A 131717-nucleotide genomic window follows, 5' to 3' on the forward strand; every position below is an offset into this window, starting at 1 on the left:
GGAAGTTATAAAGTTGCGGTATGTATATATCATGTGTCAGTCAAGAAGGAGGAAGTTATAAAGTTGCGGTATGTATATATCAAGTGTCAGTCAAGAAGGAGGAAGTTATAAAGTTGCGGTATGTATATATCAAGTATCAATCAAGAAGGAGGAAGTTATAAAGTTGCGGTATGTATATATCATGTGTCAGTCAAGAAGGAGGAAGTTATAAAGTTGCGGTATGTATATATCATGTGTCAGTCAAGAAGGAGGAAGTTATAAAGTTGCGGTATGTATATATCATGTGTCAATCAAGAAGGAGGAAGTTATAAAGTTGCGGTATGTATATATCATGTGACAGTTAAGAAGGAGGAAGTTTTAATGTTGCGGTATGTATATATCATGTGTCAATCAAGAAGGAGGAAGTTATAAAGTTGTGGTATGTATATATCATGTGTCAGTCAAGAAGGAGGAAGTTATAAAGTTGTGGTATGTATATATCAAGTGTCAGTCAATAAGGAGGAAGTTATAAAGTTGCGGTATGCATATATCATGTGTCAGTCAAGAAGGAGGAAGTTATAAAGTTGCGGTATGTATATATCAAGTGTCAGTCAAGAAGGAGGAAGTTATAAAGTTGCGGTATGTATATATCATGTGACAGTTAAGAAGGAGGAAGTTATAAAGTTGCGGTATGTATATATCAAGTGTCAGTCAATAAGGAGGAAGTTATAAAGTTGTGGTATGTATATATCATGTGTCAGTCAATAAGGAGGAAGTTATAAAGTTGCGGTATGTATATATCAAGTGTCAGTCAAGAAGGAGGAAGTTATAAAGTTGCGGTATGTATATATCATGTGTCAGTCAAGAAGGAGGAAGTTATAAAGTTGCGGTATGTATATATCATGTGTCAGTCAAGAAGGAGGAAGTTTTAATGTTGCGGTATGTATATATCATGTGTCAATCAAGAAGGAGGAAGTTATAAAGTTGCGGTATGTATATATCATGTGTCAGTCAAGAAGGAAGAAGTTATAAAGTTGCGGTATGTATATATAAAGTGTCAGTCAAGAAGGAGGAAGTTATAAAGTTGCGGTATGTATATATCATGTGTCAGTCAAGAAGGAGGAAGTTATAAAGTTGTGGTATGTATTAACATAGGCGTACGAGGCGGGGGGGGGGGGGGCGAGTGGGGCTGCAGCCCCCCCAGCACCGGAATTTTTCGGGCAAAATGCTCAGAATTCGGGCAATAAGCCAGAGAAAAAAGTGAAAATAAGCCGACAAATCTCAAAGTTGTGTTCAAAACGAATTACATCAGCAGAAAAGTATTGGAAATATACCAAACTTTGTGGTTCAGAAGTCTAAATTTCTCATACCGCATACCATATCTTGTCTGCTTTCGTTTCCTCTCGCAAATTGCTATAATGATGTTCGATTTTTCTCGAAAATTCTGCCTGACCCCTCAGTTTGATTCAGTTGTAATCATTTTTAAGTGAGTGGGAAATTGGCGAGGGCGACCAGAAGTTAGGATTTTCCTTTTTGTTGTCCTTTTTGTTTTTTTTTCCGTTTTGTTGTCCATTCTATATGCCTCTCTAATTCGCTTTCAACGCATGTCATTTTTTTTCGGGCAATAAGGTGTCCGCCCCCCCAGGTCCGAAGGTGCCCGTACGCCTGTATATATCATGTGTCAATCAAGAAGGAAGAAGTTTTAAAGTTGTGGTATGTAAATATCATGTGTCAGTCAAGAAGGAAGAAGTTATAAAGTTGCGGTATGTATATATCATGTGTCAGTCAAGAAGGAAGAAGTTATAAAGTTGCAGTATGTATATATCATGTGTCAATCAAGAAGGAAGAAGTTTTAAAGTTGTGGTATGTAAATATCATGTGTCAGTCAAGAAGGAAGAAGTTATAAAGTTGCGGTATGTATATATTATGTGTCAGTCAAGAAGGAGGAAGTTATAAAGTTGTGGTATGTATATATCATGTGTCAATCAAGAAGGAAGAAGTTTTAAAGTTGTGGTATGTAAATATCATGTGTTAGTCAAGAAGGAGGAAGTTATCAAGTTGCGGTATGTATATATCATGTATCAGTCAAGAAGGAGGAAGTTATAAAGTTGCGGTATGTATATATCATGTGTCAGTCAAGAAGGAGAAAGTTTTAAAGTTGCGGTATGTATATATCATGTGTCAGTCAAGAAGGAGGAAGTTTTAAAGTTGTGGTATGTAAATATCATGTGTCAGTCAAGAAGGAAGAAGTTATAAAGTTGCGGTATGTATATATTATGTGTCAGTCAAGAAGGAGGAAGTTATAAAGTTGTGGTATGTATATATCATGTGTCAATCAAGAAGGAAGAAGTTTTAAAGTTGTGGTATGTAAATATCATGTGTCAGTCAAGAAGGAAGAAGTTATAAAGTTGCGGTATGTATATATCATGTGTCAGTCAAGAAGGAAGAAGTTATAAAGTTGCAGTATGTATATATCATGTGTCAATCAAGAAGGAAGAAGGTTTAAAGTTGTGGTATGTAAATATCATGTGTCAGTCAAGAAGGAAGAAGTTATAAAGTTGCGGTATGTATATATTATGTGTCAGTCAAGAAGGAGGAAGTTATAAAGTTGTGGTATGTATATATCATGTGTCAATCAAGAAGGAAGAAGTTTTAAAGTTGTGGTATGTAAATATCATGTGTTAGTCAAGAAGGAGGAAGTTATCAAGTTGCGGTATGTATATATCATGTATCAGTCAAGAAGGAGGAAGTTATAAAGTTGCGGTATGTATATATCATGTGTCAGTCAAGAAGGAGAAAGTTTTAAAGTTGCGGTATGTATATATCATGTGTCAGTCAAGAAGGAGGAAGTTTTAAAGTTGTGGTATGTAAATATCATGTGTCAGTCAAGAAGGAAGAAGTTATAAAGTTGCGGTATGTATATATTATGTGTCAGTCAAGAAGGAGGAAGTTATAAAGTTGTGATATGTATATATCATGTGTCAATCAAGAAGGAAGAAGTTTTAAGTTGCGGTATGTATATATCATGTGTCAATCAAGAAGGAGGAAGTTATAAAGTTGCGGTATGTATATATCATGTGTCAGTCAAGAAGGAGGAAGTTTTAAAGTTGTGGTATGTAAATATCATGTGTCAGTCAAGAAGGAAGAAGTTATAAAGTTGCGGTATGTATATATCATGTGTCAGTCAAGAAGGAAGAAGTTATAAAGTTGCAGTATGTATATATCATGTGTCAATCAAGAAGGAAGAAGTTTTAAAGTTATGGTATGTAAATATCATGTGTCAGTCAAGAAGGAAGAAGTTATAAAGTTTCGGTATGTATATATTATGTGTCAGTCAAGAAGGAGGAAGTTATAAAGTTGTGGTATGTATATATCATGTTTCAATCAAGAAGGAAGAGGTTTTAAAGTTGTGGTATGTAAATATCATGTGTCAGTCAAGAAGGAGGAAGTTTTAAAGTTGCGGTATGTATATATCATGTGTCAGTCAAAAAGGAGGAAGTTATAAAGTTGCGGTATGTATATATCATGTGTCAATCAAGAAGGAGGAAGTTATGAAGTTGCGGTATGTATATATCATGTGTCAGTCAAAAAGGAGGAAGTTATAAAGTTGCGGTATGTATATATCATGTGTCAATCAAGAAGGAGGAAGTTATGAAGTTGCGGTATGTATATATAAAGTGTCAATCAAGAAGGAGGAAGTTTTAAAGTTGCGGTATGTATATATCAAGTGTCAGTCAAGAAGGAGGAAGTTATAAAGTTGCGTTATGTATATATCATGTGTCAGTCAAGAAGGAGGAAGTTATAAAGTTGCGGTATGTATATATCATGTGTCAGTCAAGAAGGAGGAAGTTTTAAAGTTGCGGTATGTATATATCATGTGTCAGTCAAGAAAGAGGAAGTTATAAAGTTGCGGTATGTATATATCAAGTGTCAGTCAAGAAGGAGGAAGTTATAAAGTTGCGGTATGTATATATCAAGTGTCAGTCAAGAAGGAGGAAGTTATAAAGTTGCGGTATGTATATATCATGTGTCAGTCAAGAAAGAGGAAGTTATAAAGTTGCGGTATGTATATATCATGTGTCAGTCAAGAAGGAGGAAGTTATAAAGTTGCGGTATGTATATATCAAGTGTCAGTCAAGAAGGAGGAGGTTATAAAGTTGCGGTATGTATATATCATGTGTCAGTCAAGAAGGAGGAAGTTTTAATGTTGCGGTATGTATATATCATGTGTCAATCAAGAAGGAGGAAGTTATAAAGTTGCGGTATGTATATATCATGTGTCAGTCAAGAAGGAGGAAGTTATAAAGTTGCGGTATGTATATATCAAGTGTCAGTCAAGAAGGAGGAAGTTATAAAGTTGCGGTATGTATATATCATGTGTCAGTCAAGAAAGAGGAAGTTATAAAGTTGCGGTATGTATATATCATGTGTCAGTCAAGAAGGAGGAAGTTATAAAGTTGCGGTATGTATATATCAAGTGTCAGTCAAGAAGGAGGAGGTTATAAAGTTGCGGTATGTATATATCATGTGTCAGTCAAGAAGGAGGAAGTTTTAATGTTGCGGTATGTATATATCAAGTGTCAGTCAAGAAGGAGGAAGTTATAAAGTTGCGGTATGCATATATCATGTGTCAGTCAAGAAGGAGGAACTTATAAAGTTGCGGTATGTATTTATCATGTGTCAATCAAGAAGGAGGAAGTTATGAAGTTGCGGTATGTATATATAAAGTGTCAATCAAGAAGGAGGAAGTTATAAAGTTGCGGTATGTATATATCAAGTGTCAATCAAGAAGGAGGAAGTTATAAAGTTGCGGTATGTATATATCAAGTATCAATCAAGAAGGAGGAAGTTATAAAGTTGCGGTATGTATATATCATGTGTCAGTCAAAAAGGAGGAAGTTGTAAAGTTGCGGTATGTATATATCAAGTGTCAGTCAAGAAGGAGGAAGTTATAAATTTGCGGTATGTATATATCAAGTGTCAGTCAAGAAGGAAGAAGTTTTAAAGTTGCGGTATGTATATATCATGTGTCAGTCAAGAAGGAGGAAGTTATAAAGTTGCGGTATGTATATATCATGTGTCTGTCAAGAAGGAGGAAGTTATAAAGTTGCGGTATGTATATATCATGTGTCAGTTAAGAAGGAGGAAGTTATAAAGTTGCGGTATGTATATATCATGTGTCAGTTAAGAAGGAGGAAGTTTTAAAGTTGCGGTATGTATATATCAAGTATCAATCAAGAAGGAGGAAGTTATAAAGTTGCGGTATGTATATATAGGGAGGCAGCGTGGCCGAGTGGTTAGAGCGCCGGACTTGAAATCTGGAGGTCCCGGGTTCAAGTCCCGTTCTGACCACTATCTGGATTTGTTCTCGGTAGTCCCGAGTTCAAATCCTCGGTCATGCTTGTAAATAGCCAGCTGGTCTGCCTCCTGCCAGTTGGGATTTTTAATCATGTTATGTTTATTTAATATATTATATTTGTTCAGTATTTGTTTCATATACACGGCCCCACAAGCTTCTAGCTTTAAACACAAACCGTGTATAAATAAAGTTGCTTTACCTTTTTTTACCTTTTTATATATCATGTGTCAATCTAGAAGGAGGAAGTTATAAAAATGCGGTATGTATATATCAAGTGTCAATCAAGAAGGAGGAAGTTATAAAGTTGCGGTATGTATATATCAAGTATCAATCAAGAAGGAGGAAGTTATAAAGTTGTGGTATGTATATATCAAGTATCAATCAAGAAGGAGGAAGTTACATAGTTGCGGTATGTATATATCATGTGTCAGTCAAGAAGGAGGAAGTTATAAAGTTGCGGTATGTATATATCAAGTGTCAGTCAAGAAGGAGGAAGTTATAAAGTTGCGGTATGTATATATCAAGTGTCAGTCAAGAAGGAGGAAGTTATAAAGTTGCGGTATGTATATATCAAGTGTCAGTCAAGAAGGAGGAAGTTATAAAGTTGCGGTATGTATATATCATGTGTCAATCAAGAAGGAGGAAGTTATAAAGTTGCGGTATGTATATATAAAGTGTCAATCAAGAAGGAGGAAGTTATAAAGTTGCGGTATGTATATATCAAGTATCAATCAAGAATGAGGAAGTTATAAAGTTGCGGTATGTATATATCAAGTGTCAGTCAAGAAGGAGGAAGTTATAAAGTTGCGGTATGTATATATCATGTGTCAGTCAAGAAGGAGGAAGTTATAAAGTTGCGGTATCTATATATCAAGTGTCAGTCAAGAAGGAGGAAGTTATAAAGTTGCGGTATGTATATATCATGTGTCAGTCAAGAAGGAGGAAGTTTTAATGTTGCGGTATGTATATATCATGTGTCAATCAAGAAGGAGGAAGTTATAAAGTTGCGGTATGTATGTATCATGTGTCAGTCAAGAAGGAAGAAGTTATAAAGTTGCGGTATGTATATATAAAGTGTCAGTCAAGAAGGAGGAAGTTATAAATTTGCGTTATGTATATATCATGTGTCAGTCAAGAAGGAGGAAGTTATAAAGTTGCGTTATGTATATATCAAGTGTCAGTCAAGAAGGAGGAAGTTATAATGTTGCGGTATGTATATATCAAGTATCAATCAAGAAGGAGGAAGTTATAAAGTTGCGGTATGTATATATCATGTGTCAGTCAAGAAGGAGGAAGTTATAAAGTTGCGGTATGTATATATCAAGTGTCAGTCAAGAAGGAGGAAGTTATAAAGTTGCCGTATGTATATATCAAGTGTCAGTCAAGAAGGAGGAAGTTATAAATTTGCGGTATGTATATATCATGTGTCAGTCAAGAAGGAGGAAGTTATAAAGTTCCGGTATGTATATATCAAGTGTCAGTCAAGAAGGAGGAAGTTTTAAAGTTGCGGTATGTATATATCAAGTGTCAGTCAAGAAGGAGGAAGTTATAAAGTTGCGGTATGCATATATCGTGTGTCAGTCAAGAAGGAGGAAGTTATAAAGTTGCGGTATGTATATATCAAGTGTCAGTCAAGAAGGAGGAAGTTATAAAGTTGCGGTATGCATATATCGTGTGTCAGTCAAGAAGGAGGAAGTTATAAAGTTGCGGTATGTATATATCATGTGTCAGTCAAGAAGGAGGAAGTTATAAATTTGCGGTATGTATATATCATGTGTCAGTCAAGAAGGAGGAAGTTATAAAGTTCCGGTATGTATATATCAAGTGTCAGTCAAGAAGGAGGAAGTTATAAATTTGCGGTATGTATATATCATGTGTCAGTCAAGAAGGAGGAAGTTATAAAGTTCCGGTATGTATATATCAAGTGTCAGTCAAGAAGGAGGAAGTTTTAAAGTTGCGGTATGTATATATCAAGTGTCAGTCAAGAAGGAGGAAGTTATAAAGTTGCGGTATGTATATATCATGTGTCAGTCAAGAAGGAGGAAGTTATAAAGTTGCGGTATGTATATATCATGTGTCAGTCAAGAAGGAGGAAGTTTTAATGTTGCGGTATGTATATATCAAGTGTCAGTCAAGAAGGAGGAAGTTATAAAGTTGCGGTATGCATATATCGTGTGTCAGTCAAGAAGGAGGAAGTTATAAAGTTGCGGTATGTATATATCAAGTGTCAGTCAAGAAGGAGGAAGTTATAAAGTTGCGGTATGCATATATCGTGTGTCAATCAAGAAGGAGGAAGTTATAAAGTTGCGGTATGTATATATCAAGTGTCAATCAAGAAGGAGGAAGTTATAAAGTTGCGGTATGTATATATCAAGTATCAATCAAGAAGGAGGAAGTTATAAAGTTGCGGTATGTATATATAGGGAGGCAGCGTGGCCGAGTGGTTAGAGCGCCGGACTTGAAATCTGGAGGTCCCGGGTTCAAGTCCCGTTCTGACCACTATCTGGATTTGTTCTCGGTAGTCCCGAGTTCAAATCCTCGGTCATGCTTGTAAATAGCCAGCTGGTCTGCCTCCTGCCAGTTGGGATTTTTAATCATGTTATGTTTATTTAATATATTATATTTGTTCAGTATTTGTTTCATATACACGGCCCCACAAGCTTCTAGCTTTAAACACAAACCGTGTATAAATAAAGTTGCTTTACCTTTTTTTACCTTTTTATATATCATGTGTCAATCTAGAAGGAGGAAGTTATAAAAATGCGGTATGTATATATCAAGTGTCAATCAAGAAGGAGGAAGTTATAAAGTTGCGGTATGTATATATCAAGTATCAATCAAGAAGGAGGAAGTTATAAAGTTGTGGTATGTATATATCAAGTATCAATCAAGAAGGAGGAAGTTACATAGTTGCGGTATGTATATATCATGTGTCAGTCAAGAAGGAGGAAGTTATAAAGTTGCGGTATGTATATATCAAGTGTCAGTCAAGAAGGAGGAAGTTATAAAGTTGCGGTATGTATATATCATGTGTCAGTCAAGAAGGAGGAAGTTATAAAGTTGCGGTATCTATATATCAAGTGTCAGTCAAGAAGGAGGAAGTTATAAAGTTGCGGTATGTATATATCATGTGTCAGTCAAGAAGGAGGAAGTTTTAATGTTGCGGTATGTATATATCATGTGTCAATCAAGAAGGAGGAAGTTATAAAGTTGCGGTATGTATGTATCATGTGTCAGTCAAGAAGGAAGAAGTTATAAAGTTGCGGTATGTATATATAAAGTGTCAGTCAAGAAGGAGGAAGTTATAAATTTGCGTTATGTATATATCATGTGTCAGTCAAGAAGGAGGAAGTTATAAAGTTGCGTTATGTATATATCAAGTGTCAGTCAAGAAGGAGGAAGTTATAATGTTGCGGTATGTATATATCAAGTATCAATCAAGAAGGAGGAAGTTATAAAGTTGCGGTATGTATATATCATGTGTCAGTCAAGAAGGAGGAAGTTATAAAGTTGCGGTATGTATATATCAAGTGTCAGTCAAGAAGGAGGAAGTTATAAAGTTGCCGTATGTATATATCAAGTGTCAGTCAAGAAGGAGGAAGTTATAAATTTGCGGTATGTATATATCATGTGTCAGTCAAGAAGGAGGAAGTTATAAAGTTCCGGTATGTATATATCAAGTGTCAGTCAAGAAGGAGGAAGTTTTAAAGTTGCGGTATGTATATATCAAGTGTCAGTCAAGAAGGAGGAAGTTATAAAGTTGCGGTATGCATATATCGTGTGTCAGTCAAGAAGGAGGAAGTTATAAAGTTGCGGTATGTATATATCAAGTGTCAGTCAAGAAGGAGGAAGTTATAAAGTTGCGGTATGCATATATCGTGTGTCAGTCAAGAAGGAGGAAGTTATAAAGTTGCGGTATGTATATATCATGTGTCAGTCAAGAAGGAGGAAGTTATAAATTTGCGGTATGTATATATCATGTGTCAGTCAAGAAGGAGGAAGTTATAAAGTTGCGGTATGTATATATCATGTGTCAGTCAAGAAGGAGGAAGTTATAAAGTTGCGGTATCTATATATCAAGTGTCAGTCAAGAAGGAGGAAGTTATAAAGTTGCGGTATGTATATATCAAGTGTCAGTCAAGAAGGAGGAAGTTTTAAAGTTGCGGTATGTATATATCAAGTGTCAGTCAAGAAGGAGGAAGTTATAAAGTTGCGGTATGTATGTATCATGTGTCAGTCAAGAAGGAAGAAGTTATAAAGTTGCGGTATGTATATATAAAGTGTCAGTCAAGAAGGAGGAAGTTATAAATTTGCGTTATGTATATATCATGTGTCAGTCAAGAAGGAGGAAGTTATAAAGTTGCGTTATGTATATATCAAGTGTCAGTCAAGAAGGAGGAAGTTATAATGTTGCGGTATGTATATATCAAGTATCAATCAAGAAGGAGGAAGTTATAAAGTTGCGGTATGTATATATCATGTGTCAGTCAAGAAGGAGGAAGTTATAAAGTTGCGGTATGTATATATCAAGTGTCAGTCAAGAAGGAGGAAGTTATAAAGTTGCCGTATGTATATATCAAGTGTCAGTCAAGAAGGAGGAAGTTATAAATTTGCGGTATGTATATATCATGTGTCAGTCAAGAAGGAGGAAGTTATAAAGTTCCGGTATGTATATATCAAGTGTCAGTCAAGAAGGAGGAAGTTTTAAAGTTGCGGTATGTATATATCAAGTGTCAGTCAAGAAGGAGGAAGTTATAAAGTTGCGGTATGCATATATCGTGTGTCAGTCAAGAAGGAGGAAGTTATAAAGTTGCGGTATGTATATATCAAGTGTCAGTCAAGAAGGAGGAAGTTATAAAGTTGCGGTATGCATATATCGTGTGTCAGTCAAGAAGGAGGAAGTTATAAAGTTGCGGTATGTATATATCATGTGTCAGTCAAGAAGGAGGAAGTTATAAATTTGCGGTATGTATATATCATGTGTCAGTCAAGAAGGAGGAAGTTATAAAGTTCCGGTATGTATATATCAAGTGTCAGTCAAGAAGGAGGAAGTTATAAATTTGCGGTATGTATATATCATGTGTCAGTCAAGAAGGAGGAAGTTATAAAGTTCCGGTATGTATATATCAAGTGTCAGTCAAGAAGGAGGAAGTTTTAAAGTTGCGGTATGTATATATCAAGTGTCAGTCAAGAAGGAGGAAGTTATAAAGTTGCGGTATGTATATATCATGTGTCAGTCAAGAAGGAGGAAGTTATAAAGTTGCGGTATGTATATATCATGTGTCAGTCAAGAAGGAGGAAGTTTTAATGTTGCGGTATGTATATATCAAGTGTCAGTCAAGAAGGAGGAAGTTATAAAGTTGCGGTATGCATATATCGTGTGTCAGTCAAGAAGGAGGAAGTTATAAAGTTGCGGTATGTATATATCAAGTGTCAGTCAAGAAGGAGGAAGTTATAAAGTTGCGGTATGCATATATCGTGTGTCAATCAAGAAGGAGGAAGTTATAAAGTTGCGGTATGTATATATCAAGTGTCAATCAAGAAGGAGGAAGTTATAAAGTTGCGGTATGTATATATCAAGTATCAATCAAGAAGGAGGAAGTTATAAAGTTGCGGTATGTATATATAGGGAGGCAGCGTGGCCGAGTGGTTAGAGCGCCGGACTTGAAATCTGGAGGTCCCGGGTTCAAGTCCCGTTCTGACCACTATCTGGATTTGTTCTCGGTAGTCCCGAGTTCAAATCCTCGGTCATGCTTGTAAATAGCCAGCTGGTCTGCCTCCTGCCAGTTGGGATTTTTAATCATGTTATGTTTATTTAATATATTATATTTGTTCAGTATTTGTTTCATATACACGGCCCCACAAGCTTCTAGCTTTAAACACAAACCGTGTATAAATAAAGTTGCTTTACCTTTTTTTACCTTTTTATATATCATGTGTCAATCTAGAAGGAGGAAGTTATAAAAATGCGGTATGTATATATCAAGTGTCAATCAAGAAGGAGGAAGTTATAAAGTTGCGGTATGTATATATCAAGTATCAATCAAGAAGGAGGAAGTTATAAAGTTGTGGTATGTATATATCAAGTATCAATCAAGAAGGAGGAAGTTACATAGTTGCGGTATGTATATATCATGTGTCAGTCAAGAAGGAGGAAGTTATAAAGTTGCGGTATGTATATATCAAGTGTCAGTCAAGAAGGAGGAAGTTATAAAGTTGCGGTATGTATATATCAAGTGTCAGTCAAGAAGGAGGAAGTTATAAAGTTGCGGTATGTATATATCAAGTGTCAGTCAAGAAGGAGGAAGTTATAAAGTTGCGGTATGTATATATCATGTGTCAATCAAGAAGGAGGAAGTTATAAAGTTGCGGTATGTATATATAAAGTGTCAATCAAGAAGGAGGAAGTTATAAAGTTGCGGTATGTATATATCAAGTATCAATCAAGAATGAGGAAGTTATAAAGTTGCGGTATGTATATATCAAGTGTCAGTCAAGAAGGAGGAAGTTATAAAGTTGCGTTATGTATATATCATGTGTCAGTCAAGAAGGAGGAAGTTATAAAGTTGCGGTATCTATATATCAAGTGTCAGTCAAGAAGGAGGAAGTTATAAAGTTGCGGTATGTATATATCATGTGTCAGTCAAGAAGGAGGAAGTTTTAATGTTGCGGTATGTATATATCATGTGTCAATCAAGAAGGAGGAAGTTATAAAGTTGCGGTATGTATGTATCATGTGTCAGTCAAGAAGGAAGAAGTTATAAAGTTGCGGTATGTATATATAAAGTGTCAGTCAAGAAGGAGGAAGTTATAAATTTGCGTTATGTATATATCATGTGTCAGTCAAGAAGGAGGAAGTTATAAAGTTGCGTTATGTATATATCAAGTGTCAGTCAAGAAGGAGGAAGTTATAATGTTGCGGTATGTATATATCAAGTATCAATCAAGAAGGAGGAAGTTATAAAGTTGCGGTATGTATATATCATGTGTCAGTCAAGAAGGAGGAAGTTATAAAGTTGCGGTATGTATATATCAAGTGTCAGTCAAGAAGGAGGAAGTTATAAAGTTGCCGTATGTATATATCAAGTGTCAGTCAAGAAGGAGGAAGTTATAAATTTGCGGTATGTATATATCATGTGTCAGTCAAGAAGGAGGAAGTTATAAAGTTCCGGTATGTATATATCAAGTGTCAGTCAAGAAGGAGGAAGTTTTAAAGTTGCGGTATGTATATATCAAGTGTCAGTCAAGAAGGAGGAAGTTATAAAGTTGCGGTATGTATATATCATGTGTCAGTCAAGAAGGAGGAAGTTTTAATGTTGCGGTATGTATATATCAAGTGTCAGTCAAGAAGGAGGAAGTTATAAAGTTGCGGTATGCATATATCGTGTGTCAGTCAAGAAGGAGGAAGTTATAAAGTTGCGGTATGTATATATCAAGTGTCAGTCAAGAAGGAGGAAGTTATAAAGTTGCGGTATGCATATATCGTGTGTCAGTCAAGAAGGAGGAAGTTATAAAGTTGCGGTATGTATATATCATGTGTCAGTCAAGAAGGAAGAAGTTATAAATTTGCGGTATGTATATATCATGTGTCAGTCAAGAAGGAGGAAGTTATAAAGTTCCGGTATGTATATATCAAGTGTCAGTCAAGAAGGAGGAAGTTATAAATTTGCGGTATGTATATATCATGTGTCAGTCAAGAAGGAGGAAGTTATAAAGTTCCGGTATGTATATATCAAGTGTCAGTCAAGAAGGAGGAAGTTTTAAAGTTGCGGTATGTATATATCAAGTGTCAGTCAAGAAGGAGGAAGTTATAAAGTTGCGGTATGTATATATCATGTGTCAGTCAAGAAGGAGGAAGTTATAAAGTTGCGGTATGTATATATCATGTGTCAGTCAAGAAGGAGGAAGTTTTAATGTTGCGGTATGTATATATCAAGTGTCAGTCAAGAAGGAGGAAGTTATAAAGTTGCGGTATGCATATATCGTGTGTCAGTCAAGAAGGAGGAAGTTATAAAGTTGCGGTATGTATATATCAAGTGTCAGTCAAGAAGGAGGAAGTTATAAAGTTGCGGTATGCATATATCGTGTGTCAATCAAGAAGGAGGAAGTTATAAAGTTGCGGTATGTATATATCAAGTGTCAATCAAGAAGGAGGAAGTTATAAAGTTGCGGTATGTATATATCAAGTATCAATCAAGAAGGAGGAAGTTATAAAGTTGCGGTATGTATATATCATGTGTCAGTCAAAAAGGAGGAAGTTATAAAGTTGCGGTATGTATATATCAAGTGTCAGTCAAGAAGGAGGAGGTTATAAAGTTGCGGTATGTATATATCAAGTGTCAGTCAAGAAGGAGGAAGTTATAAATTTGCGGTATGTATATATCATGTGTCAGTCAAGAAGGAGGAAGTTATAAAGTTGCGGTATGTATATATCAAGTGTCAGTCAAGAAGGAAGAAGTTTTAAAGTTGCGGTATGTATATATCATGTGTCAGTCAAGAAGGAGGAAGTTATAAAGTTGCGGTATGTATATATCATGTGTCTGTCAAGAAGGAGGAAGTTATAAAGTTGCGGTATGTATATATCATGTGTCAGTTAAGAAGGAGGAAGTTATAAAGTTGCGGTATGTATATATCATGTGTCAGTTAAGAAGGAGGAAGTTATAAAGTTGCGGTATGTATATATCAAGTTTCAATCAAGAAGGAGGAAGTTATAAAGTTGCGGTATGCATATATCATGTGTCAGTCAAAAAGGAGGAAGTTATAAAGTTGCGGTATGTATATATCAAGTGTCAGTCAAGAAGGAGGAGGTTATAAAGTTGCGGTATGTATATATCATGTGTCAGTCAAGAAGGAGGAAGTTTTAATGTTGCGGTATGTATATATCAAGTGTCAGTCAAGAAGGAGGAAGTTATAAAGTTGCGGTATGCATATATCATGTGTCAGTCAAGAAGGAGGAACTTATAAAGTTGCGGTATGTATTTATCATGTGTCAATCAAGAAGGAGGAAGTTATGAAGTTGCGGTATGTATATATAAAGTGTCAATCAAGAAGGAGGAAGTTATAAAGTTGCGGTATGTATATATCAAGTGTCAATCAAAAAGGAGGAAGTTATAAAGTTGCGGTATGTATATATCAAGTATCAATCAAGAAGGAGGAAGTTATAAAGTTGCGGTATGTATATATCATGTGTCAGTCAAAAAGGAGGAAGTTGTAAAGTTGCGGTATGTATATATCAAGTGTCAGTCAAGAAGGAGGAGGTTATAAAGTTGCGGTATGTATATATCAAGTGTCAGTCAAGAAGGAGGAAGTTATAAATTTGCGGTATGTATATATAAAGTGTCAGTCAAGAAGGAGGAAGTTATAAAGTTGCGGTATGTATATATCATGTGTCAATCAAGAAGGAGGAAGTTATAAAGTTGCGGTATGTATATATCATGTGTCAGTCAAGAAGGAGGAAGTTATAAAGTTGCGGTATGTATATATCAAGTGTCAGTCAAGAAGGAGGAAGTTATAAAGTTGCGGTATGTATATATCATGTGTCAGTCAAGAAGGAGGAAGTTTTAATGTTGCGGTATGTATATATCATGTGTCAATCAAGAAGGAGGAAGTTATAAAGTTGCGGTATGTATGTATCATGTGTCAGTCAAGAAGGAAGAAGTTATAAAGTTGCGGTATGTATATATAAAGTGTCAGTCAAGAAGGAGGAAGTTATAAAGTTGCGGTATGTATATATCATGTGTCAGTCAAGAAGGAGGAAGTTATAAAGTTGTGGTATGTATTAATATAGGCGTACGAGGCGGGGGGGGCGAGGGGTCTGCAGCCCCCCCAGCACCGGAATTTTTCGGGCAAAATGCTCAGAATTCGGGCAATAAGCCAGAGAAAAAAGTGAAAATAAGCCGACAAATCTCAAAGTTGTGTTCAAAACGAATTACATCAGCAGAAAAGTATTGGAAATATACCAAACTTTGTGGTTCAGAAGTCTAAATTTCTCATACCGCATACCATATCTTGTCTGCTTTCGTTTCCTCTCGCAAATTGCTATAATGATGTTCGATTTTTCTCGAAAATTCTGCCTGACCCCTCAGTTTGATTCAGTTGTAATCATTTTTAAGTGAGTGGGAAATTGGCGAGGGCGACCAGAAGTTAGGATTTTCCTTTTTGTTGTCCTTTTTGTTTTTTTCCGTTTTGTTGTCCATTCTATATGCCTCTCTAATTCGCTTTCAACGCATGTCATTTTTTTTTCGGGCAATAAGGTGTCCGCCCCCCCAGGTCCGAAGGTGCCCGTACGCCTGTATATATCATGTGTCAATCAAGAAGGAAGAAGTTTTAAAGTTGTGGTATGTAAATATCATGTGTCAGTCAAGAAGGAGGAAGTTTTAATGTTGCGGTATGTATATATCAAGTGTCAGTCAAGAAGGAGGAAGTTATAAAGTTCCGGTATGTATATATCAAGTGTCAGTCAAGAAGGAGGAAGTTTTAAAGTTGCGGTATGTATATATCAAGTGTCAGTCAAGAAGGAGGAAGTTATAAAGTTGCGGTATGCATATATCGTGTGTCAGTCAAGAAGGAGGAAGTTATAAAGTTGCGGTATGTATATATCAAGTGTCAGTCAAGAAGGAGGAAGTTATAAAGTTGCGGTATGCATATATCGTGTGTCAATCAAGAAGGAGGAAGTTATAAAGTTGCGGTATGTATATATCAAGTGTCAATCAAGAAGGAGGAAGTTATAAAGTTGCGGTATGTATATATCAAGTATCAATCAAGAAGGAGGAAGTTATAAAGTTGCGGTATGTATATATCATGTGTCAGTCAAAAAGGAGGAAGTTATAAAGTTGCGGTATGTATATATCAAGTGTCAGTCAAGAAGGAGGAGGTTATAAAGTTGCGGTATGTATATATCAAGTGTCAGTCAAGAAGGAGGAAGTTATAAATTTGCGGTATGTATATATCATGTGTCAGTCAAGAAGGAGGAAGTTATAAAGTTGCGGTATGTATATATCAAGTGTCAGTCAAGAAGGAAGAAGTTTTAAAGTTGCGGTATGTATATATCATGTGTCAGTCAAGAAGGAGGAAGTTATAAAGTTGCGGTATGTATATATCATGTGTCTGTCAAGAAGGAGGAAGTTATAAAGTTGCGGTATGTATATATCATGTGTCTGTCAAGAAGGAGGAAGTTATAAAGTTGCGGTATGTATATATCATGTGTCAGTTAAGAAGGAGGAAGTTATAAAGTTGCGGTATGTATATATCAAGTATCAATCAAGAAGGAGGAAGTTATAAAGTTGCGGTATGTATATATCATGTGTCAGTCAAAAAGGAGGAAGTTGTAAAGTTGCGGTATGTATATATCAAGTGTCAGTCAAGAAGGAGGAGGTTATAAAGTTGCGGTATGTATATATCAAGTGTCAGTCAAGAAGGAGGAAGTTATAAATTTGCGGTATGTATATATAAAGTGTCAGTCAAGAAGGAGGAAGTTATAAAGTTGCGGTATGTATATATCATGTGTCAATCAAGAAGGAGGAAGTTATAAAGTTGCGGTATGTATATATCAAGTGTCAGTCAAGAAGGAGGAAGTTATAAAGTTGCGGTATGTATATATCATGTGTCAGTCAAGAAGGAGGAAGTTTTAATGTTGCGGTATGTATATATCAAGTGTCAGTCAAGAAGGAGGAAGTTATAAAGTTGCGGTATGCATATATCATGTGTCAGTCAAGAAGGAGGAACTTATAAAGTTGCGGTATGTATTTATCATGTGTCAATCAAGAAGGAGGAAGTTATGAAGTTGCGGTATGTATATATAAAGTGTCAATCAAGAAGGAGGAAGTTATAAAGTTGCGGTATGTATATATCAAGTGTCAATCAAAAAGGAGGAAGTTATAAAGTTGCGGTATGTATATATCAAGTATCAATCAAGAAGGAGGAAGTTATAAAGTTGCGGTATGTATATATCATGTCAGTCAAAAAGGAGGAAGTTGTAAAGTTGCGGTATGTATATATCAAGTGTCAGTCAAGAAGGAGGAGGTTATAAAGTTGCGGTATGTATATATCAAGTGTCAGTCAAGAAGGAGGAAGTTATAAATTTGCGGTATGTATATATAAAGTGTCAGTCAAGAAGGAGGAAGTTATAAAGTTGCGGTATGTATATATCATGTGTCAATCAAGAAGGAGGAAGTTATAAAGTTGCGGTATGTATATATCATGTGTCAGTCAAGAAGGAGGAAGTTATAAAGTTGCGGTATGTATATATCAAGTGTCAGTCAAGAAGGAGGAAGTTATAAAGTTGCGGTATGTATATATCATGTGTCAGTCAAGAAGGAGGAAGTTTTAATGTTGCGGTATGTATATATCATGTGTCAATCAAGAAGGAGGAAGTTATAAAGTTGCGGTATGTATGTATCATGTGTCAGTCAAGAAGGAAGAAGTTATAAAGTTGCGGTATGTATATATAAAGTGTCAGTCAAGAAGGAGGAAGTTATAAAGTTGCGGTATGTATATATCATGTGTCAGTCAAGAAGGAGGAAGTTATAAAGTTGTGGTATGTATTAATATAGGCGTACGAGGCGGGGGGGGCGAGGGGTCTGCAGCCCCCCCCAGCACCGGAATTTTTCGGGCAAAATGCTCAGAATTCGGGCAATAAGCCAGAGAAAAAAGTGAAAATAAGCCGACAAATCTCAAAGTTGTGTTCAAAACGAATTACATCAGCAGAAAAGTATTGGAAATATACCAAACTTTGTGGTTCAGAAGTCTAAATTTCTCATACCGCATACCATATCTTGTCTGCTTTCGTTTCCTCTCGCAAATTGCTATAATGATGTTCGATTTTTCTCGAAAATTCTGCCTGACCCCTCAGTTTGATTCAGTTGTAATCATTTTTAAGTGAGTGGGAAATTGGCGAGGGCGACCAGAAGTTAGGATTTTCCTTTTTGTTGTCCTTTTTGTTTTTTTCCGTTTTGTTGTCCATTCTATATGCCTCTCTAATTCGCTTTCAACGCATGTCATTTTTTTTTCGGGCAATAAGGTGTCCGCCCCCCCAGGTCCGAAGGTGCCCGTACGCCTGTATATATCATGTGTCAATCAAGAAGGAAGAAGTTTTAAAGTTGTGGTATGTAAATATCATGTGTCAGTCAAGAAGGAAGAAGTTATAAAGTTGCGGTATGTATATATCATGTGTCAGTCAAGAAGGAGGAAGTTATAAAGTTGTGGTATGTATATATCATGTGTCAATCAAGAAGGAAGAAGTTTTAAAGTTGTGGTATGTAAATATCATGCGAGAATCAAGAAGGAAGAAGTTTAACATGTGCAAATAAAGAAGGAAGAAGTTTTAAAGTTGCGGTATGTATTATCATGTGTCAAAAGTTAAAAGTTTCGGAATGTATATATCGTGTTAAACATAAAAGAAGATGTTTGAAAGTTGGGGTCTGTATAAATTATGTGTCAATCAGGAAGTAAGAAGTTTAAAAGTTGCGGTATGTATATATCTAGTGTCAGTCAACAAGGAAGAAGTTTTAAAGTTGCGGTATGTATATATCATGTGTCAATGAAGAAGTAAGAAGATTTAATTTTGCGGTATGTATATACTATGTGTCAATCAAGAAGGAAGAAGTTATAATGTTGCGGTATTTATATATCATATGTCAATCAAGAAGTAAGAAGTTTTAAAGTTGCGGTATGCATATATCATATTTCAATCAAGAAGGAAGAAGTTTTAAAGTTGCGGAATGTATATACCATGTGTCAATCAAGAAGGAAGAAGTTATAATGTTGCGGTATGTATATATCGTGTAAAACATGAAAGAAGATGTTTGAAAGTTGGGGTCTGTATAAATTATGTGTCAATCAGGGAAGGAAGAAGTACATGAGACACGAGCATGGGACAGAAAAATTCTGAGTCCCCGACGGGAATCGAACCCATGGCCTCCCAGAGGAAGAAGAGAAAGAAGTTTTCAAGTTGCGGTATGTATGGATCACCTGTCAATCAAGAAGAATGAAGGTTAATGTGTGTCAATCAAGGAAAGCACAAAAATCAAAGAGAAGTTTACGAGGGTCAGTTTTATACTCAATATTTTCAATGCTTTATTTTCTTTTTTGGTCATTTTATATATATTATCGTATTATTATATTTTATGGTCTTTCCTATTTTACAGGGGCTTATTAACAAAATACCCGCTCGTTTCATATCCCTTTAGATAAACTATAATTGAATTCTTGTTATACAGTCAAAGCTCTCTTAACGGACACTCTCGTAAGCGGACAGCTCTACTTACGGCCACCTTGTTTCAAACCCCGTTTTAACTCCCATACAAACTCTATATTTTAACATTCTCGTAAGCGGACATTCCCGTAACCGGCCGCGGACACTTTCAGAGATTACGACTTAGACTTTTTCTTTCTTTTTAAGCTCCCGTAAGCGGACACCCGAACGAAAATCCTACTTACAACCTCTGTATCCTGTTATTATCAATCAAATTCACATCGCCGTTTGTGACAATGATTTTACAGTAACTACAGGACCACATTTTAGTGCTTGTTTTGTCGTCATCCACGTTCGTCCGGTTATTGTTAGCTGGGCAAGCTCCCGTAAGCGGCCATCTTTCCCCTACACCTCTAGTGGCCGCTTACGAGAATGGTGGCCAGCTCCAGTTACGGACACTTTTTTCGCGTCCCGAGGGTGTCCGCTTACGAGAGCTTCGACTGTATGTAAATGTGGCAAACAAATATTCATTGAAGTTATCATATGGTTCGTCAACGGACGAATCGTATGGAATCAGATTTTTGAAACAGGGTTTAAGCAGGGTAAGTGTAAATTTGAATTTTGATAGCTTCTAATCCTAGGTTAGCGTTAATAGGCTTTTAAATAGCAGGGCCCAGGAGAGTATTTGCCGACCTCCACTGTATGCGAAATTATTAGTAGTAACAAATTACACAATTTGGATGTTTTCTAAGGAAGCGAAAGGTAATCCTAACAAAGTTATCTTAGGTCAGCTAAGTGGATGGAAGGTAAGGAAAAGTTGATCTATACCAGATTTGAGGTTTGGTTTTTCGAACTAACATCTATGTTTAACACTGAAAAAAATGTTTCAATAAGTGACACGCAACTTTGCAATTTTGAAAAAAAGGAAAAATAAAACTACTTTCACGTGTGATAATCTTCAATCATTTGCTTCTTTCTCTCCAAACATGTCTTACTTAACTATGTTACACTACAAACGGCAATTTGTTAACTTTACAACACCTACAGGTATTTACATATATTTAATTTACACCAACCTTCCCAAAAACTTGTGACAGAGTTTCCCGTGCGATTAATGATTAAGAAATGCCCATATGCAAAACGCAATTGTTTTAAAATGTCGATGTGAAGTTAATCCGTATTTAGCTTGAGGTGCGCATGTGTCGACATGTGATTTTGAGTGAAACTACCTCCACTGACGCAATGAAACGACAGCGTGTCAGAAGTGTAGAAAGGCGACAGAATAAAGCATTTCCAATGGAAAGTAACGTGAACAGAAATGTTGTGAAGGATACTTCCTTGAGATTTGGCAGGAAATATTGCAACTAAGCTGCTGGCCGTAGACTGCTTAACAGGTATGTTACAAAAAAAAAAGCTTTCTCGAACAATTATCTCACAAGGCCGCTCATTTAAAGTAATTCTATCGGCGTTCAAAAATATTGCGTCTATTCAAAATGTTCAGGTCTATTTAGTTTAACAATTTACTTGGGCGAAAACTAAACGTTGAATGTTTAACGCAAAATTTGAAAACTTGGAAAAACTGGAAATATCATTTAGGGGGAATCACCTGATATTTCCCAGTTTTGGTCACGTGACGTGACGTGTTTAGACCAATCGCGCGCGCGAAAAAATATTGAGATTATAACATGGCATAAGGACATGTGCAAAAAAGTAAACATTAACTGTAAATCAGGATGTGCAACAGTGACTGACTTTTCCCTGGCCTCCAAGTCAGTAGTTTGCACAGGTTGTATTACGCACGGCATCCAGCACTGTTCCAGTAATCCCTCAGTTACACAGCATCTTGTAATAAGCTTGTTCGCAAGTACATTTCTTCTTTGAATTCTTACAATCATTTTCATCCTTCTGAGGCCGGGTCCATTTTCAAATCCTGTCACGGTATTTTCTTGGGCTGCCCAAGGACATAATTTAATAGCATTTAATTATTAATCTGGTTGACTGAGGAAGTACTTTATAAACTGTCCTGTAGGCCACGGATCAGGGGTCTTGTCGTGCGCTGATTCTGTCTTGGTTGCGTTTTCTCGTAAATCTTTCCAGTCCATAAGAGTTTGATGATATCTTTCCATACAGTCAAAATTACCTTGCATAAAAGAACAACATTAAAATTGTGAGGAAGATGCTTATCGGTCAGTGAGTGAAACAAGCTACCCTGAAAAACGTTTGCCAGGTGTGACCCTTTTCGGCGGAATAGCGAAATGACAGAACGGTGGTAGTATATTGCCCTAACCAACAAATAAAAGCTAACCGCAAGCAAACTAGTGACGTTCCGTTATTCCACCGAATAGGGTCACCCTTTCCCAGTTCTCCCACGAGGGGTCTAAATTATGACCTTTCGCACGCTGGTCTGAAGGTCATAGATGTACCATCCTTTCTTCCCGCAACATTTGAACTGTGAGCAAGTTTTCTTAAAAAGTAAAACATGTAGACTTAGGAATTTCATAATAAGAGAATACCTTGAGAATCGTATAGATTAATAAGTCCTCTGTAGTCGTATTCAAGACCGCTGTAACCATCACCAAACAGTTTTCTACCTGATGGAGAAAGAAACGTTTAATTTAAAGTGATTAGTATACTTATACTTTTGCTCCCGGCCGAGTCAGGCAAGAAAGCAAAGCTTTTCAAGATACGATATCCAATTCATGTTTGTCTGTTTGGAAGCCAGTGTGGTTCAGGAGGTTGTAAAACAGCAGAATGCATGACAAAGATCGTGTGATGCGTGACACTTGTAACGAAAATAAGGTATAAGGTTAAAATTGTTTTGCAGTGTCGGAAAATTAGGTAAACAAAGACGTTCCGGGCTTAGCCCCTCTAAGCGTTTCCATCTGTGCGAGTAGCCTAGCCTTCTTCAGTGACACTGAAACCCAAAGCGTCTGTGTTAACTGATTATTTGACACTATATAGTTTTTCAATGGTGTAAACCAGTCTCTGGGAAATGCAAAAAGGTAATGACGTATGTGAACTTTGAGACTTGCCTATTGTAATGGACCTTAGGTAGAGCTGTTCAGCCTTCTCATATTCCTCCATATCGTAGTTGTACAGTGATGCCAGATGACCTAACGACAATGCCACTTCATAGTCCTACAACAAGACAGAAATAAACTCATCAGGATGCACAACACCACTGTAAAAGAACCTTCCTGACATAGTTTACAGTACCTCACTTCCCAGAATTCTTTCTTTGATTTCAATTGCTTTCTTGTGCATTGCCTCCGCTTCCTGACGAAAGACAATAATAAAAAACACCTGTTAAAGACGAGAAGAACCTTCAGGGTACACAAGCCACGGGTTACACGGAATGTGTACGGACTTAACCAACAAAAATCTTTGTTTGTTAGTTTGTTTGTTACTTACGTCATATCTTCTCATGGATTGATAAAGCCGACCTAAATTTCCATAGTGTTTTGCTGTTTGGACATTGTTTTCTCCAAATGATTTCCTGGTGAGGGATAGAATTTACCTATTAAATACGCTGAGAAAATAATTAGCACAAAAAAGACAACCGTATTTCATACAGTGTAAACCCTTAAAAGGGAGAAAGCAGTAACAAAATGGTTTAATAATAATAATAATAATATTTCTATAGGTTTTTTTTTTTTTTTTTTCTTTAAAAAATAAAAATATATAATTATTTTTTTTTAATATTATTTTGAAGTATCTGGAGACAAATTACAAGTAATGTTTAAAACGTTATATCACCTAGCCAGCTCAAGCGACGCTAAATGGAGCTCTTGTGCATCTTTTAAAATTTCCTCTTCCTTTTGTCTGATCGGGGTGTCTATTGCTATTTCTTCTAGAATAAGTGCTGAAAGAAATGGAGAAACATGTACAGTAACTAAAACTATGAAGAAAATAGAACAATGTTTTGTTCAAAACAGCAGCAAATGATATGACAACACATGCTTTCATCAATTTACAAAGATCGCTGAGGACTTCCAAACATTCAAAAGGAAGATCAAAAGATGTTTTGACTATTGTCCTCTTTTATTCCAAGGTAGGATCACCAATTAAACTGTGTCACAAGTGATTGGGTGAATGTCAGTACACAGGCCAACGCAAGTATCAAACATGATGTTCCAGCATGTAGTGGATATCACATAACTGTGCAGTTGCTTTTGCCCATACACAGCTCTGTCTGACCTGAATTTCTCTCTCAATGCCTTTTGTGGGGCCTCTATGGAGGGGCAACACCTAGGATTCTCAATGTGTGCCAGAGACAAAACACCCTCTCAGAATATTACATGACTGACAGCTTACAAGTATTGAAAAATAGTGGCTAAACATCAGCAACCAATATAGGAATCTTCATTTAACCTGGTTCAATAATAACAGTACTTTTAAATATTTAAAACCAAGCTATATAAAATTATCTTGCAAAAAAAATTCTTGCTAAGAAAGGAGAACCATTCGACACACTAGATATTTGACAGTTTACTTAGAGATAGTAATCTTACCTTTTACTCTTTTTGAAGATGCAAGCAACAGATGGTCCTCAGGGAATAGCTTGGTTATGATACTGATTGCTCTCTCGGCATGGTATCTGTACAAACATATGGTCAACAAAGGTCATGATTTAAAGGAAGCTAAATCTTCTATGCAATGTGTGCAATACACACATTGTCTTTTGTGATAACCACAACATGGTGACGGCACATTACCTGGCCTCATCAAAGTTTCCTGTGCTGTACTCGTGCACATACAAGGCATAACCAAGATCTTCATGAGCAGTTGCCACATGTAAGTTGTTGAATCCAAACACATAGAACCTAGTACGAAAAGCTTCCTGAAAACAGAAACAAGAAGTTTGCCATACATATTAATAGAAATTTGTCCCACATATTGTGGTGGGTAGGCTACAGAGTTCTCATATCCTTTTCATCAACCATTACATTTCAGTCAGTATAAATGGTAGCATTGTAAGTCCCTTGCGGGTTTTTTTTTTTTTTTTTTTTTTTTTTTTTTTTTTTTGACATGCATTGCCAACATGTCACAGTAGTAATTAGGTAGAAGTTACACTAAGTAGTAAAAGGTGTTGTGCTGGTTATGGGTTCAATATAAAACACAGAGCTGGTAATGATTTAGGTCCCACCTATTTTGTTAAGTATCCACCTGGAAATTATCAAAGTTAAAAATTTCATCTATTTTTAATCTGGGGAGGGGGGGGGGGGGGAAAATCCAAAAAAAATTATATGAGAGGCTCTGCCCAAGGTCATAGCCCTTAACCTTTCATATACCATTTTTGACAGAAAGGGGTACCAAACTGGTACCCCTTTCACATACCTACAGAAGGGATAAAATACTTAAATGAACTGACCCTTTGGTGGGTCTGTTTGAGATATTTTAAAAGGTCCTTTTAAAAGGTACCTTATTGTATACTTCAAATCGTGAAATCCCCACCCCTTTAAATACTTACAGCTTGAAAAATGTACCCCTTTCGGGTGGAGCCTCCCCTCCCCATATTGTCCACCATAGGGAGTATCACCCAAGTACAGGAAAACTGCTTATTACTTCATTTCCAATTGTCCTGAGGGACAAATTTCTTTTAAAGTTACTTCTGAGAATTTGATACATTAAGAAACTGTCCCCTAGTTGATGATTTTCTTTATTCTCATGACCTGTCTGCTTGAAAATGTATTGCTAATATAAGGAGAAATTAGATGTAAATCACTCTTTGTTATCAGTTGGCAGCAATGGAATATTTAGTAATGCATAACTCAAATACTTGCTTTGTACACTTTTACAGAGAGATTTATAGCATCCACATTGAGAAGATAATAACCATAATCAACTAGAGTGTCAGCATATTTTGGGTGATCACATCCAAAGTGTTGCCTGAAAAAAAACCAAGTTATTCTTTAGCAAATGGTGCACCAATCCAGCTGCAACTGACACTGTGCTAGTAATTGCGAGGGTAAAAAACAATTAAACTCAATTTATAAAAGGTTCAGAATTATTTCTCTTACTTGGCCAAAAACATTGCCTGTTTTATTAGAAGTTCTGCTTTCTTGAATTTTCTTTTCACTACACAAGCCTGAAAAAAATTATGCATAAATAAATAAAATTTTAACAGTTTTTTAAACTTAGTCAAATGCAAAGTACACTGACTTTGATACAAGGTCGACCAATACGTAGTGTCAAAATAATTTTTTATTGAAAACAGATGAACTGAAATAATAATAATGCAGTTCTCACCTTGGAAGCATTCCTAAGGATGTCAACTACTGCCTGCGAAAATAGAAGCCACATCACTATTCACAAAACAAAACAACACAGTCATCTATTTGGGCAATGCCTGGATTATCTGTGATTTTCAAATACCATTACTTCAACCTACTACAGGTTTTGGTATTTGCTCTAGCAAGGTAACCGAACTGGCCACGGTAAAAACCTTGCAGCGTCTTTACAAGGATCTTATCGGGTCTTTAAAGATCTACAATGACCTGCCACTTCAAAAAAAAAAAGAAGCTTAAGTTGGCCTGAAGTTATGGAAAAAAAGAATTATCTAAGTTGACTTACTTTCATGGGCAATCCAGGACCAATTTTCTGCAAAGCCTTCATACCACACTTGTAGCCCTGTAAATAATAATAATAAAAGTAAAAATTAACAAGGCACAAAATGACATGTGTGCCCATGGACAAACAAAAAAAAGTTCATTTCATCCAAACAATGCCAATCAGACTATGAGACCAAGTTTTGAAAGAGTGAAGTAGTCGATCAGTTGACTATTATTAACAGGAAACAATACCGGTACTAGGACACGTTATCTTACTAGCACTAACATGTGGTCTATCAGAGTGATTCACTAATTTGCACCAGAACATGGCCAGTGTCAACTAGTTTTTAGACTGCAAAACAGTTGTATCTTTTGCGAACGCGCTCGGTCTTCGAACAAAAGCGAGAGGTCTGGAGCCAATGTCAAAGCTGTGAGTAAGACTGGGGAGAGACGCTAATAGACTACGACTGTCGGCTTTACATACATTGATTCGTTTCGAATTTCCCATTCTCCCAGAAACGGAAAATTCCCATTGGTCATTATGACGTTACCTGTCAACAAAAACTTTTCGCACCTCGACTTCAGAACATGCTCTTCCTGTGAACGAAATGACAGACGTTGATTTGGATGCGCTTGCGAACGATTTGGGTTTTGTTTTGAAATCAGATCAAAATTAAAGGAAGCTGTTTAATCAAATTGAAGGGATGTTTTTGCAGTGCTTTCAAAGGCCTTTGGCAAGAAAAGCCGTATTTTCCAACCCTTTTGTCTTCAAGGCTGCAACAGTCCGACGTCGATGCATCTTTTCACTTTCTTCATCGTCGTAAGGCGGGTTTCTTCGATGTTGTTTGATCCATTGGATGAATGAAAACATACTTCTATTTTAAACGAGACAGTCTTTCTACCTTTTTTACACAAAATTGAACCAAAATTAAAAAAAACCCTCGTTGTTCGAAACATGAACAACGTGGAAATAAACAATGCTATCAAATTTAAAATGTGGGTGGAGGTGTCAAAGAATTTTTGACAACTCGGCGACATTACTTGGCCCCCTGGTCGGAACAAATTTGTTGTATGGAAAGCCAACAGCCTGAAATCTTAATCCCCTGTGGGCGTGCGAGGCTTGCGCGAAAATCGGCGCTTTGCGCCTCAACATTTGGTGCTTCGCACCTTCGATAAGCGCTTTTTCCAACGACTTTAGAGAAAAAATGACTGTTTTGCAGTCTAACTAGTTTTAATAACTTTTTATCAAGTGCATATACTAAGTAATCTTTATTCACCTCTTCGTAATCACTGAGTGCAAAAAGTAGGCCGCATTTTTCTCCATAAAGGACTGCCATGTTGACGTCCAGCTCAGTTTTGCTCGTCATTTTACTTGCAATATCCATGGCCTCTCTAAAGGTGTCTTTTGCCACATTAAATTTGCAATTTGCAGATCTAAGATGAAGTAGCCTGTAAAGAAGTTACATGTCATAGAATAGAGTTAATGATTAGGGATAACACTTCTAGCAAAAGACTCAGCAGGAAATGTCTAAACACTGTCTGCTTGGGTTTCCAATCATCCTACTGATTTTGCTAATTAACATTAACAGTGACTGTCACTACGACTTGTTTGAGTCTGGACAAAACTTTTGATTTTACACAAGACCATCAAACCTATTTTCCAGACTTTTACCAGTCATAATTAAGATTTCAGACTTTTTCAGTGTCCAAACACTATAACCATGAAATAAATAAAACTTCTCGTTTTGCTTGCTTGCTTATGTTTATAATTGGGAGAATCGATACCTTGTAAGAAATTTAGTTGCTATCCTACAGCCATCTTGTTCTTTGGTGTTACAAAGTTTGTAACTGGTGCTCAGTATTTTTTCTGCATCTTCATACCATCCAGCTTCTGATAAAAAACCACCTGAAATACAAAAGATCAGGTTAACTATCATCTTAATGTCACTTCTTTTTTTCCAAAAAAAAAACTGAGTTACTGAGATTGTGCCTCAGTAACTTCCAAAAATTGGAGTTATTGTGTGACTAAATCCCCAGTAACATGTACTTCAAGAATAACAACCCTTTATATGGTTAACTTGTTACATTTGCCTAGCAATACCATTAGCACAGAACAAACTATAGCAAGGGTAATAGATTGAAAACAAAGTACCCCTACCAAGTGACATCCCTGTCTTCAAGAGTTTCTGAATGACATGTCGATCTGACTTGTCTTCTGCATGTGATACCTTGTCACATCTTTTAATGAACTCTGAAGTGAGAACCTCTGATAGATCAAATCCTTCTTCTCGTAATCCTTGGAAGACTGCATACAGTTTAACTCTAAAAAGGTCACAAGAATATTTTAAAATTATAATAAATGGATATTAAAAAATGTACTCCTCTACTGACTTAAATATTGAATATGAGTAGTCAGGAGTTGACATATTGACATTAAAATGGCCTGTGACTGACTTTTTTAATGTCAATTTTTGGACTGATATAAATATATCTCATATTATTAGAGGAAGGCCTACTCTGTAAGAAACATCATGATCTTTACGATAATAAAATTGAAATGTTCATCTATCTTTCAAACCGTGATGAACAATAACCACATTTTTTTTAATGAAAGGATTTTTAATAATAAGAAACTTATAAATGCCTGACCCCCCCCCCCTCCCACCCTCTTCAAGTTAATACTGGACCCATCAATGATAATATGATGTTAAAAAATTATGATTGTAAGGTTGAAAATATGCAGCATTGCATGCTGAACAGAGAATATAAATAGTGCGCTAATACAGTTGTTGTTGTCAATCAATCAATCAATCACTATTTCCCCCAATACAAGTATATTTTACAGAGGTGGTTGTTGCTGTTGTAAATAAGATTGATCATAAAAAAAATAACAACTGAATAACATTTCTGGGAATGTAACAGGTAAAGAAGGGAGGGCTGGGAGGGTAACAATAGGAAATATACTACAACACACTGTTGTTGTTGTTGTTGTTGTTGTTTTAATACTAGAAGGTCCTCAGTGAATAACATTGCTGAAGTTAGTATTGTAAAGGGAAGAGGGGAGGGTAAGGTACCAACATTGAAGATAATAGCCATAACATTGGAGCTTTCAAATTTTTGCCATCACTTGCTATTCTTCTCTACAGAGAATAACTCACAATGATTATCATAAATCATTTATCCTTCTGCTAGATATTCATCTCTAAGCTTTATATTGAATTTGTGATACCCTTGAGGTGAAATCTTAGTGGTCGCATTTTGTTTGTAATCATATGCAAGGATGAATAAATCAAATTTAGTATTTTGTTTACACATGAAAAACATCTTTGAATGATTTCAGTTTAGGTCTATGCTCACTTTGTTCAACTCTATAAATTAGTACAAAATTACAGCACACTGGGAGATATAATCCAAACGACAGAACAGAAATGAAAAAAAAATTTCCTCACTAGCTTATATTGGGCTAATGAGTAATTTCAGTTTTTTAGTCACAAGACCTTGTGAAACTCCATGGAGCGTGAACCGTTTCGATGTTGATTTACTGTGTGTGTGTCTACGTCAATCTTTTTGCAGTTTTCTTTTCGTGATAAGGTCTCTGTAACAAACCATTCGCTTATCTTACGTGACACAAATGGAATGAAATTATCGGTACCTTTACACACAGGAAATATACACAGGAAAAATGTAGCTTTTTACCTCGTATCTCCAGCTCTTAAAGCTTTTGAAACAACATCCAGCTCACTTAGCTCTGCTACCAATACTTCTGTCTTACCAGTGTCGAAAAGCTAAACAAAACAAAGCCGCAAAATGCATTAGCCCCAACATAAATTTTGTAAACAACCATTCATCGATCCAAGGAAACTGGCAGTTAAATCGTGGAAAGAGGCTGAAAGAAAAGATCGATATACTTACCGTTCTATATACATCACACTGAACAGCATTTGGAAGTGAACGAAACTCTGACTTAAACAAATCACAATTCCTAACTGTCGTAAGAGATGCCAAATCGTACAAGCTATCTACCCTACAGTCCGCCGCCATGTTTACATCCGTCTCGTCATCCAACAAAGCTTCCCATGAGAACTTGCTGGTTTTCCGGAAATAAGAGCGCTGTTCGCGGGAGACTGAAACTTCCGGTTTAGAGACTGGCGCCAAAATTAAAATTTGTCCGCCATTATTGAAAGATCACAAGAAAAACACCTGAAGTCTTTTGAACATTTTACTCGTACAAATGGTAATTTAAAACTTTCTGCTGGAAGACGTTTGATACCTTCTTCTTTATTATTTTCATATTACTTTCCTTACTGACCAAAGTTGATTTTTTTCAGTCAAAAAAGCGTGGTTTGAGTTTGGAAGAGAAGAGGACACGTCTTTTAGAACTGTTCTTTGAAAAGGTGAGCGCTGTTTGTTTACTTGTGCAAGGTTTTTTTGCAATGCTTTTTGTAGATAACCTGGGAGATAATTACGATATTTTATAACTACGCTTTGATAAGCAGCCTTCTAGTTTATTACTATGTTGAGTAGTTTAAACTTTTTTGGGTAGTAATTTATTTAGCCTGCGTTGCAGACGTAAAAACCCCGGTATAGTGCACTATACCGGGGTTTTGTTCGTCTGCAACGCAGGCTATAATAGGCCATTTTACAGTTGTCTGCTCAGTGACCCGGCCTTTGAATGGAAGTGAGGCTGAAGGTGACCTTGTTTTGATACAGACCTCACTGCTTTTGTTTTGTTAATCATGTTTTTGTTTTGTTAATCATGTTTTTATGATGCTTATTAGTTTGTATTTACATAATAATGCAGAGAGGTTTGTATCAATGCAAGGTCACCTCCAGCCTCACTACCATTCAAAGGCCAGGTCACTTGGCAGCCAACTGTAAAATGGACTATTTATTGTGCTGTTAATATTTCTATTTTTTCTAGCACAATTAAATGGTTGTTGTTATTCTTCTTATACTGCTTACGTTACTGTGCAGAAATAGGAGTAACAGAATTAGTTTGAAGTTGCAAAGATTACATGTAAGAGTTAATTAGAGAATATGAGGTGAATTGGTGAGGGGGCTCTTTTTGAAAGAATATAATAATATACGGGACTTTGACTCAAGAAACTCCTTTATCTCTATACCTTGGGGAATCATTCAAGTTTTCTCACATACAAATCGTGTATAGTCCCGTCCCCTAGTCAGTTGGGCACTATCTGGATGTCTACCAAGGTCCATGATAAAATTTGTAAAGACTATATTTAAAATTAAATGTCATAATGAATTACCGTAAAATCCGTATAAGCTCCCCCGCTTATAAGCCCCCCGGTTATAGGCCCCCATGGAAACAAAAAAATACATCCGATTATAAGCCCCCCTATTCCGGATGACGACTGAACAGGGCTAAATGTGGCTTTGTGATTTTACTAAAAACGTACGACAACACTCCCGGGGCCGTTTCGAAACGTTTTCATCCGCTTATAAGCCCCCCGGATGTAAGCCCCTCCGCTTATAAGCCCACTAAAAAACCCTTACGAAGTTGTATAAGCCCAGGGCTTATAACCGGAATTCTACGGTATGTTACTGAGCTAGTCGGTACTTTTCATTTCAACAGAAAGAATTCTTTCTACTCAAGGAGCTGGAGAAAATTGCTCCCAAGGAAAAAGGAATCAGTAAGAAAACATAAGAATGTGTTTCTTTAAGTAAGTTATCCCATCCTTCATGGCATTAGAGCTGATGATGATGGTTTCTTTCCTGTTTAGCATCCATGTCTGTTAAGGAAGTTCTACAAAGCTTGGTTGATGACAATCTTGTGGATACTGATAAAATCGGTACTTCCATTTATTTCTGGGCTTACCCAAGCAAGGCAATGCATACAGTAAGTAAACTATGGGGTGCACCCACTCAGTAAATAATCTCAAAATTTGGAAAGCACATCTAGCCTTTTGCAACACAGTTGAAAGTTAGGAATTTGAATTAGGAAAAAGGACTCTTTACAAAGAATATTCAAAGGTATTTATTAATTTTCTTTCAGCGACAGCAGAAGCTACAGCAACTCACCGAGCAAATCAACGAATGTGAAAAGAAAATTGCCTCCACAACTAAACTTTTAAAGCAAGCTAACTGTGGCCGAGAACAGTCTGTAAGTATTAGTGACAGGATTGAGAATGAATACAGGAATTGCCTATTTCTTTTTCAAAATAACTGGCCAATCAGTGAATAGCATGACAAATAGCCTACTTGTATCGTATGTACAATATCCCAGTTACGGCAAATAAAGCAATCTTCAATTCAATTATTTTAACCTACCTTGACTTTTTCACCATTTTGGTAAAACAAAAGGTAGGTATTACAAGTATAAAAAAGAGCCATAGAAAATAATAATATTTGTCCAGACAATGTTCCACCAGTTAGCAATTCATCATGCACGGGCAAATTTGGGTCAGCCACGTCAGCCATTTCTTAAGGTCAACTGTTATTTTAAAGATCTTTAAAATGATCCTACAATAATACATAACCGGGTTGCTGCAGCAAACCCTCCCAAGGCGGAATTGCATAATCAGTTAACAAAAAGAAAAGACTTTAGGGTAGGTACAACAACCCAATTAACAAATCTGCTGGGGACCCAGAGCGGAGGTATACAATCCATTAAAAATTTGTTTGTAAAAACAGGATGACAGAGATGCTATTCTTCAAGAGCTAATGCAAAAAGAAAAGCTGTGTAAAGAACAGGAACAAGAGCTTGAGAGATATCGAGAATGTGACCCAGAAGTGCTGGAAAACATGCAGAAAGAAACAGTGATGGCAAAAGAAGGTGCTAATCGCTGGACTGACAATGTGTTTACCATCAAGTCCTGGTGTGTCAGGAAGTTTGGATTGGAAGAAAAAATGATTGACAAGAACTTTGGAATTCCAGAAGACTTTGATTATGTGGAATAGACTGAGAGACAGCTTGTACATTGTAAATAAAGTTTATGTATTATAATTCCTTCTTACTATTCGGGTGCCTTTTTAGAGACACTATTATCTATTGTTAGTTGATGTACATTGCTGGTTACCTTCATCTAACCACTGATATCTGGCTGCAGAGGTGAAAATAACAGCCATTGTTGAACCAAATTTTGCTGTGGTTCACTGTGTTGAGTTATTTTCAGTGTTTTGTTAGATTCCTAACAATTTTGAGTGCACTGAAGACTTATCCAAATATTTGAATTGGAGCTTTTTGTAATATGTATATAAAATCTTAGAGTAGACTGTTCACAGACTCTATTTTCAATGCAAATAACATGAAGTATTATTCAACAAATGCGCGCGCTGCCCATATATGGTCAAAATGTTAACATTATGTGTCATCTGTACATAACAGATATCATGCGATATACATAGGTTGTGAAGATTCGTCCGAATTCTCGTAAAGCGCTACATAATTACAGTTTTTCTTTCTGCAGAATGTGATTCGTTGACAATTTGTTGAATAATAAACAATTATCCTACTCAATCTTGTGGAATATCATCTGATTTTAGCACACTCAGCCTACGGCCTCGTCAGCTAAGTATCAGGCGATATGCCGCGCGATTTTGCAGGATAATTGTTAAATAAACAGCTAGGGAAGCAAGGACAAGCACAACTCTGCCCCCTCCACCCCTACGTGCCTCCCATTATAGGCTAGTGTCCAGTTCTCATGAGTTTTTTCTTGTGTTCAATGATCCAAGAAAAAAAAACGAAAATAGAAAGCTGTAAGCAGTGTACTCTCAGTGAGATTGAGTGTCATCATTTGGATTTTAACCCTCGGACGTACAAGGGGGGGGGGGGGGGGGGGCCCCCCCCCTATTTTTTTTTTTTTATTTTTTAAAAAAAATTTTTTTCCTAATTTTTTTTTGTTTTTTTTTTTTTTTTTTTAATTTTTTTTTTTTTTTTTTTTTTTTGTTTTTTTCCCTGCCCCCCCAAAAAAATAAAAATCTCTAATTTTTTTTTTTTTTTTTTTTTTTTTTTTTTTTTTTTTTTTTTAAAAAAAATATTTTTTTTTTTTTTTTTTTTTTTTTTTTTTTTTTTTTTTTTTTTTTTTTTTTTTTTTTTTTTTTATAAAAAAAAAAAAAAAAAAATAGATGGGGCAAAAAAAAATTTTTCTATTAACACAAAAAAAAAAAAAATTTTTTTGTTAGTTAAAAAAAAAAATAATTCTAATAAAAAAAAAAAAAAAAAAACGGGGGGGCCCCCCCCCCCCCCCCCCCCTTTGTTAAGAGAGGCATTTTAAGGGTCACAAAGATCTGCTCTTTTGCCAACTAACTTTGCTTACACATGCCCCAATATGCGTAGCCTACATAAAAATTTAAAACATCGTCAATGACCTCGCTCAATGACCTCATATTGACTGTTAAAGAAACTCCAGAAATCATAGCTATATCGGAATATGTGTTTTTGATTAATAATTCACCAACTAGAGCAGGAGGTGTCGGCCTTTATATTTCTCAAGAATTGAACTTCATTAGGAGGGAAGATCCGGAAATAGCTAGTGACGGAATAGAATCGTGCTGGGTCGAACCCTTTAACTGCTAAAACTAATGCTAGCAGTGGTTTATTTCACACTCCAACAATTTTTCCTGTTGACTTCCCTAACTGTTTCAGTCTGTAATACTCTGATAGATCCTTGGACTGTACCATGGTGCTTCTCTTTGGATGAAGTTTTAACTTTTGAAGAGTTTCTTCAAAATATTCAGGCAGAGGTGCCTTAATTATAATATCCCTTCCGTGATATAAGTTTGGTAAAGTTAACTGTCTTGCATGTAGATGGAGAGGAATGAGTGCTCTTTGCCACTGTCTTATCTTTCCTTTTGCTTTGGGATCTTCCCTGTTTTTTGTACCTTGAATCTGAAGAAGCTGCAGTAAACGCAGGGGTAAAACCTGTAAAAGAAAAGTTTTAATATTAAAACAAATGATTGAAAAAGCAGTTTCCCATTACATTTCACAGTGTTTGCTCCACTATTGGCTCAAAGTACTTCTACATGCTTTGCACTGCATTATAAAATGATTTTTTATTTTAATAAATAATCAATATCTTACCATGTCTGGCCCTATCCCCCACCCGGGGGTAAGAAAATAAGCATCATACCATGTAAATAATGTCTTCTTGATATCAGCTAAGCTTTTAGAGCCCTTCTATACCTTTATGAGAAAACCTATTGCCACGTCAGATGCAAGTATTCCTGTGATTTCTAAGCCACAATTAAGTACACCTATGGTTTATCAGTCAGAGTATAGTATGCCAGTGATTGATAAGCCACTTGTGAAGACTGGGTATACTTTTGGTTGCTAAGCCTTAGGATGGTATACCTGTGGTTGATAGGACTGTTGGTTTTCAAGCTTAATACACATAATCCTTGCTTAAAACTGATATTCCTAAATCTGATAATTCCATTAATGCTAAAATCTGAGTTTGATATACCTGTGGTTGACGTAGATCAGAAGAGAACTTATGATCTCCCAGTATCGGACATTTCAGTCCTTCTGCTGTGTGTACTCTGATTTGCTGCTTTAGTCCTGTAACTGGCTCCAGTTGTAACAGAGCACATGTGTTTTGATTTGTGTCCAAAATTTTAAATTTTGTTTTTGCATTTTTGAAGCCAGCAGCACTTAACACCTGAATTAATACAAAAAAAGCATAATTTTCACATTAAACACTATCAAATTTTAATTCAAAATTTGTGAACTTGATAACCTAAAGAATCTAATGCAGTGCTTTAATGAGGTGTTTTAACCAAAAAAAGAGGTGTTTTAACCAAAAAAGTCTATTTTCTAGACTATTAATTTCTAGAATTTAGTTACTTTGAACTTACTTTAAAAAAAAAAAAATGATGGTATTGTTTAGATTGCATGCTTACTTTTGCCTTTCTACACCTTAAAGGGCATACCTTATTATAGGAATATAACAAAGCATTTTAACAACCCGAACAAAATTTACGCGTAATAAAATTAACGCGAATTTAAAAAAAAAGTTCTGGTCAAATCCTTATAGTAAAAAAGACATCGTCAATGAAATTAACGCAAATTTTTTAAATTCGCGTTAATAATATGTATCGTTAATTTCCTATAATAAGGTAACATAATTCTGCAATCCATATGATTTGCTTAATATTGTATTTCTCTTGTAAATAATGTTTGTATCACAAGATGAAGTAGATGTACTATTTAATTTAAAAAAAAAAAACAATACTGTATTTCGCCTGTGAACATTTCAGCACTCAAAACTGTGCCAAAAAAGTTAACATCGCTCAAGTTGCTTTATCGCAACAGTGAATTTAATTTAACTGTCATAATTATTTTGCATTGCAACATTTAACTATAAATAATTCCCATACTTCAAAAGACTTGCCAATCAGATCAGTTCTGGTAACAATGCGATGTCCTCCAGGAAGTTTACGCTCACCAATGGGAATATTGATTTCTCCTGCTTCAAATGCTGGTACTCCAACAGTTACTGCCCAGTACTGTTTAGTAATTGTCCTATTGGAGAACATTTCTGCTATCTTTTTGGCTGCACTTGCTGACCTAAAATAAAAATACTGACAAATATTAAAATTTGATTTGTAATTTTTTTGGCAAACAAAACAAACATACAAACTTTTTGAGCAAAAAAGGCTATTAAAAAACTGTTGATAATCAAAATACAATCAAATATAAGTACCGGGTAATCAAAGACAATCATAGTTGAAAATAATATTAACCAGTACCTTGTGAATAACAGAGTTCCACTGCAGTCCCTGTAAGTACAGCACAATAACATTCAACATTTACTTTGGTTAAAAAATTGTTGCAAATTTCAAAAGACTCTAATTTTGTGGTCATGTAATGAAACTATTTCCACGCAGCTTGAAAAGATACCAATTCTAAAATGGCAACTACTTTCTGACACATGTCTTTCATGTGGGTACCCTAATAGCACTGGGATAACTCTACAAATTGTCCTTTTACGTTTTAACAACCTAAGGTGGTACCAAGCCAAATTGATTACTAAAGGAGAATCCACCTGAGCAATCTTCTGATTAAAATTCGGGCTCACCACTTGTTTTGTTTTTCTGATTTTTCAATACCTCAGTGATTGTTTGCCATCCTGCATTGTAAGCTAGCAACAGCTGCCTTAAAATTCCTCGGAATTACAACAAAAACAATGAAATAACCTGTCAAGACAGTACATACTTATCAAGTCGATGTGCCAGCTCTGGTCTTTGCTTTAATTTTTTTATTTCTGTAAACTCATCAAGCATGTCCATAATACACATCTTTACACCAGGACCCGCTTAAAAACAAAACATAGATGCAAACAGTCTTTTTGGTATTTACATGTATTTTTTATTTTATTATATAAACTGATATGGTATAGCGAGTGGTAGCAAATCAAGAAAAATGGAAATGGTATCACACATGTGTGGATAAAAATGATATCCACACATGTGTGGTATCATTTTTGACCAATCAGCTCGCAGAGTTTGCCGTGTTTCAATGCTCAATAAGCCAAATTTTATCGACCCCCTTTTCTCTCAGAATTTTCAATGATCCTCCACTGGGGATGGAGGGGGGTATGGATATTTTCTGGAGGCACACATTTGAGACTTTGCAAGAGAGCAAAAGTGATGTATTGGAAAGACAATTCATTACCCTTGACAAACATGACTATATACTTTTGGGACTTTTTTATGAAAAATAAATGCTGGATTTAAGCTTTAAGAGCCTGAAGGGGTAAAGTGGGAACTGGGATTTGGTCAAATTTTCACTGGGAAAATGGGATTTGGATCGCCGGAACTGGGATTTGGTCACTGGGTATGGGAATCACAGACAGAAAAACAATAGAACTGGGCCTGGGATTGGAAAAGCAATAGGCTGAAAAAATGAGATGTAGGTAAAATTTGGGCTGGGAAAATGGGATTTATACCCAACCCTCTACCCCACTTTAGGACCTTCCTTTAACACTTACAGTGCACTGGCAGTCCATATGGTTTGTTCACTGCAATAATGTCATCTGTAGAAATATAAGAGAAACATGTCTTTGAATACAATTTTTAAAATTTAAGCTTAATTATCTCTTTATAAACTGAGGGCTGCTACCAGTGAGCCTATGATTTCACTGTGTATTTTGTTCCCCTAGCTAGGTCGACCCTAGGTCCCAAGCGAAAAAAAAATTGAATTAGTGTCTTCTTGGTTTAGATAGAATGTTGTTGTTGTGCAGTCTTGCCGTTATTAGGGTCTGTAGGCCGTGCTAGTTGGCTAAATTCCCGGGGGGGGGGGGGAGGGGTACTCCCATAAATTTCGGATAGGGGTGTGCCGCCAAGGTTCTTAAACCCTGACCCTATTTAAGGATAAAGAAAGCGAAAATTGTTACCCTTTTTAAGGCCCAAAACCGAAAAATGACACCCTATTTAAGGGGAGGAGAAACGTTCCGTGACGACCCAAATAACGGCTAACCACGCACGGCAAGACACAAATCTTTATAAAATCGCTTTTCTAATACCTGAACTGAAAATTCAGTTTTCAGATATCTTTTTCTCGTTTAGCTGGGTGTTTATTTTAGCTAATAGAATTTAGGTACCCTATCTAAGGATCACAGCGGGAACGCATTGCCAAAAGGAGCAAAAATGATACCCTATTTAAGGACCGAGAACCTCAAAAACCATACCCTATTGGGCGGCACATACCTATATAGGCCACATATGGGAGTACCCCCCCCCCGGGGGGGGGGGAAAATTAGGGTAAAAGTAGCAGTTAATTTAAACCATGTGCTGCACAAATTTATAAATATGTTGGCGATCGCACAACACAGGCAAGCGATATGGCACTACGCTGGTCAATGCCTGTGCAAACCATACTTACTGTTCATAAAAATTACACTGTCCGCTAAGAATTGTGCATCTATGACAGTTCTTCCCAGAGCTAACCTCGCTGTCTTAGCTGCTAGCGCCATCTTGAATCGCTCTTTAACCTAATGACACTTTAGTGAGGGATACATAAAGTATTCAGTAAATTAAGTATACATAGCGTCGCATACATGAATCACAAGCATGAAGGTTAGGTTCCAAGCTCCATACCGCGCACACGGCACACGTGCGTTTTGCGAATAAACATGGCGAAGAGCATTCGGTCGAAAAGAAAACGAAAACTTCGGGCTGCAAGGAGAGAAAAATTAAAGCCAAAGGTGAAAGCAAAGTTGGAGGAGATACTTGGAATAACTGACAAGGAAATGATCGTGGATACAGAGAGCCGCGAGGAAGATAAAAACGAAGAACAAGCACAAAGAGAAACGCAGGAGAATGAAGAAGACACGACAGCTATCGGTAAGACTAAGAGATTATTGAAACAACAAGTCTAAACAGAACTAAACAAGTGAAGACTAAGGGGGAGGAACTTAACTTCAAAACAGTTGTTAAGGATGGCTTCTAGGGATTAGTTTTTGATCATGTTCGTTCTATTGGAGATTACCAGAGAGATTGCCTTTATTTTCGACAGTCATGACCATATTTGGTAAGTCACGTGACAAGAACACAAAAACCTTCAAAACTCACATAGCTTGCTTGAATTTTTCTCCATTGAAATCAACACCGCGGGTAGAGTGCATTTAGAAGCAAAATCTGCAGCATGGATTTGTTAAAATTCGTGTTACTTAAAAAACTATGATGTCATTAAGTTTTTGTGATGTCATAACTTTAAAAATAATGTTAACACTTTTCCACTGGATAGTGATTTATCCAGTGAATAGCTTTATCCAACCTTTGAAAAACTGGGTCCTGGTTAGAAGCCCTTTCCACACTCCCCCTTCCAACATTTGGATATTTATACCAACATTCTCAAAGAGCAATGAATTTCAAAGAGTTTGCTTACAGAAGGTCAACCCTCCAAGTTTCCTTAGTGACCATCTGGCCACTGACTGCTAGGTTTGGTCGGCAGTGAAAAAACTTAGTTGCTAAATAAAGCTCAAACTTTCAATGCTTCTCAATTTTAGTTACCAGGCTGGCGACTTGGTTCCAATTTAGTCGTCAGTTCCAAAATTTTAGTCGCCATGGCAACTAAAATGGTCTTAACTTGGAGGGTTAAAGGTGTCTGTTGGAAGGGGTTCATAAATAATAATATGATATAATATAATAATAATATTATCTGTACCAGTTGTTGGCAAATTCCAGGCTCCAAGACTGGTCTTAGCCTGCAGTTTTGTATCAAACTGATTCTGCAAACTAATAGACCATTTGCATTATGACGTAAAAGCACAAAGACTTCTGGTAGTTGTAGTTAGGTTCGCGGGAAAACACAATTTCTGGCTTATGATTGGCTAAGGGTAGCCAAGCGTGAAGGTGGCCATCCAGGACTTTTATTTTGATCTGAAGTTGAGCTGCTAAGATTACGCTCTTGTCGCTTCGAAATTAGTTTATACATGTATTTTTTCAGTTACCTGTCAAAAATATAGAAAACAGGATTATATCTTTGGAATGAACTGATTTGACTGAGTTCTGTGTTTTAACCAAGACAGACAAATGTTGTTCGTGTTCAAGTAAGTTTAATATGTACGTTGTGTGGCGGAGTTGACTTGGTAGAAATTCATTCATCGCGGCCGACAACTTCTCTTCGTAAATAATTTTAGCCTAATATCACAGCTTCAAAAAATCGTGCACTGGAAACAGATTGCTTGAAAGGACGAGTCGAGGATATAACTAAATTTGTGTGGAATCAAGTGAAAGCAAGGCAAACCATTCACTTTGTTCATCATCTATTTTCAGATGTTCAACAAACGATCGCTTCCATCGATCGCAGGTGAATTAATTCTTCACTGAAAAGCTTAGAAAATTTACCGTATATCATGATTGCTCGGCGGGATGGTCAGTTTAATTTGTTTTTACAGTGAGACAGAGAAACGAGTCAAATAATTTTCCTCGTTCAATCGAGCTTCATCAATGAATCATGAAGGGTCAATCATAAAGGATTTTCAAGCTGATCAATCAAAACTTCCCTGTGCAGTTGAATACAGATTATTTGTTTTTATCTTATATCTTAAAATTGTATTTTTTCGTCAAATTGGAACTGTAATTGCAATATTCTTTAACAAAGAAATTTTCTTGTTTTTGTACTGGAAATGTCAACTCGTCGAGTAGCAGTTGTGGTTTCAATCCGAGCGAGGGCCGTGCGAGCAAATATAATTTTATTTCCATAATCTTGTTGATGAACGATTACTTGCGCGACTCGAAAGGTGAGCCTCAAAGATTTTTACGAGTGTAGACATCATGTACTGTACTCCCCCATGTTTAGAAATGGTAAAATATTGCGTCTTCGTATATTATTTGAAAATACCTGGCAAGCAAAAGTTTTACTCAGGAATTTAAATAAATGACCACGCTACTGAGACTCGACTGGAGGAAACACTCGTTGAAACTTCACTACAAAACGCAACCAAGCAAATATACAATTTCTTGCATAACTTTTTTTCATTTTAACGGACTTGGTTTTATACTGAGAGGTTGCTTTTGCCCTATAAATGAAGCCACGGGGACGTCTTCTTCGGTGAGAGTAATTTTCTTTACCTCCATGACTATTTTCTTGGGCAAGCGGGCTTGATGACGATTCAAAATTTCCCGCGAACTTAACTACAACTACCAGAAGTCTTTGCGCATTTACGTCATAATGCAAATGGTCTATTGTGCCATGCTGATGTGGTAGCTTTTGAAGTACACTCAAGTGCTTGCTTTATATTTTGTCTGGATAGTAAAATCAGAATTTAACCAGCACTTTAAAGTAGTGGAACTGTATAATCTTGCAGGCATTTTTGAATTTAATTATTGTGTTTTTACATCAACAGAAGTTACAGAGGATGTTGAAATGAAATCTAAAGATGGAACACAGAAGAAACTTGGGAAAAAAGCACTCAAAAAAATAAACAAGAAAAGGAATTTGAAAAGACTCGGAAACAAGAAAAGAAAAAATCAAAAGATTTTTAAGTGGTGACTTTGGTAGAACTTTTGCTGGAAAATTTATAACTGAGTATCTGTACACTAGACAACAAAATAGGGGAAACATTCCTGTCAATTCTTTACACAAGTTTCCACTGAAATTACAAGACCTTGAATTTGTACATTTTAATACAGAAAGCTATAAACCTGTTTCTCTTTCTTTTGTTTCATTGTAACCATCTTGAAATTCCAAGGTGAAGCAGAGTGACTGCTTTGGCCATTGGGTACATTAGGGTGTACATAGAATTTATAACCAGAACTCTTTTATTGTTGGTATAACTTGTGCCATAACAAAGTAATGGCTTTGTTACTTCACTACTGAATGAACGATATTTATTTCAACTTAGCTTGATAAACAGTATCGGTTCCTGACAGTTAGAGTTCAATGTAAAGGCATTTGGTAATGTCGATGGCACCACACCACTCTTAAGAACGCATAAGATTCCCACCCCCGCATTCATTATACATTTTCTTCCCCCCGAACCGCGCCCCACCCTCCACACAAGCCGCCCCCGCGGCGGCCCCCGCGGGCGGGCCCCCGTCCGGGGGGGGGGAGGGGGTGGCGAGTAACGCGAAGGTGTTCTTAAGTGATGACATTTGTTTTTAAAATTTAGAATAAATTATGGTTTGTTTCTTTAGTGTAGTTCTGAAAATTTCATGGTACGTCAATGCAATACACCTTAGTCGATGATTTTATTTAGAACCATCCCAGAACACCCCACTGATGTGGAAAAAAGAGAGATGTTGAGCACCACTGGAAAGCAAAGGGTCTCAAGCCAACAGCTGCTTGTTATCAGACCAGCAGTGCTAAATCTCGTGATCACTGCAGCTTTCTTCACTTCAGTTCTTCAAGTGTATTGATCATCATATATCTGGAAAATATGATGTACAGCTTCCTAAACCAGAGCAACTGACTTCTGTGAGCATACATGGCCTTCTGTTGACAAAATGTTCAACATTTATGAGCCTTCAATTTTTTAAGAATTTTATATTAACTTCAGAAAATTCCAAAAAAACTTCAGAAAATTCAACCAACCTGTGCTAAAAGGATGTCTTGAGGACTTGACAGAATCATGTGTCTAAAGTAGGGTGAGAGGAATAATTATTATTAATCTGAAAACTAGTTTTCTAGCTAGTGATAACATGCTCCCTCTAAATATTCTGACAGTTATTTGACTTGAGTTTGAACTTTCTGGTCACATGATCAACTGATACAAAAGGACTACTCTACACTGAACACGTCCTAAAACTGGATAATGGAGAAAAGGGTTTTACTGTTGTAAGCATTAAAGATGTAAGAACCAGACAACTCAACCAGTATCTAAATATCTCAATTCCTTTCCTGCCTCAAAAAGAATAAAGGAAATTGAGACATCTGCAAGCAGAAAACATTTACATTTTTTATTAGTTTTACTTACTGTGAATGGACACTGAATGGAAGATCAAACAGTGAGATGTATTTCCTCAAAATGCTTATGCTACTGAGCATGTAAACTGTAACATCTTCAAGGAGTCCTTCATCTTTCAGTCTTTTTATGGCTTTGTAGATGGCAATGTGGTTTGTATGGCCTGACACCCCATAGGAATCAAAAGTAATGACCTATTTTGTGAAAGCAAAACCTTGTCAGGAGAGCAGCTAAGATAACAGTCGCATACCTCTTCCTCCTGCTTAGGTGTTACCTTAGTATTCACTTGTATGTGTTCAAGATAATCTTTGTCTGAAATATTTCATAATGACTAACAGAGGACATATATTTTATTGTTTTGGCCCCAGTTGTTTCAAGGATGGATAATGCTATCCACTGGTATGTTTTGTTAGCACTTATCTACTGGATAGCCATTTATCGGGTGGATAGCGTTATCCACCCTTTGAACAGCTGGGTTCTGGTGTTTAACCACCCCCCTCCTGCACGCCAACTTCTCTTTTTTACACAGCACTGGATCTTACCACTTGAAATTGGTTGTGTTTGATATGATCAGCAATTATTCGACCAGCAATCTTAGCATCCCAGGCTACCTTGGGATCATCGGGAAGGTAACTGAAAGAAAGAATTTAGAATGGAATAAGATGACAACAAAGTAAAACATGATAGAATATTCAAATATAAAGATCAGCAATTATCTCTTGCTGAACCCCAGATTATGAACAACTTCTCGAACAATAAAATGGAAATCCCAGGGTCTCAAAGGGGTTCAGCGTTCTAAAGCTCTGGGGCCTTCAAAATTTCAAAAGCAGGGCTCCCAGCACTGTGGCAATAGTTTTGTAATAGTTAGGGTTGGAGCGTAGTGATCATTAAAAGGATAGGGAGCCTCTGCTGCAAAATTTTAGGGCCCTAGGTCCTAGCCCCCCAAACCCCAGCCCACCCACCTTTAGGACCCTAAATTGCAATGCATATCTCAAAATGGTTTACCGGTGATCAATAATGGTCACATGATTTGATGGAATTCCAAGAATACTGCAGCTTGACAACAACTCTTGTTTTCGTAAATCGCCTTGTTGGTAAAAATTGCCTGTAAAATAAAATGGTCACGAGTAAGTACAGTTGCACAATCACTAATGTAGTCCTTATGGCTTATCTTGGAAAAAATGTAAATACCCTGGGGAGTGGGTTGGGGTGGGAAATGTAGGGGGAGAGGGGTGGGGTGTTGCAATTAAAGGGCTTCACAACTAACGTCTAAGTCACGATGTCAATCAAACCCTGAAAGAAAAACCTCAGTTTTTAACAAACATACCTGTAGAGAGACACAGTAGATGCACTGTGCAGCACCGCTGAAGATTCAAAATGGCGGGCGAGAAGAACATACACTCGTCATCTGGATGAGCAGTAATGACAAGAACATTTTTCTTATTAAATTCGAACTTCTTGTTTTCTTGGAGTTTTAACTGTCTACTGTAGAAAATTATAAGAAAACTTGACAAAATAACAACGAACAGAGAGAAAACTGAAATCCAACTCAGTTCAAACGGAACCATCAGTGTGCGTGGTTACCAAGTAAAAATTGCCTGGCTACTAAGCGATTCTTTCACTCGGTATGACCCTTTTGTTATGGTGTAAAAATGTGATTGTTTTGTCGTGATTTTTGTTTTCTTGCCTCTTTTAATACTGAAAAGAGCGATTTTTATACAATGGAGAATGTAGTTCCTTCAACTGCAGAAGAAAATGACGCGGAGAATCACGCAAAAACCAACGGTGAAAAGGAAGAGTTGGTGCAGAGCGGGAACCCTGCTAACTTCGTTATTGACCACAGTAATAACGTTACTGTCGAACGCATAGACTATGATACGGATGTCGGAATCAAGAAAGAGGATCGTCAAGAATTCCCAGTGGATGAAGACGAATCTTTTGGAGAGGGAGAGCCCCAAGAAGACGACTCTATGTGCACTCACAAGGAAAATCAGGGCCGTAAAAACATTTCCACGCTCACTTCAAGACACTATGCTGGTCACGTAAGGGTCTTCAAAGGTATCGTACATAGCTTTACAACTTGTTTGTATAAATGTACAGCTTTTCTTTTTATATTTATGAGAAAGGAGCGGAGGAATTGAAATCACTGATCTTCAATGAAATGGAGTGGTCAAGATTGATTTAGATTTTTGTTTAATGAATTATGCATTGGCTTCTCAGAAGTTTGAGTTAAATAAAAAAAACTGACGGTGGTGTTACAGACAACAGATTTTTTTTTGCGAAATAGTTGTTTAAAAGACATGAAGAGCAACAAAGTAACATGGATTAATCTTTAGGCTAGGTGGGACAGGCAAACTATACTTCAAACAACATGCTCCTTTGCACAACTAGGAAACTGTAGAGCATGTTGCTTGTTATGCACCTACCTATGTTAATGGGGGGGGGGGTCGGGCATTGAGTGGGGATTTTGACATTTTCTTTAAATAAAGGCAAATTCCCCACCCCCCAGGACAAAATAATTTGTCAAAATCCCCACCCAGGGGACAAGGGAAAGTGGTCAGATGTTCTTCAAACCTTGTTGCAGAGGACCGCTTATGATCAAAATCCCTACCCTGGGGACATAATGTATGATCAAAATCTCTACCCTGGGGACAGACATCAGGATCAAATTCCCATGGTATGCCCGACACCCCCCCCCCCCTCGGGCTTAACATTGGTAGGTGCATTGTGTACTATGAATAAAGAAAAGTGCTTATAGTAAAATTAATTGAAGCACCTAACAAATTAGCCTGTGAACAAGCTCCTCAGTGGGATATGGGGCCAAAAAAAATTAGTGAGTGCTCGCTTGGTTTGCCCTACTTGCCAATTTTGTTTTGCCCCTTTGCCCCACCGTGACTCTGGAGGCAAACGCAAGCCACTTAACAAATTACTGATATCTCTGAGTGGTATCCTTTTCATGTCTTATATCACAGAATGGTTAAAGTGCAAAGGAATGGACGAAGAATTTGAGCAGTGGGCACCCAGGGAGATTAGCAATTGGTTGTCTGACTTTTACAAGGAATCTCACTTAAAACATGGTGGAACCAAGAGGGCCAGCTCCCTAAGAATCATACGTTCAGCTATAGATCATCACTTAAAGAGTGCACCTTACTGCAAGTGCTACAGTCTGACTCATTCTCCTGAATTCAGCAAAGCTAATGCTACATTGCATGACTTGGAGGCTGCGCAGAAAGAATACTTGGATTCTTCAGATTGCAATACCAGTGCCTTACCTTTAAATGTAGATGAAGTACGTAAGCTGTGGGCCACTGGAGTTGTGGGAATCAAAACTCCTAAGTCTCTACAGAGACTGGTGTTTTTGGCTGTGGGAATCAATTTTGGTGTTACTTCCAGAGATGACTTGCGTGATTTAAAACCTGACATGTTTGAATTTCACATTGACGAGAAAACAGGCCTTGAGTATGCGGCATGTAAACTGGACGAGTCAACTTCAGCTCAGCTGAGGAGTAAAAGATATAAATGTACTGGAAGGAAAATGTTCAGTGTACCAGGAAGTCTGCAATGTCCTGTTGCAGCATTGAAATTGTTCCTTAAAAGGAGGAATCCTGCTTGTAGTGCATTTTTTCAAATACCAAACCGTGACTTTGCAACAAGTGGAGTGTGGTACAGGTCACAAGCCGCTGGGCTTAACTGTTTGTCTGGCATGTTAAAAGACATGTCACATGAAGCACTCCTCCCGATGGATTATTCCAATCACAATTTGCGAGCCACACCTCCTATTGTGTTATACAAGGCAATGGAGGAGATAGCAACTCTACGACCTACAAGAATCATCAATAATGCAATTCTGAACGACAAGATTGCATTAAGTAGTCCAGCACCTCCACTGTGGAACTCAGTGACGACCTCACCAAGTATTCCATCAGGAAATGATATCACAAATCACACAGTTGTGCCTGTTGTTGAATCAAATACTATTCAGGCACCCTCTAGAGACGCAAGCACCATTGCCAATGGGAGCAATCCATCTCAACACTCCCCCAGTTTAAATGTTCCTCAGAACTTGCATCACGTGTTCTGTATTCCTCAGCAATGGAACATTCAAGACATCATCAGAGCTGTGAACTCAGGAGATGCACTTGTGATCACAAAACAATCAAGTAAAACAGAGGTTCAGCCCCATGAGAATGGGGACATAACACAATCCAGAGATGCTCATCAACAACAAGCTAGTGAGGTGTGCCATAATGTTGGACGTGACAGATCTGGTCGTAAACAGGTATATATCAGTAAATGTATATAGACATGTAAAAGGTGACAACTTCAACAACAAAAACAACTTTATTTGTAATAAAAGAATAAAAATTATGCTGTGGAACTTTAATTTACAATTTGCATTCGAGCCTAGTGGTTTACCAGGCTGAACAGGGCTGAAACGAGACCTTTGGCATAGATAAGGCAAGATCTTACTAGGAGCTGCAAGGGGCATGCCCTTCAGAAAATTAGAAACTCTGAAACAAGTTTTTATACATTTTGTATAATGTATTTCTTAAAAAAAATCAGTCTTGTTCAACTCGGGGCTATTTTCTTAACTTAGCATGAAAGAAATCTAGATGAGGCAAGTGCCTTGTCTTGCCTCTTGATAGTTATGGCCCTCCTGAAGCTTATCCTGGTTTTCATAGCATGATGCAACTAGGTATATTTCCACTCCCTCCTGGATGGGATGCTATTCAATACCCCATTCCTTCTATAGCGTGCGCCTGCAGGGAATCACAGTAGTTGTATTCAACAAATCATGTGCAAGACTTAGAAACATGCATCGTTGCTGAGTCTCGCACATGGTTTGATGAATACAACTACCGTGATTCCTTGCAGGCGTGCGCTATAGAGGGAATCGGCCATTGCAGGGTTACTCCCAGCATTAAGTTTGCTGGTACTCATTTATACACCTGGATGGAGGGGTAAAGTGTCTTACCCAAGAACACAATGCAGTTTCCTGGCCAGGGCTCAAACCCAGACCACTTGATTTGAATTCCAGTGCACTAACCATTAGGCCACCATGCCTCCCCCAAGACATTTTCATTCCCTACATTAATCTCTGCAGCAGCAAGAACACAGGATAAGACTCTTATCAAGATCTTAACAAAAAGATCTTTGTACATTCTTCTTACTGGTCTCCATCACAGTGGGGAGAATTTGCTCAATAACTGGCAACTTTTCTTTGATTTGTATTAACTTCCATGGTTCTTTTTGTATATGAAATAATTTATGCAGCATTTTTTCACTGTCTGCATTTTAGTGCATACTGGTGCAACTTAATGCTTTGTATCATTGACAATTGATGATTTGATATCAAGCTTCTTTTTATGTTTTCAAGCCTGAGCCCAAACGGTTACGTAGAGACCCAGAGGTGATCAAAGATGAATCATTCAAGGTAAGAATACTCTCCTCAGTTGCACAACAACATAAAATGAACATACAAATTTAAGTTTGCAAGGGCTTACCTGTGTCACTACAACACTCTAAAAACTGTCCCCCCCCCCTCATTTCCTGCTAGACACTCAAAACAAATGCGCCATTTCCTACATCTCTGAAAATATGTCATGAAATCATGAAGCACAGAACAAACCACTTTATCATTCTTTTTCCTCACAGAGCAAAGTCTTGCAACTGTGAATGTGTTTTAACTTTTCAGTCACTTGCAACCCCCCTGTGTGGCTATCAAAATGAAAGCTATCAATTTGTACTTTCTTGTGGTAGTTTTTGGTGAATAAAAGCAGAGTTGAGTAGTATTAGGATATACAGGGAAGTGAAAGATGATAATTGGTGTATTCCAGGTTGAAGATTCCTATGTGAAGGCAATAAATGGTATAAAGACAGGTCTTCAAACCTTGGATAACCTTGTATCTAAACAGCAGCCTTCCAACCAAGTTATTCAAGAGTTGTCACATATAGGTGACAGCATTCAAGACCTTCTGCAAAGGATGAACTCAAATGAAAATAAACAATAATATATTAGAGTTTATTTCCTTGGAAGCTGATCTGTCAAAATATATTAAGAAAACTAACCTGCCAAACTGCAAACCAAGAGGCTTTCACTGCAGTTTATTTTTTGTTTACTGGTGGTAGTAAATTCTTATTAAGTTTTCTTATCACTCTTACTTGGCTAGTTGTGGCAAAATTTTAAGGGAGCCACCTTTAAGTGAAACTTGGACAAATATGTTCGAGTTGTTTAAATTGATTCAAAGTATTTATAGTGGACCTTAGATGTAAAACAAATACAAGTATAAGAGGACTCAACTGTCTTTAACTAAAGTCTTAAGCCAAAAGTTTACAACCGTATGTCCACTTAAATCTAACAAAAGAGTTTTTTAATGAGATGTAAGTTATTAATATGATGGCCACATATGTGGTATAAGTTATTTTTACTAACTCGTTGTTTGTATGGGTACTTGGATCATAGAAACACATCAAAGCTTTTTACCTCAAAGGTTCGTGAAATTTACAGTTTTATATTTATTGCCTTGCCTTGCACTTGCATTTCTTAAGATGTTGTCAGTTTCATTATTTATTAATTAATTGCAAGAAGTCCCTTTAAGAAAGGTTCAGCGTAGAGATTTTCTTGAATTTCTGATTGAGTTTGTTAGACAACGTTGTTATGAACATGTTTGCAGGATAAATAGAGGTGCAATATATTCATGAGTTTCTATTGTGAGGTGATTTCCCTTACATTTTAGAATCCCTTTGTCCAACACATATTTTAATAGCTTTCCAACTTTGTTACAAGTGGTTCATTTTCAAAGAAATCGCACACGGCTCACATTACTCAGTTTTGACAGGTTTTTAACTACTTGGAAATTAGGTCTAAACACCCCCAAGACGAAACGCCCCTGGGAGTTTTACGTGGAAAAAGCTTACTTGAATACTTAAATACTCGGTGTGACACGTTTTTACAATGAGAAATATACAGCCAGTTCTTTTCCTTGAGGGATGTTGCTTTCTAGGCTCGATTTCCGCCACCTCCTCGAGTCCGGTCTTTGTCCCTCCCCGCTTTCGAAGGGAGGAGCGCGGGCTCATTTTCCCGAAAAGCGGCTGGAAATCGAGCCTAGTTGCTTTCTTACGTGAATTAATTATTTCTTGGGGGCATTTTGACCGGTTACCTTTTTACTTATTCCCACATGTAACTTAACTTTTACTCTTTGAATATTCTTCTTTGGTGATGTTGTGTTTCATGTTCACCTTAATTAAAGCTTTGATGATTTTATATCGTCCAACTTGTTGATTGTTTCTTTACTTTGGGCCCAGTAAAGATTTCGAGAATAAGAGTTACAAAATTGTATGCATAATTACAGGGTTACCTTATTAGAGGAATATAACGAAGTATTTTAACAACGCGAACAAAATGTACGCGTAATAAAATTAACGCGAATTGTCAAAAATTTATGTTTACATAATCCTCTTCGCGCCTAGGAGGCACATAAGGCTGAGACCAGAGATTTCCATTGCTCCCTTTCCATGGCTACCTCTCAAGTTCTTTCCACGTCTTCCCTGCTGTTCATTTCTGCCTCGATCGTCCTCCCCAAGTCTCCCGTGGACGTCCTCCCTCCCACTATCCGGTGTCCATCAATCAGTCGTGTGCACCGGCCTCCGAACTGCCCAGCCACCTCCACTCTGCTTATTACCATGGCGATGTCCCGTTGTCCTGTCGAAGAGTTCTGGTGATCCTGGCAGATCGCACCCGGAAGGACCGAGAGGGCCGACCCCCAGCCCCGGCACGACTGGCCCAGGACCCACTCGTGACAGGATGCGAGACGCGGTCCACCGGATGCCAACCTCCCGTCCCACTCCCCATCTCATCTCCAACTCCACTGGACGCTGATGTCTGATCTCTCCGCACGCCAGTGGCAGACGAGCAGCACCAGTAGAGGACCTACGCCACCACGGCAGAGATCTCAGCGAGACGTAGCGATCCCCGCTCTGCGCCCAGCGCACTGACTGGGAGACGGACGCCGACCCCGCCCCGTGCCACACTGAGAACCCGGCCAAGGCAGAGGAAGGGACCGGCGGACGGACCGGCCACCAACACGGCGCCACCCGGCGCCGAGTGCAGACACGAGCCAGAAGAGACGGGCCCGCAGGTGAGTGCACCGGGAGCGCCCCGCACCAGCCAGGGGCCGGCATCCAGATTTGAAAAGTATATAACCAATCTGTTATATGTTTACATGCATTTAATTAACTCGAATTCTCGTGTGGTGTGTGCTTACATGCAGTTAACTAACGCGAATTTGTTGCATAGTAATCTTTATAGCAAGCTGCGCTCTTCAAAAGACAAAACAAGAACGTCCAACATCAGAACTTGAGGTTTAATTCCGATAAACCATACATAACAAAGATATTTAAACAGACCAAAAAGTGACTAATATTCAATGCATGGGTCCATGATCCAGGGATGGAATACATCCAGTCCTGGCGCTTTCTTCTGCCTCTGCTATCCCTGCAGCTTTGACGGAGAAGTAGATGACGTGTTAACACAACTTACCCGGTGTCTTAGAATAACAATGCTGTAAAATAGAGTGATTTTAATTAACAAACATTAAGGTACATTAAATTAACGCGAATTTTTGGAATTCGCGTTAATTACATGTATCGTTAATTTCCTATAATAAGGTATAAGGAAATGTTACCGAGTAATCGTGTTACAGTTCAGATGCCAACTGTTTGTACAAGCTGACCTCATCAACCCTTCAAGCTTTCCCACTTTCGAACTCAATTTCGACCCCGCCCCTGATCGCTTGGTAGCACAGGCTACCCAGACATGTAGCATCGCTTGGTAGCACAGGCTACCCAGAAAAGTGACAGGTCTCTTACGCCTCTCCACTGCTAGTGAATAAAATAAACTCAAAAAGGCCATAATATGAGATAATAACTTTATTGAAATCATTGGGAGCCGCCACATAACAGCTCCCGTAAAGAATCTTTGCAAACAATTCGTACATTGCAATTAAACACAGTACTATTAAAAGGGCTTGAGCTGAAGACGTACCAAATAATATACAGTTAACAAGAAAAAGATATCACTGCCGTCCATACTTCACGATTATCAAAGAATATTGTATTACAAAGTCCACACTGCTGTGTGACGTCATTCTAAAACAATCCCGTGAGCATTTGCTTTGCGACACTGAGTTTCCTGACACGTTGAATGTTATCTGTACCACGCTTACACAAACTGCCTATCTGACCAAATTCGCTTCTCTCGTTAAACACATCTGTTTTCTTTCGAAGTTGATAGATGAGCTGCAAGATAAAAATAGTAAAAGAGAGCCGGAAAAAAAGAAGATGCACATGACACGAGCATGGGACAAAGAAAATCGAGCCCCGACGGGACGAACCCTGCCCCAGATACCGGGGGCGCCACCCGAGCCGAGAGACCGACCCTGTCCCGCCTGTCAAAACATCACAATTACCGAGCAAAACCATCAACCACTGATGAATTCGACATGCTGACCAGCAGAGGGACGCGTGCCACAACCTAGTAAATGGCCCAGCCACACGAGCCCGAGCTCAGGGAGAGCGCCCCCGGCGGGGGCCAGGGCGACCGCGGGGACCAGAACTTGTCCCATGCTCGTGTCATGTAGAACATCTTATCTTTATTAAGATAAAAATACATTACATGATCCACCATTTAGTCTCTTAAACGGGGGAAAAAGGGAAAATGATATCCACGGAAAACGGGATGTTAACATTTAGTTCCTAAGCTCCTAAGGCGTCGACACGCTCCTTAGCCCTAAGACACTAAGTAAGAACCATACTAGGAAGATCTAAACTAAACTAAACTAAACTGATCTAAACGAAACTTTAGGCGGGAGTTAACATAAAGTTCTTTTTTCTGCCGCTTTACGTGTTGTTTTTTTTTTGGAAATATCCGTCACTTATTAAGCAATGAAAAAACCCTATGCTCGTCCCATAAATCTATGTTTAGGGGTGCTGTGTAAATATTTTGGTGATTTTTGGAGATTTTTGGGAGGAGATAGTTTTTCTTAAGAGTGGTAAAATTTAGAGAAATAAGAAAATAAGAAATATTGAAGATTTGATGTAGTTTTAAAATTAGAATTTGATGTTAAAGATTAGTAGACGGACACCAGACAGTCCCCTTACAAACTGGAGTGCTCTTGCGTGGGGGTCAACTGTCTGTTAGTGTTCCAAAAATAATTTTCTTCCTTTTATTCCTCTTATAAATTACTATAGATTTCACTAAAATTTACGTTAAGTCCCCCCTTAACTAAACAAACAATTGTAACTAAACTAAACTACAATGGGCGTCAAAAGTCTTGAGACAGTTGGATGAAATTGATACTAATTTAAAATTCCCGTTTTTTCACCTTTAATCTACTGCCGCTTCTGAACCACTCCCCCTCCCCCTTTTCAATGTTGTACCAAACGAGGCAGTCTCGCAGATAACAAATACAACATTGTTTCGGGGGGAGGGGGTTATATTGAAGGGGTGAGGGGCAAATTTGTCCAAGGTACTCAAAAAGTGCCGACTGTCTCAACACTTTTGGCGCTCATTGTAGTAGCCTGTGTTGAGGCTGCTACTCCTGGGATGGTGCTGTGACGTCATTTCGATTTAGCGGAAGATGTTGAGATGTTTCCTTCAGTAATGACAATAATGGCAGAAGTTCTTTGTTCTATTTGTTTGGTTTTATACTAATGTTCCACGAAGGAGAACATATCTTCGTTGTTTTCGCTCTCCCCGGGTTCGGTTTTTTTTTCTTTTTTTAAGCTTCAGCGCGCAAAAAAATTTTTATTTCCCCCCCCCCCCCCCCCCCCCCCCCCCCCCCCTTGTTAGTGCATGTGTCTTACCGCTAAGAACTCCTCAAAATCGATAGCACCAGAGCCATCCTTGTCAATTTCATTAAAATACTGCTGCCGTACCGAGGGCTCAGAGCGGTCACCAAGGTCATCGAGAACTTGCATTCTAAATAAAGTTATCAATACATAACTCATAATGGCGTTGAAATGAGTACTTTATTCTTACTAATTTTCGCGATTTCAAAATAATCGCGAAATTTAGTACGCGCGAAAAATATATTGCGCGAAATTTTACCACGCGAAAATTAATACCATATTTTATATCAAAACAATAAAAATGTTAAATATTTGGAACTGCAACTATCTACCTTTAAAAATATGACTAGCACCCTTCCTCTGAAAACTGTTTCGTCTGTAAATTGTTCAAAACCTCTTTAGTATAGTCACTAAAGTTTCGTTTGCAGGCCCTTAAGTTACATTGAGTCAGACCTTGTGTATTTCCAGTGGTTCCCAGTCTTTGACGACTCATCCATAAAAACTGAAAAATCGCGAAATTTAATACATTTTTTCGCTATTTTTTTTTGCAGTCGCGAAAATTAATACTCGCGAATTTTCGCGAAATTAAGTACGCGCGAAAACTTGTAAGAATAAGGTAATTACCTCTTTGTCTATCTACAACGTTGCGCAAATACCACGTTTGTGACATTAAAGACAAAAAAAACTACAGTAGACTTACAGTGGATTCCCGATTTTTCGAACTTCCAAGGAGGGTCCTGGGGGACGGAGGTATAAAATCCCATTTCCCATCTAATTGTTTTCCCTATTTTTTAAATCCCATTCCCAGTTCTATTGTTTATTTGTTTGTGATTCCCAGTCCCTGTGACCCAAATCTCATTTTACCCGGGGAAAATTTGCCCAAATCCCAGTTCCCACTTTTTAAAACCCTTCAGGCCTCCCTCCAAGGGAAACAATAATTGGTTCGAAGAATCGGGAGTTTGAAGGGGGTAAAACTGAAAAAACTGCTGTGTTCGACTGAGCGAAGCATGTCCGAGGAGAAAAGACTTTTAGTACAGTATTTTAACTCAAGTCGAGAAATCGAGGGTTCGAGAAATTAGTATTCCGCTGTAATCAAATCGTTTGAATGTGTTACTCGAGGGTCTGGCTGAGGGTACTGGAATCTCAGGTATCAGTAACATTTTCGGTGATTTCTCAGCAAACAGTTAAAATTTCACTCAAGCTTATTTCTCGGCTATCATTGAATTTTGCAGTTCTCAGATATCAATTAAAAATGGCATCACTTCTCATCTGACAGTTAAAATTTTCACCAAATGTCAGCTGTCAGTTAAGCCTATCCACGACCGTCTTACTCCGAAGCGCCTTCGTGCCTCATATTCGAATGCTCCTTCTTGAATAAGGGAAATGAAACCTAAGAACGCGTTATAAAGTCCTGTCAGGAATTGGTGGCAAATACTAGAGAGGTCAAAAACTTCCAAATATTTTTCTAACTTGAAATAACAAAAATAAGTATAACAACAACACCTGATTTTCAGTATCTCAATTGAATATTTATTTTTAGAAATGCACTTTCCGCGAAAATAATATTGCTGCAGAACTCCGCACGTGGACGAAATGAAGACGCAACTGGTCGAAGATGTCTTTTAGACCTGTGTCAGTAAATTTGCCGACATGGTACTAGCTCAGTAACATCAATAGCTTGTGAACAGGCTCCCAAGTGGAGCTGGGCGAAAAATAAATCGGCGAGCGATGCGAGCCGAGAAGAGCGAGCGAGGCAAGCTGAGCGTGGTCTCGAGGCGGCGCGTGGCCTCCCACGCCCCGTTCTCGGCTTGCTTGAGTTGCTTCGCTCGCGTATTTGTTTGTTCTTCTTTTTACACCCTGCCTTACTCGGGAGCCTGTTCGCAGGCTATAACATCAATAACATCTATACAGTTGACTCCCAATTCTTGGTTTTCACGTGACGTCATCAAAATTCTAAAATCCAGATTCGCAAGGCCCCTGAGTTTTTATCCTTCACTGGCTATTAGAAGTCCTTAATACATATCCTGTTGAAGGTTTTAAGCTCGGTAGCATCCGCCGTCTTTAAGACAGAGCATTTTGACTTTCGGAGTTTCACGCCACACGACATCAAGATGGCCGCCAGAAGGCTGTCACGTATGCTTGAAAAAATGCCTAATCCTGAACATTTGTTTTTTTGCTAGAAGTGTTCATCTGAATGTTTACTTGTTCATGATGGTGATCTGACCGCTTTTTGTAGCAGAAGCGAATGCCAGATGTTTTTGTTGATTGCCGCCATGTTGGAGCCCAAGCAGTTGGGCTCCAACATGGCGTCTCCATACTGTGCTCTCTAAATTTGCGTGAAACATTTTGATGGATAACTCGAGTACTGGAATACCATACAGACCTGAGGCATGGACAAGTAGTCTATGTAGTAGTTTTTTACAACCTGATATATAATTTTGATTTATTTGACTCAATAGTTTTGGATTTATTTTTTCGTGGCGTGACAGTGAAAACCACTTATAGCTCGAACCTTCAAGACGAAGGTTCGAGTCATTGGGTGCGGATTCGAGTTATCGGATTAAAAAAAGTTACAAAGTGACTTGAAGGGGAATCCAAAAAAGGTTTGAATAAGCGGAAAGTTTGAGTAATCGAGGGTTCAAGTTATCGAGATTTGACTGTATCTGTATATTTTATAGTTTTTAAAAAGGAACATATTTAATAATAGCGATACTTACAATTCCTTGAAATCGATTATTCCATCTTGATTCAAATCAAACGTTTGGAATTGTAATCTTAAATCCACTATATCGCCTTCTTTAAATTCTGGAAATTCCTCTATTAAAGATCGGAAATCTTTTTCACCCATTTCTGAAAAAAAAGAAAAAAATGCAATAGAAAAAAAGCCCGATGTCGGCAAAAGTGATCACTCCGCAAAGCAATGAAAGAAGAAGATATCTAGCTTTTTATTTTTTCTAATAAATAGCCAAAGTTGCCAATTGTGAGATAAAAAAAAGTTGTATCAGGAAACGGGGCAACAATAGACTATACCGCTTCCATGTCCCCATTAGTGGCATGTGATACTGTGAGTGACAGTGACAGTGACAGTGACAGTGATAGTGACAGTGACAGTGACAGTGACAGTGACAGTGACAGTGACAGTAACAGTAACAGTAACAGTAACAGTGGCAGTGACAGTAACAGTAACAGTGACAGTGACAGTGACAGTGACATTGGCAGTGACAGTGACAGTGACAGTGACAGTAACAGTGGCAGTGACAGTGACATTGACATTGACAGTGACAGTGACAGTGACAGTGACAGTAACAGTGGCAGTGACAGTGACAGTGACATTGACAGTGACAGTGACAGTGACAGTGACAGTGGCAGTGGCAGTGACGGTGACAGTGACAGTGACAGTGACAGTGACATTGACAGTGACAGTGACATTAACAGTGACAGTGACAGTGACAGTGACATTAACAGTGACAGTGACATTGACAGTGACAGTGACATTAACAGTGACAGTGACAGTGACAGTGACAGTGACAGTGACATTGACAGTGACAGTGACAGTGACAGTGACAGTGACAGTGACAGTGACAGTGACAGTGACATTGACAGTGACATTGACAGTGACAGTGACAGTGACATTGGCAGTGACAGTGACAGTGACATTGACAGTGACAGTAACAGTGACAGTGATCAGTGGCAGTGGCAGTGACAGTGACAGTGACAGTGACAGTGACAGTGACATTGATCAGTGACAGTGACAGTGACATTAACAGTGACAGTGACAGTGACAGTGACAGTGACAGTGACAGTGACATTAACAGTGACAGTGACAGTGACAGTGACAGTGACAGTGACAGTGACAGTGACAGTGACAGTGACAGTGACAGTGACAGTGACAGTGACATTGACATTGACAGTGACAGTGACAGTGACAGTGACAGTGACAGTAACAGTGGCAGTGACAGTGACAGTGACATTGACAGTGACAGTGACAGTGACAGTGACAGTGGCAGTGGCAGTGACGGTGACAGTGACAGTGACAGTGACAGTGACATTGACAGTGACAGTGACATTAACAGTGACAATGACAGTGACAGTGACAGTGACATTAACAGTGACATGGTGACAGTGACAGTGACAGTGACAGTGACAGTGACAGTGACAGTGACAGTGACAGTGACATTAACAGTGACAGTGACAGTGACAGTGACAGTGACAGTGACAGTGACAGTGACAGTCACTGTCACTGGACTGGGACTGGGATTGTAGACAAAAAATAGGCTGTGAAATGGGATTTGGTACCCCCCCCCCCCTTTCAGGACCCTCATACTGGAGCATCGCAGAGCGTGCGCCCGAATACATTACATTTTGTGCTTACAGTTGAAGTTAACTTTTCCCGTTGCTTTGTGCCAAGAGTTGCTCTAACCGTAGACAGATAAAAACGACAGTTCCTTACCTTGAAATTTTCTTCTGTTTACCGCCGATCGCCTTCTTTCTTGAAGTAATTTTTCCCAATAATGCTCTTGAATGTTTTGAAATTCTGTGTTTTTTAATTCATTTTCGCCGTGTGTTTTTCTTGTCCCTGTAACAATCAATATAAGCTTTCAGTCATAAAGTAGGTTGAGTTATTCAACTTTGACTTCTTTAAAATTTTAGGGTTATTAGGGGTTTCGTCCAGTTTCCTTACAGTAAACTATGATTTTCTCAAGTGGATAATCTTAAATGAGCTATGTCACCGGGATTACACAGATTTTTGGTCTAAACTGTTCTGAAATTAGTCGTAGGCAACTTAACCCTAAATAAACAGTATCTTTGAACATCTAAAGGAAGCTACGGCTATAAATATCGATATTTCGAAGAGGCACGGAAAACGGAAACAACTTGAAAACGTTTGCCTAACTTTTTCAAATTGCAATCCGTTTCCATCCGAGCCATCTGCAGCCAAGGATGCTCGTTAACAGTTTCAGTGCTCTATTAAATATAGCAATTTTTAATAAAAATAGAGTATTATTAAAATGTTATCTGCGAGACAACTATAAATTTTGGCTGTTCAAAAATCTGTTAAAATCTGTGACATATTCGATTAAGCGCCCAACCTCGAATAAGCGCCCACCCTAAAAGTAGGAAAAGTAATAAGCGCCCAGCCCGAATAAGCGCCCACTCTCAAGGTCCAAAATAAAAGCGCCCAGGGCGCTTAATCGAATAAATACGGTAGTCCCTTTAAAGTATCTGAGACTTTTCCGCTCCCTGCTCGAAACATTTAATATGTCGGGGCAGAATAGATTGTACTTTTGATGTTTAGCTCATGTGATTTCATAAATTGTTTTCGCTTCTTTGTTTCGAGGAAAGGAGAGTGAATATTAGAGTAGCTAAACTGGTTAATTTAGATTTGAACTCACGTAAAATCCCAGGGGGGTACTCCGGCTTGTAAATGACGGGGACGATCGAATGGAGGCAAAACTCAGGACCCAAAAAAATCCCTGAGTCTTCCGACATTACCCCAAAAAATCCCTGGACCAAAAATAAAAACCATAAAAATGCCAGGCCGTGCCGGGCACTTTAGTTAGTTTTAATAACCAAAAAATCCCCTATATTAATCAAGTCACCCCAAAAAATACTTGCCAGATTTTCCAACCCAAAAAATCCCGTAATCGAATGCAAACCCAAAAAAATCCCGATCATCCCCGTCATTTACAAGCCGGAGTACCCCCCTGGGCGTAAAATATGCCAACCTTAAACATATCGTGAAGTATACGTTGTGGTTCAATTTTTCCCTTGGTATAATTTGGTATTTTTCTTTATTTTATATTCATTATCATATATTACCATGCACTAGAACAAACGAAATTACCAAAATTGTACCAAGGGGAAAATTTGAACCACAACATAATATACATGCTAGACATTTGGCAACAGAAAAGTGTTCACAGACAGCAAAAAAGCAAATGCATGTAAATTGTATTTTTGCTTAAGCCTGGTTTTCACTAGCGACGCAAGCACAAGCTCAAGAATAACAGCTCTTATTTCACCGCGAAAACGGCTTCCACTCAAGCAAAAGCACAAGCGCATTGCATTTTGATGCTTGTGTTTGTGCTTGCGGCAAGCACAAGAACAAGGATGAAAATTTGTCTTTTTTGCGTGATTGGGCTTGTGCTTGCGCTTGTGCTTCCGTGGCTAGTGAAAACCAGGCTTTAGCCGAGCGATTTTATGTATAACGGATGAATTCATTCAATTTTGTAGAATAAATGGCGTTTAACGGAACGTATTTCTTACCCGTTATATTAAAATAAGCATTTGGCTCGTAGATTATCGGGCTTCTTGTGATTGGATAGCTCGGAGCACAACCCATGCCGTATTTTAAGGCGTTAACCAAGGAAAACTCAAACTATTATAGGACAAGTACATTTTGCTACGCCAGAATCTCGATATTAACAAAACAAACTCGTTAGTTATACGTCATAATCACTTTATTACATCAGTGTCTGTGGAGGTGATGGTATTTTAAAAATCGAGAAAAATAACGGTTGTTTAGAAAATTGCTTGCCGTTAAGGGATCCACAGGTTCCTTTTACACAGCCACTTTTTTGTATTGGGTTTTATCCCCGCCTCTTTTAAAAAGCTAGCAAACAAACTATATCTACATACAGTAGCTAATGTAAAGCGCGCGCGCGCGTGCCATGGCGTTATGGAAATACTCGGGATGCTTTTAGAACGAGAAAAGCTGTAGAATCAAGAGGCGGGCGTTTCCATAGCTGTTTCAAACTGTTTAAAAACAAAATGTAATGCAAGGAAAAAGGTTATCTATAATGTAAAAAGCTCGAAATAATTTTTTATGTTCTCAGTTACAATAAACGGATTTACCCAATCACAACGCGGGGAATATCGGTTCATTTCCAAAAAGAGGATCTAATTCATACATGATGTGGACTCTGACAATGTTTTACCGCGAGGTTTAAAAGTTAAGGTCGGGACACACTAGGCGACAAGTCGCTACAACATGTTGCCTCGTGTGACATGGTGCATTTTTGCGACAATCTTTGTCCCTGCGACAGAATTTTGTCGTCGCGATCAGTCGAACGAATTCAAACCAGTTTGATTTCGTGCGACTGATCGCAGCGACAAAATGAGCGAAAACAGCGTTGTCGCAGCTATCCTGCGATCAGGCGTCCGTAGCGTGTGCACACTTCTGCGACAAAATACAAATCAACCAATGACAGAGCGTCTGGTATTTTCGCCATATTGAATTAAAAAACTAGTTCACATTCCCATTCTTCCAAATTCGCTGCGAGTCACCGAACAAGCGCCTTGTCGCAGCGACTTGTTTTGAAGCAGGGCACACGGAGCGACTTGTTGCAGAGACCTGTCGCTGCGACTTGTCGCCTAGTGTGCCCCGACCTCTAAACCTCACCTCTTTTCAACATTTCAAGGGAAAAGCGCAACAGGGCGAGGTCGAAGTTCTAACAGTAACTTCAAGGAAACGAGTTAAGAGTTTCGAAAGACAGTGTTCTTGGTTTTGAGAGAAAACAACAGAAAACATACAACAATCCGTTTGACAAGTTTTTAATTCAGTTAACAACAGTCTGATATGTTTAACAGTACATGATCAGCTATTCTGCTCACTAGACATTAATTTAAAATCGTTACAGTCATGTATTGTGGGGTGGAGGAGAGACTGTAAAATGTCCTAGCGAACTACACGCGTTGCAACGAATTGTCACTGACAAACGAACTTAAGGGATCAAGATCGGCAAATAGAAACACTTATCTCGTTTCATGCACAATTACTGTGGTACATCACAACTCACGACTATTCAATAGATCGCGTGACGCGGGGGGTAAACAGTCGCTTCAAATTTTACACAAAATATATATACTAAACAAGTACGCGCCGCCCTGGCGCCGCCAAATGCTGAAGGCCAACAAGTAATTTTAGCGACATTCTCTTGCAATTTTTTGCACAAAAATGTTACATTGCAATTTTAAGAGCGTTTTTGCGCGTATCGCACCAATGTTGCAAGTTAAGACAACATGCTGCACAAAATTGAACTTCTGTCAAGTTCGTGTAGCATGTTGCCACAACTTGCAGCACGAGTGGTAATACGCGCAACAGCGCTTTTAAAATTGCAGTGAATTGCCTGAATGGTATTTTTTCAAAGTGCTTGATCATTAAGGCCGATTTGTATTGATAATTTATGTCCGTGCCATTCCACAACTGTGGTGGAGATGGTGAATAGCCGGCAAACTCCAGAAGAGTCGATAGTCCTTGGTGAAGCCTCCTGTCATTCTTATACTCTGAAGAAGGAATTGAGAGGAGGAATGCCGACGTCAGTGCCGGAAGCGGAAGTGTGAGTCCCGGAAGTGCGAGTCCCACATGACGCAAATCGGAATCTGATTCTGCGCTCACGGGTCAGGTTAACTCCAGCGCAATTTCTTCTCTTTCATCACAGAGTGCTTGAGCCCGGGTTTATTATGTTTCGTCCAACAGCTGTTGTTCGTGTTAGTCCCAGCTTTCTCGCTCCTTGACGAATTCTTCTATTTTGGAAAAATAATTCAGCTTCACCACCTCCTGTCGAGCTGTCTCCAAATCTCCTGGAAAGAGAAAAAAGTTGGAGAAGGTTGTTTTAATTTACAGATGAAAAAATCTGTCCAGCGATGGGAGTAAGAAGTTTTGTTATAGACTAGACGACTTTCATAAAATTTGAAAGTTATGACGCATTTTTTAGTAAAGTCGGTAACAGGATTTTTCTTAAGTAATTTGACCTGCTGAAAACGAAAATGCTTGTTACCAAAAATTATTTAGCGATCTTCAGTGTGAAAATGACGTCACAAAAAAGGCACCTAAAATGACGTCATTGCACCGTTAATCCTAACCATAACTTCCAGAATATTAAAGCAATCACAATGAAACTTAGAGGATATATAGTTTGTTCGAAAATCTATCTTTTGTTATACGTCACGTGGGATGATTACGTCACATCACGTGAAAATTACATCATAATGTCAAAACAGGCGCCATCTTGGATCCGCCATCTTGAATTTCAAATTTTTTTCCAAAACGTCAGAAAATCGCCCAAAATTACTGAAAAGTACTCAAAATAAATAAAACGGTGCAAAACAAAAAACCTAAAAAGATTTTGTGTTCTATTAATTTCATTAATAGAACACAAAAATCACACATTTTGGAAAACATTCCTGTCAAAATGTCATTGCCATTGTAATGTCAAGTTCCCCAAACAACAACCTATCCTACCAAATTATTCCCAGATAAATTTTAGATAAACTCGCAAAGTTGGCAGTGTTCGGTTAAATCTTGAAAAAATTATAAGCGTTCAAAGTTAGCGCGGTTACTTCCCCCTCCCACCTTCCCCTACAGGTCTGGATAGGGTTAACTTTGTGGATAAAAATAGGTTCTAAGCCGTATGCACTATATTTGCATCTTTTTATACCAAATAAATTGCCTCCAACCTAGTTCCTGCCTTTTTTTAGAATAGGCCACAGAAAGCATTCCAGGCAACCTGTGGCGCCACAGATATGATAATTGAAATGCTGAATGAAAAATATAATAAATACTGTCGACTTTATAGGCTGTTCAACTGTGGCTAAAAGTTAAAGAAACAACTGAGATCTATACCTTTACCGTTATGGAATCTTCGTTGGGTCTATAAAAAGAAACGGTTTCATTTAAAAAATGCGAACACATTCCTTGGACGTTTCGCTATTAGGAAATAGTTATTTACATCTTTGCCTTATACTTATTCATATTGGCGGTGTTTTTGCTTCAAATATATCTTAGAAGAAATAAAAGTACTGAACAACCAGCTTTATAGGCAATGATAGGGCTTTTAAGTTATCGAAAGTTGGAGCGTTATTCTTGTGCATCGTGTCCCAGAATTTCATCTTTGACGATTCATCTTGCTCCTGTCAAGACACAGTTTCCAACCTTTTGCACCACAAATTCTCTCACCTGTTTTTGCTTTTTTGACCAAGCTCTTCGGTATTTAACAGCGACAGATCGTTCGTGGCAATGCTATAAAGTCAGGTTTGATTTTCTGGTGGCGAAAATACTAATAATTACTTAAGGATGGCGAGCAATAAAGATTCATCCTTCTTGCCCCAATCTTTCCTACCAGGAGTAGACTTGTTGCGGGAAAACTTCTTGGCTCAATCCAAACATTGTGTGTGTAATATCAGCAATCTGTGACAGGGGATTATAGAACAGTGCCGCTCTACTCAATGCTGATTACTTCTTGGATATGTCCACGATCCCTCCTCCTCTTTTCCCTATCTCATTTAGCCATTCAAGACTGTGATCAGCACTGACCTGGTTGAATTTGCTTGCATTCCATTTGAAAAGGAAGTTTCCCTTCATATGGCAACATCGGGCGGAAACTTGCAAGTACAGTCCCATATCCCCTCTCTATGAGCCCGTGTGAGAATTAAGAGGATAGAGTCCATTTCCATGTAGTTCCAAGAAAACGTGAAATTGACCTTTTCTTCGGATCTTTGTGTTACAAATTCGTCGTCAAGGGCATATTTTTCTTTTCCAAAATTTGTAATTTTGTGTTCTATTAATGAAATTAAATTAACATTAATGCAATTATTTTCACCTTTTTAGTTTTTTGCAACGTTTTATTTATTTTGAGTACTTTTTTAGTAATTTTGGGCGATTTTCTGACGTCTTGGGAAAATTGTGAAATCCAAGATGGCGGATCCAAGATGGCGCCTGTTTTGACATCATGATGTAATTGTCACGTCATGTGACGTAACCATTACACATGACGTATTATAAAAAATAGATTTTTGGACATACTATATATCCTCTAAATTTCATTGTGATTGCTTTAATATTCAGGAAGTTACGGATAGGGTTAACGGTGTAATGACGTCATCTTAGGTGTCTTTATTTGTGACGTCATTTTGAGATTGAAGATCGCAAAAAAAATTTTGGTAACAAGCATTTTCGTTTTCAGCAGGTCAAATTACTTAAGAAAACTACTGTTACCAACTTTTACTAAAAAATGCCCCTTCATTTTTCTGAGAATGACTTTACGCAAATGCCGACTAGTCTATTATGCAGAATCTCGCCGTTATGCTTTGAAAGCAAGACGCTTTGCATGCACGTGGCTAAACATGGTTATCGCGTCACATTACTTGTAAATAAGCCTGTCGTTTCCTTCAGTGGCTGCTAATGGCATATCTATGTTGCAACAGGCATAGCCCGAATTTCAGCCGTTTCTAATCATTTTCTGTCAGCAGTAAGCGACCACAGATAATTGCTAAAGTTCAGGCTTCCAGTAGAATTGCAGAGGGAGAGAGAGAGAGAAAAAGTGAGGTCGTCCGTGGGTATCAATCAACACAACGTTTCCAAATCAAATATTTACCTTTCTTGAAAGCGCTTGAAACACTTTGAAGGCACTTCTTCAGATCTCCTGAAAACGAAGATTAAAAGTAACTGACCAGACTTGCTCCTTGTCACTCATTGTTAGAGTCTTACCCTAATATACCTCTGGTTTATGTGAGTGCAGATGAAAATGACTGAGAAACAAATGCTGCTTTGCATGCAATAAAATATATACTAGTTATGCAACGCTTTCGAGTGGTATACTGTGGAATATCCCACTTGTCACTTGTATTTTCTTGGTATACACACTCGCCTAAAGGCTCGTGTGTATACCGAGAAAATACAAGTGACAAGTGGGATATTCCACAGTATACCACGAGAAAGTGTTGTGTAACTATTTTATACCATGCCATAGAAAATACGCTTACTAAATCTCGTTGAGAATACAATCGCAGCGCTGATGGGAAGGTTGGGTTGAATACCGTCGAATATACAACGGCTTTCCTGTATTCTGATTGGCTGTATTTTCTATGGCATGGTATAAATCCCTGTACCCCACTGAGTGTAAGTGAACTCAATCAACTCGGACCAAGTCTAAAATTAGGAACGTTTATCCAGTAGTTCTATTAGTTATGAGTTTTACCAAGGTTTCTTTTTGAGATTTTTTTAACTTCCAAATTTAAAACACTAACCTTGATTCTTAACACGTTACAATATTACTTATTGTATTAAAAGGTACAAACATACCATTATTTTCTTGATAGACTTCCTTTGCTTTCTCATCATCTGATGTAATTTTTTCATATTTTTCCATTATTTCATCCAAGAATACTACGTCTGTTGATATTGCTTCTTCTTCTGTAATTGGCAACCCATGTAAATTTAACTGTGAAGAAAAAAAATACCTTAATTCTTAATAACATTAATAATGACACTCATTAGGGGACATTGGGCTTGGCAATAAATTATAGTTGTTTCTAAGACCATTTCTAAACCCATTCTTTGCTTAATTATCTTTTTAGAAGAGTTCTACATTTGTTGTTTGATGTTTAGCTGTAGGTTTTTCTGCAAATTGAAGTTGGCTCCCAACAAAGAGAACAGAACTAACAAGTTACACTGTTGACATATATTAAAGAATATGGACAAGTTAAAGTTACCAAAAAGCGAACAAGCGATTACTTCTTCAGACTTTTTTTTGGTGACGAGTGAATGAAAACTGTTTCTGCCAGTTATTACTTGCTTGGGGAATAAAGCATAATGTAGGTTGTAATTCGATAATGCAATTTTGTCCTTTTTGTCATCAGCTTTTGTCTTGAGGGGTGGGGGGGGGGGGGGATTTGCTAAAAAATGAAAACCATGCTTGAAAGTTCTGGTTAGTAGAAAATTGGTTTTGGCTAGTGAAATCAAAGGTGTTACTAGCCAATAAGTTAGTAGAAAAGTTAGTCTCAAGCCCTGCACTTTATTTGGCAAATGTGACAGACTAAGTGGGTGTTAATGAGCTGATGCTGACTTACGAGATACAGGCTTCTCTTGAGTGGCTTCAGAAGAGTGTGATAAGCTTCATTTACCAGCGATGACTGCTCTTCAGACAGACTTTTCTCCTCCTATATATGATTAAAACATTATGATGACATTCATAAAATACATACAAAATGTACCACATACAGGGCACGGTATTTGAGTTTTTCAGTCTGGAACAGGGTATTTAAACTCTGTTGTTTTGGTTTGTAACATTTGGTGTAATAATTTCTGGGATCTGAGCAAGGAAATATGTCTGGCATGCATAAGCAAATGTCGATTTTATCTCAAGCATAAGTACAACAACAAAGCAGTAAACTTAAAAATTATGTTACCAAAATTCAGCCTAGCTTATGTGTACCATTTTCCCAATAATTTTTGCGGGCCCAAGAGAGGCCCGCAACCCTAATCTTGACAGTGACCAGCGGATTGCGTTTTACGCGTGCGCGCCACGTTAATAAAAAGCGAACAGAAAACGGAAGTTGAAAATTTTGTTCTTCCACTAAGAACGATCGGAATGCGAAAAATGTGTCAATCACGACAGTTTGTCGTAACACCGGAAGAGAAAATCTGTTCTCCAAGAACGATTGTCACATAAGATCTAAGGCTTCTGTCACATGGAAGATTGCAAACATTACAATTTGCAGACTTGTTTTACGGGTGTTGCTTTTGCGAAAATTTGCTCTGATTGTATCACGCATAAACCACGGCAAAGCGAATGATTCCAACAACGGTTATTCTCAAGAAATTCGTTATAACACTGACAACATAGCGAGTTTATCGACCGAGGAAAATCACATCTCAATTCACACCGCGTGCTCGACTACAGTTCACTAAACTGTCAATCCAACAAAAAACAACTCTGACTGGTTCGCGGCCGGTTAGCCGCAATTAAGTGTGACTTATCATTAATTGCGCCACGTTAATAAAAGGCGAGCACAACATAGCGAAAAGCAAAAAGGACCCCCAACTTTTTGGAACTGGGGGTCCCAAGGACCCTTAACTTTCAAAACTAGTGGGAACTCTGCTAAGGGTTGTAAGAATAGCATGATGTTTTTGTTTTAAAGGGTTCAGCAGCACATCCTCAAATTTTAAAGTGCTTCCCACCCCTTCCCCAGGCCCCTTACACATTCCTTCTCAAGGACTAAATCTTGCATTAGGCAATTTTCAAAGCTGGCTCTGAGACTCAGAGGAATAAAACGAATGAATCACTGACTTAACACTCAATAACAACACGCTTCTTTTGGTATTATTTTTCCTGAGATGGAGCCAAGGTAACATTTTTACATAATATTATTTTGAAAATACTGGTAGTCTGCATTTGATCTACATACCTTATTATAGGAAATTAACGATACATGTTATTAACGCGAATTTCAAAAATTGGCGTTAATTTTATGTATGTTAACTTTTTTACTATAAGCATTTGACCAGAACTTTTCCTAAATTCGCGTTAATTTTATTACGCGTAAATTTTGTTCGCGTTGTTAAAATGCCTTGTTATATTCCTATAATAAGGTAGTATGCAATACCTTGGACAGCTCACTAAACTTATCAGGGTGTAGTTTCCATTGTAGTTTTTTATACTCTTCTGCCAGCTGTGTTGTGTTGACGTCAAATGTCTTGGGGCTACATCAAGAGAATAACATAATTATGGAGAAACAATTAAACGCAATTAACCGAAATGTTATCCAGGAAATATCCATACAAAATGCCCCAAGGATGGCCAATGGAAATTGTGAGTGTAGGTCAAAGATTTTAAATGGCAATGTGAAGTGAAATTGGAATTTCCACAGGGGTAGCGTGTTCGAACTAAAGAAAACCTGTCTGTGGGAGGAGTATGGATATTTTCTGGTACATCTATTTACGAATAGATCTTTTTACCACCGCAACAACCATTTTGATTTTTATTGTTTTGAAAGACATTATGGGATGCTCATGGGACAAATAATTATTAATAACTATTTGCCCCTCCCCTCCCCACCCCCGAGCAACCCATATACCGTATTTTCTTGATTAAACGCCGGGCCCCGAATAAACGCCGGTTCTCCAAGGTAGAGTGGTAAGTAAGCCTTTTAGGCATTTATTTGAGGTGTGATATGCTTTAGGTATGATGTCAAGATACCGTACATTCATGTCACAAATAATGATTAAAACCCCTTTTTTAATAAACGTTTTGCTCAAATAAACTGCACCATTCAAATAAACGCCGGATCCACAGAGCCAAGTTTGAAATAAACGCCGGGGGCGTTTAATTGAGAAAATACGGTATAATAGCCATTTGAAACAAAAGAAATTAAAATGGCCACCATATCGGTAAAAAATGAAGACAGGCAGTTTTTTGGGGGTGGGGGATATGGCTAGGGTGGAGGCATTTGAACAGCTTGCATTTGCTTACCATAGAGGGGGGGGGGAGTAGAATTGACTGATGTGAGACCCCATGTGAGACCAACCAAGAAGTCATCTTATTAAACGATAAACACTGAAATTGCAGTCAGGAATATTCATAACTCAAATATTTGTCTGTCACTGACTATTATCAAACGTTTTTAACAACGTTTGTTTGAAACGTTTGATAACAACGTTTTTTAACAACGTTTGTTTGAAACGTTTGTTAAAAACGTTTGATAATAGTCAGTGACAGACTAATAATTGAGATAAGTCATCTTATATTTGCTTGGACTTGCTTGCATTGAATACTAACCTGTTCATCAGCTCAAAATACGTCGCCTTCTTTGATGGACTTTGAATAATGTTGCAAGAAGGGCAGAAGAACTCTACTGCTGCTTTGATCTCTGCGTTACACTTCCAACATCTTTTGTCTTTCAGCCGTTCACTTGTCGCGCTGCTAGCACACATCTTGTATTGTCCAGTTGGCAGCCATGAGTTTCTTGAGCGAGAAATCGAATTATTTATGGTGCCTCTTGGCAATAAAGCAGCGATCATCGGAATAAATCGTCTACTGGACATGTTGTATTGCTTATAGCTCCACGCAAATAAAAAGACTGTTACAGCAACTGCGGAACCTCAACTTCAACTTGCATCACTTACTAGAGGACATCAAATGATTCTTACACAAAGTACTAATCGTTTCCAGTATGGCCTGGTTCCAAAGGTCAACAAAGATGGCGACGAAAATGTCAAGACATATACTATCTTCTTTTACTTCTCCAAAAAGTTATATTTCTTGTGTTTTGCCTCGGTTAACAAGTCAAAATTGTATAAGAGTGAGAAGACATGTATCAAGCCTCGCTACACTTCCGGAAACACACGAAATGCTTAGGAAAACATGTCGGGATTTTGCGGACAAGGAACTCGCTCCCATTGCTGCGAGTCTGGATAAAGAGCATAAATATCCTGAGGAGCAGGTAAAGAATATGAGACTCTGAAACAATTTGAATTATCACAGCAACATTGTGGTTATGGAACGTTGGTGTACTTGAAGCTTAAGGGTATTAGCTTTGTAAGGTATTAGCTTTATTCTTATGTAATGCACCTATCAATGTTAAGCCCGAGGGGGGGGGGGGGTCGGGCAAGGGGTGGGGATTTTGACATTTTCTATAAAAAAATGTCAAATTCCCCACCCCCGGGACAAAATAATTGGTCAAAATCCCCATGAAATGTGGTCAAATGTCCTTCAAACCTTCATATACGACCCGAAAATCCCTACCCTGGGGCCATCACGTACGATCAAAATCCCTACCGTGGGGACCTACCTCACGATCAAATTCCCGTGGTTAGCCCGACCCCCCCCCCCCGTCGGGCTTAACATTGATAGGTGCATAAGCTTAACCCCATATAATTTCACATAAGCTTAAAAAGTGCAATACCGGTAATATCCTTCAGATATTCACTCTGCAAGTTCTGTTATGTCAGGAGCCCATCAACTGGAGCCTTCATCTCCCATACTAACCCTTGGAGTCAACCCTTTCCCGTATTAATTTATTTTTAGAACTAATCTCCCGGGGTCTCGCGCGGGAGATTTCGCACCTCTGTCAATCATTTGTCGCATTCCGCTGTGGCTACGCAAGCTGTGATATCTAAAATGATAGCGAAACGAGAAGGAAAGACTGCAGAATGTTGTTCCTTGTCGTCCTCTAAATTCAGTATTTCTTCGAAGGAAGACATCAAGTAATGCTATGACTAAAAAACTGCGGAATTTTGTACAGGTCTGTCGAAAAAGTAAGAACAATTATTCGAATCGAAAGGCGCCGAGACCGATCTCGCAACTGCGAAATTACGAATATATTTTGAAAAGAGGATGGATAGGCGCAACAGATCGGTCAATATTATTTGCCGTGTAATTCTTCCGATAAGAAGGCAGCTTGATAAAAGGTTAATCGATTCTAATCGTTGTTGTGAAAAATAAATTTTACTGGGTTGTAAACATTCACACTAAACGAACGTATCAATGGTATATATAAATTTATAAACAAGGTACGCACTTTGGCCTGTACCAACACATTGCAAATCAAATCCTACAAGGCATTCGAAACTCTGAGTGACAATAATTCAGACAAGCGCTAGCTTGTGAACCCTTCGTGGCGAAGACACTAGACAAACATTAGAATAAAAAATATCTAAACAGCCGTTCCGGCTAAACGACCCATTCGGCTTTAGATAGTACAGGCATAGAGTTCTCTTTGGAAACATACAAAGCGAAAGAAATGTACGGGGAATAAAATAAGCGGATCACACGGTCTCTAACCGAAGAAAGATGTAACATTCAGGCCGTTGGCCTGTACGCGTATATTTTTAAAATTGTAAGATGCGCAATATCTCACCTCTGCAACAGCGACTCAACGATCTCTGCCATAATTCCAGTTGCAACTTTAGAAGTAACAAACACATATCATTTTCCTGAGGTTTTATTCGAAGCATGATGATCTTATATTGGCTGGATCTTGGAGCATACGGATAGTCAAAATGTGCATCGAAGTCATCACGTTTGTAGTGTTCGTCGCCGTATCAAAGAACACGCGTTTGCCACAGCTCGGCCCATATTAAATTATTTCTGCTTTCGTTCGGGAATATCTCTTACAAATCCAGCGTCAAATCTCACAGTACTGTTTACGTCTAACACTGCATGTAATTAGTCCGTGCAAACCAGAAATCAATAAGATTCAAACAAGCAACTGAAGCAATTACATATTTCCGATCAACGCCATGACTAAACTGACTTCGTTTTCAAGGACAAAAAGTGGTTTATTAATTAACTTTTAACCGTTATTCATTCACGAGTAAACCAGGCTCTCTCGTCTGTAAAATCAGGAAAGAAGCAAAATTATAAAGGAAAACGGACAGGGAATGTGCGTACGACATTGGCCGCCATTTTTTTTTTTTTTTACATCGTCGCCCTAGCTACGCTGCATGTGGTCTGACCACAGGAGCAATGTTTTCGCGGGAAATGTGTTTCTAAAAATAAAAATATACGGGAAAGGGTTGACTCAAGGGTACAGTACGTATGGAGGCTCCAGTTGATGGGCTCCTGGTTATGTGCAAAATATGCCACCGCTTGAAAATTGCTATAGAAAAAAGTTTATGCATGTAACATTGGCACCAGTGACCCCCACCCCACCCCCAACCCAACCTCATCAGCCATCCCATAGGGCCACACTCTGTTCACACTTGGTGCATAGTACCCTAGTACAATGGTTTGCTGGGCAAAAATGTGAAAATAACTTTTTTCAAGTACCCATGCCAGAATTTGGGTATGGCCATCGTGCCCAAGTACGAGAGATGGGCACCCAAGGGTACTTGGATATCTAGTGTCTGAACATCATTTTGTGCCAGTGTCCAGGCACTAGTACTCAGGCACCAAGTGTGAACATAGCCTAAAGGAGGTGTGGGTACTTGGGGGAAAAGAGAGCATGCCTAGTCTATTTGAGATGGGGAAAAAAAGAGAACAAGAAACAGGTTTTCAAATGTGGCGGAAACCAGGAATTAAAAGTACAGTGAGCAGGCAACTGGTAACTCCCTTGATTTCACAAAATTTTTAATTTCTTCAGATATAACCCTTGCACAATCTCCCAGTCAGTTTTAATATCTGACAATAACCCCCAGGGGGTACTTAATAAAATCTTAAAATCTTCATGAAATTGCTTAATAAGCTATGTTTAATGTTGAACATCACTTTAAACAGGTGAGAAAAATTGGAGAACTTGGCCTGTTGTCAATGGAAGTTCCAGAATCATTGGGAGGTTCAGGATTGGATTATCTGGCATATGCCATAGGAATGGAAGAAATCAGTCGAGGCTGTGCGTCAACTGGTGTTATCATGAGTGTTAATAATGTAAGTATGTAACCTTTTAAACAGTCCTTATTATTTTATAAGAAAGTAAAGTTTACATTTATTTTTACGAATGGTTTGGGGTTTTTCTTTTAAAAATAAACAATGAAATGTACTGTCTCTGTAAGTATAGTATATAACATCCTATAGGATATCCAGAATTTAATGTCAAAGCTTTAATATGAGTGTTTTATTAGTTTCCATTGGTATCTTTGCAGTCTCTTTACCTTGGCCCTCTACTAAAATATGGAACAGATGAGCAGAAGAAGAAATGGGTGACTCCTTTCTGCTCTGGTGAAAGGGTTGGCTGCTTTGCTCTTAGTGAACCAGGTACCTTAAAACATAATTTGTTTTGTTAGTGGACCAAAAAGTAAAAGCTGCATTTGTTTCATTTCTTGACTCTGAAGATGACTTTTGCTCAGGTTGTTGAAACGTCAGTCACCAACCACAGTTCTTTTTGAACTACAGTACTCTCACCTGGCTGATCACACTTTACGACCTAAAGTGTTTAGTATTAGCAATGCAATGGCTCTGTACTTTCTTTTTTTAACAGGTGACATAATCATAAAGTTCTTAATTTAGTATCAAGTCAGTGTTTGTTGTCACTTTAGCCTGCGTAGCTGGCGGGAGTGTCGTGTGCGAGTGCTTGCTTTGAGCGGGCGAAGCCCGCGTGTGTGAGCGGCGAAGCCGCGATCCGAGTCCTCCCCAATTCCCTCGCGGCTCGCTCCAAATTCCTTGCGGCTCCGCGGTTCCCTCTCAAAGCAAGCACTCGCACTCGAATCCCGCCAGCTACGCAGGCTATTGTCACTTTCACCGTAGTGGTACATGAACTGATCACATGCCAGATCAAAGTTCAAGCTGTAATTACCCTTGCACAATGATGAGGCTTAATTAATTTTTTGTGTTTATATTTTAAGACAATGGTAGTGATGCTGGAGCTGCTAAGACCACTGCAAAGTTAGAAGGGGATCACTGGGTCTTAAATGGAACAAAAGCTTGGATCACTAATGGCTATGAATCTGAGGCAACAGTGGTGTTTGCTACTACTGACAGATCAAAGAAACACAAAGGCATCAGTGCATTCATTGTACCCAAACCAACTGAAGGGCTGACTCTGGGAAAGAAGGAAGATAAGTTGGGAATAAGGGCCTCTTCTACATGCTCTCTGATCTTTGAAAACTGTCACATTCCAAAAGAAAATTTACTTGGAGAGCCTGGCCTTGGATTCAAAATAGCAATGGTTAGTACATAACCTTACAGTGACAAATTATGTTAAAAATTTTGATCTGGATGTTTTCATTTGCTGATTCAGTATTCTGCAAGATAGTGGTGTTTTATTGTTTATCTTGTGTTCTTTCTCAGGCCACACTTGATGCAGGTCGTATTGGTGTAGCTGGCCAAGCGTTAGGGATAGCTCAGGTATATTTTCTTTTAAACTGCACTTCCACTGTTTAATGACCTACAAATGTGACATGCTCTTGCCATGCTTTTACAAATGTCATAATTTTTTCTTTAACAAGCGCCAGACTGTCATTCATATAATTGTCAACATGTTTATTTCAGGCTGCCCTTGACTGTGCCATTGACTATGCACAGAAAAGATTTGCCTTTGATCAGCCAATTGCAAGCTTTCAAGCAATTCAGGTAACAAGAGCCTTGCATGCACACTATGTAGAGTTCCTTTCGAAAGTCAAGAGACTAAACCTGTTCACTATGATTATGAAATGTTTGAAAACCTGTGTACTGCTTTCAGACAAGTTCTTTTGAGTTGTATTGTTGTATTGCCGTACCATATTACGCACTATATAGATGAAGCTAGCTGATATGGAGCTCAAGTTAGAAAGTGCTAGGTTACTGACTTGGAAAGCAGCAATGTTGAAAGATGCAGGGGAGAACTACACTAAGGTACTGTGTAACAATTTTGTATTTATTTTTAGATAATGTTGCAGAATTGATCTTTTGAACTAGACATGTACAGGGTTTGGAGTCGTGAATGACCTGTTTCTGAGAAAACACAAGACTGTACACAAGACTGTCTAGCAGACAATACAGTCGGGGGAATAAGTGCTAGTTGAAGCACTCAAACAGTTTCCAAATTATTTTATCCAATCAAAACCAAGTGCGAGTACTCAAGAGTACTCCAAAAGCAATCACACAAACAAATATGTCATATGCTTAGCAACTTCTGGGATGAACACTGCAGGCTTAGTCCAACCTCGGAGGTGGGATTTCATAAAAAATCTGGCACTTATTTCCCCGACTGATAAAGACAATTTATTATTTGCTAAAAAAATACCGTATTGTGCTACATCTGCAGGCAAGTGAAACACCTAGTTGATTACTTTCTCATTGAAGTAAATGTTTTTATTGTAAAATGGGCACTGTTTCGACAGACACTTACATGTAAGTTTTTGAGCCAGAAGCAGCTATCGTAGCCTCCCACGCAGTTGTTCTTAGGGGCGATCGTGTTTCACTCCTCCCCACGAACGGTAATTTTTCATTAATCCCAATTTTTCTTTTCACAGGAGGCAGCAATGGCAAAACTTGCAGCATCTGAAGCTGCTACATTTATATCACATCAGGTACTTTCTATTTCTCCTTAACTTTTTTATCAAGCCCCCATTATTATCACAGCTTCATGTTCATACATGTATGACACTACAATCATCTTCCACTCACCAATGGAGAAAAAAATTCAAACATTGAATGTTTATGTTCAGCACCTTATAACCCTTTTGGAACCAAGCTCAAACTTTGAAATCTCTACACCAATTGGCATACATTTCATTTTGTGTTGGTTCTGAAGAGTTGTGATTACATGACCTTACATCAACACTGCATCTGCCAGATGATAGTTTTCTGTCAGACCTTGGACTAGCTAGTTTGAATTGTCACTGAGCCGTCCTCTCGCTTATCTCCCCACGAGAGGACCACTGACAATTCAGACTATGGACTAGCTTTTTCTGTCTCTTATATTTTCTGGTTTGTGCATCTTTTTCCCAAAGTGTTAAAATGAAGTTTCGGCTAGTTCTTTTAAAGCCTTCATCAGTTAAAACACTGAAGCTGTTACACACGATTTAAAAGAGCAACACATTAAGAGCGTGCGCTGCAAACCCGGATTGCGCAAAACACAAAAGAGCCATTGCTATGTTCGACCACGACTCTAAAGTCTCCTGTCACGTTCACGAAAACAATCACCAATTTTCACAAGCGACTCTTTTTGGAAGCCTGGTTGTCAATTAAGAATCCGCACTCTGGGAACGACCACATTACAGTCCCAGAGGTCTACAAATCCTTGGCACGCGCATGGGTATTGCGCCACGTTCTTTCTAGCCTGCATAGCAGGCGTCTGAGTAGTTTTTGTAGCGCGCGTATTTCCTCGCGCAGCCTTCTCACGACCACGCACTCTTTAAACACAGACGCCTGCTATGCAGGCTACGTTCTTTCTGAAACTTCACACGTTATTTTTGCAGCGCGCACTCTTAACGTGTTGCTCTTCAGTATTTTAACTGATGAACAGCACTAGCCGAAACGTCTTTTGAAAGTAACATAAAAACAGTCAGCGTCAAACCACAAACAAACTATGTCATCTCCTGACTACAATCACACAATTTTTAAACGTGTTAAATTGAAGTTGACCAACATTTTAACAAGAGTTGATGCAAAAACAATGCTTAAAAGTATTTTTTTTTTTTTGTAGTGTATCCAAATCCTTGGTGGTATGGGTTATGTCACTGATATGCCAGCAGAGAGGCACTACAGAGATGCTAGAATCACAGAGATTTATGAAGGAACAAGTGAAATACAAAGAATTGTAATTGCTGGAAGACTTTTGAAAGAATATGGCCAATGATAATTTAAAATATTGAAATAGAGATTTGCTTGGATAAATAATGTCCTTGTTAGCCTTGGTTTTGCTTTTTTTTGTCAGCATTTCAAAGCATTTTAATTTTTAAACTTGACAATGTTGTCCAGTTTGAAAGAAAAAGAAGTTGTTCATTATATATAAAAGCAGGCTCTTTATTATGAGGTGATAGAATTTCACTCTTAAAAATTTAATAACTTCCATGAAGAACTCATTTACACTGGAGATATGTGACCATCACAACAAACATTTTTTTTTTTTCAAAAAAAAAAAATTACATTGACGATTACAGTGAGTACATTCAAACATAATTACTACTAGTGCTTTTTTACAGTGTTTTTTCCTTTATCACAACAAACATAGTTTTCAAAAACAGTTTTGGGAATTTTCTGTAAAAGAACTAAAATATAATTTGCACTTTTGAATGGAATGTTGTTGTTAGTTATTGATGGTGCAGTATTGAATATTATTTAGAAGGCATATGCCAGTAAGTTGAGAAATTTTTATGTACAAAATCTACAGATTTACAAATTGTATGTGTGCTAATTTAATACAGTGTACAGTACTGTTTGATGTACAAATAAAACACATTTCAGATGTAAATATCTATCAACAATTCCTTCCCCTGAGAGTCTTGCTTTAAATAAATAATAAAAAACTAAAAAAGGAAAAAAATTCATGTACATGTGTGTGTTTGAGGATATGACATTATGTTGAGTTTCTTTACACACGGCAGACAAAACAGCTAGACTAGTTGGTCCCAGTATGTGACGGAACACCTTGCGGTAAGAACTCCTGTGCAGCTTCTCTAGCTGATTTCCAGTAATGCAGCTTGATATGCGCTTGTATTGTCAGTGGTGGCACAGGAGCATCTTCCTCATCGTCCATACTTTCTTCACGTTTTTCCTTTTCCTTTCCCTTCTTTTCATCTTTGCTTGACTTCCCACGGCTAGCTTTGCCCTTTGCTGGTGTAGCTGCTCGCAGGTTACCTTTGGATGGCTTGTCAGTTGGATCTGTAAAGAAGGAATATGTAAGAGATCCAGGAGATTCTTAAAATAATGCTACCTTACCTAACAACCTCATGGGAGGTGCAGCGGCTTAACGGTTAGCGCGCTCGACTCAGAGTCGAACGGCCCGGGTTGGAGACCTGGCCAGGGCACTGCGTTGTGCTCTTGGGCAAGACACTTTGCTCTCAGGGTTCCTCACTCCACCCAGGTGTATGATGAAATGATGCTGGGGGGTACCCTGCAATGAACTAGCATCCCATCCAGGGGGAGTTGCAATACAGGGATAAACTCCGACTCTATGGGCCACTTGGCTCGAACACAGACTTAACCTTTACCTAACAACCTCACAACAAAAGCAAGTACTGACCTTTACCAGGCTTTTTTCTGTCACTAGTATCAGACTTGGCACCAGACCCTCCATCTTTCTTGTCATTGTCCCCAGTCTCCTCTCCTCCCTCACAGACACACTCAGTCTCCAATTCAAGTTCTCCTTCCAGTAATGAAGCCAAAGGAACTTGACAAGAACCAAGAATTGAACGTGTTTGTGGAAGCTCAAATAATTCTATGTCTTCTTGTTTATTCTTCTTGCCTTTTCCATCTTTGGGCTGTAAATTGGAAAAAAGAATAGTTTTGTTACATTTTAGAAGAGAATAAAACAGGTAAAACACCTAAAAAAGGGAGTGTATATTTGCATTGCAGTCAGTAGAAAAAAAATTGTATGGTGGTACATTTTTTGAAGATGCATCTCCACTTACCTTCTCCTTTCCTTTTGCTGAGTCTTTTCGCTTCTCCTTACTTGGAGCTTTCTGCATTTTGCTTCCTGGTCGACCTTATGAGAGAAACAATGAAACTATATTTTAAGACAGTTTCCTATTGTTATTTACTTATAACCAAAATACATTCATTACAAGCACTTGCACATGTGAGCAAGGGCCACAGTTTCCACATGTGTTGTGTGGACTCTACTATTCTGTGGCTGTACCATGCTGATGTGTCCCAACAAAGACAAAACTGCTGTCCATGCCTGCCGCTCTGCACAGGGAAATAGGCATGTGCAGGCATGATGATCGCACAGTCTCCATCTTCCCGCCATTTTTTACCATCTGTTGTCACGTGATTAAACAATTTGCATTCACGAGACAACGTGAGCTACTTTTAATCGCTGATGAAGACTGTGCGATACAGTCGAAAGCTGCGCTTATAAACTTTTCAGACCTTGCGACAAGAATATTGTTCGTATAGAAGTTTGTCTTACTTTTTGCTGAGGCTGGTGGCTTGGTTTCTGTAGTATGCAATGCATTAGGATCCTCCAAAACATACATATGTTTGGTTTTTATGACAGTGAAATTAATGCCATCCTGAATAAAGTCTCGCAGTGGGACCAGCAGGCGGGTGTGAAACTTCTTACTGTAGTCAAGTTCTATACCATCTTCATTCCACGGCAAACTTCCTGTTGCAACTGTTTGAAACAAACCTATGAAGAAAAATATCTTGCTGATAAATAAATTGCTGCTTGAAAACAATACAGTAGAACCCCGGTAACTCGAACTCGGATAACTCGAAATAACTTCCATTCCCTTGGACCCACTTTTCAGTCATTTCTTCTCGGTTAACTCAAAAACCCCGCTAATTCGAACTGTGTTTTGTTTCCCTTCAGAGTTCAAGTAACCAGGGTTCAACTGTATATAGTTTTATGTATTATTTAACAATTAGACTAAAAGCCCGAGTTTTTCTATCGCTCATAGAAAACGAGGGCGAGTAGTCTAATTGTTTTAGAAGAAACTCTAAAGGATTGCATTCCAAAACCTACAATATTGTGCACTTTGAAGACCAGAATCAAGACAATTTACCGCTTAAAGAGCTACTCGCGCGCGCAACTGTTTTCTATCGGCAAATAGAAAACAGTGGGAGAACCAATCAGATTTGCGGATTTCCAATAGAACACAGCTAAGACAGCTGAGTTTCTACTAAATGAATATATTAAACAATGACAATATTATAATATCTGTAAGTTTCAATATTTTAAAACCAAAAGTCAAACTTGAAGTCCCGACCAGCTGTAGTTTCTCCACCTCCCACATTCCTAGGATAGCTAGTGGTCAGTCAACCTCCTCCTCTTACAGCTGAAAATGTAAGGCGTGCGTGAAGGCTGAAGGGGAACTCTGAATTACTGGAGAGAACTGTAGCTGTTCAGTGAACAATATATGAGCTAAATGACAGACTGACTGACTGACTGTCTGTCTGTCTTACTGACTGTCTATCTATCTGACTGACTGACTTACTGACCCATTGACTGTCTGTCTGTCTGACTGACCCACTGACTGTCTGTCTGTCTTACTGACTGACTGACTGTCTGTCTGTCTGTCTGTCTTACTGACTGACTGACTGACTGACTGACTGACCCACTGACCCACTGACTGTCATCTGACTGACTGACTCACCAGAGTCTTGACTTGGCTGATCATCATCAATGTAAACAGTTCCTTCCTCCTGGGCATCACTGGTACTGTCGTCAGCCATGATAGAGATGGTGGGTATTGACAGAGCAGGGGACTCACACTGGATAGCTGTGGGTGCACTTTTGAGGAACTTGAACTCCACATGATACTTGTGTTCAGTCTTGGGGTAATCAGAGTTGATTTCAGGATCCTGTAGAAAAAGTCATTTAAAATTCAGAGTTAATAACTTTTGATCTCATTTTATCAATTAATGATGATGAGCTAGACTTGCTCCAAGTTGACCTCTCATGAGTCTCTAAAGCAAGCTTTATGGAGGTAGGCAGTCTCTGAAGTGAGCAGAAAAATGCAAACTAACCAAGCTTTTAACAAGGTCACACAGCAACAAGTGAGCTAGTTTTACGGAAAAAAATTAAAAGGACTGAGAAAGTCTAATGATGACTCCACTTTATGGGCAGATTAAATTGGTGATAAGTTTTTAAAGATGCCGGAGGTTCCCCACATAAAAGCGAAGTGGATGCTCATCAAAAATTGTGAAGATACACCTCTATTCTAACAGGTACAAGAAGCAGAATAGTGGTGTACTCACCTCGACTTCTTCAGGCATTTTAACACCTTTAATGTTCTTGATCGATATCATCAGTTGAGCTTCGTCCACTGGAACATCTGAAACAAAATTATCAGCAAAATACAATTAATTTCCACCACTGCCAAAAAGGGTTTAAAGCAAAAGTTTAAATTTGTGGCACATCAAAATGACAGAATCCATAAGCCATAAATTTCACCACTGTAGTATATATTAAATATTATTTGGTATGTCACAAGTTAAAAATACATGTATCAACTGCAACTTGATAATCTGACTGCTTTTCACGACTGAATCATTCAGTACCTTTCAGTTTAGAAAGCCCTTTAAAGAAATGTTTCTCATCTGCTGAAATTCTGATATCATCAAGAATTGTAAGTTGGCGAATCGAGTCAATTGTGTAACCACGGTAACCTGGTACAAGCTGAAAAACAATAAAGTAGAAACATATTTATTTGTATTACATTTTTTACAACTTAACAGCCCCTGTAAGTACAACAATAACATTTTAATGTAAATTTAACACAGGTAACAGTCGTAACATGTGACCCAGTCAGCAACCTGTACAAGATGCCTCTAACTTGGGAGTGTTGTAGTTTTCTTGAAGGTTGAAAAAGCGAATCCTCAGTACTGATTGTCATATTTTGTGAGAATTAAACTGCAAATACACCAATTTATAAAATGGTCGAGGAATTGCGCGCGCTGTAATTGGTCAATTCGAATTCATTATAATCCCATAAAGCACGCTGCATACGTCACGCGCGTGCTTTATTGAGTTATAATGCACGCTGCTTACGTCACGAGTTTAAGCGCGCGCAATTTCTTTAACATTTCATAAAAGAAATAAAAAACTTTCTCCTCGTGCATTATTGAGTTTTATAAGCACTTGGGAATTTTTAAGAACACTCGAGAAGTGCGAGAAGCACTTGGCTGCGCCTCGTCCTTCTCTATGCACTTCTCTCGTGTTCTTAAAAATTCCCGCGTGCTTATATAACTCAATAATGCACTCGGGCGCGTTTTTTATTTCTTTAATAAAAAAAAATCCTCCATTAAGTGCTTTTACTTATTGTCATCATTATCTATCTGCTTGGCAAAATATTATACCCTCATTAAAGTATTCGTAAGTAACGATAAATATTTGAAAAGTAAAAAGAAGGTAAAATACCCTTGTTAACTTACTGCCAGAGGATTTCCCTGAAGAACAAGATTTTTAAGTTTACGTAGGGTTTTAAGCACATTGATGGTGTTGTATAGATCTGCAAGATTGTTGAAGCTTAAATCCAAAGATAAAAGATGTGGCCTGAAACAAACAAAGATGAGGAGTTAACCAGTAAATAATTAAATAATACCGGTATGTTGTTATTTTCCCTGCATATATACTTTAGTAAGCTTATTCACAGCCCTGGGGACTTGACCCTTAACAATAAAATTAGCCATCTATACAACGTTTTGTTAAATTTCTTTAAAGGTCTGACGAAAAATACTAGCCTGTGTTGCAGACGAACTAAACCCCGGCTAGCCAAATACTTCCCTCGTCTTGTTTAGATTTAAATTTAATTTTTTTTTAGTTATTAGTATTTTCCCTTGAGCAGTTTTATTGCTGGCATTATTAATGGCTTTAATGGCCTACTGTGCCCAAGGGCATGAAGAGGATTGAGTGAGTTGAGTGATTATTAATGGCAATAAATATAAAAATGTTGTTTGTTCTTGGGTAAGGAGTTGTATTTGGTTGAAGTCATACTTTTCCTCTTTATAAATAAAAAATAAGCATTAATGTTTGAATGGAGTCTTGAACCCTGAACTTTGTGATAACATTACTTTATGATGAAAGTATTATTCATACCATGCAGTTGACTTCATGTGTCCTGTGATAGAAGAAATAAGATTGAAGCTGAGGCCCAAGTGAATGAGGGGTGGAGGACACACACACAGAGGACTTATATCAGAAATCTGATTAGCAGCAAGTTCCAGCTCCTGTAAACACAAAATAGAATCTGATAATGACCTGTGGTACATCACAGAATTTATTATAAATGGCAATGGATCTGAAGCCTACCTCTAATCCTTTAGGAAGTCTCTTAGAGTCTATGTTCTTGATTAAATTTGCACTTAAGGTCAGCTGCTTAAGATTTTTAAGTTGAAGAAGGCCATCATCAATTTCTGTTACCTAAAATAAATAAACTTAATTTAGTCGGTAACAATCCTGAGATGTCACACCAACTGTAAAAATCTAAATAAAAACTAATACAATAGGGCATTAGGGAATTTGGGTGATAAATGTAATCAACAGGGATTTTGAGTTTGAACCAAACCCCTTTCATGTTATTTTTTTAAAGCAGGGACATGAAGTTTATCTTATTACTAGTGGTAACCACAGGTTAGAAAGTGCGGGCCTTGACGCACTTAGAAAAGGTACTGGCACGAGAGTGCGTAATTTTAGATATAGATGGCAGTGTCGTTAAATAAATGATTAAATGGACAAAAGACAATTATCCCGAGTAACGCGTCAAGCAAGGAATGCATGTTTTTATCGTTTTGGGAAGTGTAATCGAGCACGCGGTGTGAATTGAGATGTGATTTTTTTCAGTCGGTAAACTCGCTATGTTGTGCTCGCCTTTTATTAACGTGGCGCGATTAATGATAAATCACGCTTAATTGCCGCTAACCGGCCGCGAACCAGTCAGAGTTGTTTTTTTTGTCGGATGGACAGTTTAGTGAACTGTAGTCGAGCAAGCGGTGTGAATTGAGATGTGATTTTCCTCGGTCGATAAACTCGCTATGTTGTCAGTGTTATAACGAATTTCTCGAGAATAACCGTTGTTGGAACCATTTGCTTTGCCATGGTTTATGCGTAATACAATCAGAGCAAATTTTCACAAAAGCAACACCCGTAAAACAAGTCTGCAAATTGTAATGTTTGCAATCTTCCATGTGACAGAAGCCAAGATCTTATGTGACAATCGCTCTTGGAGAACAGATTTTCTCTTCCGGTGATACGACAAACTGTCGTGATTGACACATTTTTCGCATTCCGATCGTTCTTAGTGGAAGAACAAAATTTTCAACTTCCGTTTTGCAGATAGTCTTTATAAACGTGGCGCGCACGCGTAATACGCAATCCGCTGGTCACTGTCAAGATTAGGGTTGCGGGCCTCTCTTGGGCCCGCAATAATAGGCATATGATCTCACCTTTTTATCTACAATTCGGAGGGATTTAAAGAATTTTAGAATGAAGGCTTCCGTAAGTTGATCTGGTGACTTGACAGCAATTTCTCGTAAGCTCTCAGCTTCACTGCTCCAAGTGCAGTCCACATCATAAGGAGACTTGATGGCAAGCTCTTGAAGGCTTTCAACAGTCTCTAACTGAGCACTGTTTTCTGTCAGAGCACATTGAAAATCAAGACACACATTTAACAACCCTTGTAAACTAAACATGAAACCTCAAAAAATAAATAAAAAATCAGGGCTATTTTATGAAACAGTCAATAGCTGTTATTGCAGTTGAGCCAGCGATAATATATTCTTTTGTTAAAAAGGTATGCGAACAGGGCGAAAGGGTCAACACATCAGTGAACACAATGCGGAAGGACCCTTAAGCCTCGTTTGAATGTCAAACAGCTGAGAACTCCAATAACAGCTATTCAAAATGAGATGTACGAAAAAAACTTGTCTCAGCTACATTGGCTTAGTTATCTGGTAGTGTGTCAGAATATTGCTTGTTATCAAAATGAATGTGCTTGTAAACTTTGATGAAACATTCACAATGTAGTGCCAAGACAGCTGTCATAATGTTATCACTTAGACTTCTAGTAATGACTTATTTGATCACCATTGTTCTCTCTCAATCTGAACATTGGATTAGTTTTTTTGGGTCTCAATTAAGTCTTCACTTCCAGGAAAATATCCATACTCACCCAAAGAAAAGGGGAGTGGATATGGTTGGGTGGAGGTGTGGGTTCAAAAAACCCTTCCATATCATGGAATGATGTTTTCTGAACCAACACAATAAGAGTCATGGTGACATATTCAAAATGTGTGTTGGGGGGGGGGGGGGGAGGGGGCAGAGGGGTCAGAACTTCCTGTTTCCCGTACCTCTTACTCCCACCTCCCATCTCTTTTTCTCCTGCGTCCCATCCCTTTTAGTAGTGGTTCCCTTCTCTTTGCCCCATTAATTTTGCAAAATACAGTCAACTCTCGTTATAGCGGACACGCTTGGGGCGTCGTTTCGTGTCCGTTATAGCGAGAGTCCGTAATAGCGGGAGTCATTTCCAGTCAAACCTTGTTCGTTGGGGATCTGGATTTTGTCTGTAATAGTGAGTGTCCGCAATAGCGGGGTGTCCGCAAGGCGAGAGTTAACTGTATAACACAACATTGCAAAAAAATTTCAGTTTCTTCCTGTTCCTGCCACCTTGGGAATCCCACCATCTCTTATTCCGCCTCCTGTCCATTTTTACGCGGGATCCTACCCTCCTGTCCCCCTCCACCAAAATAAAGAAAGGGGTTTGACAAATCTCTTTTTCCATGTACATGAATTGAAGAGTGCCTACCAGACCCTAGTTTATGAATTAAGATTCTTTTAAAATCCCTTCCTCAATACAAAGTCATACCTGGAATTATTGCTGGGTTAACTGCAGATGATGATCTTGCACCCAGCTTCAAGGTACCTGTACTCTTCAAGCTCACATTACTGCTCACATTTTGAGCTCTCTTGAACAAAAAGAAAACGATATTTCAGTATGTTATAAGTAAGATTTTACCTGACCCTCATTTTAGCTTAAAACTATAAATGACTTAATGATCAGGAGGGAAATTGAGGAAACAACTGCGCAGACCATAAAACCACTAGCTGCCTGTTATTTTCTTGTTTTTCTTTTCCTCCTTGTTTTTCTTAACGTGGTCAAATGCAAGTAAAATATTCCAGCTTACCCAGCTACCATACCCACAAGGAAATTCTCGGATGCATAAAGTATTTAGCTGCGAATGAAACGCGGCAGTAACGTTAAAAGAAGGCACCGTTTCAGCCATATTATTTCAGTCTATCTTTTAAGTTTGTCCGCCATTTTGGTTGCCAACTAAAACACATGGGAACGAGGCTGTCCTGGTTTGTTTCCAAGTGAAGTAAATACAGGGAGGAATCTGGAACCTAGTTTCATTCGTTCCAATGTCGTTCCAAGATGGAGGTTTGATGCAGATTATCCCGGAGATATTTTAGTTCAAAATGACCGAGAAAAAGGACGAGTTTCTTCGTATAGGCGGCGATTCAGATTTCCAAGGTCGTAGTAATTCGATTTTTGCATGTCTAGACAAGCTCGAACCTGAGCAAAAGACTGAAACGAGTGAAACTGAATCGAAGCCAGTTGGACCTCGTGCACCGAAACGTGTGCCAGATCATGTTTTGCACCCTGAAAAATGGACCAAGTATAGTCTAGAGGAGGACGGCAGTGAAAAGAACGCTGGTATGACTGGTGATGCCTTAAACAGACATACAGCTCTCTCCTTCATGGACGAGATTCGCAAAAGAAAGGAAAATTCTAGCAAAACAAATGCAGAATTAGAATCTGACGTAGTGATGACAGAAAAACACGTCTTTTCCAAATCGGCTGTCAAACACAAAATGGAAGTAGATGAAGTTCCTCCTCGGTCCGTGGTTGTTGAGGGTGTCAACGTTATGCCTGAGTATGTGATAGGACAATCTCCAGCTAAAACACCTAAAAAACAGCCACAGGCACATTCAGCTGATAAGACGAAACACTCCCCAGGGGAAGTGGTCTCTCTTGAACACTTGGAAGAGAAAGAAACTATAGACAGTGCTTCGGGGAGCAAAGGTCAGGTCTCTGACTCTGCAGGGGAACAGAAAGAGAAAGCAACATTTACTAAAAGGAAGGTCAAGGCTCGTGGGGGACTGCGTGAACACAAATCATCAGCAGATGATGAATAATTCATAAAAACTGTGAACCTGTTTCCACATGCGATCAGGCGTTCTTTTTCTCACAGTGGGAGGTCAAAAGAACGCCTGATTGCGGTTAACTTGTTAGTTGCCCTGTGGCAAAGAGAACTCTCTTTACCGTTCTTATGGGGATTGAGTATTTAGTAGATTCTCTGCCCAGCACAATGCATCTTTGTAGATTTAAAGGAATCATGTTACATGTACCTGTTGATTTGCTTATGTATAATAAAGTTATTCAAATGTATGATAATGGACAGTGGCAGGCAGGACAGTTTCTGTGTGGAGAGACATCCATTATGAACACCTTCTTAACTGAGCAGCTAATCATAGTTACCTGTTAAAGTGACATATCTTACCATGGCAACCATGTTTTGACAGCCATGTTATCCCAAAGTCAGTCTATTAATATTTATAGATTTACTTTACTATGATGGTGATAGATGTGGATCATGTACATATCCCATAAACTAAAATGGCCTAATGTTTTTTTGTAACAGGAACTTTAATGTAACTGCTTGCAATAGGTTACTCTGCACAGTGTTATGAGGAAATAGAGCAATTTCTGTCCTCTGCTGTGCTATGAACTGCAATTTGGTCAGGGGCCAACTTGTTTTATGCTCCGAAAAGATTAGAAAACTTAAACTCAGCACTTTATTCATATCAGTATTATTAAACAAATATCTAATTATGGTAATTCAAACATGTTCCTAACAGTTGAAAACAAGGAGCCTGCATATGCAGATGGATTTCAATGCTGTCTACAGGAAGTTGTTCATTTACAGTAAAGTATTATAAGAAAATCTACAGACTATTGAATATCTTCTTACATAGTCTACTTCGCAGCCGCTTTTTGGGACGTCACGCAACACTCCCCCCAAAGAAGCTCTTTGGGGGGAGCGTTGCGTGACGTCCCAAAAAGCGACTGCGAAGGAGACTAGCTGTTACAGAGATCACTAGAGTTATTGTAGGCACTGTCACAATTGTTACTCGAGCAATCAAACCATTTTTCGCTTACTAAATCTATCGTAAAACTTTGGTGATTCTGCAGTACCAAATGACTGCTGTAATTGTGGCACTTCACGAGAATAAAAGCGCCTTTCTATCACTTTATCAAAGAAAGCGCATAACTTTCTGGCGTTATGAGATCCAGGCTTGAGTTGTTTCATGTCTGTACAGTTCAGATTTATCATATCAGCACCAATTTCTTCAGCAAGATTTAATCCCCTGGAGGAATTTAGAATTCGTGCAGTTCCTGCTTGATCTAGCTTAGTGCCAATGATTATGACTGGAATCTGGTTTCCTGCAAACTGTTCAGAGTCATAGTCCTCACCGATATCAATGGAAAACTCAAACCAACTGTCTTTGTTAGAAGGTTTATGTTGCTTGGTACTCAAGACACTGTTGCTTTCTTTGCCAGAACCTAGCACCTCTGCTAGCCACCGTCTAAGATTTGTAAATGACTTCTTGTTTGTCAAATCGTGAACAAGAATCAATCCATTGACACCGTTATAAAATATTGATCGGCTGTTTTCGTGGCTGGCAGAGCCTCCGACATCCCAAAACTCCAGGAAAAAGCTTTTCGTTCCTGGCATGCCTTCTTTGTAGTCGTAGAGTTTTACCTCCACAGTACAGCCTATTGTCCATCCCGGGGTCGAAAGACTTTCATCGTGGCAAATATGATGAACTAAAGAGGTCTTTCCGACGCCTGAATCACCAACAACTAAAATCTTGACTTTCTCCAAGGCAGCCATTTTGCATCTGACACGTCGTACGCAAATAGACTGGGCTCTAGTCACCAGTACTTTTCTTCCTCCGAAAACGCCTTGTGAATTTTCTTTATTGACTGAAAACAGAAAAAATATTCATCACATAGCCTTCTTCACCATGTCTGTGTCGACCCTTGTAAAAGCCCAGTGGCTACGCCAATTGATGCTTCAAAAAACAAAATATCTGCGAGTTTTGGATGCGTCTTGGCACCTCCCAAAGGAAAATCGTGATCCGAAGAAAGAGTTTGAGGCGCACAGGATTCCAGGGGCAAAGTTTTTCGACATTGAAGAGTGCGTGGACAAGTCGTCACCTTACGACCACATGTTGCCAAATACCGAAGATTTCTCAAACTATGTTCGCAGTCTTGGAATCAAGAACGACAGCCATGTTATTGTGTACGATAACAACAAAGCTGGTTTATTCTCGGCTCCCCGGGTGTGGTGGATGTTTCGTGCATTCGGGCACGATCGGGTATCACTTCTGGATGGCGGGTTTCCAAAGTGGTGTGCAGAGGGTTATCCAGTTAAATCAGGACCAGAGAGTTCAAAACCAATTGAAGGTAACAGCTGGTCTTGTAGATTTAAAATTACTTGTAAAACATGGAGGTCCAGGGTTTTAGCAGGGACAGTCTGCTAAAACCTAAGAAGGGTGGGGTGGATCATGTTGTTGTCACCCATCTTGATTACCGACAGAACCTCATCGAACAGTAGTTACTGCGCTAAGAATGTCAAACGTCACCAAAAATTACCATTCTGCTGCAAAATTGCCTTATCATATAGAGACTGAAATACTTTCTATTTTCACACAAAAATTACTCACCCTACCCCTATCTAGGACTGCAGATTTCATCACATTTTTTGGGGGGGCGGGGGAGTAGTATTCTAACATTCTTCTATTTTGTTATATTTTAATTTATGTTGTTTTTTTAAATTTTCACAGATGGTGGCCCATTCAAAGCAACCTTTAATACATCCATGTTCTGTGACTTTGATTTTGTGAAAGCCAATTTAGCACATCCAACCATACAAGTCGCTGATGCACGATCACCTGGCAGATTCTTTGGAACTGAACCAGAGCCACGCCCTAACTTCCCGTCTGGTCACATTCCACATGCAAAAAGTTTCCACTACGCTCTGTGTTTAGATCCCGAAACACAGCTGATGAAAGATCCCGAGCAGTTGAAGAAAGTTTTTGAGGATGCGGGAATTGATCTTAGAAAACCTCTTATCACATCCTGTGGATCTGGGATCTCAGCATGTATCTTGGCTTTGGCTGTACACCTTTGTGGGAAAACAACAGACACCATGGTTTATGATGGATCTTGGGTAGAGTGGGCACAACGTGCTACTCCTAATATGATTGAAAAGAATTAAGAATTTTTAACACTTCCTTATATAAATTTTCTGCAGTGATGTACAAACAAGGAACATTGTAATTTTGACAGAAAATTGCATCTGTTTAAAATATTTTAATCAAAGGCTCTTTAAAAAACTGTAATGACAGATTTCCATACCCTTTCCTATACCTAAACTTGTGAAATCCCTTCCCTTTTATATACCAAAAGCCTGAAAAAGGTACCCCTTTCATGCGGAGCCTCCTAAATAGGCCATTATAAGGAGTACCCCCCCCCCTCCCCCGGGTATAAATGTCACATTGAACTGGATGGAGAATCAATTGTGGAGGGGTTTAGTAATAAACTTAAAATAAATGTATGCTATGTTCATTAAGTTATTGTCATAAAAAGCTAAGCATCTGATGCAATAATGACACACAGAGTTAAGCCTTAAGGTCTCTACATAAAAATTAATACAACAATCTGAAAGTTTTTTCTTTTGATCAATACCCTACAGTGTATTATTTTATTTATCGAACACTGACCCAGCTGGGTCACATTAACACATTCTATGTATCACATTATAAAAAGCAGTTTTTTAGCTTTTTTAAAACACTTTGATTTGATGTAAAATACTTTTATGTTGTACATTACTAAATTTAAATCGTGGAGCACCTGGAAACTAGCGAACAGCTAAGCGTGTACTTGTCCACATTTAATAAAGTATGTCTTATGTCTATGTCTTATACAAGCCTTGTAAAATAAACACAATATTTGAATAATTCCTTGTTAGATCACCTTATTAAAAAACGAAATTGCCTGTCAATTAACTTAATCATCCAAAAGCACTTCCTTTTAAATAAAGAAAACACTTTTCTGTGACCGGTTCTATAATTTTTGTACTGTTAAAGACAAACACTTATTGTCACATCACTGTTACTCTACACTTTATATTTATCATGTGATCTATATCACACTTGTCAAACTCAGGCATTTTATGTACAAAATTACTTATAAATAACCTTTCTATTATTTAACAATTAACAATGCCATGTTTTCTTGGATTATTTTCTTTATAAAATGTAACATAATATCTACGAAATTATAAGGCATTATGTATTGACAACTAATAGCAGTAGTTCCACAAGCCAAAAATTTAATAATGCCAGTTTTTAAAGGGAACCTCTTCTTGAGGCAAGTTGACGTTGAGTTGTTTGAATTAATGCCTAAACTACAAATTTTACAGGACAGGGGAGAAACAACATTTAATAACAACCGTAAACGGAAAAGATTATGGCTTTTAAATTTCCCGCTCGGCGCCATTTTGGAATTTATGACGTCAGTGCGTTGCCCAATTGTTTCACACAAAAGAACCTCAGCTTTCTAATAATAGCGGCAACGCAGTGACGTCATAAAATTCAAAATGGCGGCACGCGGGAAATTTAAAAGCACAAAAATTGACAAATCAAAGGCCCAGTATTCTAATGAAAAAACGAATCCGCGACTTTAAACAACCAAAACGATTTTAGACTGTGGTAAACTTATTATTTTGACCAGAACTGTTTTACAGTCGAGGTTCCCTTTAACATATACCTACGAAGTCATAACTGACTTCAGTTACTGTGTATAAAACAAGTATATTTCTAGTCTTTTTATGTAGCCAAGTTCTTGCAATGTGATACAACAACTAGGGATTTTCAGGAATCTACACATATTATCTGTAAATACAACTAAAAAATAGTGGAAGTTGAAAAAACACTTAGTCTGCCTTTTTTCTGTAAAGGATCCGATGTCTAGCATCATAGGCCAGCCTTCAATGTGTGCAGAGCTAGATAAATGTTGTTAGTGTTCCAAAGTAAACTAGGTCTGGTGTGTTTTGAAAAGTAGTCTTGCTTGAGTCAGTTGTCCACATCCTCAGGGTATTGTTGTTGTAAGCATTCATTTGGTATGTACTGGCTTCCAGTAAAACCTTTAAAGTACTTCCCCAGTTCAGGATGTGGGTTCAATGGCTGGTTAGGATCTTCCCTCAAGTTAACTGCAAGAAGAAATGAGAGATAAACACTTAAGGTCATTGCCCTATATTGCAATGCGCATCCTTACTGTGCAGAATTTTATGCGCTTTTAGCGCATGCACATAAACAAAATGGCGGCTTTTTTCTATGCGACTTAGTCTGCGAAAGTCTCTTTCTCGTAAACAAGTATGGTGACCTATCAATTTTTTCTCATATTTTGGGTGTAGCGATCAAGTTTTTTCTGTAAAAACGAAAACAGATCAATTTCTATGTTTGAAAAATAAATTATCACTGGAAATGTGTAATTTGCCAGTACTCGAAAGGGAATTATTAAGGAACTATGTGGTACATACAAGATCTTCCTGCTCCTAAATGAACATGGGGACCCCACTTTTTTATTTCAAAATATAAGTCCCCTATAGGTAATCAACAAGTAGGCAAAGTTTGGTTGAAAATATACCTATGTTCAGTACTATTTTGGGGCAATGTCCTTAATCATCGCCCTGCAGATTATATAGTGACTGTGTGTGAAATATTACAATTTGAATTTTACTCCATTGAATAATTGGAAAAACTTGGCTTACTGTGAGCAGCATATCTTTGCGAGCCATCATCGCCAAGCACATTGTAAAATGGCTGATTACGACCACCAGGTGAACGATCAACACCCATTTGCTGAATCCATGACTCATCCATCTTACAAACAGGATCCCAACCATAGATAACACAGCCATAATGGTACCTGAAGAACAAGACATGGCCCAGTGACTAAAATATGGGACATGTGCATTGCTGATTAGGTGCCTATTTACTGGGAAGGCTACCCGTGACTGGTCAGTGATAGTTTTGTTGCAAGAGTTGTCCCTTTCCTTTGAGTTCTGGGGTCTTGCACTGAGTGATGTAAGTGACTCAGTCTACTCAGTAGCCTGCTTGTTTTCATCAATCACAGCCAGTCAGCGTGCTACATGCAATGATGCATAATCAGTGGTAATTTTTTTTTTTTTTTTTTTTTCCTTTTTTTTTTTTTATCCAACCCCATAACCCAATGAAGACGCAGTACTAGAAGTCAAGATATCCGGATGTACATCTCATGGTACAGTATATACCGGTATATGTAGATCTCAAGTGACTACAACAAGACCAAACAGTGATACTTTATTGTTTTAGTGTTTTATCATGTTGATTCTTTCTTAACTTTGATTTGGCTTGATAGTAGTAGGCTATTTGAAGAAATGATGACTGGACAGAAAATCATGTTTAATTGTTATCTGTCATCTAACAAATAATATTAATGGCAATTAACTGATAGCTGTATGACTAACTGTCACTGTAAGGCACAAGTAAATAACTTAGATGAAGTCTGACAAAGTCAATTTCTATAATCTATACTTACAACTTGTGCCTCATAACCATTCCAACTTTAAATCCAACTTGAGAATGGCTTGGATCAGATCTTAGTTTCTGATGTTAAAAACAGATTGAAGGCAAGAGATTAGAGAAGAACACTTTGAAAGGTTAAGGAGAGAATTTGAATTTGACTTACTATTTGTTGCATCTAATAAGCATAAAAATGTACAGTCTCAGATCAGAAAGTAAATTTAATTCGAACATTGATGGGCATTATGTATTCTTGAAATTGACTAACAGATTCAAATTTCAAATAATCAATTCATGAATGTACTCTAGGGTGGCACACTTCACCTGCCGCTGTCTTCTAAATTGCCAAATTAAACACCCCGAGGGGGGAGATACTCCCTATAATGACCTATAATACAGGAAGAAAAGGGGTACCTTTTCCAGGCTTCAGGTATATAAAAGGGTAGGGATTTCACAAGTTCAGGTATATGAAAGGGTAGGAAATTCTGTCATTAAGATATTTAAAAGGGCCTTTAAATTAACTTATGGCTGTATCGTCTAAATTTATTAAGGGATACATAAAAATGTCAAGAAAACGTCCTGTTTTAAGCATGTCGTGTCGTGTAGGTATATGAAAGGGATACCTTTTTCTATAAAAGGTATACGAAAGGGGTGCTTTTTCGGTCAAAGTAGTATGGACCTCGGGGTGAAGCCTCCCCATATAAAACCTTTTTTAATGCCCCCCCCCCCCTGGGACTCTAGGGTGGCACACTCCATCTGGCATGACTGTAAGTGCTGTCTAAATTGGCCAGTTCAATGCAGATCCAGCACACCTAACCTAGCATAATCACAAATTATTTATTTCAATAATACACACAAAGCGTATTACTGTTAATAAAATCTATCTTGTCATACTGGTTGTGGAGGATTATTGAGATTATCTTCCAAATCCTGCTGGACTTTTTTGTGGTTGGCTCTTTCAAGAAGATTCTCCACAATTCCTCTACGTATTGGGACTGCAGTTGCTAGCAGGGTTTCAAGGCTGTCAATTGCCTATAGAAGATATTTAAAAAATAATTATTATTTTAGATCTAATTACATGTTATGCAACACTAGGTAGTGGTAGCTGCAACGTTGGTTTATTTTGAATTGTATTAATAAATTTGAAACACATAAAAAGATTGTATAGAAATGGATAATTATTTTTATTATATAAAATGCAGTGGTATACCAAGTGGTAGAAAATTTATAAAAATGGTATCACAAATGTGGATAAAAATGATATCCACACATGTAAGATATCATTTTTGACCAATCAGCTCGCAGAGTAATTGCCATGTTTTAATGCTCAATGATCAGCCAAAGTTTATCAATATTAAGTTGAAACATCTTCAGTTCTTCCTTAAAAATATTCAGAAATTTTCGGAAAAGTTCGGAAATAATTTGTTCAGAAACATTTGTACGACTTTCAGACAACATTTTGGATATCCTGGGAAATCTTCGGAAAATCAAAGGGAATCTTTGGAAAATCGTCAAAAACCTTGTTTTCAGTAGGTTTGGAAAATAAAGAAAATAATACTGGTTGCTTGGAGGTATGAAATTTATCTTTGAGTGTTCAAATCGATATCTTGTTTATTTGCTGTGCCCACTAAAGAGACATCTATTTGAACACTCAAAGATAAATTTTATATCCCCGAGCAACCCTCTATATAAATAAGACAATAATTACCCACCAACAATTTATTTATAAATAAGCTACAATTTACTCTTGTAACCAAATGTACCTCCTCCAAGTCAATTCCCAAGTGAACCTGTATTCTTGCCAGAAGCAGTCTGCTATCTTTATCATCAGGGTCAAGAAACAGTGCTAGGTCTAGAGAAGAATGCAGACCACTCAACCTGTGGAAAAAGACAACAAACTTGTGATACAATCATCAAAACCTTAAGTGGACAGTGTTTTTACTGTATAGTGTGGTGGACTGTCTAATGAAGGGAGAACTCCAGCCTGCCCTTGTGAGATTAGTCTCCCTTAAGCCATGCAACGCTCCTCCACTCAAATGGCTGCTCACATTCAAACAAATTCCTTTCCACCATTTCAACCAATCACCATTCGTTTGTGAGGAGGAGCATTGCATGAAAACACTAAAAATGGCTGCAAGGGAGACTATTTTGAGATTCATGACAGTGCAAGGCTGGAAGTGCATACTATCAATAACTTCACTATCAATAAACTGATAAAAAGAAACAATAATGGGAGTGAAGGGAACTGACATCTAGGGTACATTATCTGAGCAAACTTTAGTGACCAAATTCTTGTTGGGATATTTGATCTACCGGTATTGGTTTTAATCTTTTTTAAACCTGCAGATTGACAAGTAAGCTGGAATTTTAGTTATTTATTTGATATGTGAGTACCCACCGACTGCCTGGCTGTTCTACTGTCCTGTAGCTATTGACGATATTGGCTACCATACGAATAAAAACCTGCAGGTCAACGCAGATATAAAATCAACATGATAACCATACTCACTGGTACATTAGTGATAAGAAAAATGTTACTAATAATTAAACTTAGTGTTGTGGTTTAGTTTCAAAAGAAGTACAGGTTTCTTGACAAATGCAACATGTATAATTTGCATTTTTTGTTCTGTCTCTTTTCTGAGAGCCAGAAGATAATTTTGGGTACTGAGATTAAAAACAACCGAAAAAAACAACAGATTATTCCAAGTATAAAGAAACTATAAAAAAAATCTACAGAAGAAACCAAGGCGTTATTAACAAAATTATATTTCAGCTTTGTGTTGTGCACTTTTCTAAGTCAATTTTGTAGTACCGGTACTCTTCTGATTAACCCCTAAACTGTACTGCACTCCATCCCATTTTCCTCGATAATTATTACCGTACTAACAATGTCTTTTTAGTCAATATAATTATTCCAGTCAATTTTTTTACCTGTGCAGGAGTAGCTTTTACAAAAAGAGCATTTCCACTGGACCCCATGCTTGTCATTGATCCATAAAGCAAATCCAGGCACTGCTCCTCGGTCAGAAATCTTCCTCCACCAAAGCAGTCTATGTATTTGTATGCAGATGAATCATCTACCCTGCCAAACAAAGGAAAAACTAACTGACTGCATTATCCATAGGACAATGATTGATTCTTTGAACACCCGGGCCTAAAATGGTCGAATTGTGATTGGCATTAATTTTGATTAATAAGGAAGAAAGAACTGGTCAGAAACAAAACATTGTCAGTCTGCAAGTCTGTAGGATTACTAGCTTAGTTATGTATGTAGCTTACTGTGGGTCCAGGCTAGATCTCCATCGCAGCAAAAAATGGCTGGGAAAATTGACCTGTAAAAAAATTAGAATTACATACAGTCAAAGCTCTCGTATAAGTGAACACCCTCGGGATGTGAAAAAAGTGTCCGTAACTGGAGCTGGCCGCGTACGAGAATGTTTCGTAAGCGGCCACTAGAGGTGTAGGGGATAGATGGCCGCTTACAGGAGCTTGCCCAGCTAACAATAACCGGACGGACTTGGATGACAACAAAACAAACACAGAAATATGGTACTGCAATTACTGTAAATTAAATCATTGTGACGAACGGCAATGTGAAGTCGATTGATAAAAACAAGATACAGAGGTTTTTATAGGATTTTCTTTAGGGTGTCCGCTTACAGGAGCTTAAAAACAAAGAAAAAGTCCAAGTCGTAATCTGTGAAAGTGTCCGCGGCCGCTTACGGGAATGTCCTCTTACAAGAATGTAAAAATACAGAGTTTGTATGGGAGTTAAAACAGGGTTTCAAACAAGGCGACCGTAAGTGGAGCTGTCTGCTTACGAGAGTGTCCATTAAGAGAGCTTCGACTGTAGTATGTGAAGTATATACTTTTTACAATACTTGTGGAAAATGGAAAGAGTTTGAACTAAAAATTTTGTTGGATTGGTGGCTAAAAAACCCAAATTAAGGGGATAAGAGCATGTTTGCCAATTTAGTATGCGCTACTTCTTTTTACTGACAGTGAAGTGCTACCAACATGTTGACTGATCAGCACAATAAGTCCAACACAGTGGTATACATTAGCTGAAACTGAGACTTTTTAGATCTCATTTACAGGAAAAGAACTTTCCATACTCACTGGTTCTAAACTAACTCCCAGTCTTCTTGCCACTGCTGCAAACAAAACTGCTAGAGTGATAGGGTTTCCAGTGCGATTTCTCACCACCTGGAAACAATACAGACTCAGCATAAATAGATTTCAACTATTACTGTGTGAAATGAGGCTTTGTAAGCACAATATTTTGATGTCAGATTACTAACAAGTGAATTTAGTTTAGTGAACAATTTCACTGTTCACACTACTGATAATAAAAATTAAATATAATAATATTAATAATAACAATAATAATAAAATAATAATCTTTATTTAGACAAGGTACTGTTTAAAGCTAGAAGCTTGTGGGGCTGTGTATTCCTGATCAAATTGGAATTTGGAAGTGTTGGTGGAAATTTGTGAAAGGGAGAAAACCTGAAAACCTGGAGAAAAACCCTTTGGAGCAAGGATGAGAACCAACAACAAACTCAACCCACATATGACGCAGAGTCTGGGAATCGAAACCGGGACACATCGGTAGGAGGTGAGTGCTCTCACACTGCGCAATCCTTGTTCCCCATTCACAAGAAAGATGCATGACAAGTGTAAAAGGGTTCTTATTGTGATCCAAATGTGCATACTATAATCTTGGCTAGGAAAAGCAGAGACTTCTTGACACTCAAATCTAACCACCATACGTCAGGTAAAGGGTACACCACCCATAATTTGGGGTGTTGAGTTTGTACGAGACAGCAAGACCGATATCTTTTCTGCAAGCTGAGACCTTTTTAGCCTTGCAAAAGAAATCAAAACTCCCTAGATGCGCATTTTTCGAAGGACCATTCACCACCCCTATAATTGCATGTTCTGTTACCAGGCCTGACCAATCGATGAAACTCGATTATCAGAAATCAATCAATCAATCGATCAATCAATATCAATCGATGATGGTTAGTAAATTGATATCAATTAGTATCGGCCAATCGATGACCAATCGATAGTCACAAATAAAATTTCCTTTATAATTACATTGATTGTCATCGATTGTTATCGATATCTCGCAGCGTACATGGGCATCCCCTGGACAATTTTCCAGGATATCCGGAAATAAATTTTCGCAATCCTAAAACAACTGATTGTCAGCTGAGTGCAGGATGTCTGAAGAGCAAGATAAAGCGAAAGACGTGACACTCGTAATTAAGTGCGTAGTCAAAGACTACCATGCCTGTGACTTCACCGTTGAAGTTGGTGAGGAGTTTGTGGCTAAGAGAAAATGGGAAGAGCGTAGAAACGCTTTTAAAGTAACTAATCAGTGTGGACAATTAGGCCATCTACAAGCTGGGCTGGTTTCTCCTCTCTGGCATTTAAATGCAGAAATCAATGCGTTAGTTAATTTTAAAATCCAGTTTCAAATGATTTTTCTGTATTTAATTCCCAGATTAAGTTTGTATTTTGTAGATTCTCATATTTCTCTAATTCCGTCGATTGCAGAACTGTAACAGGACCTCCAGCTAACGATACACATAACCAAAAAAAAAACGATTGATGAAAATCGATGATAATCGATGAAAATCGATGAAATTAAAAGTCACAAAATTTCCCGTCATCGATTGATCATCTATTCCCAATATCAATCGATTAATTGGCATTGATTGTTATCAATTGATATCGATTTGCATCTATTATCAGTTTCATCTATTGGTTAGGCCGCATCTGTTATCATCATGCAAAAAATAACCAACGTACATTGCTGACCTTATGACAGTACTATACCTGATGAAGTATTGAGTTATCCTTTTTATAATATTCATTGACATTGCCTTTAAACTGTAACTGTTGATACAGCACATGCTTGAGACAATCCAAGATCCTTAAACACGCCGTAGGGTGTGTAACTGTTGCAAACTCCTCACTACTTAGTGCCATTCGTTCTTCCAGTGGGGCAGCTGTAGCTGTGCTGTTTGTACTGCTGCTACTGCTATTACCTCTAAGATTCTCCTGTACAATGCAAGCGATTCTATCAAGTTCCAAGTATGTGTCATTCTCATTGATGTCCTCCTCGTTCAGAATCCATCTTCCAATCAACATGGCACCTGTCAAATGTACAATGTCAAAAAAACACCTTAAATTTTGCTAGTATATATAACCAGCTATTAAAAACTTAAAAATTTAACAAATGTCAAGTAATGATGATGACGACAATGACAATGATGATGATGATGATGATGATGATATTTATACAGGATAACCCTGTCAGTATAATAGGCGCTGGTATCAAAGGGGGTCCTGTTACTAAAATAAATATATAAAAATACTAAAAGTGCTTCATTTCACCTTTTTCTAGATGCTGTTGTTCTTCAGGTAATGCCAGAAACTTTTTCCATTCATCTTTAAGCTGGTGAATTTTTAGGTGGGACTGCACCTTTCTGGCATAATGTCTGTGGGTCAAATTAACTTTGCTAAAAGAAGAAAAGCAAAAAGGTTAATAGATTGTCAGTGTCTCAGGAATGTAAAAGATATGATACATGTAGAAAGAACTTTATAAAGCTCTCAATTGAAACGTAGCAAAAATGTCGTTTCCAAGTAAACAAACTGAAGTCAATTTCTAAAGAAGAAACATTTTTCAGAAGAAACATGGTGTTCGTAACATCTCTTATCTATTCTCATGTATACTAGTTGATTTATGAATCAGATTTGAAATACCGTAGGCCTCCTCTCGTTTTCTTTCAACCCCCCTCCCCCCTGCAAAAAAAAGAAGGGGAAAAAGAGGGAGGGCGCATAATAGAGCTTTCACATTTGCATTACAATTCAACAAAACTGTGAAACTAAGGGAAAAATACAGTTCAAGCATCTTTTAAGAATGAAGATGTGGAACATACAGTAGTCTATTTATCTCTAAGAAGAGGATAAAAAAACTACATGAGTGCATCATTGACAAGAGTAGCTGCTGCCTCTTTAGATATTCGTACGCCTTACCAGTCATCTCCTTGTAAAAGTTCATGCAGATTATCATTTACGTGGCAACAAAGAGCAGGATTCTCATTTGCTAAATACACAAATCTGTCAAGTTCCTTCTTGTAGACCTCAGCTTTGGTATAATATTTTTTTGTTATAATTTCTAGAGCATGGTGAATTTTGTGTTCCATCAGTATTCTGTCTCTGTATATTACCATCCAGTTTTCTTTTGGCTTGGTTCTCCAAAAATGCCACCTTTAAAAAAAATAACAAACTAAAAAAAATGATATTTTGAACTCAAGAAAATTCTATCTTGTTGGAACATGTTGCAAGTGTCCCATGCTATCTAACATGCTTATCCAACAAACTAGCATGAAAACGTTTGTTTGTTTGTTTACCTGCAGTTTTAGTCCCCTGTCATCATACATGAAAAACTAACAATCAGTTAGGCCATATCCTGAATATGCTAATGAGACCGTGATGTTGTTGTGTATTTTTACTAGCTTAAATCACTTAAATGTAAGCTTATTTTCATATCAAACAAGACATAGAGCCTGGAGAGAAACCATAGCGACATTTGCTTTTGATCTTGGAGTTCCATGTGATAATTTACTTAAAACACATTTATTTAGCACGACACGACTTATTTTTTGTGTTGTTTTGAATTTTCAGCTGACATTCAAGCTTGATAATAATACCTTGAAAGCGCCTTCTTTTTCCAAAGTTCATTTCCAGTTGCAATGATATTTAACCTTCTACAAACTTGCGAACAGTGACACAAGTCTTTGTGATCAATTATAGAGTAGGATAACACCATATCGATCAGTTCATCAGCCAACAGAAGCAAACTGCAGCTTTCTCCTTCGTCCTCCATCTTGAATTACTTGAAATTGAAGCCTGGGTCCCAGACTCCTTGCGGCTGGTGGGGGCGAGGGCCGAGGGATCTTTGAGACTACTAGACTCTTTTTTTTATCCTAGACCTTCCTTGGTCTGCTAAGTGGACAGGATACTATGCCCGGAAATAAAACTCTCTAAACATAATAATGTCAAGCTCGAAACAAGTCCTACAGTCGTTAAACAAACATAGGCACGCTAAGCGTGCAGGAGTTATTTTTTAAATTTATGGGGTGGCTTGGGGTGAAACTGGGTGATTGTCCTGTTGGGATGGTTTATGCCATGGGTTGAGCTATTTGTGTATGGCGCCCCACGGAGTCACTTTTTTGCACAAAGTTTGCTTGCAAACAAAATAATTTTTACATGCATTTTGATACATCAGAACTGTTTTATTTAATACGGAAATTTTCATCATTTGATTAAAAAACAAAACTAATTCAATTGTCAAAATGTCACAAAATGGCACGTTCTTATTCTGTTTAAAGCGGTTATTTTGTTGCTAGCTTTGTAGCAACCGTAACAGGTTGCTTTTGTTTGTTACTTACGGAATACTTTTGGCTTTTTGCCAAACACTGTAACATGATACCGTTATTTTTCTCACTTTTGTAACATGATACCTTTGTTTTTTTTTAAAACGAACGTAACACGATAACCTTTGTTTTTCTTGAAAAAGCCACGTCTCCATATAGACATTGAACGAAAAGTACTATAATAAACGAAGTAATAAACGAATCAACTAAAAAAACCACTCTCTTCGGAAAAGTTCTTTAAAGCGCAGTACACCTGGAGTATTTGTTTCCTGTCAAAACTGTTCAACAAAGATTTTCGTTCATTTACAACGTAAATTCTATTCAACAAACGAGAACTAATTGAGTTATCAAGTTGTCACGAAATGGCACGCTCTTATTCGGTTTTTGCTATCGATCGTAGTTGCTTTTAACAGTTAAGTTACTTGTACCGGTTCATTAAATGTTTGAACGAAATGTTTTACAGTTGATTTCAGTTTACTTTGGCCGCCCGCTTTGCGAAGTTTGTTGAGAAATTGGAAACTTTGTTATGAAGTTGCCAATTACGGTGCGAGTTTGCGAATCAAATTGCAAACATCGATACAAATTTCCCGACTTCGGCCCGACTGAACTTTCCAAGTTTGGTAGTTGAGGAGAAACAAGACATGTTGCTCGAAAGTCATGGCAATTTCTGAACTCCAAGATTTTAGAACTTGTCAAGGAAAGTTGCTTGAAGTGCAAGACAACGTTTCGCATCAGCGATCACGCAAGTGATTGGCCGATAAATAAATTTCATACATGTAGAAATTTGGTCAAATTTTAACTTTTTTGTATGAAAACACATATTTAACGATTTCTGTGAGGCATAATCTTCACTGTCTTCAATTTCAAGTCTTCTGCGTTTGAAAACCGGATGAAACTGGATGGTTTACTCATATGTAAAATTGATTTTAATCGAAGCCGACGCGACGCGACAGGGAAGACTAATTTGTTCGAGACAACATGTTTACGGCTCGCTGAACATTTCTTAACGTCGCTGAACGTTTTTTATTTTTATGACATTTGTTTCCAACAGTTTAGCGTAACAAAGCCCTTTTTGATAACATAACTACAGAAGGATTTAATAAATTCGGGTCGAAGTTGGGAACTTTGTATCGAAGCTCACAATTTGATTCGCAAACTACGAATACGTTTCAAATCCATGATAATTCACAACTCACCAATTAATCTTTCAACGAAAACGAACTGCGACACGCTGCGACACACAATTTCGTCAGATTACTTCGCCTTTATAAACTGCAATTTGATTGGTTCTGATAGTACCTGAAATCTGATTGGTGTGACAAACAAACATACTTCACTGATCCACTGACCCACTGACCCACTGACTGAGTCACGGAACATCGCGCTGACTAAAGAGCTATTTTGAAAAAATAACTCAAAAAGTGGTAGCTAGTGGGGGGTAACAGCCCAATTATTTTTGAAAACATCTTTACCTTACTCAGTTTCAGATTAACACTGGTAGCATTCATACGCCATTTTAGACCTGATTGAAAAATTGATACCAAATTTCATTCCTCTAAAACTCAGTTCTGCACTGTACGATTTTTTTCCACCTGGTGCCCAGTCTTCTTGGTGCACTTTTCGCGGACTGCGTGGTATGACGTCACAGATTCAACAGAGAGCAGAACTTTCTCAGTTTCTTTTCTTCATGTACTGTTGTTCATGTATTGTTCATGTTTTTGAAAGACCAGAAAGGTGAGAAGGCTAAGAAAGTTTTCAGTTAATAACCCTATTTAATAGTGATAATTTTGCTGTAGGAATTTCTGGCAGCAGACTTTGGCTTTTGGTCTTTTACACCAGCCAGTCAAAGCAAGAACCGAACGAAAATATAAGCTTAACTCTTACGTATTTGGCAAAGCGTCGGATTTTTGTAAACGTGATAGTGATAACAAGAGCTAACTCGTTAATCTGAACTTGGATGCTTTAAGATCACAAATTGGGGGAGTTAAAGATATCATACAACGAATTTAAAGCGAGTTGGGGGTCATTTTGGGAAAAATTTCCTTTGAAGCCCCTACTTAATAATTAATGCATAAGCTTACAACAATTTCTTTGTCTGTTTGACACTGTCTTCACACGAGTGGAAGTCATGAGTTTAACAAGACTTAAAAATTCTATGCACGATTGAGTATGTGGTTTCATGTAAACCTTCCCCTATTATTTAATTATAAGGATTTACAAGCATATCATTTAGCCATGTATCAGTTTGAAACTCTGCCTTTCATAAAATTTCTTATTTCCAAACTTTAAAATAACAAATAACTTGTTCTGTTTAAAACACAAATTATTAGAGTCTTGCAAGTCACACAAACAAATTTGTGTGATTTTGTAATTATATATTTTTGCTCTTAGTTTCAAATGTGAATAAATTTTGTAACAGAATAATATTTTAGTTGTGTTCAATTTTTTCAATTTTTTTCAACCTCAGACTAGAAAATGTCTAGAGATATGTCAGCAAAAGTTTATGTCGGAGGTCTTGGGAACAGTGGAGACAAACAAGAGTTGTGGAGAGCGTTTTCCAAGTATGGTACATTGCGTGACGTGTGGGTGGCAAGGAGTCCCCCAGGATTTGCATTTGTTGAGTTTGCAGATTGCCGTGATGCAGAAGATGCTGTTAGAAATATGGATGGAAGGAGGCTTGGAGATAAGAAATTACGAGTAGAAATTTCAAACACAAGAAATCGTGGTGGAAGGGAAGGAGAAAAAAGGGGGGGTCGCGATAGTGGTTACCGTGGCGGCGGCAGTAGATACAACAGACGCGACGATTTCAGTAGACGTGATGATGACTTTGGTGGTCGTGATCGAGCGTACAATGATCAACGATTCTCACAAGCACGTAGAAGGTATGAGTGTTTGATAGCCGTGGCCCTGTTAGCTGTTTTCTAATCAAGTGCATGTGAAAATTAACAACCATTTTGGAAATACAAATTAATTTGATTTAATGTCGTGTTACCAGCAGCATCAGAACTTCTTTTTCAAGTCAGGAATGTGCTTAAGTACTATGTTATCACGTTTGTTGTTCAACCAAAATCATGCGAAAATGAATAAGAATTCAAACCAAATCAATGTTGAAATGAGTCTACATTGTTTACTTCACATTGCCCCAGTGAGTCCCTGAATCAGTTTATATCAGACATTTTTGAGCACTTTTTCACTTTTTTTCATTGATCATGATTGCCATTCCTCTAAAGAAGGAATTAGTACTTACATTTCATTTGCACTTTGAAATATTGACAATATTTTAAAATATTTCTCATCACTATGTACATGGAATTATTTTACTTAAATTTATATCACATATTTAAATTGAAAACCCACTAGTATATAAACAACTAACAGGGCCTTGTTATAATATATTCAGTTCTCTTTTATAAAATAAACTGTAAGATAATTTATTTAATGTTTAGCTTTTAGACAGAGCTTTACTAATGAGGTTGCCATTACTATTTTTCTAGGTGATTAATTCAGGGTTTGTAGTCTTTACAAACCCATTCAACATCTCAACTTACAGGCCGAGAACTTTATGCTCCCAGCAAAAGTTCAAAGTAGCATCTGGGATATCTTCATCCTTCACTTCCTCCAACATCTCTTAATCAAAAAATTCTACAGCTCATCTTCTAAGTCAACATCAGAGGCATGATTCCTTGAGACGTCTACTGTACCCTTCAACATTTATCTCAATTCTTCAAAATCTTACCCGCACCTCCCCAAAATGGGGTTTCTGCATGCATCTGTTTTGGCTTGATGTGTCAGCAGCAGGAATTCTTGCACTCAAAAATGCTTGCAAGCTATAGTTCAGAGAAGGTTGTGTGTTCAGCGTGAGCAAGGAGGGTTCATGATCCAGTCAGCAGCAAATAGTTTAAGAGAGCAGCGGTCCCTACTGCTGTTGTTTACCGACAGACGGAAGCCTGAGTCGCACCCCCCAGGAGAGGTCCCTTTAACACCGACTACCTGTAATTTAATTCCTGAAGCTGATTGTTGAATTGATGCATCAAAACACCATACTTGTCATATTTATTCGTCATGTAGTGCATCACTTCCTGTAAAGAGATGTAAGTGTCACAAGGGTAATTTATGTTGAAGACCTTCGCATGTTTATACGTAGACGATAGGAGAAGAAACTTACATGCTTTGCAGAAAATTAGAGAAGTTTGAGCACAAACCTTAACTTGGAATGCTTTCATCATGTTTAAGAGTGACAGTTCTTAGAGTGGTCATGAGTAACTAGTAAACTGTCGGCCTTATTAAGCTATCATTTTCCTCCTTTCCAAAACACTGATGTAATTATTACTGTTCCAAAAATCCTGGGAGTACTTTTCTTATTACACTGAGCAAAGTTCTTTTTTATATTTCTATTTGGGAAATGATATTATTATAATGATTTTTTTTCTTTATTATCATTTATTAAGAGTATGATAATGTTTAAAAAGTTATAGTAATGGTTTAACTATTCTGTTATTTATTTTGTGTTATTTCTGTGATGTTATTTTTCTCAGATCTCCTCCACCAAGATCTCACGAGCATTCTCCACAGTAAGTCATTTATAATATGAAAAGTTATCTTGTTTCTTTGATCTTCTGAGTCACAATCATTGTGTAGGGATGTAGTTAGGAAAAAACTAAACAGGCTCATCGACGAGCCCAGTTGGCTTTTCTGGCCTGTAAACTTTCAAAATTACCACAAATCATTGTTTGCTAGTGAAAAGCTCTGTTAGCTAAATGTTAGCTGGCTCTTAGCTACATCCCTGGTAATCAATATGCCTGACAAAATCTCAATTAAGCCCCCCTTTAACTACTCCCCATAGATTATCTCTGCCACCTTGTACATGTTGGTCACCCATAGATCTACCTTATTATAGGAAATTAACGATACATGTTATTAACACGAATTTCAAAAATTCGCGTTAATTTTATTGATGTAATTAATATAAACATGTTTACTATAATCATTTAACCAGAACTTTTCTTAAATTTGCGTTAATTTTATTATGCATCAATTTTGTTCGCATTGTTAAAATGCCTCGTTATATTCCTGTAATAAGGTATTTTGATTTGTGGCACTTGTCTGCCTCTCCCTGCCCCCTCCCCCCCCCCCCCCAAAAAAAAAAGAGAAAAAAAAGTATCTGGGGTTGCTTGTGCTGGTTTAAGAAAGATTCAGGCTCATGTCTACCATGTGCTAAGTATTTTTTTGACTTCTCTGTATGTTTCACATGTAATTGGGTTGTGTTTTAGTACAAAACTGTCATTCTAACTCGTGTTTGTTATTGCTTTTGCAGGGGGAGATACAGCCGCAGAAGAAGCAGATCCCGCAGCCCAGTAAGGCGTTAAGATTGCATCCAGCTAATGCAGGAAAACTTTCTCTTGTAGGTGTGTTAATTGTAGTGTTAAACTTGGTGTTTTTGTTAGCTTGTATGCTCTGTTGCATTTTAGAAATGAATTTAATTTCCATGTGGTTTATCTGGAGAACATGCCATGGCTATTGAGCAATCAAAGCACTTATTTATTGTAATTTTATTGATATTATTGAAATTTGAACTGTTCCGTACATAATTTAATAATATATATTTTTGTTTTTATTTCAGAATCGAATAAACAATTGAGTAGCAAGTACCAAAATGTAAATAAGAAGGATCTGGTTCCTTATACGTTATTTCCTGTATCACCATTATGTTACGTCATTTAGTGGAAAATTGGCAAGCCAAAGCACAAAATAGTAAAATTAAATATTAACTAAGATATAAAATATCTACAGAAGTATAACATTGTTACAAAAGCACATTTGATTTTCAAGAGAGTTCAACATCTAAATTCTTCTTACAAATATATCATTACTTTGTCAAGCAGACTGGGAGATATTGTCTTGATGAATCACCTAATTCTCACAACTATAATGAAGTACTACTTGACAATCAGTAAGGAGAAGTATTCATTTGATCTTGGGGCTTTAAGACTTCAATGTCTTTTTTTGGGGCTTCAATGTCTTTTTTGAACGTGTTTTGTTTTTTAAATAATAATAATAATTATAACCAAGTCTTGGCTAGTTAGCTTTGACGTGACAGAAGATTATTATTTAAGAGGAGTCACTACTCAGCTCGTGTTGTTGTACTTTTTTTGTTAGACTAGCTAATTTCAGTAATTTCACCCCCAAGCCTTGCTTTTAAAGTGCAAACCTGTTTAGTTTCTGATGTATTCAATTCCAAAAGGGGTGAAGGGGTATATGAAATCAAGGGACGGAACCCATTGAGGTTCCTTTTAATGGGATCGTTGCAGTTTTTAGGATCAGGAATCATGACAGTTGCCGACAATTTGGAATCAGGGATGAAAAGAAAATCACTAGAAATGGAATCATCAAAGAAATGGCGGATGTTGTTACGAACCTAATAAGTGGCTAGGTACTTGAACACTGCATAGCGCTATTCTCACTGGGAGCCCTTAAACACAAACGCCCCTAATTCCTTAGGGACATCACTTGTTTGCTTCCCTGCTTCTGTATATACTCTTGGGAGTCTACTGTGCATAATTTTTGGCTAAATTAGTATAAATAGGCCTGTTTTATTATGTTTTTCCCTCTCTTCGCTTTAACGGACGCAGGACATCAGATCGTCGCCCCACCCTCCTCCCCACAGCGATGGCCTACCTTTGTGCCTTAGCTCCCGCTCCTCTCCGCCTCCGGGCTCGCCTCTTCCCATATGTCATCCCAACTTGGGGCGTTTGGGAGTGGGGGCCCCCGGTGGGAATTTATTACTATTTTCAATGTTGCGGTAGTGAGATAGATAACATTCCGTAGCAAGATTTGAGGTAAAAAAAAATCAGAAAAACAGATTTTAGCCTACTCTGTGCACATCCGTAAGAAGACGAATGCGCATGCACACAGGCTAATTCAAGCCCTGGACGAGAAGACTGCAAGAGTGAAATGTTTTGCCATTGTTACTCTATCCTAGTCTATTGCATTTTTATCACAAAAAAGATAAAAGTAAATACGTGTGATTCTAGAAGCGAGTCTAGTGCTCGATCACAGTTCTCGGCGTTTAATTTGACGAAGCCCTTAATGGAGAAGTTCTGTCTTGCGAAGAAAGTTGATTACAGAGGATTCTAGTGAAAAACTCCTACTTCTTGTCAAATTAACTTCATGTATACAAAAAACTACAGCCAACTGTCAGTGAAGTTGTCCAGTGTTGGGTGCCAGTCAGAAACACACGAATGTAAATAGGCAATCAGAGACACAACACTACGCTCTTGGAGATTTCAGTCCCGAATTTTGGAGACGAGAACATTAGCTAATAAATGTCTTATCCTCCCCCATTGGATGAAAAGAGTAGCTACATATACCGATTAATAAATAGCTCGATATCAAGCCCTATTGAGACACACCTACAAAAACCGGGGTGGGAGGCATAAGGTCATAGGCGTACGGGCAATTTTTTGCCAGGGGGGGCGGTGAACCATTTGCCCAAAAAATTCTCGCAAGTTGCCCAAATTTTTGCGAAACAGTCGAGACTGAAACGAGGGTCATACGATGTACTTACATAGGCCTACATATGAAGAGAAAAATATTCTATATCTATCATATGAGCTCATAAAACACGTTAAAAGAAATAGCTGTCTGCCATTTCGACGGCCGAAGATACTGATCAATGATACGATCCATGTCATTGTTGACTACACGTTGTTGCCCCATGGTGCTGCGGAGGTAAGATTTCAATCTACGCAAAGCACTGATGATTGTTCTGCAGAACAAGTTGTAGCATGTATTAATGTAAGGATATGTACCACATTAGGAAACTTTGGAAACATCAAATAGATCATTCTCGTTCATTGTCTCCAGCATTTCTGAAACAGTCATGTAGCCTAATCGGCGCAGAAGACGACAACATATACGTATATTTTCTACCCGGCTTTCAAAATCTCGCCGTTGATTTTGTAAAATTTAGCAACGCAGGAGAAGCTTTCTTTATATTCAATGTGACAGATATTTCCCAAAGCAAAGAGTATTTCCTGGTCATTTCCACTAAAATATGTATATCAACATATGACCCCCTTCTCGCGACACTTCAATTTCGCGATTTGCGCGATTTTAAAATAAAATATCGCAAAAATTAAAGTGTCGTGAACATAGGATGACGCGAAAATTGAGTAACCGTCATTATTAAGGAAGGATGAATTTATTTGTTATAAAACGTTAATAAAAGGAAGTTCATAATCATTGCTGGCTTCCACATACAAGCAACACTTCTTTGGTGCATTCATCAAACTGTTCATTCACTGGTTCTTTAAATTTAACATCCCAGTAGATTCCACGTTCTTTGAGGATGTATCCATTCTCACCGATGATTAAAGTGATTTCGGATAGGACATTTTCGCAAATCACGAAATATCCAATCTCCGAAATCGCGAAATAAACGTGTTGTGGAAATTTCATGTTTAAGGTAACCAGAAATTAACTCATCACGTGCTAGGCAACCACTGACTCTTGTAAACAAAGCTGGTTTTACCAAGCCGACTTCAGGTTAAAATAGAAAATATCTATCTCTTCGAGAAAAAAAAAAACATGGAAACTTCTTAAAAACTCGCCTGGCCCAAATTTCTCTTGCTGCCCAAAAATTCTGAGCTGCCCAAACTTTGGGGGGGCTGCAGCCCCCCCAGCCCCCCCGGCCCGTACGCCTATGCATAAGGTGCGGAACTAATGAGGCAAGACGTGGTAAGTCTATGAATCGAGTGATAAGAGAAAGCAGAGGGCGGGACTCCAGGTGGTGGAAACCGGGAGAATGGGAAACTTTACTATGCCACTTTTAACATGAGAAAACGTACGAAACAAGAAACACTAAAGAAGGGATGGAGACAGCAGTAAATTGCTAAAAGGTACGGGAAGCGGGAAGTTTAGTAACTCTCGCTATCCCTCCCCTACAAATTTTAACATTATCCATTGGCCTGATTTTTGTCAGTTTTGGCGCGTAAAAACGGATGTCTTTGTGGAAGAACTGAGCAGTTTTATTTGTTCTTGTGAAGGGTCACTATCTCTGTCATTTCACTGTTATCTGTTTAAATGCGCAGTTGCACAGTCATGAGCTTTAACTTTTCTTAACTGCCACTAGGGTCCACTTCGTCTTTTATGAGGTGCGACCGCGCGAGACTGGGGCGACAACTAGGCAGTCTCCAGAAATGCACAAACCAAGGGGGGGGGGGGGGGGAAGAAACGAGGTCTGGGACCGAGTAGCGATGCTCTCACAAATCCTCACAACTTGCAAAGCGATCAATTCACGATGTAGTCAGCGGTTTTTGGACGATGATGCAACAGGCAATCTTTTCCCGCGAAATGGAAGCTGCTATGTCGTGGAATCACTTATTATAAAGGGGTTCAATTCTCTTAACTAAAAATCTAAAAGCAGCGTGTTTAAATCCGAAAATTTCGTCATCGTCGTGTAGTTTTAGTAGTATAGTACTTGGGGGTACGAAATCATTTTTTAAAAAATAATTTCATCTCCCCAAGTACATACTACTTTCCAGTGCTGGATTTAAAACTGGATCCAAAACTGGATTCAAAAAATGGAATCAAAACTTCTTATACTCTTTTTCAAAATTTTAGATACAGTGCGTTTAAACAAGCCTTGATATCATAACTGAAATATCAATCTGGAAAAACAAGCAAAGCCGAGTTTTATGATGTTTTTGAAATTTATTTCAAAATCTCTTATACTCTTTTTTAAAAATTCAGTGCGTTTAAAATCAACTCTTTTATTCCTGCTTGCCTTTTCATATGCAAAAATCAGATTTGGTTCCCACTGTTATCATATTATTAATAATTAAATACTTCTTATCCAAGGTCATAAGAAAATTCAAAAAGCATTTTCTATTTTGGCAACTATATATAGCAACACAATAATATTTACTTTTTGATTTTTTCAGCCAATCAGAGCTTTCATTTTTTTGTCCAAAATTGTTTCTTAAATGTATAATTTTTCCGAATTGGTTTCAAAGTTGGTTGGGTTTTAGAAGCAGTTATTTCACCATGGTTTACACACAAGCGCAATTGGAAGAGAAAATAATACATGCAACCGAGGTGATATCAGAGTCTTATCAGATATGTTTGGAGCTGTATCAGACACCAAAAGTTGATATTAATATGAAGCTTGATGAATTTAAACAGAATTTATCTACAATGGATTTGGATACTGTAGAGGAGGGATTTGAGAAGGGTTTGTCGCTTTTCACAGAGATAAAGAAGATGATTTTTGAGGAACGGAAACGTCGCCGTTATGTACGACAGCTAAAGAATAAAAAGAGACTAAACAATATCAAGATGGATGTTAAATTGGTACGCAAATCCAGAAGACTACAAGAGGCTGAAAGCGTGATTATTCACAATGGATTATCAGCAAACTGAACTTGATTAAATTTTATTATGGCCGTAAGCAAAACTGGTTTTACCATTTTCATGTATGTATCTTTTATCATCAAAGCAAGACAATGACACTTTATTAAGCTTGTAGCTATAAAGTTGATGTTTGTTGCTCCGAATGGTTTTCATCATATGATGCATATGTTTATTATTAAAGAGTGTCTCTCGGTAGTCTTGAAAATTGATGTCTTTTTTAATGATATTTTTTTATATGTTTTTTTATAGTGCGTTTAAAATAAACTTTGAATTTTATAATGTCCATAAGAGTAACTATTGATCCCATTATCAAGTATGTACCGTTTATCATCAAAACAACTGAGTGATATTTTATTAATCTCATAGCTTCCGAGTTGATGATTTTGACTCCTGATGGTTTTCATTTTATGGTGCATTTGCTTGTTGTCAAATAATGTTTGCTTATAGTTTTCATGTGTGATATCTTTTTTGATGACGGATTTCTTGATTCCTTTGGCAGTCTTTCCAACTTGTAAATTGTTTTTAATATAAGAATACATTTTTGATCGCAGACCAATGAATTCTAAAATAGGAATAAAAGAAGCTTCATCTTTGAATTTACCAATGACTTTCTTGTTTGTTTTATTATAAAATGGAGAGCTTTCAGGGTAGTCACTATTGTCAAATTTTTCCTTATCATTCCAAAAGTCTTTGTAAACATCATCAGCCTCAATTTCATAGGTTAAGCTATCAGTATCTGTAAATAAAAGCCTAGCTTTATCCCCATATTTTTCTTTGATATAATTGTAATGAAAATCATACATAAGTGTTTTGCTAAGATCTAGGATACACATCCCAATATATGCCGGCCTATTGAGAGTGAGTGTTTCTTTGATCTTATGAACAGCTACGAGGTCTTCATTAAATATCTTACTGCTGACATAAGTTGGTTTACTTGTAAGCTTTAATAGCTTCTTTGTATTAGTTACCAATCTGACATCTACTCGCTTTCTTAAATTTTCCATGGTTTTACCGTATACTGAATTATTCATCAATTTAAAAAAGTCTTTTTCAAAAGTGTTTTTAGAATTTTTGCGTTTATCAGTATTAAAATCAATGTATTGCTTTAACCATGGAGATTGATTAAATTCTAACACTCGATGGACTTTGGTTAATTTTAAACCGAGATCTAAATACAACTGAAGATTCTTGTAATGTAACACATATTTTTCCTTATTATTCAATGTAGGCATCAGTTTATGTACTAAACCTGTTGATATATTGTATTTTTCAGCAATGTTTTTGCAATAATCCGATAGCATATTTTGAGTTACTTTTACTTTTTCTGATCCAAGAGGATAGTCGTTATGGAGATCATGTAACTTTTTGGGGTATTCTAAGTCAACTTCTAAAATCAAACCCTTCTTACTGTTTTCTGTATACTTAGATAAGTTTGTATTATTAATCTGCTTTTCTGTCAACCATTTAAAACCACCAGTTGGTAAAAATTGACTCATAGCCCATCCATAAAGGTTGTTTGCATCAAGATACATAATATACTTTGAGGGCACCTTTTCATTATATTCTTTCATGTATTTATTGTTTGCTTTACTATATCGATTGGCTATATAACTAATACCTCCTCTCATACCCTTTTCAATGAATTGATACATGTCAATGTCAGTCATCAACTCTAATTTAATGTCAGTCATCTTTAGCATAGCATCCCAGCTTAAACCTGGGGATGTGAAATAATGACATGGATCAAGCTTATAATACTTAAAACAGGTCTTACGGAAGCTTTCAAAAACATCTGCTAATAATAAGACATCTGATTTTAAATATAAATCATGATACTCACCCATATTTTTGATCTTAAACGTTTTCCACACATTTTTTGCATGCTTATAGTCTTTGTCTGATATATGCTCATTATTTAATATACTGTAAAATTCTTCTTTAGTTGGTAGCTCTGTATTAAATTTATCAAAGCTATCCATATAGTCATAGGGATAAACTCCTTTCCTCGACATAAGATTAAGCTTATCACCCTCAAACATTTTAGAAGTATATATTAATTTTTCTCTCGGCAGATTACTTACTAATTTATCAAGACTGGAACTCATAAACTGGAAACTATCAAGGAATGTTAAATGATTACCGAGCATGAATGCCATATACTTTTCTATGTTGTTGGGTATAGCATTGATATTCATCTCTTTCATTTCACCTTTTTTATTTTTATATGTATGGTTCTTAACAATACTTCCGATCTCTTGCATTATAAAGTGACTGTCATATCCTCTTAGATTATGAAAAATGACTGGTATTTTAATTTTATCGGGCTCTATTCTTAATTTAAGATTGCATTCTTGATGAGCTGATCCTCGATATTTACCAGTTATATGGCAATGGTCTCTAACTCGTATATCTTCGTCAGTATATTGTTTGTCACAAATATGGCATCCGTTTGCTTTTTGAAATGCATCTTCATCATCTTGAGTCATTTTTAATGGTTTTTTAAAGAATTTTCGCATAGTCGTTTTGCAATATTTAACTTCATCTAGCATAGCTTCCATGAATTTATAAACAGCTTTTTCACCTCGGTATATCTGAACAGGCTTTGAATATTTATCATCATAGCAACAAACAACCTTATAACCATATCCACAATCTTTGTGTTTTTGATAAGCTTCAGTAAATGATTTATCATCATTAGGCTTACAACCAGATATCTTTTCTGTTATTGCTTCAAAATCAGCATATATGGTGAATGGAACTTGCTGTTGCTTATGAAAGTTATTGAATTTCAGTATACTATTATCCTTATCAGGCATCTTTACTGCTTGAGTCCCATTGACTTGAATGCAATTATCTTTGTGATCGTTTAATACTCTCTCAGAACTAAAGCACTGGAGACAATACATGCAAAAGAACTTCTTTTCTTTGTGTTTTGTTTTGTTATACATGAATTTATTGAAATCTTTTATTAGAATATAATGCTTGTTTTCATTTTCAGTTATCAATAATAAATTCATCTGATTGTCATACTTTTCTTTTGATATAAAAATGGGATATGGTTTCTTGTCTTCGTAACCGAAAACATTTATATTGATTTCATTCTGTTTCTCGATTTTGTTGAACTGCTTTATATTCACAGGAAAATTAATTCCATCATAATTTAACTTTTCAACATATGCTTTATCCGATTTTTTGATCCTTTGAGGGTATTTATCTTGGGGATTAAGATGCCTGATATGGCACCAACGGAAGCATTCATTATCCTCATTTTTCATGTTAATCAATCCTTTTGCGCTGTTTCTAAGTTCTTGAGGAAGCCGAATATATGAGGAGCCTTTCATTGGTTCATATTTCACTATATTAAGATAGTGACCATCAACAGATTGCAATAGCCCAGCCCGAGCCTTCTGATATCCACTGAGCTACGAAATTTAAGATTTGTTGTTTTGATTTTTGTAGCGATTCAGCAATCTCCATACTATTGATGATTGTTTGAGGTTTGCTGTTGAAATAGGCTGTTTTATAAATAATGTCATCACCAGACATCTTTGAAAATGTTACCTTCAGCGTTTCAACAAATTTGATTCCCTTTATAGCTATAAGGGTTTTTATGATATGATATTCAACAGCTTTCCTTGTGTTTTGTAGTTGTAATAACGGGTCTTTGTTATGTTTTATACCAATTTCAAAAGACTTTGTGTAGCCTTTCATAGCTTTAGCAACTTCCTCTATCTTAGTCCTTGGTAATGGAATTGGGTTTTGTTTTATAGTCCTAGGCATTGGTATAGGCTTGTAATCATCCCTAAATTCAGGAGGTGGTTGAATGATATTTTCCTCATAATCCTGCACCATCTGTTTTACACTCTTACGAGGAGTTGGGATTGGTGGCCTAGGTTTGTAAACTCTTGGTTGGTTTGCTTTTAGTGATAATACTAGTTTTATGAGTTCAGTTTTAGATAATTTTTCTAGATCTAATTCATTCATATTAATATATGAGATATTTTTTTCCATTTTTGTGTACTATATAGAATTACCATTTCTTTAAGTCCTTTATAGTAAAAATTATTTTTTAGATTTTTTTGGTGCGTTTAAAAGATAACCAGAAATAAATATATTTTTGGTCACCTAAGGCAACAGATAACAGCAATTCATATATACTGTGCTATACAATATATAATTATATAATATTGCTTTCTATGTTTTCAGCTGGTATTATGTTGTATTGGTCTTCATTAGCCTTGATAACAGTATTTTTAATATGCTTCTTGGTCCTTATGTGAGAGTGCTTTCCAGCGAGCGTGTAGTCATGTTGACATGCATCACATATCCATGATTTGTTTAGCATATATCTGGTCTTGCTTTCCTTAATAGCGTTTTGTCTGTCTTCTTCATTATCGTATTTTTTATTTCGTCCCATTATATATACTATATATTATTTCCTTAAGTGTTTTTTATAGTGCGTTTAAAACTGGAAATATCAAAATTAACGTACTATAAAAAGTGACTTAAAGAATTGTTATATAGTATAATTATATAGATGAACAAACAACTGGTTGAAATGGAAACAATCGAGATGCTGGATGATATATGGTTTATCCATAGCTTATATCCAAGTTGGGGTGCTAATGAGTCTGGTGATATTCTTTATATTGCCAAGAGGAAAATTTTGAAACCAAAAATGACTGATTCAGGAATGGTATTTAACGTTAGCAATGGGCATGGTTTTAGGCTATATCAAGTCGATAAATTCGTTTTTGAGGTTTTTAATGATATTGAATCAGTTGATGGTGATATCATTCATATAGACGGTGATATAACCAATAACAGCTTTCTTAATTTGAAGCTTGTATAATATTAATAATTTGGTTTGCTTACACAGCTTTTATGGTATATAAATATATTCTTTATATTTATGCCTTGTTGTAGTAGCATAAAAATAAATCTTACATATTAGTATATAATGTCTTGTAATTCACAAATTCACGATGAATTAAAGAATATTGAAGAGTTTTCATGTCGTTATTGTGATCAACTATTAGTGGAAGGCGATATTGCCTTGAATCATCTTTATATAAATATATTTATATATGAGATGTTTTGTGATACATAGCGATTTAAAAATAATGGGTGAGGGTTCTTGTATTTTTTGCAATGAGTTATTATATACAGGCGATAAAGTTGTTGATCATTGCTGTGATAAACCTGATATTTTGGAAGATGCATATATGAAAGTATGCCAAAATTGTGGGACTCAGAATTATAAATATGTTAGCGAGTATTTTGATTTTTACGAGAACAGACACAAGATATGGCGTAAAAGCATCTATCATCGTAAATACCATATTGAGAATGTTTTAAACGATTTATGTATTAAAAATGGAGTTCAATTGTCTCATAATCATCGCGATAAGATTTACAAAGTGTTTCATGAGATCGATACTATTCTTCCATCTATAAATAAAAGAAGAAAGAGGATGATCTCAACGAAATATATTATAAGACAGTTGTTTAAAATGCTCGGTATACCATACAATTTTATCTGTGTTACTGAATCAAAAAAAACGCGAGCTTTTAATGATCGGTATTGGGGTAATATTTTAGAATTGAAAAATCGTCCCAGATCGTGCGGCTTATTCAGTAAATTTATTATCATATTTTACCATATACCGATCTATTATTGGGCCGTTATCGCATATGTAGTCGTCAATGCTTTTCATTGTATTTAGGATGCTAGACGGATTATAATTGCCACCCGTTCTCATAGTAACTTTAATAGAGTGTCAAAAGGTGTATGCATATAGGTTTGGGATGCATATATGGAGTTATGAATTTTTAGATCGAGATTTTTATGATCATCAAAGCCTTGAATTAATAACGAAATTGTAGTTATTGTAACCAAAGCAATACCACCTGTAGCTATAGAGGAGGCAAGGAAGCCGCTTGATGCAAAGAGGATAGACAATGAATTCCCTAATAACTTCCATTTTTTGAAACGTTTAACAGCCTGCTTATAAGCCCAACATTTTCGATGATATGTTTGATAATAAGCTTTCAATTCTATAATTTGGTCTTCAGTAAGTTCGCTTGATATATGGTTCCATGTAAATATGCATTTTCGATGTTTAGTCATATATATTAGTTATATATGATTTTTTTGCTTTATTATTTTGTCATTTTAGCATTGCGCTTGTTCTTTATTGTGTAATACAGCTTCCTTATGTTTTGAATTAATCTCTCAATAGAATCAATAATATTGCTAACCAATTTCACTGTTTTCATATAATTTAATTAGATAAAATCGTTGGAGTTAGATAATTTATTGGAAGAATACAGCCTTTGTTTTATCTAAAAATTGGATTTTATGATACTCTCTACCATTTATCGGATATGCAGTTTTACTAAAAGCGATTCTTTGTACATAGTAATCTGAACTGATTTTAATGTTGGATGCATTGATATTAAACCTAGACAATGTTTGATCAATACTCATAGCATTATTGCAAACAGCGATTCTAAATTGATTTCCTATTTTAGTATACCAGAGATTCAAATATTTATCAAAATATGTTCCTCTTATTTGCTCTGTATATGAATCTAGATCATAATCGATGAATAGCTTATTATGCTCCACTTTAACCCACGGAAAACTAAAACTATCACCCTCGATAAATTCAATTTTAATCCTTTTATTATCACTGGGCTTATAGTCATATTTAAATGCCATATATATAGTCCAGTCATTGGATTCAGTGATATTTTCATTTAAATTAATTTCGAAACCACTCATAAAGCCGTTTTTTGGATCAAAATCTTCTAACAATTTTGTGGGATTAAAGACAAGATTGCCATTTAATCCAGACACTACAGCACCGTTACTATCTGACATGATGAATTCAGATGGATCCGTTAGATCATAAAAATACTCGAAAATTTTATGGTAATAGCTGATGTTTCTTTTCTTATCCATTTTTAATTCAAGATCAGACTTCAAATTGTCCCGAAAATTTTTTAACTGTTCAAAATTAACAGCTTGGTCATTAGTAGTAGCTGGTTTAATACCATAAATAGCCTTTGTTTTCATATCAATCGATGCATTGAAAGCTATTCTATCATTTTCAACATAATATAGCTGATCGTATATCCTAGGATCAACGTTACTCTGATAACCTTTTATTCCATAAATCACGATATATGTTTGTAATTTTGGGACATATGCGTTCCCTGATTTCATCTTTAAAACGATATCAACATAGAGATAATTATTAGGATGTTGCTGATATTTATTAATTTGTGCTATTGTTCGACTATATCCATCATAAACTCGCGTAGTTGATTTGTCGATGTTGTCGATTGATGATACAATATCGATATCTAGACTATCATGATCTATTTCAGCTGGAAAAAATAGCTCGAAAACCATTGTGTATCGATTGATTGGTAAACTATATACATTGATACCTAATCTGCTTGAGTAGTATCCTTTATTGTTGTCAAGTACCAGCTTACTGTCTACAACTTTCGTATTGATCTTATGGTATGAATTCGGATGATCGATTAAACTGCCTAACTTTATATCATCTTCCTCGCTTAATTGATTGATACTATCGGCCATTATATGGGCAAACGTGTTTTCTTGGCCAACGGAAGTTATATGACTGCTATCAACATGATCAAGCATATATTTTTTGTTTACAGCGTCTGTATCATTGGTTGGGATTTTTAGATGGGTTATATTATACCCACCCATATGGAGATTTGCCTGCATCATGTTACTACCGTGAATATCAAGCTTGCTTAGAATTTTTTGAGTCAAAACGCGTCCTACGACCTTCTTTAAAAAACTGTTATCAACGTACGATTTGTCTGCTTTGTTTTGAAGGCTTTGAGCTAAGACACCTCCTGATTTCTTCGTTAAATATGTATTATCAGCGTACGATTTGTCAGCCTTAGTAGCAAGTTTGGTATCAATTTCAGTCCTTACTTTGTTATCCTCAACACTAACATAGCCTACGTTTGGTACAGATCGATCGTTATATAAAGTTGGATAATACACTTCGGTATTTTGCAATGAAAGGCCGGCACAATCAAACACTGTTTCATTTCTGTTCTTTTTAAGGAAGAATTGGTTAAGATATCGTTTATTTACGGCCGTCTCGAGATCCCTTGAATAATTTTCAATTGAATCATCGATCGCAACGTCATCAGGCGTTTTTAGCCCTATTACTCTCTTTTTGTTCAAATTGAAATTACCTTCAGGCGTAACATCAAAGCCGACTCCTGGGTCACCCTTTTCACCTCGAGGCCCTTTAATTGGCGTAATATTAGTGTTATTTGATTGTAATAAACCGTTTGAGTAACTCATATTATATCAATCAGTTATATTATATTATATTTTTTCATTGAAATTCTTAGTTACGAATTTTCGTGGCTTATCAATATATAAAAAGCTAAATGGGTCTGCAGTTGCTTTGAGATAGTCGTTTTTACTGATTCCAAGTTCTCTGCAAATCATTCCTTGTTCATTATTAGATGGGAATTCGAAAATACAGTGATGAGTACAATTTAATCTGATTGTTTTATCGGTATTATAATAGCTTTGAGATAAATAAATGCAACTGCAATTTTTATTTCTTGAATTTGTAAAATAGTTGCGTATTTCGCTATCATTTTTTGATCCCGTATTGAGATAATCGTCAAAGATGACTAGTTTTTGTCCTTCATCTGATATTTTATCAAGCGGTATTATTTTATCATTACTTGCTTCAATAACAGAATAACCAGCCTCTTGATTAAGGGGTTCAAAGGTATTGAAAAGATGTTGATATTTTGATTGTTGAAGATTTTTCCCATACAAATATATTTTATCATAAAACAATAGCCGATATATCATATCAAGTAAAAGGTTTGATTTACCTCCGCCTGATGGTGATGAAATCAGCATCCGGAAACATTGATTTGGCATGAAATCGTATAGTTGTCTAAAGTTTGAGGCCATATCGTCTTCAGTGTCATAATTCGGTATTCTCATTATATTATATGGGTATATTATTTTCAGTTCAACAAGGTGTTCAACACGGTGTACATCAAGGTGTTAAACGCTATGTTAAATGTTGATTTTTATATTCAATTTTCATTTTTTATGTAACGTAATAATATAAAATAAAATGAGTTTACTTAGATGGAAAGAGCTTGCAAAGAGTAAATCTGATTTGGGCGATAAAATCAATTATGTTAAAAATGCAATCACACAAAATAATATCGGTCAGCAGACAAGCCAAGAGTCATTTTCGAAGGTATTCAAACCAGTGACAAGTAAATTAGATGATGTAATTAAAAGTAATTTGCAGATAGCAAAAGTACCCAAAAAGCGTGTCAAAAAGGGGATGAGAGGTGAAATGGAAGCTCCAGATTACTATCCTGAAGTTGATCCTTTTGAGGATATGGACGTAGATAATTTATTTGATGAGCCTGTAATGCCACAAAATGAAAAACAGATTGTACCGAAACCACCAACATATGAAGAATCTTTAAAAGATCTTTTAGAAGGAAATAAGGAGATTTTTGTTGATCCCCAATATTTTCCTGAATATGAAGATGAATTACCTCCTGAATACGATGAGGATGAAATTGATTATGCTTTAGATGCTGATGATGAAGTAAGTGAAATACTAGAAGACGTTGGTATCGACGATTATGATGTAGTGCAAATGAAATTAGATCAGCCTGAAATGACACCAAAAAAAACCAAGAACTATCTTAATAAGATTTTAGAGAAAGCCAAATATAAACGGAGACAATTGAAAGGTTTCAAGGCGAATGTTACTAAAGAATATAATAGGGGAACTATATCTGAAGCGGAAAGACAGATTAAAAATAAGAGAATAAGCAATGCAAGAGTTGCATTAAATGACTACATAAATCATTACGAAAGTAAAGCCAAAACGATAAAAGGTTCTGGTATTCGAAAAAATCAGAAAGGTGGAAATGTTATATTTTTTAACGATGTAAAACAGCTTCTCAAAAAATTGGAATTGATCATCGGTTCAATAAACGCAGGAAACACATCAGTTAAAATGCGAAATATGGGAGTCGCTATATTAGACACACTTTTAAAAAGGTCTACTATAAATAAACAACAATATAAACAGATATATAATCTGTACTTTAAAGTCTAATTTATGTAACTGTATTATATATATGGATCGTGAGTTAGTATTATCATCATATAGTGTTAAAAATCAAGGGAATAACACTCCTCAAAATTTTACAACTAAATTCAACAGGCCTATAACATTGGATAGCAATTACCAATATATGATAGGTCTCAATCGTATTATTAACATGTCATTTACATGGTTTAATGTAAATCCCTCATATGGTAATCAGCTGATTAAATATAGTTCAGATAATGGGAATAAATTTGAAGACATAACTTTCCCTGCAGGTGTTTGGAATTATTCTGAATTTGATGAATATATTAAAGAGATTACTAAGACGGGGGATGATGATAACCCTATATATCCCATCTCTATTGATTTTGATTCAACAACATTCCGAGTCACAATCACTTTATCTCAAAATTATCAACTTGATTTGACGCATAGCAATTTCAACGACCTTATAGGGTTTGATAAAAAGGTATTAAAGGATGCGGTTAATATTGGTCCAAGAGTCCCAAATCTAAGCCAAGATACCGATATATTAAATGTACATTGCGATCTAGTCAATACTTCTTTAGTCGATGGCGAAGAGTCGGATATCATTTATACTTTTTCGACCAGCGTACTACAGCCGAGTTATTCGTTTACAATCGAGCCTCGTAGGGTCACATATAACCCGGTTAATAAGCAACAGATAAGTAGCATTCGAATATACATCACAGATGGGAAGAGACGGTTAATTAACCTGAATGGAGCGGATACGTCTTTTTCATTAATTTTGAAAAGGATAGAATAATATAACATAATAGTATATAATGAAACCATATGAATTCAAGAGGTTTTACCATCCAAAATTTGGTAAATTTGTATATAAGCACAAAGGGTCAGGGATTATCGTTGATAACATTTTCAAACCGATGAAGAGTGTTATGTCGTCTGTTGTTAAAAAAATTGTCAAGCCCTTAGGTAAGAAGGCAATAAAATCAGGTATTTCTCATGCAGGTGATAAACTGGGTAAAAGGGCATCAGAAAAAGCCGGAGACCTTATAATGGAAAGGCTAAGGAATATGAGGAAGGGAAATGCTGGGCAAAAGTCACTATCCCCAATCTTACAGAAAGTAAATGCCTCACCTGTCAGACACCAACAGAAAAATGAAAGTACTGATATGATCATTAATAGATTAATATCAGGATCAGGTGTAAAAAGAAGGCGTTGAGTAAAATGAATAAAATGATTAAAAAAATTGGTACATAATTGCAAAATTATGTAACATAATAATATATGTCTTTTAGAACAAGCGAATACTTACAGAGATATGAGTTGGTTCGATTTCAACTCGATGATGTAATTCGAGTCCCAGCTAACGGTCAGCACCAACTTAAAAACGGCTATAAGTTCACGATTAACGATAGAAGTTCATTCTACGATTGGTATAATGCGTATTTCGAGGTGCAATTTCAGGTGCAAATGTTAGCTGATGGAGCAACCACGGGGGCGAATCGTATCACAGTTATTAATGGAGCACATTCATTGATTGCCCACATGATGATTAAATCAGCAGGAAAAATCGTTTATGATACCGATAATCTCCATAAAGTTACTTTCGTTAAGAATCTCCTCGAATATAGTGACGATTTTAGTCGTTCAGTAGCAAAAAATAGTCTTTGGTATCTAGATACCGACCATAGGATAGCAAATGCTAATCAGAATGCAGGGTTTGAGGCTAGGCGACTTTTGACGACAGGTCTCAATGATGTCAATGTTGTTATACCTCTAAATCGTTACAGTTTCTTTGAAGAGCTGGAAGGTCGAATGTTACTCCCAATGCAACTCCAATTCAATATACAGTTACAGAATGACGCCGAATTACTTAAAAAGGCCGATGATGTAGCTGATGGACGAGTGGTCCTTAATAGATTCCTTCTATGGGTCCCAAAATTGACTCCAAAGGACAGCCTATATGATAAGTTTGTTAGTTCCTTCTTGGTAAAGAACACTTGGACGTATATGCGCGAAATGTATGAGGTTTCCGCACCAACGAATAGCAGTGGATTCTTCCAGATCTCATCCAGTATTGATAATGTTAAGGCTATCTTTGTATATCTACAACGAGCTAAATCAAACAATGCAGATGAAAATCCCTATGAATTTGATACCTTCAATATCAATCTTGACCGTGGGAATGGTAGTTATTTGACAACATGCCGATTGGAATACGGCAACGGAGTGTTTTATCCTGAGACCGAATATGATAGTGAGTCCAAAGTTAGGATCTTCAATGATTTGATGTCTTATGGTATGAGAAAGAATGATTACAACAGCGGTACACAACTCAACTTGGCAAATTACAACTCTCTCTATCCTATTATCTTTTTTGATTTATCATATCAAGCAGAGCGAGTAACTAGAGACCCAAAGCAGTTGATCTTCAGATATAAACTAAACGCTAATAGTGCGGGAGATAGTCCTTTCAACGTCCATGCCATCGTTCTTTATGATGAGACAATCGTCATTGACAAGGTGGGGAATGAGCTGGTTATTGTATAAATCAATCAATTGAATATTATGTATAAACCATTCTATTTTGTATACGTTTTATAAACAAGAAATTATATAACATATAATATATATACAAGTAATGACAACTTATCACTCTCATAAAGTGAATCTGTCAGAAGGACAGCGAAGGAAGCTTTTGACTGCTTATAGAAATAAAAGTGAGATCACTATTCGCTTAAGCAATTCAGATATGACTGGCAATGACAGTTTAATGCTAACTCAACGACAAATCAATAAATTGAATAAGGCTAAGAAGTTAGGTGTTGGATCTTATTTAAACATCTCAAAGGCACAAATTCGAAAGGTCATTAGGGTCGGTCATGGGGCACCGCGGATTGGTTTTCCAATGATTGGAATAAGTGCTATGAAAACGAAAACAAGATCAAGAAGGTCAACAACTAACAAATCAACAACTGATAACACTTCAAAGAAGGATGGTGGAAATATTAGACTACCAAGTAAGAAAGATGTATTAGCTTACACACCGCCACCATTCATTGGTTCTTGGGATGAATATGATAAATTTCTTAGAACAGGTGGATTGGTGCTTCCAAAAAAAAAGATCTTAAAACCGAAAAGAAAGTAAGAAAGCCAACATTCCATAAGAATATACCAATGAGTAATTTTGATTTAATAAACTGGTGTTTATATTTGAATATACCGATAAAAAATGTACTAATGAGAGACGAGACTGTGCCACATAATCACAAATTAGGAATATTCATTTACAATCTCCAACCGTCATATCTGAGTGGTAGTCATTGGGTTGCAACTTATGTAAAAGATAAGGTAATCAATTATTTTGATAGTTTTGGTATGCCTTCATTTCAAAAAATAGTCGATCACGCAAAAAAGAAGAATTTAACATTGCTACATCAAAACAATCAGATACAGAATATAAATACAACCACATGCGGATACTTCTGTTTATACTTTTTGAATGAGATGAACCATGGGAATACGTATTCTAATTTGTTGGAAGTGTTTGACATATATGACACAATGAAGAATGAGAAATTCATTCAACATTATTTCAGAAATATATAACTTATATATATATAATGGTTAAATCGTATTGTGTACGTGAAAAAATAAAAACTAATTCAGTTCCTAATTCTGAAAAATATATGAGAACAAAAAACAATCGTTTAATACTCAAATCGAAATGCGTTTCTTGTGGTATTACTAAAACCCGTTTTGTTAGTGCCCAAAAAAAGAAAAAAGGGCGTGGAGTAGGTGAAACGATTAACAAAAAGGTCGGCGAAAAGATTCCAGGGTTTCAACAGGCTCAAGACTTAGCATCGGCTATCATGGCAGTTACCGGAGGTGATAAAGATCTATTTAAAAAATATTGGCGCGGTGACTTTGCTAAAGGTATATTTAATAAAAAAAGCGGAATTCAGACATCTAATTTTTGGAAGCCTGCTGGTGCATATACAAATGAAAAATTTAATCCATCATGTAATTACACAGAATATAAAAACGGCAAATGGGTTAATCATTATTGTGATTAATATCTAACATATAATATATATGTGCCTGTCATACTGCGTTTCATGTAATAAAAAAACAAATTCAATCAATACTAAAAAAGTAAAAGCAAAGAATGGCCGACTTATGGAAAAATCAATTTGCTCAATCTGTAAAAACAAAAAGAGTAAATTCATCAAAGGTGGGGCTCTTGCACGTTTAAAGCCCTTCTCTGTTGTTGTTCTTTGTCTCTCCTTTGGGTGGGGGCGGAAAGGAAGGTATCGATATCCATAAAGCTATTTTAAAAGTAGCACCAAAAAAGGGTTTTGTAATGCCTGGTCATCGTTATACAGGTCCTGGTAATCCTTTAGAGAAACAGGTAAAGTGGGATCAAAAAACAGGTAAAATACTGGAGATATATGAAAAACCAACAGGAAAAACGGACGCCGTGAGCATGCAACATGACGTGGATTACTCAGTATGTGCAAACAAACCATCAAAAAATCAGGTTAAATGCAAAAACGAAGCTGATAAAAAGATGGTAAAAGCCCTTGATGCTATCCCATGGAAAGACAGACAATGGGGTCATGCTATTGCAAGGAACACTATTGCTACCAAGGCTAAAGTAGGTATGGGTGTAAAACAAAAGAAGACAAAAAACGGAAAACGGCGTTGAGTAAAAATGATTGGTCTCAACAATTAGCCGATGAGTTACATAAACCAATCAGACGAAAATTTAAAACTAGAAGAGTAATATCAAATGGAATTGACGACATATGGTCTGCTGATTTAGTTTTTATGGATAAACTTTCAAAATGGAATAAAGGTTATAAATATCTATTGACTATAATTGACGTATTCAGTAAATTCGCTTGGGCTATTCAATTGAAAGATAAGAAAGGTGCATCAATAACTAACGCTTTCAACAATATTGTCATTAATGACAAGCGTAAACCTGAATATCTCTGGGTCGATAAGGGATCTGAATTTTATAACAAAACATTCAAGGAATGGCTAAAGCAAAATGATATTAACATGTATTCTACTTTTAATGAAGGTAAAGCTGTTGTTATTGAGAGATTTAATAGAACTTTGAAAAATAAAATGTACAAACAGTTTACTATTCAAGGTAATACACAGTATCTTGAAATGCTACCAAAAATAGTAAAAGAATATAATAATACAAAACATAGCTCTATCAAAATGACACCCATAGAAGCTTCAAATAAAAAGAATGAAGGAACTGTTTACTTTAACCTATACGGTGATATGAAAACATCAAAACAGAAACCGAAATTCAAAATAGGTGACAAGATCCGAATATCTAAGTATAAACGAATTGTTTTCGATAAGGGTTATACACCGAATTGGAGTGAAGAAATGTTCGTAATTACTAAGATCCAACATACTAATCCCATTACATACAAATTGAAAGATCTCAATAATGAAGACATACAAGGAAGCTTTTATGAACCTGAATTATTAAAAGCAAAACAGGATGTATTCAGAATTGATAAAGTGATCCGTAGAGATTATAAGAAAAAACAAGCTTTAGTTAAGTGGAAAGGATACAGTGATGACTTCAACAGTTGGATTCCAATCAAGGATTTGAAAGATATATAATCAATTTTTAAGAGTGCCTTAAAATCAATTATCAAGTATTACACATGCAAATAAAAATATTAAGTATAATATTTTTATAAATCAGTATTTGATTACAAAAAATATTTTAGGACATACATTCATTTTAAAAAAACATTGAATTTATCAACAACTAATTTTTCATCTAATTGATTTTCATTATAAAAAAAGGTATCAATATTTATAATACTACAGCCGTTATCAAAAAGCATTTCGACAATATCTAAATTAAACAAATTTGATATTACGTAATTAGTATCTTTATAATTATCAAAATATGCTTCAATATAATCGGCCCATGGGTTAGCCCCGCCATCCATAACAATTACACTGTTTGGCTGATTAAATACCATGTGCTTGAAATTAAATTCATCTTCTAAGATTTTAGCAATTATTTTAATATCATTCGATCTATTATTTTTATCCGAGGTTAAACCGATTATAAATCTTTTATTATTCATATATATATTACAAAGAGATTTTATTTTTATATGGATTTATGTGTTTTTCCCTTAAACGCACTATAAAAAACACATATAAAAAAAAAAAATGTGTCATAATATTATATGAGTAAAGCAGATATAAAAAACAACCAATTATCTAATTTAATCAATGAAATAACATCAAATCATGATACAAACAGTTGCTCAAAACATGTAATATCTATACTAAAACTTGTAATAGCACTCAATAAAAGAGCTCAATTAAATGAAAAAATATTATTCCATTTAAAATCCATCTCAAATTTAAATCCAATAAAAAACATCCATAAGCTACAAGAATTGAGTAATCATTTAGATTCTCAAGTTAAAAAAATTGATATTTTAAAATCACAAATCATCAATTCAAACATTAAAAAAATAGAAATCATTATAAAAGATGATAATATAAATTTATCTGAATGTTAAATGACCAATCCACTATAAAAGAGATATAAAAAATAATGTATAATAAATATTATAATGGCATCAAATTACATCAAAGAAAAATTCGTTGAGATGATGAATATCATAGAAAAACATTGCATTAAAGACAATACACTTTTCTTACAATTAAGTGAAAAGGAACAATCAAATATATTAGTTAACATTTGTACTGATCTCGGTATAATATCAAATATGATTCTACATAAAAACATGTAAAAAAATCTGATAAAAATACAAAAATATTATATTGAAAATGTAATATAAGACGTTCATTTTAAACGCACTAAGATGCAAGATTTTTAAAAAAGAGTATAAGAGATTTTGAAATAAAACTCGGCTTCGCTTGGTTTTCCAGATTGATATTTCAGTTATGATATCAAGGCTTGTTTAAACGCACTGTATCTAAAATTTTGAAAAAGAGTATAAGAAGTTTTGATTCCATTTTTTGAATCCAGTTTTGGATCCAGTTTTAAATCCAGCACTGGAAAGTAGTATGTACTTGGGGAGATGAAATTATTTTTTAAAAAATGATTTCGTACCCCCAAGTACTATACTACTAGTTTTAAGAACGCAGAATTTTGTGATGCCGTGCTACTTTTCATTGCTGAAATGCAAATGTTTGACATGTTTGTACCACGATTTTCAACTGGCCCACATGGGGATTGTAAATGAAGTAAAACAAAGAAAGACCAAGTCAACAAACAACCTCAAACAATAGAGCAAGAACAATAGCTCCGACCAGCGCGGGAATATTCGATCGCCACGTTTTCATTACCATTCCCGTGATGGTTTTATTTCATAACAAACACCACATATTGACACCAAGAACCTTTTCGGAGAAATTTTCGCTGCTTTAAAGTCAAAACTTAGAAAGTCTTTTTTATTACTACATATATAAAAAAAATCGAACTCTCTCACTGGTCCCATATTTTTGTTTTGGCAAGTTCACAAAGAAAGGAGCTGCTCATGCGCCTAAGAGACATCCGCTGACTACCGCCCCGATGATTGCTTTGCAAGTTGTGAGAGCATCGCTCAGATTTCATATAAGAGAATGTATGGGAAGTTGCTTCCCCCCCCCCCCTGGCACAAACAACACTGCTATTTGTTGACCTTTGTCTGTTTTCCTCACAACTGCTCCCCACTTACTTAGGAATCATACAAGATTAACAGTTCGTAGAGAAGATAAGTTTTTGTGTTATCAGATAAGATTCAAATTGTGGTAGAGAGATTCAGGTAAAAATTTCTTTAATTCATGCAAGTCTCGCTGCGAACCAAAGATAACAGATTCGGCAGGCATAATCTGTGCATATTCATGAGAAGGCCAGAGCACACAAGCTAATGTAGCTCTTCAAGGCATAGTACAGGACGGTGTTGAGTACACTATAGTGCTTCAACTTCCTTTTTAATAAACCTTTGGTGTCTTAGAAGCACGCACGTCGCATTCCTGACCAACATATGGAGAAATAATATTGGAAAGGACTCTTAGAAAGTCTAGAAAAATAACAGCAACAGTTTCTGTCCTTTTTTCTGGCTGAGTTTCAATGCTTTTATCATAGTGTCAGTCAGCCTGAAATTTTTAATTATAACGCGATTGGATATGACAAGCGTCCTGACGGTGCGCACATAAAGTTTCTGCCTCAATAGAAATAGCTGCTGATAAATTACGTGCTTTACAAGCATATGAACACCTGGCTTGTATATTATCCCTCTCTGATGTCAACTGCCTAACTTCTTTGCTGATATGCATGTATGTCTTATCATAATTGTCGGAATGATTTGACCATGTTTTAAGTGTAGTCAGTACTAGTGTAATACACTTGTGACCAGTTCTTTGGTTTTCGCCGGTAACCTATATACTGATCACAAGAGTAAAGTAACTTGATTTCAGCAGGTTTCTGAAATATAATTCTACCTGTATGGCCATTATACGATGCTTTTGCTGGTTTGTGTTACCGTTTTTCACGCGATGCAGGCCTCTTACAAAAGTGTAACTTTACGACTTATCTTCGGGGACTTGGAGGGCGATAACCGGGCTAGGTGAAGTTAAAACGAAGAAAACCCACGGCACCTTACAAAAGTTTCCATATCAGGAGAAAGAGCCCCGCTTTTCAGCAGTTCTTTAATAGAAACGTTTGTGGTGTCTATTTCGTGTAGTTTTATAGAAACGTTTGTGGTGTCTATTTCGTGAAGTTTTAACTTGCCTTTTGCCGTGTTTAATGGCCCCTGACGCGAGGATGTTTTGACTTCTAATGAATTTATAGACACACAAATGAAACTAAAAACGAAGTGGCTTTTAATGTCTTGACATTTC

At 37.1% G+C, this 131717-nt stretch overlaps 16 protein-coding genes across 23 annotated transcripts; 7 read left to right on the forward strand and 9 right to left on the reverse strand.

Annotated features, from left to right (window-relative positions):
* Nucleotides 1-20730: 20730 nt before the first annotated feature.
* On the reverse strand, nt 20731-30473 carry LOC144646706 (amyloid protein-binding protein 2-like). Of its 3 annotated transcripts, none has more exons than XM_078506385.1 (17): nt 29993-30473; nt 29777-29865; nt 28239-28402; nt 27866-27986; nt 27358-27529; nt 26103-26159; nt 25779-25811; nt 25550-25617; nt 25313-25418; nt 24245-24369; nt 24041-24126; nt 23286-23391; nt 22941-23025; nt 22746-22805; nt 22562-22667; nt 22043-22120; nt 20731-21669 (listed from the first exon to the last, which is right to left on the reverse strand). In XM_078506385.1, the coding sequence occupies exons 1-17, from the start codon at nt 30119-30121 to the stop codon at nt 21515-21517; spliced, it is 1740 nt and encodes a 579-aa protein (XP_078362511.1). In that variant the 5' UTR covers nt 30122-30473; the 3' UTR covers nt 20731-21514. The 3 variants fall into 3 exon arrangements, with proteins under 3 accessions (XP_078362511.1, XP_078362508.1, XP_078362510.1); XM_078506382.1 differs by having other exon boundaries at nt 22043-22116; nt 22558-22667; XM_078506384.1 differs by having other exon boundaries at nt 22043-22116; nt 22558-22667; nt 24245-24365; nt 25309-25418.
* LOC144646707 (meiotic nuclear division protein 1 homolog) lies at nt 30244-33136 on the forward strand. Its single transcript, XM_078506386.1, has 6 exons — nt 30244-30314; nt 30409-30474; nt 31674-31731; nt 31822-31937; nt 32094-32201; nt 32732-33136. The coding sequence occupies exons 1-6, from the start codon at nt 30312-30314 to the stop codon at nt 32996-32998; spliced, it is 618 nt and encodes a 205-aa protein (XP_078362512.1). The 5' UTR covers nt 30244-30311; the 3' UTR covers nt 32999-33136.
* A 1165-nt stretch (nt 33137-34301) lies between these two features.
* LOC144646708 (pseudouridylate synthase RPUSD4, mitochondrial-like) lies at nt 34302-39043 on the reverse strand. Its single transcript, XM_078506387.1, has 7 exons — nt 38922-39043; nt 38029-38073; nt 37254-37353; nt 36788-36817; nt 36416-36605; nt 35503-35697; nt 34302-34961 (listed from the first exon to the last, which is right to left on the reverse strand). Exons 1-7 carry the CDS (start codon nt 39010-39012, stop codon nt 34641-34643), a joined length of 972 nt encoding a protein of 323 aa, XP_078362513.1. The 5' UTR covers nt 39013-39043; the 3' UTR covers nt 34302-34640.
* An 83-nt stretch (nt 39044-39126) lies between these two features.
* LOC144646709 (uncharacterized) lies at nt 39127-42465 on the forward strand. Its single transcript, XM_078506388.1, has 2 exons — nt 39127-39382; nt 41890-42465. Exons 1-2 carry the CDS (start codon nt 39172-39174, stop codon nt 42033-42035), a joined length of 357 nt encoding a protein of 118 aa, XP_078362514.1. The 5' UTR covers nt 39127-39171; the 3' UTR covers nt 42036-42465.
* Nucleotides 42466-42621: 156 nt separating this feature from the next.
* On the reverse strand, nt 42622-45019 carry LOC144646711 (N-acetylglucosaminyl-phosphatidylinositol de-N-acetylase-like). Of its 2 annotated transcripts, XM_078506391.1 has the most exons (7): nt 44774-45019; nt 44452-44551; nt 43989-44079; nt 43459-43640; nt 43077-43119; nt 42828-42977; nt 42622-42733 (listed from the first exon to the last, which is right to left on the reverse strand). In XM_078506391.1, exons 1-6 carry the CDS (start codon nt 45012-45014, stop codon nt 42876-42878), a joined length of 759 nt encoding a protein of 252 aa, XP_078362517.1. In that variant the 5' UTR covers nt 45015-45019; the 3' UTR covers nt 42622-42733; nt 42828-42875. The 2 variants fall into 2 exon arrangements, with proteins under 2 accessions (XP_078362517.1, XP_078362516.1); XM_078506390.1 differs by having other exon boundaries at nt 42628-42977.
* Nucleotides 45020-45057: 38 nt separating this feature from the next.
* On the forward strand, nt 45058-50708 carry LOC144646710 (uncharacterized). Its single transcript, XM_078506389.1, has 4 exons — nt 45058-45504; nt 46419-47725; nt 48824-48880; nt 49284-50708. Exons 1-4 carry the CDS (start codon nt 45168-45170, stop codon nt 49455-49457), a joined length of 1875 nt encoding a protein of 624 aa, XP_078362515.1. The 5' UTR covers nt 45058-45167; the 3' UTR covers nt 49458-50708.
* Nucleotides 50709-52364: 1656 nt separating this feature from the next.
* Nucleotides 52365-60720, reverse strand: LOC144645661 (uncharacterized). The gene is made up of 5 exons (XM_078505215.1): nt 60562-60720; nt 58745-58870; nt 57012-57144; nt 54310-54424; nt 52365-52743 (listed from the first exon to the last, which is right to left on the reverse strand). Exons 1-5 carry the CDS (start codon nt 60635-60637, stop codon nt 52594-52596), a joined length of 600 nt encoding a protein of 199 aa, XP_078361341.1. The 5' UTR covers nt 60638-60720; the 3' UTR covers nt 52365-52593.
* Nucleotides 60721-61838: 1118 nt separating this feature from the next.
* LOC144646788 (iron-sulfur cluster co-chaperone protein HscB-like) lies at nt 61839-70234 on the reverse strand. Its single transcript, XM_078506475.1, has 6 exons — nt 69852-70234; nt 68680-68776; nt 67144-67233; nt 66377-66515; nt 65670-65717; nt 61839-62877 (listed from the first exon to the last, which is right to left on the reverse strand). Exons 1-6 carry the CDS (start codon nt 70115-70117, stop codon nt 62786-62788), a joined length of 732 nt encoding a protein of 243 aa, XP_078362601.1. The 5' UTR covers nt 70118-70234; the 3' UTR covers nt 61839-62785.
* On the forward strand, nt 70235-77431 carry LOC144646756 (short-chain specific acyl-CoA dehydrogenase, mitochondrial-like). The gene is made up of 9 exons (XM_078506439.1): nt 70235-70515; nt 73290-73439; nt 73655-73766; nt 74354-74676; nt 74799-74855; nt 75000-75080; nt 75246-75341; nt 75962-76018; nt 77137-77431. The coding sequence occupies exons 1-9, from the start codon at nt 70246-70248 to the stop codon at nt 77287-77289; spliced, it is 1299 nt and encodes a 432-aa protein (XP_078362565.1). The 5' UTR covers nt 70235-70245; the 3' UTR covers nt 77290-77431.
* A 209-nt stretch (nt 77432-77640) lies between these two features.
* LOC144646747 (leucine-rich repeat-containing protein 43-like) lies at nt 77641-86411 on the reverse strand. The gene is made up of 13 exons (XM_078506430.1): nt 86277-86411; nt 85958-86057; nt 84540-84727; nt 83407-83517; nt 83194-83324; nt 82530-82650; nt 81657-81774; nt 81354-81430; nt 80750-80957; nt 79564-79782; nt 79064-79137; nt 78676-78913; nt 77641-78314 (listed from the first exon to the last, which is right to left on the reverse strand). The coding sequence occupies exons 1-13, from the start codon at nt 86373-86375 to the stop codon at nt 78052-78054; spliced, it is 1947 nt and encodes a 648-aa protein (XP_078362556.1). The 5' UTR covers nt 86376-86411; the 3' UTR covers nt 77641-78051.
* Nucleotides 86412-86507: 96 nt separating this feature from the next.
* On the forward strand, nt 86508-87541 carry LOC144646790 (uncharacterized). The gene has a single exon (XM_078506477.1). It carries the CDS (start codon nt 86569-86571, stop codon nt 87286-87288), a length of 720 nt encoding a protein of 239 aa, XP_078362603.1. The 5' UTR covers nt 86508-86568; the 3' UTR covers nt 87289-87541.
* A 239-nt stretch (nt 87542-87780) lies between these two features.
* LOC144646787 (rab-like protein 3) lies at nt 87781-89048 on the reverse strand. Its single transcript, XM_078506474.1, has one exon. It carries the CDS (start codon nt 89046-89048, stop codon nt 88293-88295), a length of 756 nt encoding a protein of 251 aa, XP_078362600.1. The 3' UTR covers nt 87781-88292.
* A 63-nt stretch (nt 89049-89111) lies between these two features.
* LOC144646783 (3-mercaptopyruvate sulfurtransferase-like) lies at nt 89112-91279 on the forward strand. The gene is made up of 2 exons (XM_078506470.1): nt 89112-89623; nt 90004-91279. Exons 1-2 carry the CDS (start codon nt 89182-89184, stop codon nt 90435-90437), a joined length of 876 nt encoding a protein of 291 aa, XP_078362596.1. The 5' UTR covers nt 89112-89181; the 3' UTR covers nt 90438-91279.
* A 999-nt stretch (nt 91280-92278) lies between these two features.
* On the reverse strand, nt 92279-101694 carry LOC144646748 (F-box only protein 21-like). Its single transcript, XM_078506431.1, has 13 exons — nt 101514-101694; nt 100837-101070; nt 100195-100319; nt 99634-99953; nt 97906-97992; nt 97066-97118; nt 96718-96868; nt 96185-96249; nt 95550-95664; nt 94681-94818; nt 93803-93870; nt 92994-93151; nt 92279-92432 (listed from the first exon to the last, which is right to left on the reverse strand). The coding sequence occupies exons 1-13, from the start codon at nt 101687-101689 to the stop codon at nt 92296-92298; spliced, it is 1827 nt and encodes a 608-aa protein (XP_078362557.1). The 5' UTR covers nt 101690-101694; the 3' UTR covers nt 92279-92295.
* Nucleotides 101695-103864: 2170 nt separating this feature from the next.
* Nucleotides 103865-108367, forward strand: LOC144646713 (serine/arginine-rich splicing factor 3-like). Of its 5 annotated transcripts, none has more exons than XR_013569468.1 (5): nt 103865-103973; nt 104707-105121; nt 105734-106810; nt 107554-107644; nt 107860-108367. XR_013569468.1 is itself a non-coding variant. In XM_078506392.1 (5 exons), the coding sequence occupies exons 2-4, from the start codon at nt 104715-104717 to the stop codon at nt 107603-107605; spliced, it is 495 nt and encodes a 164-aa protein (XP_078362518.1). In that variant the 5' UTR covers nt 103865-103973; nt 104707-104714; the 3' UTR covers nt 107606-107644; nt 107860-108367. The 5 variants fall into 5 exon arrangements, 3 of the variants coding, with proteins under 3 accessions (XP_078362518.1, XP_078362520.1, XP_078362519.1); XM_078506392.1 differs by having other exon boundaries at nt 106775-106810; XM_078506394.1 differs by having other exon boundaries at nt 106775-106810; nt 107554-107640.
* A 4115-nt stretch (nt 108368-112482) lies between these two features.
* LOC144647502 (uncharacterized) lies at nt 112483-114754 on the reverse strand. Its single transcript, XM_078507301.1, has 2 exons — nt 113305-114754; nt 112483-112541 (listed from the first exon to the last, which is right to left on the reverse strand). Exons 1-2 carry the CDS (start codon nt 114752-114754, stop codon nt 112483-112485), a joined length of 1509 nt encoding a protein of 502 aa, XP_078363427.1.
* Between the last annotated feature and the right edge of the window lie 16963 nt (nt 114755-131717).

The sequence above is a fragment of the Oculina patagonica genome, chromosome 3, assembly GCF_052425735.1.
Source record: "Oculina patagonica isolate OP01 chromosome 3, crgOcupat, whole genome shotgun sequence".
Taxonomy (NCBI): Eukaryota; Metazoa; Cnidaria; class Anthozoa; order Scleractinia; family Oculinidae; genus Oculina; species Oculina patagonica.

Bases quoted from the DNA above. Each gene is read 5' to 3' on its own strand.
- LOC144646706 (XM_078506385.1), bottom strand. From the start codon at position 30,121: ATGGCGGCGGACTGTAGGGTAGATAGCTTGTACGATTTGGCATCTCTT. The intron at 22,806-22,940 runs GTAAGTAACAAA...GTCTTTCGTCAG, and splicing joins AATCCATGAGAAGATATGAC to GAAGCGGAGGCAATGCACAA. The intron at 21,670-22,042 runs GTATTCTCTTAT...CTTTTATGCAAG, and splicing joins TAATCTATACGATTCTCAAG to GTAATTTTGACTGTATGGAA.
- LOC144646707 (XM_078506386.1), top strand. The intron at 31,732-31,821 runs GTAAGAAAACAT...TTTCCTGTTTAG, and splicing joins TCCCAAGGAAAAAGGAATCA to CATCCATGTCTGTTAAGGAA. The intron at 31,938-32,093 runs GTAAGTAAACTA...ATTTTCTTTCAG, and splicing joins CAAGCAAGGCAATGCATACA to CGACAGCAGAAGCTACAGCA.
- LOC144646708 (XM_078506387.1), bottom strand. From the start codon at position 39,012: ATGGCGCTAGCAGCTAAGACAGCGAGGTTAGCTCTGGGAAGAACTGTC. The intron at 37,354-38,028 runs GTAAGTGTTAAA...TTTGTTTTTAAG, and splicing joins ATATGGACTGCCAGTGCACT to CGGGTCCTGGTGTAAAGATG. The intron at 34,962-35,502 runs GTATATCAAACT...TTTCTTTTACAG, and splicing joins CTGATCTACGTCAACCACAG to GTTTTACCCCTGCGTTTACT.
- LOC144646709 (XM_078506388.1), top strand. From the start codon at position 39,172: ATGGCGAAGAGCATTCGGTCGAAAAGAAAACGAAAACTTCGGGCTGCA. The intron at 39,383-41,889 runs GTAAGACTAAGA...TTACATCAACAG, and splicing joins AGAAGACACGACAGCTATCG to AAGTTACAGAGGATGTTGAA.
- LOC144646711 (XM_078506391.1), bottom strand. From the start codon at position 45,014: ATGGTTCCGTTTGAACTGAGTTGGATTTCAGTTTTCTCTCTGTTCGTT. The intron at 44,552-44,773 runs GTATGTTTGTTA...TTTATTTTACAG, and splicing joins TCTACTGTGTCTCTCTACAG to GCAATTTTTACCAACAAGGC. The intron at 42,978-43,076 runs GTTGGTTGAATT...TTTTGTCAACAG, and splicing joins AAGACATCCTTTTAGCACAG to AAGGCCATGTATGCTCACAG.
- LOC144646710 (XM_078506389.1), top strand. From the start codon at position 45,168: ATGGAGAATGTAGTTCCTTCAACTGCAGAAGAAAATGACGCGGAGAAT. The intron at 45,505-46,418 runs GTATCGTACATA...CTTATATCACAG, and splicing joins TCACGTAAGGGTCTTCAAAG to AATGGTTAAAGTGCAAAGGA. The intron at 48,881-49,283 runs GTAAGAATACTC...GGTGTATTCCAG, and splicing joins TCAAAGATGAATCATTCAAG to GTTGAAGATTCCTATGTGAA.
- LOC144645661 (XM_078505215.1), bottom strand. From the start codon at position 60,637: ATGGGTTGTGCTCCGAGCTATCCAATCACAAGAAGCCCGATAATCTAC. The intron at 58,871-60,561 runs GTAAGAAATACG...TGATTGTTACAG, and splicing joins TGCTTATTTTAATATAACGG to GGACAAGAAAAACACACGGC. The intron at 52,744-54,309 runs GTAAGACACATG...TTTATCTTGCAG, and splicing joins ATTTTGAGGAGTTCTTAGCG to CTCATCTATCAACTTCGAAA.
- LOC144646788 (XM_078506475.1), bottom strand. From the start codon at position 70,117: ATGTCCAGTAGACGATTTATTCCGATGATCGCTGCTTTATTGCCAAGA. The intron at 68,777-69,851 runs GTTAGTATTCAA...CTCTTGATGTAG, and splicing joins TATTTTGAGCTGATGAACAG to CCCCAAGACATTTGACGTCA. The intron at 62,878-65,669 runs GTAAATATTTGA...TTCTCTTTCCAG, and splicing joins TTCAAGCGCTTTCAAGAAAG to GAGATTTGGAGACAGCTCGA.
- LOC144646756 (XM_078506439.1), top strand. From the start codon at position 70,246: ATGGCCTGGTTCCAAAGGTCAACAAAGATGGCGACGAAAATGTCAAGA. The intron at 75,342-75,961 runs GTACTGTGTAAC...TTCTTTTCACAG, and splicing joins CAGGGGAGAACTACACTAAG to GAGGCAGCAATGGCAAAACT. The intron at 76,019-77,136 runs GTACTTTCTATT...TTTTTTTTGTAG, and splicing joins CTACATTTATATCACATCAG to TGTATCCAAATCCTTGGTGG.
- LOC144646747 (XM_078506430.1), bottom strand. From the start codon at position 86,375: ATGGCTGAAACGGTGCCTTCTTTTAACGTTACTGCCGCGTTTCATTCG. The intron at 81,431-81,656 runs GTACTGAATGAT...ATTTTGTTTCAG, and splicing joins AGGGCTTTCTAAACTGAAAG to ATGTTCCAGTGGACGAAGCT. The intron at 79,138-79,563 runs GTAAGACAAACT...TTCTCTCATAAG, and splicing joins GCCACCAGCCTCAGCAAAAA to GTCGACCAGGAAGCAAAATG.
- LOC144646790 (XM_078506477.1), top strand. From the start codon at position 86,569: ATGACCGAGAAAAAGGACGAGTTTCTTCGTATAGGCGGCGATTCAGAT.
- LOC144646787 (XM_078506474.1), bottom strand. From the start codon at position 89,048: ATGGCTGCCTTGGAGAAAGTCAAGATTTTAGTTGTTGGTGATTCAGGC.
- LOC144646783 (XM_078506470.1), top strand. From the start codon at position 89,182: ATGTCTGTGTCGACCCTTGTAAAAGCCCAGTGGCTACGCCAATTGATG. The intron at 89,624-90,003 runs GTAACAGCTGGT...AAATTTTCACAG, and splicing joins GAGTTCAAAACCAATTGAAG to ATGGTGGCCCATTCAAAGCA.
- LOC144646748 (XM_078506431.1), bottom strand. From the start codon at position 101,689: ATGGAGGACGAAGGAGAAAGCTGCAGTTTGCTTCTGTTGGCTGATGAA. The intron at 95,665-96,184 runs GTGGGTACTCAC...CTTTTTCCACAG, and splicing joins GTAGAACAGCCAGGCAGTCG to GTTGAGTGGTCTGCATTCTT. The intron at 94,819-95,549 runs GTACATTTGGTT...TATCTTCTATAG, and splicing joins TGGGAATTGACTTGGAGGAG to GCAATTGACAGCCTTGAAAC.
- LOC144646713 (XM_078506392.1), top strand. From the start codon at position 104,715: ATGTCTAGAGATATGTCAGCAAAAGTTTATGTCGGAGGTCTTGGGAAC. The intron at 105,122-106,774 runs GTATGAGTGTTT...TATTTTTCTCAG, and splicing joins TTCTCACAAGCACGTAGAAG to ATCTCCTCCACCAAGATCTC. The intron at 106,811-107,553 runs GTAAGTCATTTA...TTGCTTTTGCAG, and splicing joins TCTCACGAGCATTCTCCACA to GGGGAGATACAGCCGCAGAA.
- LOC144647502 (XM_078507301.1), bottom strand. From the start codon at position 114,754: ATGAGTTCCAGTCTTGATAAATTAGTAAGTAATCTGCCGAGAGAAAAA. The intron at 112,542-113,304 runs GTGACTACCCTG...TTTATTCTTTAG, and splicing joins TAAGGAAAAATTTGACAATA to CTGTCGTACATAACGGCGAC.